Source organism: Callorhinus ursinus, unplaced genomic scaffold (assembly GCF_003265705.2).
Source record: "Callorhinus ursinus isolate GAN/ISIS: 27379988/994484 unplaced genomic scaffold, GSC_fseal_2.0 scaffold4, whole genome shotgun sequence".
In the NCBI taxonomy this organism is placed as follows: domain Eukaryota; kingdom Metazoa; phylum Chordata; class Mammalia; order Carnivora; family Otariidae; genus Callorhinus; species Callorhinus ursinus.
The window spans coordinates 121,473,586-121,613,688 of NW_027397066.1; the positions used below are offsets into that span (position 1 = coordinate 121,473,586).

Below are 140,103 nucleotides of genomic sequence, written 5' to 3' on the forward strand. Positions count from 1 at the left end.
CATTACTGAGACAAACTTCATTTTGTCATGATGCATTCATTATCCTTTTTATATATTGTTGGATTCAATTTAATAAAATTTTGTTTAGAATTCTTGCATTTAGGTTCAGGAGGGATATAGGTTTGTAATTTTCTTTTCTTGTAAGGTCTTTGGTTTTGGTGTCAGGATAAAACTGGCCTCCCTAGAATGAGCTGGAAAGTGTTCTCTCTCATTCAATTTCCTGGAAGAGTGTGTGTAGAAAGTATTACTCACCAGTGAGGCTTGGAGTTTTCTTTAGCAGGGGAGGCAGTTAAATACAAATTCAATTTCTTTATTAGTTATAGGGCTGTTTGGATTATCTATGCCTTTTTTAAAATCTGTGCCTTCTTAAATGAGCTTTGGTAGTTTGTATCTTTTAAGGAATTTGTCCACTCCTTGGACTTGTCAATTTATTGGTTTAAGTTTGCTCATAATATTCTCTTATTATCTTTTTAATATCTATAGAATCTGAAGTGATATTACTCTCATTCCTGATATTGGTAATTTGTGCCTTCTCTCTACCTGATGTGCCTTGATGTTCTTTTCTTCACATATCTTGTGCTTGGGATTTTTTTAGTTAGATCTGTGGGTTTATAGTTTTCAGTAAATTTGGAAAGTTTTCAGTCATTATTTCTTCAAATACTTTTTTTGCCCCTCCCTTTTCAGGAACTCTGATTATACCTCTATTAGGTCATTTGAAGTTGTCCCACAGGCACTGGTGCTGTTTATTTTCTTGTTATTCTTTGTTCTGTTTCACTTTAGATAGTTTCTACTGCTATATCTTCAAGTTCACTATTCTTTTCTTCTGTAATGTCCAGTTGGTAATTAATCCTGTTCAGTGCATTTTTCATTTCAGACATTGTAGTTTTCACCTCTAGAAGTTCAATTAAAAAAAAATCTTGTCTCTAGTCCAATTTTTAAACATATGGAATACAGTTAGAATAGCTATTTTAATGTGTTTGCTGATCTGAACATTTATGTCATTTCTGGATTGGTTTGAATTGGTTAACTTTTCTCCTCACTGTGAGTCATATTTTCCACTTCTTTGCTAGTCTGGTAATTTTTGGTTGAATGCCAGGCAATGTGAGTTTAACCTTGTTGGGTGCTGGATATTTTAAATTTTTCTATAGGTATAGTTGGTCTTTTTTCTGGCATGCAGTTACATTAGTTGGAGAGAGTTTGTTTTGCAGAAGAGAGGGTTTTGCTTTTAAGATTTACCAGGCATGTCCAGAGCAGTGGTCAGTCCAGGGATAATTATTCCTCACCTCTCAGGTGAGTCCCTTCTGGCCCATGAATTATGAAATTTTCCAGCCTGGCTGGTGGGAACTGGCACTTTCCCAGTCTCATGTGACCACCAGGCAATGTTGCCTCTAATCTTTTCAGGTGTTTTTTTTCCAGCCTTGGATGATTTCCTCATATGTATTCATGCAGGTTTCTGGAGTTTTCTTTCTGTAGTGTTCTCTCTTCTCTGGTTCTCTATGAACGCTAACCATCTTGATCTATCTGAATTCTCAAATTCCATCTCCTCAACTCAGAGTCTGTGGGGCTCCACATGGGTTTGCCCTTCCTGAACTGCAGCCCAGAATTTCTCTCAAATCAGTAAACTGCAGCAATTTCAGGGCCTACCTTTTTATTTCCTATGTCTTAAGGATCATCTCCAGTGTTTTGAAAATCATTGTTTCATATATCTTGTCTGTTGTTTGTTGTTGTTTCTAAAGGGAAGTTAAATTTGGTCCCTGTTTCTCCATTGTGGTTGAGAAGAGGAACCCAGTTTCATTGTGTTTTGCTATTTTGGAATAATGAAGCAAATATATATACTTCAATGAGGCATCCTGCTGTAACATTGTACCTTTATTTTTTTTTAAAGATTTATTTATTTATTTTAAAGGGAGAGTGTGTGAGTGGGGGAAGGGGCAGAGGGAGAGAACATCCAAGCAGACTCCTGCTGAGCATGGAGCCCAGTGAGGGTCTCCATCTCACATGCCATGAGATCAAGACCTGAGCTGAACCAAGAGTTGGGCACTCAACCGACTGAGCCACCCAGGTACTCCTAACACTGTACCTTTAAAACACAATGAAACTGGTATAGTATTACAGCAGGACTGCAAGATGCCTCACCAAAGTGTATATATTTGCTTTATTATTCCAACGTAGCTAAAGTGTACCTAAAATGGATATGTAAACCACCGCAGTTATGCTTTATTCACTTTTGTGAATGGATACTTAAGTATCCATCACATAGCACATAGTAACTGCTTAAAAAGCAGTTTTAAAATGAATCACAAGCAAAGTAAAATGCAAAAGATATTGGAGGGACATTATATTTGGCTGTTGCCTGACTTACTTCTGGATGCTTTCTCTGTGTATGCTTGATTTTTAGTCTTCTTTATATAACCAGGCTTTCTCCATGTATCAGGGACAACATTTCCAAGCAGCTACCTTTTCACATCTTTTCAGCTATGTGTCCCTAGAGATAAGATCCCCTTCTCCTCTAGTTCCAAAAGGAAAAATTCTAAGGAAGGACTCTAATCAGCCCAGACTGGATCATATGCCCACCCATGTGCCCAGGAAGAGCAGGTTACGGTGTTATTTTTTAACAAAGCATTTTTGTCCATTAAAATATATGTCATTTATAAAAGTCATGGAAATTTTAGACAGTGATAAAAGAATATAAGTGTTTTGCCATCCAAGAGAGCCAGTATTAACCTTTTGTGAATAATTTCTCTTAGAAAATGAGAGAGAGGGTCACAGGAATGGTATGCCATTTAGCGTGTTATTGTAGTTTCTATTCGTGAATGCTTAGTTTCATTCTTTCTGTGAAAGGTTAGATGGAATTGGAAACCAATTAGACCCTCTAATTTGCCTGTAAATGTGATAAGTCTATGTTTTAGTTAAGCATAGGAAATAAAAGCAAAATTCTACTTCTTTGCCTGTAATGAGAAATACTGCCCCTTTAAGAAACTCAGACACTATTTTGTTCCCATTGCCAGCCTTGACTCACCCATGTTAAGAAACACCTGTATACCTTCAGGGTAGTCTCTTTTGAACACTTGTATAAATTAAAATATGCCTTTAGGGTTCCAAAGCTCTGTGTCAAAAGTTACATTAAAGGGGAACATCTTAGCAAATCAGTTCTGGTAGTTCTCAAATGGCATAGGCCCTACAGTACAGATTTTTAAAACAAACTCCCTATTTCATTTGTATGAGCCATTCACCAAAGTTTATTGAATATGTACTTTGGGAATAACAGGATACATGCGACTTTGGAATCATAAAGGAAGTAGACACATGATTCCCATCCTTCAAAAGCCAACTACGCATCTAGTTGGGGAGGCAGGTAAAATGGATTTATCAGCTTTATCGTGAGTATACTCTTGGTGGCAGACGCCAGCATTTTAAAGCCACAAATCCCAGTTTGACAAACATTCAGTTCAACAGTCTTGTATTTTATTGCCCATCACCATGTCATTCCCTGCACCTGTCACTGAGGGTTAAAATGAGGCACAATGTCCCTCCCCATGGGGCTGCAGCGAGAGCATAAAGTGCCTTTTAGCAGATGAGTTGAAAATCTCCTCCAAATCCCTCTGAGTGGGGCTTTACAAAAATGTGTCCCCTTTTGACTGACCAATTAGAAAAAGGTGTCACTTGGGTTAGAAAAGGTGCCCTTTCTCTTATAGCCGCAGGCTGAGCAGAAGGGAGGCTGAAATTCAGATTCCATTTGCACCCCAGTGGCACCATCTACCTAAGGAACCTGCGGTTTATTCTCCTTCTTTGCCCCTTACCTTTTCTAATAATAAGCTGTCCTACTTCTTTGAGATGGTAGAAAAAGGATGCTCTTATAGATGTGAAACTCTGCTGCCTCAAGTTGTTGCTCTGACTTCTTATTCACCTCTTGGATTTCCTTCAGATTCCCCAGGCCTGCTGCTATGCTTAGTACTTCAGTAGATAGAGGTATCTCTGTTTTTTTCCCACATATTGTTAGATATGATGGCAGAAGATCTGAAGGGCTTGTCAGAAGAAGCCCTGGGCAGCTGGAGTAGTTTTTGCCAATACACGCATTTTAGTGCTATGACTTATGGGCAAAGACAAGAGGGTTAGAGTACCTTTGAGCAAATACACAATCCTCCAGTGACCCCTCTGGCAATACATCAGAGATTCTCCAGTATAGCTCCGGGCAACGAATTGAGGCCAGCCAGAATTGATGGGGGAGCCTCGGCTGTGCTCAGCTTTTAAAAATACCAGCGCATGACAACTGGCTTCCGCTAGAGTGCATTTGATGAGTCCAAACTGGGCCTGATTGACATTCAAGATAGACTGTCCTCAGGAGTGCTTTGGGGAGACCACGGTTGCTTGCGAAACTTTCTTTTTAGTCAGGGTTATCTCAAGGATATAACCAGAGTGTTCCCATAATCGACTCCAAATAAATGGAAGCTTAATGCTAAGAATCTTCAGCCTTTTTACAAACCTTGTTACAAAGTACCTGGGATTTTTGGGACTACGGATTTTACTAACGTCTGTATCTTGAAAAGAAATATTGTTTTGTAGTGTTATCATCCTTGGTTAAAAAATAATTGGATTTCTAGCCTTCCTTCAGGGCTGGTATCCAATGGCTATTTGGAAAGCACGAGATTTCCCCCTCTTCCTTCTGAACTTGTTTATTCAACCTTCACTAAATAAATAATAATCTCCCCAAGTGAGTAAGATAATTTCGGCTTCTAGGAAGAGAATTAGGTTGTTTGTTGTGGTGGTATTTGTAGCAGTGGGGAGATGGAGGTAACCAGAGATCTGTTGCTGGGTGGAGAATACACTCCAAGGAGTACTGTGCAGGGGTGAGAAACAGTGACTTAAATGTACCCATAGCAACACGGATGGACCCACATAATATTTCATGGAAAAAGTAAGAAGCAGAGGTATAGATAGCACAAAAACATTTACATAAATTTTAAAATATGTGTATATAAGACAATAATGCCATAATGTAAAAACACATACAAACAAAAAAGTGCAACACTACGAACACTAAAATGGATACGTATAAGGGCAGAAGAGGAAGGGAAGTGGGGCATGCAGATGAGAGAGCATAAATAGCATGAGTGGGACCTTGCATGGACTGGAGATTAGCTGGATCTTCCATTCCCAAGGGTCAACCCAAAATCCTAATGAGATTTCCCACTTTTCTTCTCTGGAGAGTTTCAGAGAATATACTGGGGTTCTGAGGATCTGTATTTAACAAGCTTTCTCATTAAGTCTTCTGATCAGAAAAGTCTGAGAAACATTTCTTCAGAGTCTGGAGCAATTACTGGAATACTTGAAAGGTGAAAATGCTGTGGGGGATGGGAGCCCAGAAAAAGTACGATCTGGTTGTTGCCCTCAATGAGCTAAGACCAACACACCCAGGAAAAAAAACAGAGAATGAGTAAGTGGAAAGAAGCTCATACTAACCGTAAGGGCAGTTGGGAGAAAGGAAGTAGATCCTGGTGTGCCCTAGAACATCTGGGGAAAGCCTCAGGCAGGGGCTGGGAGGTATCCTGTTCTTTAGAGGATGGATTGTATGAAGAGGTAGACGAGGGAAATGGTGGCACTCCAGGAGAGAGAATGTTGAGCCAAGTTTCTAAAGTGGAAACTGGCATGGTATGGGTGGTACGGACTGAGACATTCAATGTGAACGGGGCATTTGAGGATGACATGAGAAACGCAGTGGAACAGAAAGAAGGAGATTTGGAAGGATTCTGAAACCCAAGGGAGGTTTAGCCTGAGCTCAGATGAACCATACATAGAGGTCATAGAGAAGAAAGAAATTCAAGGAAGGGGTTTGAGGGAGCGTGGCCTGAGATAGGAAGAAAGCCTAAAGGAAGAGATTCCAAGAAGGCAGGTCAACTCATTGGAATAGCTGAAGTGTTAAGGAGGAGGAGGACTAAAAGGTCTCCCTCGGAGCCAAGAGTGTGAAGGTCACTGGGGAGCTTAATAAGAGCATTTGTGGTGAGCTGGAAAAGACAAGCCAGGGTGGAATGGATGGAGGTTAATGAGGTTTTGTGCTTGGCAGAAGTCTGGGGAAATCTTCCAGGGCAGAACCACCGTCCTCCATGGCACACTTTCTCTGAAGCATCGTTAGTTTCAAAGTTCACCCTCAAAAAAAAAAAAGTGAATTGAGGCAGAGTTTCAGGGACTGGGGCTGGAGAGAGGCTGGCCGGCACAGAGGGCACACGATGACGTCATCATGGCTGTGGGGATCCTGAGCCCAGTGGCCACCAAGGAGGTAGGAGGGGGAGGTGTGGGGCCACTAGGGAGGAAAATGTCTTCAATTTAGGCCCTGTGGCAGAGACTGCTAGCAATGCTGTTAAAATCCATCCCATCCTTTCTTCCTGGACACACAACTAAACTACGTCTCTGGGCATCTTTCATTGAGTTGTGGCTATGTGGCAAAGCTCTTGTCAATGTGAATGGGAGCCCCGTGGACAACTTTTGCCCCCTTTACTTAGGAGAAAACCCCTGGCCCAGGGCACCCAATTTAATGCCCTTCATACTGCCTGAAATGGCAATGACTAGATTGACTTTGGAAACCAGATGTTAAAGACGGACAGAGCCAGCATCAGCCTGGGCCTCTGAATAATTGGGTGGAACAAAGATGCCCACGAGCTCTAATGGTTCACCTTGAAATTGGAACGGAGAAGAGAAATAAGCTTCTTTGTTCTTTAAGACATGTTGTCGAATCTCTTGTTATAGCAGCCTAGCCTGTTCTCCTCATAGAAAATTGGTACCCAGAGTATGTGAGTGTTGTGCCACCAAAGACAAAAAAGCTAAAATTATGTCGCACTGGCTTCACAGGGACGTTGCAAGGGGTCAGAACATAGATATTGCAGTCTGGAAAGCTGGTGACCTCTTTCAAATCACGGCAAAACATTTAGTAGAATTTTACCAGCAGTAACTTGGAAGGCGGTGTGGCCCCTGAGCAAAATGCTCTAGGTGCAGGGGTGGTAAAGAGCCAGAAGAGGATTTCTATTGCCTGCTTCTCAGAGGTGGATTGACCCAATGAAGTTATTGAAGCTTAAGTTTCTGGATCCCTCATTGGCAGGTGCCCCTTGCAAGGACTTGGGAACAAGGTGTTCACAGAGGCAAATGTTTTTGTAAATGTTTCAAAATGAAGATATTTTATCCCTAATCAGACCATTCTCTCATTCTACGCTAACTTCCCCAATATCACATGTCCCCTGTGTTTAGGTGATAACGGAGTAGCTGCCTTTTAGGATCTGGTAAGGGGAAGTTGAGTTGACGGTACCTTCATTTTGCATGGAGTGAGACATATTTATACAGCTTGTAGTTACTTTCATGGATGGGCAGGTTATTACTGTCCATCCCAGTGTAAGAATGGCTTCCAGGAATTTTATTATTGTTTGGTGGGCCATTTCACTGAGAATCATGGGGGGAAGACTTGGCATTACTTTACGTATAAATTACTCTGAAGACACTCAGCATCCTTTGTATTAGATACTGGAGAAGAAACAATGTATGAAATGTGTAAAACCAGGAGCTGGTCTGTGAAAAATTCTTCCAATCATCAAACATATAAAGTTATAAATACAATATAGCTATGTTTGGCATGGAAAATTTAGTACACTTAAAATATGTGCATTATTCTGTATATATATTTTATGTAATTTAAAAGTTTAAATATTTTAAGCAGGAGATTTGATTCTGATCAATGCCTAGTCAAAACTGAAGTTCCCTTCTGTTAGGGATATGCTTACCAATATAATTTATACAACTTAAAATGTAACTTACAGTTTTTTTTTTCTTTTTCATTTGGGATCTAATATCTTGGCCATGAAAATACACTATTCAGATCATCTGCTGCAGAAATCATAATTGACTGGCAGTCCCAACTGCTGTTCCACTGGATCTACCACTGCATTCACCAGCCAATGAGTGAGCATGGCATGGGTACTCAGGGCTATAAGGCAGGCCCATTCTGGGAAAGCAGGACTCCTCCAGTGGGTTACCATGGCTCCCTATCAGCCTGGAAAAACCTTCAGTGGAAGTGTACTGCAGCCTGAGACTCCTTCCCTTCTCTTCTGTCCCTTCAACTACTTTCCTCTTCCCTCCTCTTCCCTCCCATTCCCTTTTCCCTTCCCCTCATCTCCTTCCTACCTTCTTCCTTCCATAGATGTCAGCCCTGCCGCATGGCCTGAAGCCTCTCCTTGCCTTCTCTTGCGCCCTCTCCCAACAAATCTTGTGTATATCTTAGTCTCATCTTAGCATCTGCTTCTCAGTGAACCTGAACTAGGGAAACTGATCATGAGAGTGTTCCAAACAGGCAGCGAGATGGAGATTTGGGACTGGTTTTACTTACTGCCCAGCAGGCAAAGAAGACATCATCCTGAATGATAGGTGGGGCATCCTGGCCCAAGGTGGCAGCTCAGTTGTTAAAGATTTTAGTGGTGATGACCCAAGAAAAGGTCCCAGGGGAGGGAAACAAGCTTGCAACAGTCCAGACAGGCATGGAATCCGATAGAACATAGCATACGACCTCTTCACAGTGAAAGAGGTGTGAGAGTGGCCCAAAGCCATGGGATCCACCAGTCTCTGCATAGCATCATCCAGAAGCAGGCAGCCTCATAGAATACGGGAATAATGTTGTAAAGGTACAACTTCAATGCCAGTTCTGAGGCAATACGCTGGAAGGATCAGGTACCATGCTCTAGGATATGGATGTACTTATATCAGACATATTTTCTGACTGAATGTTATATTGAGAACCCCCTCAAAAGTCATTTGTGTCCCACAGAGCAAAAGCAAGCAAGTTTACCTGAATTACACACAAATCTAATAAAGATGCACTGGACAGATGAGCAGACCAAGAAGGATATCCAGTTTTATTTTAAAGTAGAAAGATATCCAGTTTTATTTTAAAGTAGAAAGAGTACAGGGCACCTGGGTGGCTCAGTCGTTGAGCATCTGCCTTCAGCTCAGGTCATGGTCCCAGGGTCCTGGGATCGAGCCCCACATCAGGCTCCCTGCTCAGTGGGAGGCCTGCTTCTCCCTCTCCCGCTCCCCCTGCTTGTGTTCTCTCTTGCGCTGTCAAATAAATAAATAAAATCTTTTAAAAAAATAAAGTAAAAAGAGTAGTCATGGTTATTTAATTTTAAGTGAAAGAAGTTTGTCTTTCAGAGATCACAATGTAATGTGGTGCACTTCAAACAATGGAAATTTCACGGACAATATCAAATCAATTGCTGAATCTGACCTCTTTTTTTCCCTTTGGTACATGGAAATATGTCAAAATAAAAAACTCAATGCGACTTACTTATCCAGAGCAGTTTATCGAAAATTAATAAAAATAATGTGAAAATAGGCATACAGTGGAACTGCAAATTCAGTAAATTAACCAGACAGTAGATACTATTCTCTTCCTGTCCATGCTACACCAGATGTAACAAGTATTAATCAGATGGTAATTATTCTGTGACACAGGAAATCCCAAGAGCTATTTTTAAATTTTTTTTCCAACCAAAAATCATCTTTCCTCTTTCTGTTATTTTATTCAGCAAAGTGAAGCTCTGGATGGTTATAATCCACCAGTGAATAACAGCTGTGTTCAATCTTAGGCCAACACTCCTGTGTGACCGTGAAGACAAAGAAGTGCTAGCATGGCTTAAAACATTAATAAGTTTGCCCATGTGCTGTGTAAGGGTCACTCCTTCCAACTCATCTGAGTTTTGCCAAGTTATGTGTCTTTCCAGTTTGCCCATAGATGGACTGTTTTAAGTATGTAGACTGTTGTGCGCTGCATTGTGGGCCCCCAAAATTCACGTGTTGAAGGCCTAACCCCCTGTACCTCAGAATGGGACTGTATTTGGCGATTGGGCCCTTAAAGAGGTGATGAAGCTAAAATGAGGCTGTTAGGATGGGTTTTAATTTAACCTGCTGGTGTCCTCGCAAGAAGAGATTAGCACATAAAGAGAGAGAGGAGGATATACATAGGTAGGAGATCATGTAAGGACACAGAGAGAAGGCAGCTATCTGCAAGCCCAGGAGAGAGGCGTTAGAAGAAACCAACCTGCCAACACCTTGCTGTTGGACTCCAGGACGGTGGGAAAATGAATTTCTGTTGGTTAAGCTACCTGGTATTTTGTAATGGCAGCCCTAGCAAACTAACACATTGTCTAACTTGGATTTTTCTTTAAAGAAACTCACTGTAGGGGGCCTGGGTGGCTCAGTCGTTAAGCGTCTGCCTTCGGCTCAGGTCGTGATCCCAGGGTCCTGGGATCGAGCCCCGCATCGGGCTCCCTGCTCTGCCGGAAGCCTGCTTCTCCCTCTCCCTCTGCCTGCAGCTCCCCCTGCTTGTACTCTCTTTCTCTCTGTCAATAAATAAATAAAATCTTTAAAAAAAGAAAAAAGAAAGAAACTCACTGTATTCAGAGGGTCTGCCCTGTATAAGTCTGTTCAAGTCTTGCATTTTTTAAGGATAACGTGTTTTCAAAGCTTTGAAAGAGGAACCCAAATCCAAATCCATTTCCATTTCTGAAAAACCTTTATTCCAAAAATTGATATAGCAAGTTATGCCATTTTAATTGCAATTTGTACAGATGTTTGAAACATTAACGATGCCCACTCTGAACATATATTTTATCATCTTTAACTTTACATATTCAACAACAGAAGGGAAACAATTAAAATTACTAGAATGTGAACATGATAATGATGATTGATGAAATCAATAAAATTATTTTGATGTAAAGCAAATTGTAACAACAAAAAAAACCCGCTTTCAGGTCCTACCAAAAACCATAAGTCATTAAGAAAAATAGATCCATTTCAAACAGAAATAATGAATAGTTTCTTCAATTATTCAGTAGTGCTATTAATGGAGAGAGTGATGCATTCAAATAGATAAGAAAAATATAAATTCCTTGCTGATTTGACAAAATTTTTATATCATCCAAGACAATATAAATTCATAATGTTCTGCTAAACAAGTACACCAGTCTTCCATGACAAACTATTCATTGAGTATTGTCAGTTCAAAGACCATTTAAAATTAGTCCTACACTAGAAAACCTGAAATGCTCTGAAATCTTATAACCCATACATAAAAGAAACTGGATTGAGGTTTTTCCAAATTAGGCAACAAATCTAAAACTGTGAGACAGCATCGATAATGAAAAAAAAATCCACATAAATTTAGAAATTAAAAATAGATTACTAAATCATGATTCCCAAAAAATCACATTTTAAAAACATTGAGAAATTAGGGTGCCTGGGTGGTTCAGTTGGTTAAGCATCCGACTCTTGATTTCGGCTCAGGTCATGATCACAAGGTCGTAGATGGAGCCCCAAGTCCAGCTCTGTGCTGGGCATGGAGGCTGCTTGAGATTCTCCCTCTCCCTCTCCCCTTCTCCACCCCGCCATGCACAAGCCCTCTCGTTAAATAAAAAAATAAAAACAGTGACGAATGAAACCTGAACATACCAAGACTTGTGGAATGAGGTGTAAATGGCGCTTTGAGGGAGTGTTGTAGAAAATAATAGAGATTGAAAATTAATGTGTTAAATATCCAACTAGTAAGTTAGAAACAAAAGTATAATCCTGCAGGAAAGGAAGAATAAAGACAAGAGCAGAGCTTAGCAAATTAGGAAGCCAATTACAAAAGAGAAAAGCAATAAAACCAAAGTTGGTTCCTGAAAATACTTAACAAAAAGTCAATCTTTTTCTTGTAAGATGGATCAAGGAAGAGAGAGGGAGCACAAGTGATGAATCCTAGAATTGAAAGGGAAGGTGTAACCTTTATTGTATCCGTGGTTATAATATCGAGAGTACTATGGACAACCTTACATCAATATAAACTTGAAAATAAAGACAGGATGCACAAATTCTTAGAAAAATATATCCCAAAACTGACTCAAAAGAAATATCTCTCGGGACGCCTGGGTGGCTCAGTTGGTTAAGTGGCTGCCTTCGGCCCGGGTCATGATCCCAGGGTCCTGGGATCGAGTCCATATCAGGCTCCTTGCTCAGCAGGGAGCCTGCTTCTCCCTCTCTCTCCCTCTGCTTGTGCTCTCTCTGTCAAATACATAAAATCTTTAAAAAAAAAGAAATATCTATCTATTGTATATATGTAATAGGCAAATTTTACCAACTTTTATGAAATGAATAATTCCAGTCTCCTATAAACTTACACAAAAATGTAAAAAGAAGAAAAACGCAGGAATGCATTTTCTGAGGCATTTTAACTTTGATGCTAAAACGAGAAAAGAATGGTACGGAAAAGAAAATTTAGGCCAATCTGATTTAAGGACATAATGCAAAAATGTTAAATAAAATATAAGCAAATTGAATCTAGCATGTACAGAAAAACAAAATACACTGTAACTAAGTTGTGTTTATCCCAAGAATGTAAGAGTGGTTTAATATTAGAAAATCTATGTATGTCAGTTATCACACAAATATATTGAAGGAGAAAAATCATAGGATCATTGCAACAGATGTAGAATTAAAATCATATAAATGTATCAACCAGTTTTAATAAAAAAAACCCTATCAAATTAAAAAAATCCCTATCAAATTAGAAACAGAAGAGAATTTTCTCATCCTGATGAAGGATAACCACCAAACACTTTATATATAAACTATCTTTTTAGATGGGGAACATTGACAATATTCCCTTTCAAATCAGGAACAACGCCAAAAGGTCCGCTGCTATTGACCACTGTGTGAGATGCCCTACACCAGTGCAATAAGTCTAGGGAACTAGATAAGAGATACAAGGGATGGGCAGGAAGGGAGAAAAACAGCCATTTTCCACAGATGATATACATACATAAAAGACCTGAATGACACTATGCACAAGTTATTGCAATTTGTTAGGGTAGTTAGCCAAAAGATCAATACATAAAAATCAGTTGCTTTTATATGTTATCAGTCACAAAGAGCGAATAGACTCTAAAATTTTCATTTGCAATGGCAACAACAACAAAAAAGTACTGAGGAACAAATCTCACCAAAAAATGTGCAAGACCCTTATGGATAAACTATAAAATGCTGTTGAAAGACATTAAAGTACTGAATAAATAAAAAAGATCTTCTATTCACGAATGGGAACACTCGATAGTCTAAATATGTCAATAGTCCCCAAGCTGATACACAGTTTTAATGCCGCACAGTTAGAATCCCTACATTGCTTTTGGTGGAACTTGACGAAATGATTCTAAAATACATATGTGCTGGGAATCACCAGTAGTCCTGATGAAGAGAAATAAAGTGGGTGTACTTGCTCATCAGCTATTAAAATAATTTGAAACTCTAAGAATTAAGACAGTATTGTCTCGGTGCAAGAATAGACAAGTTGATGGGTGGAATTGGGTAGAGGGCTCACAAGGAAGAAGACTTATGTGTTGCATGACAGAGGCTGTGCTGCAGTTCTGTGGGGAAAAGATAAGACCCTCAATAAACATGTCAGCAGAACGGGTCATCTTCTACTGGATTTGTCTGCCAGGCCTGCCGTAACAAAATACCACAAACTAGGTGGCTTAAGCAACAGAGTTTTGTCTTCCTCACAGTTCTGGAAGTTTGCGATCAAAGTGTTGGCAGAGTGGGTTCCTGTTTTGTTTTGTTTTGTTTTTAAAGATTAATTTATTTATTTGAGAGAAAGAGAGAGCACAAGCCAGAGGGTGGGGGGGGGGGGGACAGAGGGAGAGGGAGAAGCAGACTGCCCGCTGAGCAAGGAGCCTGATGGGGGGCTTGATCCCAGGACCCCAGGATCATGACCTGAGCCGAAGGCAGATGCTTAACTGACTGAGCCATGCAGGCGCCCTTGCAGAGTGGGTTTCTGATAAGACCACTCTCCTTGGCTTGCAGATGGTGCCTTCTCCCTGGCTTCTCACATGGCCTTTCCTCTGTGTGTGCACGCTTTTCTACCTCCCTTCTTCTTCTTATAAGGACATTAATCCTAATGGATTAGGGCCCCACCTTATTACTTCATTTAAACTTAATTACCTCCTTCAAGGCTCCATCTCCAAATACAGTCACATTAGGGGGTTGGGCTTTAACATATGAATTTGAAGGGGACTGAAGTCAGGCCAGAACACTCACTATATACCATTATAAAAAAATTCTATTCCAGATTGATCAAGGTCTTAAATGCAAAGGCCCAAATTTTAAAACTTACTAAAAGTGAACATAAGACAGAGCAACAGTTTTCAGACATTGGACATCAAGAAGCTCAGGACAGCAATCCCTGAGATGATGGAACAAAATACTAGAAAGATTGCTTAAAGAGAGGAAAGACCACATAAAGAGAGGTCTAGAAATTTGCAGATGTTTCCCTTGAATCTTCAGAGGATTGTTGATTCACTCGTGCATGTGCTGAGAGCCAGGGAAAGAATCACCAAAAAGGAGCAGTTCGAATAAATCCCAGAGATCGCACAAGTGCAATGCAGCTAGAGTGGAAAAACCTCAGGCTACACAGAGCAACGGAGTACTCAGAAAGGTATTGCTTCAGGAATGGGGCCAAATTAGCCCTACCACTAAAGGTTGCTCTGGTCCCACCTAAATAAGCTTAAAAGCAAGCTTTGAAAAAACCAAACTGTTTCCAAGTAGCTTAACAGCATCCCAGAATAAAGTTCAAGAGTACTTAAAGGAATAAAGACATCCAGCATGCACAATATGAAATTCACAATGTCTGGCATCCAGTTGAAATTCCCAGGCATTCAAAGGAAAAAACAATATGTCAAAGAAGAAGGAAAATATGATCTATGATGAGGAGAAAAATCAATTAACAAAAACAGACCCAATGAAACGAATTATAGAATTAGTGGATAAGGACATTAAAATAGCTATCATAAATGTACTCCGTATGTTCCAGAAGGTAGAGGAAAACATGAGCCTGTTAAGAAGAAACATGAAAGAGACTTTTTAAAAAGACCAAATAAAACTACTAGAGATGAAAAATACAGTATCTGAGATGAAAAATACACTAGATGGGGTTAACAGAGTTGACAGTTTTAAGAAAAGACTGGTAAAGTTGAAGATATTTGAAGACATAGAATATAAACTATCCAAAATGAAACAAAGACAGAAAAGGAAGGAAAAAAAAAGACAAAAGGACAGACCATTATGGGTGTGTGACAATGTGTAATTGGAGTCCTTACAGGAGAGGAGAGGCGGAAAAGGGAACATAAAAAAGATGAAATAATGGCTGAAGTTGTACCAGATTTTATGAAATATATTGGAAATTTATTCCAAATTTAATTAAAACTACCAGCAATTCAAGACACTCACTAAATATCCATCAATGGATGAATGGGTAAAGAAAATAGACACACACACACACACACACACACACACACTAGAATATTATTCAGCCATAAAAAAGAAGGAAATCATGCCATTTGTGACAACATGGATGAACCTTAGGGGCATTATGCTAAGTGAAAAAGTCAGATAGAGAAATACAAACACTGTATGATCTCACTTAAATGTGAAATCTAAAAAACAAAACAAGCAAATAAAACCCAAGCTCATAGATACATAGAGCAGATTGGTGGTTGCCAGGGCTTGGCAGGGGGTGGGGGGGCACAAAAGGGGGTCAGGAGGTATAAACTTCCAGATACAAAATAATTAAGTCCTGGGGATGTAATAATCAGTATGGTGACTATAGCTAATAATATTGTACTGTGTATTTGAAAGTTGCTAAGAGAGTAAATCTTAAAAGTTCTCCTCACAAGAAAGAAAATTATAACTCTGTGTGGTGGTGGATGTCAATCAGACTTATTGTGTGATCATTTTGCAATATATATATGAATATTAAATCATTATGTTATATACCTGAAACTAATATAATGTCACATGTCAAGTATATCTCAATTTAAAAAAAAAGAAATTCAACAAAGTTTCCAAGGGATTCTTTCTTGAAAACTTTCCAGTCATTAGAAACTGCAAATACAGAGAACCTGATGTTTTATGTACTCACAATAAGACAGCAGCTTGTAGTTGAGAGCGAAAGAGAGAGAAGTATACAAAATATTGGAAGTGGCAGGTGTTTCCTACTTTCTCAGAACAGACTTAAGGTAACTTAATTCCAAATGACTGCTGTTCTTGACTTGGAACAACTCCCACAGTTCATCTTATCTATTTCCTCTGTTTATAAATGCAAGCACTGAGAACCACGAGGTTAGCCAAGTTAAATGACTTGTCCAAGGTGACATAAAATATTAGTTACAGATTTGTCACTAGCACGTAAGTTCCTTGATTCTTAATCTAGAGTGCTTTCCGGCACATCAGATGAAAGTTCCCTTGGGTTTTTTCTCACTAAATCCCTGTACCCTGGCAAACCATTCAATACTCCCAACAAACAAATTGTCTAATCAAAATATTTATTTCAGAGAATAGCCATGGAAATGTGACTGTGTTTAGGGGATGAAGAATAGTCTGGTTTAATGGGAATATGAGGTTTGTTTGAGGAGCAGTGAGAGAGAAGCACAATGCAATGGTTCTCAAAGCACAGTCTGGGGACCTGGGACACTTTGAAAGGGTCTGTGAGGTCAAAGCTGTTTCCCCATTCGTACTGAGATGTTATTTGCCTTTTCACTTTCCTAAGTATAGAGTGGAATTTTCCAGAGGCTACATGACCTGTGATATCACAACAGATCGACTGCAGAAGCAGAGAGAATGCAGCTGTCTTCTATTGAGACATTTGAGAGATTTACCAAAATGTGAAACAATGCCACTCTCTAATTTTTTTCTTTTAAAAAATAGTTATTTCTCATAAAATGTGGTATTTATGTTAACCTGTAATGAGCTTCTTATTGTCATTTAAAAAACATATAAATATTTTTAAAACTTCATCAGTCTTAATTTCTAATACAATAAATAGTGATAGATAGAGCCCATATAAACATGAAAGCTCTTCGGGGTCTTCAATAATTTTTAAGAATGAAAAGGAATCCTAAAACAAAAATGTTTGAGAATCACTGTTATGGAGGATTTCTGAAACTACGTTGAAGAATTTGTCTTTCACGCACATGTAGTGGCTTGTCACTGAGGAGTTTTGAGATGGAAGCATAAGATTAAGAGTCAGGCTTTGGGAAAGACTGAGCCTGACAACTGGTGGGGAGATAGCAAAGGGGGGATAAAGGTAAAACAATCAGAAGGCTATCCAAATGCAGCTGAGAAGCCGTGAGGTGGTAGAACTAGAAAGGAGAAGCAAGTTAAAAGATTCAGCAGTAGGGGGTGCCTGGGTGGCTCAGTTGGCTGTGTCTGACTCTTGGTTTTGGCTCAGGTCAGGGTATCAGGGTCGTGAGATCAAGCCCAGAGCAGGCACTGCAGTCCACACTCAGGGTAGTCTGCCTGAGATTCTCCCTTTGCCCCTCCCCTTCCCCAACTCCTCCCCCTGTTTGCTTTTGCGCCTGTGCATGTGCGCTCTCTCCCCCTCTGTCTCCCAAGTAAATAAATCTTTTTTTCTTTTTTTCTTTCTTTCTTTTTTTTTTTTTTAAGATTCAGCAGTAGAATTTGTGGGAGAGGCAAGGGAGGGAACTCAAAGGGCAGGGAAGAGGAAAATGACCAGTACGTTCCCCAGGTGACTAGAGAGTGGTCATAGGTACCATCAAACTGAAGTAAGTGAGGAAGAGGACTTTTTTTTTAAGGTGGTAAGACTTCATGCTCTCACATGCTAATCTTGAAGTAAAATTGCATAAGGCCACTGGAACTGTTAAGAAAAAAGTAATTTGAAACTTTCAAGAACAGTGTCAGAGGGTTATTGGGGACACCTGATTTTAGAAGGAAAGACCAAATGATGATGAAAAGGAGGCATCAAGTGTAGACTACTCGTATGAAATCATTGCTGGGACAAAAAGCACTTTATAGCGAAGTGGTTAGGGACGTGTGCTCTGGAGCCAGAATGCTTGGGTGTGAGTTCTGGCTCTCTCTCTTTCACATTGTGTAGTCTTAGGCAAATTACTTAACCTTAAATGGGGCTGACTATAGTATTTGCCACGAAAAGTTTCATGAGGATTAACGACAATGCCGCACATCAAGTTTTAACAGGGAGCCAGGTATATGGTTGGCACTCAATAAATATTATTGTTATTGTTACCCATCAAGTTACATTTCTGTCTATTATAAAATATACATGTAGTAACCCTGGGCCACTGAGAATTCAATTACTATTTATTACAGTCTACTCCCAAGTATGTATGCTAATGGTAACATAATATGAGTATACAAATTCATCACTAATAAATGTTTATTGAAAACACAATGCCTGCACATGTGCCAGGGATAAGGAGATGAATGAGTTATTATCCTATCCTTAAAGGCTGATTTTGGCAAACAAAATATAAAAAATTACACAGCAGTGCAGGTCAGCATGTGCCATGTTCTAAATATGTGATCCAGACTGAAGGGGTTTCTGCAGTCTGAATGTTAGGGGAATCACTGGGGACAGACAAGTAGGAATGGACAAATTCTCTGAGGGTGAAGGCATTCAGAGAAAGAACAGAAATCCCAGATAAACGCCCTGTTAGAGTCAAAAAGAGGAAAAGGAGTAGCTGGTGTCTAAAAAATGAGATTGGCCGGAGTGGGAAAAGAAGAATGAGTAGTAGTGTCGAAGACAGAAATCTAGCAACACCTGGACTGGGGCAGGTCAGGGTCAGAGTGTGGTGTGCCAGGAAACAATTTCCGCAAAAACAAAAGCAAAACACAAAAAGTTTATAGGCTTAGAAACCTTTCTGGAGGTGTTAAAATTTAAACTTGCAAGAGCAGTTTCTTCTGAAAAGTGGGACTTAATGGAGATTTTATTTTTGTATTTATTCTGCTGTATAATTGGAAAGTTTTCAATTCTTAAGATCATGAGTCTGTATCTCTTTTATAACTCAAAATATGCATAATTTTTAACAATCTGTGCCACGGTCACGATGTTGAACGATCTGTCCCTGAGGAATAGGGGAAAAAAGCAAATATCTCTCACTTGTCACTCTATAGATTTCTGCTTTAGAATTTCTAAGTGTGCATAAACTTTTTTTAATAATTTAAAGAATTTAAGACTTTCAAAATATTGTCACAAGGAGGAAAAACAAATATTTGGTGTTGTATTCTATGGTGTTCAAAGTTTAGTACTGAGCACGAGGAGACAAAGTCCCTGCCCTTGGAGAGTAAAGAGATAGGACATAAAGCAAAAGAATTTCTGAGTCCTAAGTCCCAACCTATGTTTTGGGGATAAAGAAGAGGCCAGTTTAGTGGGAATATGAGGTTTGGTTGAGGAGCAGTGAGATAGAAGGGCTTAGCAGTGGTGCTCAATGTGCGATGTGGGGCCCTGGGACCCTTTCAATAGCCATAGTCCTAGAAGCAGACGTTCTTCATGAAAAGTTAGTGTTGTACTGAGGTGCCCCTTCTGCTGTACGGCCAAGAACAGTCCCTTGGAGGATACTGCTTCATCGTAATGAATGATTGACAAGACCCTCCAAGTTATGAAAATTTAAGGCAGACAGGCAGTCCCTGCCTGTGAAAGTTTGTGTGTGAAATGCATGTGTTTTTGTTGTTTAGCACCATCTGTCTTTCCTTCTTACGTGCAACAGGGAGATCTCTTGTTGGGATGTGCTGCAGTGGTCCCATGGCAGGGAAAGATGCCATAGCAGACCGAACCGGGCTTCTTGGGGAAGACGTTTCCAGTGTGACAGGAGGCTGAGGCTGGGTTCCCCAGCCATGGCCCACCTGCAGCTCTGCTAAGGAAGCATTGGGGGAAATGGCGGAGCCGGTGAGCTGAGCTGTGATCTAACAGAGACTCGGCCTCAGAGCTCAGGCAGGGCCGCCGCAGGGTGATGGGAAGAAAAGAGCTGACTCAATAGGCATATCGTAGCAACCACGAGCAAGTTTCCTGACATCGAATGTGCAGGACTCACCTGTGACTTCATGTGGCAGAGACCCAAGCCCCGGCATGAGTAGACGGGGCACACTTCCCGGTTTTCTCCTTCCTGGCTTTTGGCAGCAGGACCCATCTCCTTTGAACTGAGTTAGTCTTTTGTGTTCCTGCCCAAGTAAGGTGGTGAAGGGAGGAAGGGAAACAAATGAACTTCCTGTCATGAAGGGCAGATGGGTGCTCCAGCAATAAATTGAATAAATAAAAGCAAGGCAGTTGTGTTTGAACTCCCAGCTAGTAAAAAGGATCATTACAGATACACTACTTGACATGGATTTCTGCAAAATGAGTCATTTCCCTCCTGGTCTTTCTTAAAAGTTCTTAAATGTATTCCCACAACACCTGCAGTTAAGCCCAATGTTTCTGGGAATAGAAGAAGTAAAGTATGCAGCCTACCTATGAGAACAATGGACCTACAGGGTAGTGGTGAGAGCTTTGAGAACAGGAAATCTGCATGTGCTAGTCTGGTTCTTTATGCCTCTTCTTACATACCAGCATGCTGTCGATCTGAAGCCACCTCACAGGATATTTGCAGAATCCGTTAGGATGACCGCTCCATGACACCAAGAGTTCTGTATTGCTCATTGACCTGCAAGAGGGCCTGGTAGATGTTCAGGAAATATTCACTGAACAAACATGAACGAGTAAGCTGATCCACATGAAAATATCCAAACACTACAACGTAGGGTTAAAGATTGACGAGGGTTAATTTTTGTCCGTTGAAACACTGCTAGGAAGGGAGATGTTTTCTGGGAGAGGATTGGAGAGAGGAAGGAACACATTAATACCAATACACAGGGGAGACAGCTTTTGTGATGGACAGGTTCAGCCTAGGTTCCTTTAAGCCAGATTGAGCCAAAGCACATTTGCTTACCGAACAGTGTCCCTACCTAGAGGAAACAGCTTCAGGGAAGGGGAAGTAAATCTTGATTTTTCTGGGCCTGATGCCAGATATTCTAGCACATTAAAGATGACAGACAAAGGGGACAACACCTTAAGACCCATTCCAAATTGTGTATTTCCCTCCCTCTGCGGGTTAGCCAGCATAGAGTCATGTGTGTCTGGGAAGTAATAGAGGATGTGGGGAAAGAAGTTTCTTTCTCTATAATTTGAGGAGCCACACTGTCAGGGAGGCTTGAGGTCTCGGGTTGATTGTGATGTCCAGACTCAGTGAGAAGAACTGAGAAGATGATAAGACATACCTTACCCAAGAATTCTTGTGACTGAGCATGTACTCATAATAGTTGATTTCCCCAAAGAGTAACCGAAAGGGTCAGGGTAGATTCTACTTCCCAGGAAAGAAGATTTTATCTTTGATGAATATTTGGTTACACTGTCAGAAAACTCCATTGCTGCAGTTTTTCTGCGACTTCATATAATATTTTTTTCCTTTATGCTAATTTCGAGAATGACCTAGTAAATCAGCTGTATCTTGCTGCTTTTGGTGTGGGAAGAGTTTTTGAAAGGTAGAATCTTGCAAAGGCACAGGATCTTTCTGGCCTGAAAAGTTTATACCTCATTCAGATCTGCAAAATTGGAAATGTCAAAGCATAGGAATTTGAGAGACTGGAAGAACAGGCTTCAGAAAACTTGAGTAGGGAAAACAAACACATTTAGGGTTTATGCAGGCCTGGATTCTCACTGCTGTGAAAGTAGGGGAAAACGTAGCAGGCAATAACATTTTATCATTTATACACATTTCCTTGTTAGGGAAAGGACCGTTTAAATGTGTGAAAGCAATTTTGCCGAAAGAAACTGGTAGTGAGATTGTTCTACACAATTAGCATTATTGACATTTAAAAAACCTATGTGGAATAAAGTCACGTAATTATAATATGTATTTGTCATACTTTTTAGTTTTGATTCAGGGTACTGCTCTATTTTTTTTTAAAGATTTTATTTATTTATTTGACAGAGAGAGAGAGAGAGACACAGTGAGAGAGGGAACACAAGCAGGGGGAGTGGGAGAGGAAGAAGGAGGCTTCCAGCTGAGCAGGGAACCCAATGCGGGGCTCAATCTCAGGACCCTGGGATCATGACCTGAGCCGAAGTCAGACGCTTAACCGACTGAGCCACTCAGGCGCCCAGTGTACTGCTCTATTAATAAATGTTTCACCATAAACAATATAATGATCACTTAGCAACAGACTGAAACAGAACCCACTCATTGAGTCTTCTACCTGAATTGAAATGAATACTTGGGAAATTAACTCATTTACAAATATGTCGCGAGCACCTATTATGTGGCAGATCCCATGCTAGGTGTTTTGAACACATTGCTTAATAACACCCAGGCACTTGCCCTCAGGCAGTTCATAATCTAGTGAGGAGATGCACACACAAAGATTATTCATGGGGCACCTGCGGTGGCTCAGTCGGTTAAGCAACTGACTCTTGATTTTGCTCAGGTCATGATCTCAGGGTAGTGGGATGGAACCCCCCATGGAGCTCCACGCTCAGCGTGAGTCTGCCTGGGATTCGCTCCTTCCTTCTCCCTCTGCCCCTCCTCCCATTCATCCATGCTCTCTCTCTCTCTTTGTCAAAATAAATAAATAAAATCTTAAAAAAAATTTAAAGATAATTTATAAAAATAGGTAACACAGAGCTCTTACCAAGTGCCAGCCAGCACTATACACAATTCTCACAATCTTAGGATCTAGGGCCTGTTAATCCGTTTTATAGATGAAGTGAAGACCATGAGTTTCTTGCCTAAATTCACAATACTTATCTGGCTCCAGAGCCCTGGACACATTCCTCTGCTTATATGTGGTATATACAATGATGACCATAGATGCTGTATTATAAACACACACAAGTAGGGCTTTTGACTGGGTTGGAGTTAACAATGAGGGAAATCTTCTCAGAGGAAGTCAGGCCAGAATTAAGCCCCCAAAATGAGGGTGTGTTCAGTGATGGTTGAGAGGAGGCAGGCTAGAACCAATCATGGAGAACCCTATGTACCTTTCCATGGAGCTTGGGCTCTTTCCTATATTCAGCACAATTCTTCTGAAAGGTTTTAAATGGGAGACCACATGGCCAGACTGACATTTTAGACAAATCTCTCTGATGGTTTTGTAGAGCAGTGGATTTCGAATGTTAGCATGTGCATCAGGGTCACCCTAAGGGCCTTTAAAACAGATTTCTGGGCCCCACTCCCTGAGTGTCTCACTCAGCAAGCTTGGTATGAGGTCTGAGGATTTGCACTCCTAGCGAGTTCCAGGGGATCTTCTGTGGCTGCAGGAACCACATTTTGAGAACCACTGTTGTGTAGGATGTTCCTGAAGGAGCCTAGGCTGGAGACTACTTAGGAGGCTATATCGCTAATTTAGGAAAGAGAAAAGGAACATCTAAAGTAAAATCTAGAACTAAAATATAAACTCTGTGAGAGCAGGGATTTTGTCTATTTTTTTTAATTTTATATTTCCAACACCTAGATTAGTGCCTAGCATGTGATAGTGCTCAATAAACACTCACTGAATAAACAAATGAGTAATAGACTCAGGAAATACTCAGGAGAGAAAATCAACACTACCTGATGATATGGGAGATGAGATAGAAAACACAAGACTGACATCCAGGTTTCTAGTTTGGATGCCTATGAGTGATGCCATTAACAATGGCAGATACTCCAGAGTAAAGGGCACATTTGGAGTGAGGATGATGATCAGTTTGAGATATGTTGCATGTAAAGGATGTATGAGATTTCCAGGAGAATATAAGCATTAGACAGTTGGATGTGAGAATCGGAAGATCAGAGAGAGCTCTGGGCCAGAGATACCAGTTTGGAAATCCTCTGGTAACTAGGTAGATAGTAGTCAGAGCTATGAGATTCCTGAATGAAATCGCTCAAGGGGAGTATATAGGGTCAGAAGAGCAATGAGCTAAAAATGAAACACCAAATTTTATGGGACAGGCAAACAAGGAGCACACGAAAGGAGGAAAAAGGAAATGGTCAGAGAGGTAGAAGAGAATGGGTGAGTTCAGTGCTTGGGGAGCCAAGGGGTTTTATTCACTTGTTTTGCTTTTTATTATATAAAATTGAGAACACAAGGAGTAGAAAGAATAGTATAATGATTTCCCATAGAGCCATCAACAATGGTCAACTCATGGCCAGTCTTATTTTACTTATTTTTTTTTCAATCTTATTTTACTTGTATTTCTACCCACTCCCTCCTGCCAACTAAATTGTATTATTTTTGAAACAAAATAGGTGTCATGTTGGTTCATTAGCAAATATTTCAGTAGATATCTCTAAAAGATAAGAGCTCTTTTGAAAAAATATCATAACAATATCATTACCTCAACAAAAAAGTTAACAATTCCATAATGTCATTAAATTTTTAGTTAACATCCAAATTTCCCCAACTGTCTCATAATTTGGGGGGTTTTACTTTTTTTTTTTTTTTTTTTGGTTGAAGCAGGAGCCAGGTAAGATCTGCACAATGCAATGAGCTAATATGTCTCTTAGATCTCTTTTAAATGACAGCCCCCCACCCCCGGCTTCTGTTTTTCTTGGCTAGTTATTAATTGAAGAAACTGGGTCCTGTAGAATTTCCCTCATTCTGGACTTTGCTGAACGTCTCCATTGTGTCATTTAATATATTCTTGTATCCACTATATTTCCTGTATATTGGTAGTTTAGATCTAGAGGCAAGGCTTGACCAATTTATGTTCCATTTTTTGGCAAGAATACCCTCACAGGAGGTATTGTGCACTTCTGGTTACCTTTCTTTTGGTGAGATAGCAGCCATTGATGATTATTATCTAGATCCTTTATTTGATTGGAAATTATAATATAGTAGTAGTATGATTCCATCATTCTTTTTCATGTATCCCTTTTTCATTTGTTAATGGGATTACTTTTATAAAGAGAAACTTTCCCATACCACCTACTGGTTACCTGGAGATATCGTCATATAAGAAAGGCAGAATAAATGCATCATTCTTTCTTTTTATTTACCGGGTTTCAATATAAGTTGGTTCCCTAGTATCTAATGTGATCAAATGAGGGATGTTTTCAAAGTATTTTCATAAAGTCATTCATTTAAATATTTTTGTGTATTTTAATCTATTGCAAGTATTTTATTGACGTACAAATTGTCCCATCTTTGGCTTACAGGAGCCTCTTTAAGTCCATTCTTGAGTTTTCTGAAATAAAGCCAGGAGCAATTGCTAGCTTCCTTGCTTTCTGCTATGACAAGATGATTCACACAGTTTAACTAATACATTTTTTACTCCAGATCTGGAATCACTTATTTCTCAAAAAACGTTCCAGTTTCTTTAATGGGACATCGTAATCAGAGACCACAATTTGGGAACCGAAGGTGCTCATTGCTATTACATTGGTAATTATTTCTAGGATTTTTTTCCTCAAATGAGCCAAGCAATATGTATTTTTAGACAAAATACCTCATAAGTTCATACTGATGTTCCCAGTTCAAAAATCAGATCAAAGCATTTGTAGTTAAGTCATTTGAATTTGCAGTGGCAGTATCGTAGCCAATGACGCTTACCCAAGGCGCGATTATTGCTAATTGAATTTGCATTTGTATTGCTTTTGCCTTATGCTGAACGTCTTAGTTTGCAACAATATTAAAATAATTATTTTTGTCACAATTTCAGAATTAAAATGCCCAATATTATCACTAACAATATGACTTATGAAAATAGTTTGATTTTTTTTTAGTTATTTTTGTCCTTAGAGTATATCCCACTAAGTATTTACAGGCAGATTACTGTATTTGTTGTCATTTGAAATATTTCCTCTCTTTATGCCACAGGCTTGATTCACAGTTAGGCTCATTTGTTTGTTTTGATTTTAGTTTTTTATTGTTTCTTTTTAAAAATTGTCTTTGCTTTATAGTTAGGCAAAACATTCCCATGGCTCCAAAGTCAAATCTAAAAAACATGGTATATTCAGTGAAATCTAGTTTCTATTCTCGTTTTCTCCAATTTATTCTCTCCCCTATATATAAATTTTTTTAAAGTTTTGGTTTATTCTTTCATTTTTGTTTTGTTATTAGCAAATATATATAGATATATATTCATATCCCTCCACTTTCTTAAAACAGATAACATATCTACATTGATGAAAACTATACATACTTTTCTCCACCTTACTTTGTTCACTTAACAATATATCCTGCAGATACATTCATGCAGCATATAGAAAACAATCTTCATTCCTTATTACAGTTCCAAAGTACTCCAGTATGTTAATTCAACTAGTTCTCTAGGAATGGATAGTAGCATCATGGCCAGCTTTCCCAAAATTAAAGCTTTTGAGAGTAAACAAATGATGAATAGTGTCTAGTGAATCTGAACCATCCAGCAGAAGACAGACAAACATCCATTGGATTTGGCAATATGAAGGTCAAGGAAATCTTAACCAGGGCTAGGTTGTATATACACAACTTTCCCAGCAGTATGCAGTGGCCCTAGCTTAGCCAGAATAGTTTGGATGCCCTAGTGCAAATCGAAATCAGGTTATAGCGGGTCCCAGGGTGAATGGGATCTAAGAAAACAGAGATGGCAGGAAGTATAAACCGCTCTCTCAGGAAGTGTGGACAAGAAGGGACACAGAATAGATAGAGAAATAAATAGAGAAATATTGGGGAACAAGAGGGGTTTTATTTTAGTGGCTCTTTTTTGTATGTTTATGAATGTTTGTATAGATGTGTTTCTAGAATGGAAGATATTAGAGCACATTTATTGTTTGGGGGAAGGGGCCATAAAGAGGAAAAGTTAACACAAGAGGGAAAAAAAGGAGTTGCTGGTGGAGAAATTCTGTAATTCTTTATTTTTGAAGAGAAGACTCAAGGTTGTTTAGAGCGTGGTTGGAAAATATAAGTGTGCGACAAGCAATATATATATCTGTATATCTCTATCCCCTACCTACCTACCTATCTATCTATCTATCTCTCTATCTATATACATATACCTAGCTCCTGAAATTTACAGGAACTCAAGTCACCATGAAAAGATAACTTTCCCTGTACTAATCTTTGTCCTCCTGAAACTTAGAGTAAAAGAGGTGTTTATCCTTACTACAGCATTCTCGCCTCTTTGGTCCATCGCCATCACTAACCCCTAGTCCAATCTACCATTTTCTCTTGTGACCACTGTAGAAGCCTCCTCCCTGGGCTACTTGATTTCACTTTGGAGTCTTCCGTTGTTCCCACTTTTCTACAGAGAAGCCAGGAAAATGTAACCCAAATCCTGTGTCTTCCCTGCTTAAAACTATTCAACGGCTATTTCCTGTCACGCTTCGAATAAAATTCAAAGCCTTTATGAGGGTCTCCAAATGACCTATAATTTCTTCAGCTTCCTTCTCGTTGTCCACATCTCAGCTCAAAGTTCTCCCCTCAGGTAGGCCCTCTCTGGCCACCCTATCTAAAGTAGAACGCTGGGACACCTGAGTGTCTCAGTCTGCCTTTGGCTCAGGTCATGATCCCAGGGTCCTGGGATCCAGCCCTGCATCGGGCTTCCTGCTCTGCTTCTCCCACTGCCTGCTGCTCCCCCAGCTTGTGCTCTCTCTCTCTGTCAAATAAATAAATAAAATCTTTAAAAAAAGAAAGTAGAACCCTGCCCACTCCCTGAAGCTACTGTCACACTAACCTGTTTTATGTCCTCAAAGCTTAGATGATCACATCTTAACTTACTTAGTCTTCCCCTGTTCGTCGTCTGTCTCCCCAATTAAAATATGTGCCAACCAAGAGTAAAAGCTACTGTTCTCCAGAGTAATCCTGGTGCCTAAAACTGTACTGCCACATAGTAGGCACTCAATAAACATTTCCTGACTGAATCAATATTGTTATTTGGCTTTTGCCAGGACCCTCTATAGTCATCATCCCATCTTTTACTTATTATTTTCTCTCCTTTGGTTTTGCACAAGGCATTTTAACTCAGCAGTTACAGCTTTGGAGGTCCATCAAACTGCAAACACTTTGAAATGGATAAAATTTGAGTTTGAACTCCTTAAAAACAAAATGCAAACTTTAGGGGACTTTATTTAGGCAGAGTGGAGTATTTCTGTGATAAAGGGGGAAGAAAAAAAAAAAACCCAACAACCAAAACCTGATCACTTTGTCTCAGGTGGAAAAGGGCAACACTGGCCTTCTTTTGAAGGATGAGCTAACTGGGTATATGCAGAGTAGAAGATACAGAGTGAAATAACCCTCTAGGAAACTAGAAGAAGAGCATTCTGTGAGGGAATGACCTTTTTGATCCACAGCTGTGCAAGTAAATTGCAGCCTGTGGGCTGTTCCACTCTGCTGATGCCTGAGACTTTCCAGTTTGGAGGTAAAATATTAGCAAGCCAATTTGGCCACAAGTCTATGGCTAAATGTTGCAATACACTTTATAATTAATAAAGATCATATTTTGAGTTCCATCTGTCTGACTTCTGGGTTTGGTTCTGGTTTGTCTCCATACTCAGGACAGGAAGCAAGTGTTATTTATTGTCCATCCTCCAAAAAATCCTGGACAGAGCTCAAACGTGGTTGGGTCAGTTGGATACCCGAGGCTTCTAGATTGATCACTACTGATCGGTGTTTTTATTTTCAAATAAGGATCATCATCTCAACTGCGGCATTTGGGTAACATTAGCTACAGTAAATCCTACAAGGCAAGATTTTTAAAAGAAAAATCTTTTAAACAACAACAAAAAAAACCCACCTTACTAGCTTCAATTATATAATGGACTTTAAAGGTGACAAAACAACACTAAAAATTTCTGTCCTAAAATGCAGTATCCAGAGAAATAAAAACTTAAAGGAAACTTTAATGTAAAATTTCAAAGGCTTCTTCCTGTCCATTTATCACAATAATAGAAAAAGAAAAATCTAAGATACATTTTACAACTCTAATTCACATGTGACTTTGTTTCTGGTGCTCATTTCTAAATAACCTAAATTCTATTTTAGAGGCAAGAGCCCTAGGGTAGGGTCATGTTCACAAGCCCTTGAGATTTTCTTCTCGTTTTTGGCTCAGCTCCTGAAATCATTCTTCTTATTGCCTCCTTCAAACCAAAGGGAAGGCATTCTTTGTCCCTATCAGTGTTGTGTTTTTAAGTGCCTGTTTGTGTTCAAAAGAAAAGCAGAGAAGACCTACCTGGGGAGTTTCTTCTTTAAGAGTGAAAAACTATTGATTCTTCCTCATAACCAGAAGGAGAAAATGTTCCCCTTTACCACTTTACTCTCTTCCCAGGAATACATTTTGGAAGAAGAAATTATTTTAAACGATTTTTTGATACTTCGGTGAAGTTATACCTTAGCTTAGAAAAGCTGCTCTGTCTTAGGCAGGGCCTGATCCCATACTTGCCTCAAATACAAACAGAGAGGCTGTTTCTGCATGTGTTTCTGCACAGCTTACCAGAACAGACTATTTTTTTACGCAAAACCTTTTCAAGTTCCTGAAGAGACATTTACAGTATTTTCATGACATCCCTGACTGACTACCAAAGAACAACTTGTACGTCCCCTGAGGAAATATCAAAACACAATGTAAGAGCATATGCCTATGGAATAAAGAGAGGGCGATTATTAATATACCAAGAACGTCAAAAGATTGCCTGCCTAAGTGTTCACAAGTCTTAGCCATTCTAGTCGGAAATAAATGACAAATATAATAAGGCAAAATAAAAAACTTTCTGGGACTCCTAGTCACCTATCCAGATTCAGTGGTGTGCTGATAAGTGTTTGACAACTGGCTTTTTTTTTTTTAAAGGCCTTAATTTGTGGTGTTTGCCAATTTTTGTGGTGTAAAGACTCCCACTGTGACCAATTTCAGGCTGTCGTGGTGTTTAACAACCAGCTTGTTAAAAAAAAACAAAAAACAAAAAACAAACCAACTGAAAATTTAACCATCGGCTCTCATAAGCCAGTACGAACCATGTGGAGCACATCATTGCATTCATCCTTCTCCGTCTTCATCAGTAGCAGAAATACCATCTGTCGTGGCAGTTTTCTAGGATTAAAAACAAAAAATGACATTTCCCAGCCATCTTTGCAAACAGAGGGGGCCGTATGACAAGATTTACTAATGAGAAGTAGGGCAGGGGCACCTGAGTGGCTCAGTCGTTAAACATCTGCCTTCGGCTCAGGTCATGATCCCTGCGTCCTGGGATCGAGCCCCGCATTGGGCTCCCTGCTCAGCGGGAAGCCTGCTTCTCCCTCTCCCACTACCCCTGCTTGTGTCCCCTCTCTCTGTGTCTCTCTGTCAAAATAAATAAATAAAATCTTAAAAAAAAAAAGAGAGAGAAGTAGGCAGGTGTCATAGTAGTGATGGCCTACCACAGATGGTGGTGGTAGCGTGTGTTCCTTAAAGGGGCTCCGGCCTCAGTTTACCCTTTTCTTTTTCCAGCCTGGAATGCAGATGTGATGACTAAAGCTGCAGCAACCATTTAATAATCAACAAGGGGGGCACCTGGGTGGCTCAATTGGTTAAGCGACTGCCTTCGGCTCAGGTCATGATCCTGGAGTCCGGGGATCGAGTCCCACATCGGGCTCCCTGCTCAGCAGGGAGTCTGCTTCTCCCTCTGACCCTCTCATGCTCTCTCTCAAATAAATAAATAAAATCTTTTAAAAAAAATAATCAACAACAAGGGAGAGGACAAGGAAATCACAGAGATCTCAGCCCAGACATCTTTGAGTTGCCTTCCCACCTCTGGAATTCCTATTTCTGATCTTCTTTTTGCAAGAGATAAAGTAAATTTTTTTATTGCTTAAGCGACTGACATTTAGCTTTCGTGTTAAAGGCAGCCAAATCTCGCCTTTGAACTTGGGCAAACTTGCCAGTGGATGCAGGCTTAGTGAAGAGAAATCGCTACCAGAAGCAAAACTATTTAAGATTTTTTTTTTTTGAAATCGGGTTGTCGTTAAAACTTAAAAGCTGACCAGTCCACTAAATATTTTGTCGGTACGAGTCCACCTAAAACACTTGACTACAGAGGCGGAAATTGTGCCCAGCGCGCAGGAGGCACTATGAACATTTAGTGAAAAGAAAACTGACTACCTTTATCGAACACATACAATATACCAGATACCATGCCCGTTGGAGGCATTACATGCTTTGTGACCTTAGACAAGGCGCTTCACATCATGGTGCTTCATTTTCTTCATCTGTAAAATGGAGATAACATGATACCTATACCATTGGGTTGTTCTGAAGGATAAAGGAGTTAATAACATGTATGTAAGGTGCTCGAAACAATGCCTGGAAAATTGGAAACACTAAATATGTATTAGCTATTACCGTTATCACTATGGTTCCCCACAAACCCTATTCAGTAGGCGCTGATACTACCAGCGGATGAGGTTAGTGGCGTCTATCTCATAGGGAGGCTCTCAGACTGTAAGATGATGCCTCTCAGGTGTTTACATTGTTCCAGGTACATGCCCAGTAAACTCTAGCTGTTATGAATTTGATATATAACAGCAGCGGAATGTGGCCCTTTTTGTGAGATTTGTGCCAAAATATTGTGTCAGTGAAGAGAAAAAAAACTAGCCGTTTGTGGGAGAAAAGGCTAGTCATTATTCATCCAATTCTATAATGTATTGTGGGAGCTCATGATATGTATGTAGTTAATGAGTCGAAGGATGAGTGTTATGTGACATGCGACACATAGCTACCAAGAGCATGGGGCACAGCGTGAGGAAGGGAGCAGAGAAGGCCTTGGGGATGAAGCTTTGGTATGGAGAAGAGATTACTCTGGATTAGGAGGCCCAAAATTGGACTTAATTCTACCATTTACTAGTTTCTTGACCTTGGGCAAATTACGGAACTTCGCTAGACTTCACTTCCTTCATTTGTTAAAATGAGGATTTTGAGATCGATAAACCCATCCATCCCAGCTTTAAGAAGTATTTTTGTTTGCTTGTTTGTTTAATGGCTAGGAGATGATGTTGGACCTTAAAGAACAGGTAGAATTTTGAAAACTGGAGATGCTGGGATCATATAGCAGTATGAACAAAAAAAAAACTGGAGGACTATCATTGCAAATTTGCCCGTGTTTGTGTGGGAGAGTGAAGGAGACCAGGCAGGAAAATGTGGGTCTGGGTCATACTTCAAGGGACCCTGGGTACCAGGCCTCAGAGTTAGAAGTCTATTGGGAGGCACTGCTGACCCACTGAACTTTTTGATCAGGGGAATGACATGGACAAACAACCCCTTGTGGGGGATTATTCAGCAATTAGAATGATACAAGGGTCACTTGAGGCATGGAGGAGAGTCTGAGGGCCACCGTAGAGGTCTAGGCACAAGATCCAAGTACCTGAGGGTACAGGGAAAGGAAGGACGTGAGATCATTTGGAGAAAGACGTGAACATCTTAGGGAAGGAATGAACCCATGGAAACTTCTCCCCATATGATTACCTGGCAAGGAGTAGATGTGACAAGTCAGCAGTTTAGTGTGGGGGCACAAACTTGGGTCTGAACATTTGTTAGAAACATCAGTTGGAACAATAGGTAGCAAACTCATAAAATTGGGGTCAGTCTTTGTTAATTATGGTCAAATTAATAGAGATCAGATAAGCAGAAAACGCTGACTCTGTATTGTATTTTAGGAGTTCAGTAGCATTAATATTCACTGGGAGGCTCTGGGGAATAACAGCATTGAAGTTCTGTGCGGCAGGCAAATGGAGGAAGAAATAGTCTTCCGGGGCCTGTGTCTAGATGCTGTACACACTGTCCTCCCTGACCCCTGCCTGGAAATGGGGTCCCAGAGAACAATTCTGCTAAGCAAAGATTATAGAACATCCCACAAACTTCAGAAACTGTGGGAATTCCTATAAAATTCTGTCACAATAATAATTACTGTAAAATGTTCACACAGAACTTGTAGCATACAGACTGTTAAGAAACTCTTAAGACGGCCACCTGGGTGGCTCAGTTAGTTAAGCGTCTGCCCTCAGCTCAGGTCATGATCCCGGAGTCCCAGGATTGAGCCCCACGTCAGGCTCACTGCTCAGTGGGGAGTCTGCTTCTTCTTCTGCCCCTCACTCCACTCATGCTCTCTCTCTCAATCTCTCTCTCTCAAATAAATAATAAATAAAATCTTTTTTTAAAAAAGATGTTTTTAAAAAAGAAACTCTTAGAAAAAGGGCTAACAACTTTTTTTGCAAATTCCTAGCATTTATAAACAGAAATTTTAAATTAGAAGTTTAAATACACTTAAATAAATAATAAATTAGAAATTCAGACTTGGGAGCGAAGGCAATCATGAGAAAGAACCCCTACCGCGAAGTATGCCCTACTTTAAGAAAAACGCCAACTGGAATTTTCACCACAGTTCAATTAGATATTTATTCTTTCAGCAAATATTTGGGTGTCTCCTGTGATAGGTCTGTGTAAACTTTGGGCATGCAGCGGGGAAACAACTAGACACAGTTCCCACCCTGATATTACTTAGAAGGCAGGTAGGGTCTTCCCATGGATATACAAAACAGCATGCCTAAACACATTCCTAATCACAAGCAGCCAAAAACTCTGCGGAGGAAAAGGTGTGATGAGAGAATAGAGGGATTTCAACATCAAAAATTCATAATTTGCACTTTTCCCCCAACTTTAGTTATCACTGAAACATTCCTGTTTAGTGTCTGGAATACTGCACCAGTGATCCTTGGTGGGCTCACTCCAGGGAAATTGATTCATTTAAATTCACTTAAGGAGCTGTTACACAAATCCTACATCATATTTATTTTTCTATTGAGTAGAACCATCTCTTAAAATAAATTCCTGGGTTCATATTTTGCATATTTAATATTTGCAGCCAATTTTAAGAGCTCGCCTTATTATAAATGATTAGTGGTTGTTTTTTTGTTTTTGTTTTTTAAACGAGGTAGCTCAATAGCATAATTAGTTTGCCTTCAGTTCCTTGGTACCTCCTTTTCTTTGAGGAGCTTGTCCATCTCCCCGCCTTAGCCACCCCCTTTCTCTGGTCACACTGCAGGATCCTGACATTTCCCCAAACTGCCCCAGCTCCATAATTTCAAGCATCCCATTCTCAGACTGTTCCCAGCATTTGGGAGTGGGTCCCAACTCGGCCAGTTCTTGGACTTCATGGGACCTTCAATCCATTGATCCTATCACCTTTCCTTTGTTCTCCACTCCTTCACGTCCTCACCTGCCTCCTTCCCACAGCCCGCCCGCCACAGTCACTCCGCTGCCCACACCCTGTGCTCCCTGACCCTCTTTCCCTCCATCACACCCACCTGCAAAACCCTAGCGCTGTCCCCTTAGGCTGACATGGCTGGAGAAAAATCCACAGCCCTGCTGACTGGTCTTGCTTTAAATTCATGACCACTAACCTCAAATGGGCACTTAATAGCACTGCCTGGCAATCCTACCACATTTGCCTCGTCCATTTGCTCTCAAACTCTCCTAGAAGATAACTCTTTCATATCTGCTTCTCTCTCTCCCAACCTCCATAGTCTCTCCCACCCTCACAGTTCTCAGGAAGTAAGGTCCATGGCTATTTCGCTAAGATAAGAGAAGTAGTAGAAGAGAATTTCCCTATCTTTCTGTCTCTGCAGCCACCGGCGCAGGTGCACCTGGACCCACACACTCTCTTTCCTCCTGTGCGTAGCTTCTCCCTGTGTCAGTGCACTGGCCTCCTGGCTCTCCGGCCAATGGGTTAAGTAGACTCAGGTTCAGGGGCTTTGTACTTGCTCTTCACTCTGCTTGGGAGTTTGGAGACCCTCCTCCTAGATCAGTGGCATGCCCCCTCTCTTCCTCCAAGACCTCTTATTCGGGAGCTTTACCCTACCCCTATAGAAACAGCAACCTCCCCCATTCCCAATCCCTTCTACTTTGCCTCTTCCATCCCATGTACCACCCACTAGCTAGCATATTTGTGTATTTATTCATTATTTGTCTTCTTTGATGAGAGCAGGGATTTTTATCTGTGTAGTTTGCCACTATATGCCCTGTAACTAGAACAGTGCTCCACTCATTCGTTCGTTCATTCATTCATTCATTCATTCATTCATTCAACAGGTGTTTAATAAGCTCCTACAGGGTGCTAGATACTACTCTAGGCTCTGGGAGAATAACAATGAACAGAACAGACTAAAAGTCCTGCTCTTTTGGCTAAGAAAGTAGTTAGGTAGTGATAGGGAAAGAGGGTTATAAAATACACGTGTTTGGGAGGGGTGGGTAGAATTTTAGATAGAGTGGCCAGGGTAGGCCTCATCGAGAGTGGAACACTTGGGTGAAGACCTGAGGGAGGGGACGGAGGGGAGGAGACAGCTAGTGTGGAGGCCCTGAGGTGGGACTGTGCCCAGGGGCTGACTTGAGGAAGTAGGCAAGGGAGAGAGTAGGAGACCAGGTGAGAATGGGAAAGGAAGAGTTGGGAGGGCAGATCAAGTAGGGTTTTGTACACATGGTGAGAACTCTTATTTTGAATGAAATGAGGAGCCAAGGGAAGATCTTTTCATACAATGATATTAATACAGAAGCCATATTCAAGCTTTGACAATTGTCCCAATAATGTCCTTTTAAAAAAGTATCCAAGTTTTTCTTACCATTTAAAGAAATAACTTGACAAAGACAGTAACTTTGCAATCAAATTGCAAAGCATGTATAGTATTCATAATTATCACTTGCGGCTACTAGGACTGCACTAGGAAAGGTCATGTGTAGGTTAAAATGTAATAATTTTATAATTTTTGTAACATAAAAAAATAAGTGTTATCATGTCATTTTATAACTTCCCCCACAATCCTGGATCCAATCAAGAATCACACACTGTGTTTAGTTGTCATGTCTTTTTTAAACAGCTTTATTGAAATAAAATTCACATACCATATAATTTACCCATTTAAAGTGTACGATTCAATGGCTTTTAGTATATCCACAGAGTTGTGTAACTACCATCACAGAATAATTTTAGAACTTTTTTATCCCCAAAAAGAAACTCTGTAACCTTTAGCTATCACTCCTCCCCAACTTCCCTACTCCCCCAAACACAGGCAACCACCATTCTACTTTCTGTCTCTATAGACAGGCCTCTTCTGGAAATTCATATAAATGGAAGCATCCAATACGTGGTCTCTGTGTCTGGCTTCATTCACGTAGCGTAATGTTTTCAAGGTTCATTCATGCAGCATGTGTCAGTATTTCATTCTTTTTAATGACTGAATAATGTTCCATTGTGTATACAGCACATGCTATTTATCAGGGAAGGGTTTTGAGCAGAGGAGTGACCTGATATGAGTGGCATTTCACAAGGCTCGCTCCAGCTGTTGTTCCAAGGAGCAGAGAATGATGAACTGTGTCAAATGATGCTTTTAGGGAAAATAAGATGAGACCCAAGATTCGACCAGTAAGTACTCAAATAGTTTAATGAAGAAATTAACTGAAATATTCCGATCTATAGTTTATAAATGGTATTTTATGTTTTATGGGATTTGTTGCAATTCCTTTGAATAATTAAACATGAAATGCAAAAATAAAGAAAGAAATAAGAATTTAAAATAGAATGTGGGCATGTAAAGGTCCATGAACAATTGGAGAGTACTATTAACTTACCTCGGTCTTTGATATTTTCTTTATATTGATGGTAATGATTCTTTGGGTTCATGAGAAATTTATTCCTCAGAGTAATTATTCCTCTCTAAACATAACTCAACATTATGGTAATTATCCAAGATTTCATGCCAGCTTCCAGAGAGCTAGCCAAGGGAAAAATTAATTCTTACAAAAAGATATGTTCAATGTCTATGCAGATTAGATGAGAGCCAGTTTGTTTTTATTTTAGGGGGTGGGTGTCATATAAAAGAGTAGAAATTGGATCAAAAATTGAGTTCCATTGTGGCATCTGTCACTATTTGGAACAACTAGGTTACCTACTCGAATCATTAGATATTGAACTGGCACAAAGCACATTTATTGATTCGGGGCTTGGTATAAGCACATGCAATAGTAAGTACCAGGCTATCCAATTCTGGGTACGTGCAACTTCTGGGGCTCGCAAAACATCGAAAAGTTAGTGAAGGGCAATGGAAACTAGACATGAAAAGGGGAGCCTCGAAAGATAATTGTCAAAAACGCACTCCACGTTTAACGATAGGGTTCGGAGCGAGCGGTAGACGGGTGATGAGCAGTTCAGAAAATAAATACTGAACACCGAACTTCATTTGAGGATAATGCACCAAGTCCGCTCCACCGGGACTAAAGGAAGCAGGAGGAGGAAAGTTGTTTTTTTTCTCCTCGGAATAAATGGGGCGTGGGGCCGCAGGCGGGGGGTGGGGGTGACTGGCCCCGCGGCCCCGCGCTCGCGCTAACCGGCCGGGAATTTGGAGAGGATCCCTGGTCGCGCGGCGGCGGCGGCGGCGGCGGCGGCGGCGGCGCGCGGGTGCGCGTGTGAGCTAGCGAGCGAGCGTGCGGGCGGGCGAGTGCGCCGGGTATTGGCAGCCGAAGAGTGGAGGCTGGGCGGCTCCGACTCCCTGACGCCAGCGCGACCAGATCAATCCAGGCTCCGGGAGCGAGCGAGCGAGCGAGCGAACGGGCGGGCGGGAGGAGGAAGGAGAGGCCGAGCGGCTCAGCCCGGGCCGAGGCGCGGGGAGGGACCCTGCGAGCGCAGCGCGGCGCAGCGCCCCGCCGGCGGGACCGGGGCCGCGGGACCCCGCTCGCCCGGCCACTCGTGCGCCCGCCCGGACGGGCGCGCCGCCAACCCGGTAAAACGAAACAGACCCGAACCCAACTTTCTCCTTTGCCGCGTCCCCGCCCTCCCTCGGCGCCCAGGGCTTTCCAGAGCCGCCGCCGCCTCTTGTGGGGCAAGCGCGGGCCCGCGGGGCTGCCGCGGTTGTGCGGGGCCGGTGACGCGGGCCGCGGCGAGGAGGGGGCTCTTCCCCGCGTGGGGCGGACTGGGGGACCCCCCCCATGATGGCGCCTCCCGGCCGCTCCGAGGAGCGAACCTGCCACCTCCTCCTGCTCTGAAGCCCAGCCGGCCGGGCAGGGCTCGGCCGGGGTTCCCCTCCCGTCTTTGTTGGGTCTGCGGTGGGGAAGCCGCGCTCCTCGGCCCCGAGCCTCGCCCCCGGCCCTGGCAGCGGCGGGACCTCCCCTCTCTCCCTCCCTCCCCCTCCGCCCGCTCCCCGTTTCTCTTTCCCTTTCCGCAGCCGGGCCGAGGCCGGTCCGCGCTGCCCGCGGGCCCATTGTGTCCCGCGCCGGCCCGGGCGACCCTTGCGGGAGTTGGAGGGCAGCGGCGGGCGCTGCCCTCTACGCGGTCGGCGCCTCGCGGAGCGGGTCTGGCACGAGGGAGACACGGGGTGCCCCGCGCCCCTCCGCATCCCAGACGGGGTCCTTTCTCTGCCCCAGCGAGCCTCTTGGGGGTCGAGGTCAAGGAAAGTTCGCACCGAAATTCCTTCTAATTTATTCAAAGCATTGGCGGCGGCGCGTAATTTTTTTTTTTTTTTCCTCTTCCGCCTACACCCCGTGCGTCTCCCAAGTGTCGTCTCATTCCTTTCCCTTTACCGGATTCGATTGCCTCACTGCATGTGTATTTGTGAGTTCGCTGTTGAACAACTGTTCATTTACTCCGCTCTCTGTCTTTGTTAGTGTTTCTCGGGGTGGTTGCCGTAGGAAGGTGGCGGGGGGAGTGGGTGTGAGAGAGATAGACGTGGGCTTGTTTTTCTAGTTGCTTAATATACATGTAGGCTTAAAGGGAGAACCTTTCCTTGATGTACTTTAGGAAGGGAGGAAGAACAAATGCCTGCCGGATCTTACAACTACAGTAGCTGCGGCTTTTGTTTATTTTGAGGCGCATACGATTTTTCAGTCTGCTGTGCAAGACAGTAAGACGCTTCCCTGCTGGAAATTGAGGCGCATCTCAGCACCATCTCCTTGAGAAAGCATCGCTTTCGTGAGTGCTGGGGTAGCTGGCCTTTTTCTTTGCCCTCCTGTTCTCTTCTTTCCGTTGTGTCTGAAGTTTCAGAGTGTGTGGAATGATATAGAAGTCGCATGATTTCAGTATGTCATCCTGTTGCTGAAACTCTTGGCACCTCAGTCACAGAATGCCTTCATTTCAGAACGTTTCTTGCTCTGATTGCCTGTGGTGGGTAACATGCCTACTTTCAGTAACAATGAGAAAACTGTTCTCTGCCCGTGTTGACTTTTCATCTTGTTTATAATTACCACTTTACGTTTTATGGGAGGTAGCTGAGCTGTATTGGAACCACTATTTCAAAACAAAACAAAACAAAGCAAAAAAACAAAAAAATCGAGGCAGGACCCAGGTTCAGGGCCCCAGCATTTTCATGTAGTAGAAATATTTTGCATTATTGTTATTCTGATGTAGGTGCCAGGCCTCAGTATGCTGAACTGATTAAGGTGTTTGTCCTCTGTCCCTCTCTCTTTCCCATTTGCAGTTATCTGATAGTTCTCTGCAGGTGGTATACATTTGTATGATGTTGCAATTCTTAGGAAACTGTAACCAGGGACGTGAGAGATGATTTTCTAGAGGTGGGTGATGCCAGAGCCTCTGGAGGATCCGGCAGGATCAGGTTTCTTCTGAGGATAGGGATTTGTCCTTGATTTAGTCTTGACCCCTCCAACCATAGGTAGGTAACCAAATACATTTTTCCTTTTTGTAGTATCCATTGGTTTTATACGCTTGAAGAGCTGATGACCTTTGCATTTTAGAGAAATGACCGTTTTTAGGCAATTAAAATGTTAACCTCTTACAGCTCTTGGAATTTAAGTCATTTTTTCCTACTAAGTTCATTAAGGCATTAAGTGAGTCCCATTTTCCCACATGCAATTTATTAAAAACTAAATTTCAGTTTGTGATTTTGATGTATAGTAATTCTGGTTTAAAGATAAAATTTAATGACTTGGTTAGATAGGAAAAAGAAGAAACTGGGGTGTAATTAGATGACTATATTTAAGCTGTAGTCACCTACATAATCAAGGCCAAGTTTTGTGTGTATAAAAGATCTCATTTGTGTAGTCTTACAAGGCTAATGGAGGCATCGTTGAGACTTTATAAATAATGTAAGTTGTGTATAATGTAGAGTCTCCAGAGACAGCAGAGAAAGCATCATTACCAGCCTTTTCAACCTGCTTCAGATCTTAAATTGATTTACAGCACTGAACTGGTGCAAAATGATACATCAGGATGACATGGGGTCAGCCTGTAAAAGTCTATGATGTCAGCCTATTAGTTCAGTCATCATAATTAAACCATATTACAGGGGCAGCTAAGCAGGAGTCTGGCGTTATACTTCAGATATGGGTGGTACATGGATTTTGTTTATAGTGGAAAGGCTGAGCTGCCCAGGAACGCTGGTGTTTCTGAAAGAGGGAAAGGCTCACAGAACTCTGAATTTCCGAAGAAGTTGAAGATAAACGAAAGGATGTTCAGTCTGCATTGTCTAAGTAGCTTTCCATTTGGTAGTGGAGAGACAGATGCACTGGGGGTTCTGATAAGGACCGTTGCAGCTCTTGATCCTGTATACTGAATCAGGCTTCATGTGAGCCTGAATTTAACGTGGCCTTAGGGACCTTCTTAGGGTCCACATACTTCTTATCTCTGATCCTTTCATTAGCACTGAGTTGCACTGTATTGATGGATCAGCTGGCATGTTATTTCTTTAACTAGTCACGGTTACCAGGTCTCCACTGAAAGCAAAGATACTTGAATGTATGAACAAGTCAGGAAAAGAAGACTCTTGTTTTTTGATGAAATTTCTGGCAATCTTTATTCAGTTTATGGGTCATCTGGGGAGGTGCTATCCAATAAGGTAGCTATAGCTACATATGGATATTTAAGTAAAATTGAAATTCATCTTCTCAGTAGCACTAGCCACATGTGGCTAGGGGCTACCATATTGGACAATGTATATTGAACATTTCCATTTTCATAGAAGGGTCTGCTGGACAGTGCTGCTCTAGGACCTTCTGCTTTTCCTTTCTACTCTTTCAGCTACTTCTCTGCTTACTACTTCTTATGAATTTGTGGGGTCAGGAAAAGTAAGGGATGTATCATTAATTTTTCCACCTATTAGTTGCTCTTGATAAAATAAAAAACAGTTTGGAAGTGATAATTGAAGTACTGGATAAAATGAGATTGATTTTTCTCTGGATCATATTTATCATAGACCCTAATTTGGTTTAGAATAGAGTTAATATTTTTCTGAGTTTTTACTGTATGCTTATTTTTAATACTCATACCTTATTGAAACCCCAAAACTTACCTAAGTACTGTTGTTATCACATTTTACAGGCAAAGAAACTTGAGTTCAGAGTGATTCAGTGTCTTGCCTCAGGCTACATAACTAGTGAGTGATTATGATTTATAATCTTAGCTGGGTTATGAACAGGCAGTCTGACTCTAGAGCCTCACTTTTAACTAACTATATATATATATTTTTTAAATTTATATTTATATGTATACTTTTTCTGTCTAGAATATTCAAATCATCATTGTTCTGCTGGGTTTTACTCTTCCAGTATGGACATGACTTGACTTTTATTTTTTAGGCTTTCAGACAGATTTTGCCCTCTGTTGTGTTTTTCCGGGCTGTCTTCTGGTGCTGTCTTCTTTTGAGTGCTTAAGAAGAAACATAATGTTTACATTATACATATTTAAGCAGAACATAATTGGAAGAAAAAATCTGACAAAAAAGTAAGGCATTTCAGTGCTGAATTATTTTCATCTCTGCTTTTCTGGATAATTCCTGCCACTTTCCCCTTGTGTTCTTCTTGTAGTATCACAAGCTGATGGTAGTGAAGAGAAAAGTTCTAGTAGTTCAGTTTATCTCATCAAAATTAGTTTTCTCTTAGCTGTTAGATCCTGTACTTTGAGATGAAAATAGTTCATGGCAAATCCTGGAATTTTTTTTTCCCACATTTAATGTCTACTTTTTTGTAGTCTTGCAGTTACTGCAGTTTTTCTTTGGTCAGGCTTGTTTAAGAATCTGATGAAACCATGGATCCAGTATCTGCTCATTCCCATCCTCCAATCCAAAGATCCTCCAATGCAAAAATGTTTACATGCCCTGGTGAGCTTGTATACACAAGTACCCAAATTGCATGATATTTCAGGTGAAGGACATCCATGGGACAGTCTTGCCAAGTGCATTCATAAACATTAAGATGTGTAATTTCCTTTGTAGAGAATAGAGATACTTAGTGTTAAAAGCTGCTTTGAAGATTTTCTAATCCCGTTGGTTCATATCAAGCTGAGCAATCTGAGGCCCAGAGAAAACAGCCGACTTGCCTGGAGTCACTCACCTAAGTGACTAGAAGAGGGAAAGTCAGAACCCAGACCACTCTTAGAGTTGTTGAGTTCTCATTTGTTTATCCTTTCCTTCTATGCTCACTGTGTTACTAAGGTTTTGCTCTGAGCATATCCAGTGTAATTTGGGGAGGGGAGAAAAGGATAATTTTTGGCCTGGCATCGACTTTTTTGTACCTAACATTGAGCCGAATAAGAAGTCTGACGATCTCAGATATTTTTTAGATTAAAATTGATTTTTTTCATTGTAGAGATGGAAAAGAAAAGCCCTATGTCTCATTTAATCAGTGGGACCTTGCTAGAAAATGGGAGATCTAAGATTGTATCAAGATCAAATTAAATCAGGCAGTTCTGCTCTACAAATTTTCTCTCTTGACTCTCAAAAGCAAATCACATTCTTAACCAAAAGCTAAAGTTAAGAGTATTTAAGGAAGGAACTAGCAGGTATTAGGGAGAGAATTGGAAAGGTCTAAGGAGAAGAAGGATAATTTACCTACAAGGAGGTAGAGGAATTTGATATTAAGTCATAAAATGAGGTTGATGAAGTATTCTCTGTAATGGTACTTCTATATGTGGTTTTACTGTTCTTTCTTTCTTTCTTTCTTTCTCCCCTCCTCCCTTTCTCTACCAGACTACCGGTTTATTATAAAGGATTCAGCTCGGGAACAGCAGAAGGAAGAAGGGTACAGGGGAGGGGAAGGTACAGAAGAAGGGGTGAGGAGCCTCCGTGTCCTCTCCAGGCTTGCCACTCTCCTAGCACTTTGATGTGTTCAACAACTTGGAAGCTCTGGTTTCATTTTTTGTACCAAGATTAGCAGGGGATGCTTTGATAACAAATAAGGGCATCATCTTTTTCCCCAAAACTGAAATCTCTTGGCTCTTGATATTCCTTTTCTGCTGTTACCTGGTAGTGCAGATAGTGGTGATCTGTCATCTGATTTGCAGCAAAAATACCTGAAGAATTTTTAACACTTACTCCAGAGTAACTTCCTTTAAAAAAAAATAAAAAACAAAGCTAAGTAGCATGAATGTAATTACTTAAAATCTAAATTAAAATCTTCATTTTGGCATGCGTTATTAAGATGGAGTCAGTTTTAGAGATGTACAAGTCCTATCAGGTAAAAAAGTAACATTTTACGGCTATTGCTGGCTGATTTGCAGAAACGAACAGCCTGTAGAACATTCATTTATATAAGAGGGGCTGTTTTCACACAGAAAAAGCCAAGACTTTCATAAATAGTTCAACTCCAGTGATCACATCAGAGTTTTAGAAGATACTGGGAACTGCAGTATTTGAGCAGTTTTACATCTTTATACTTTTTGTTATAAGCTCAAATCAGAACTCAAATCGAGACTCCCTCTTGAAAATAAAGCATCCAGCTTTTGAAGGTTTGAAGGAATCCTTACCTGGCCATTTCCCCCAAATCTCTGCTCAGTTCTAGTATTCAGATAAGCAGCCTTGTTCCCTTGTTAGGAACCCAGATCTATGGTGTGGTGGATTGGTTTCTTAACTATTTTTCTTGAGACAATAATCTTGAATTTAAAGAACACATACATACACAGCAGTTAGTTATGCATCTATATGCTGTTGAGCTCAGAATATAAATAAATATTCACTATGTCATATTTGCAAAGAGGAGGGTAGAAGGGTCTAGCTATTGATTCAAAAATATATTTATATACATAATTTTTAAATACTTTATTTGTAGTTTCTCCTTAATTTTAGGGTAGCCGTACAATAGATATTTTTTCCTATAATCTCAGGTAGTTAGGGTGTAGTTACTCAAACCATTCATTCATTTTCCTTTCCTTGTCTATCTTTTGTGGTTTCTTTGCGGTGTGCTTATGCAAAGTGGAAGTATTTCAGACCTTCAAGGTTTTTTTTTTCTTTCAGTTTCGAACACCACAAGAAAAATAAAGGGGAACTAATTATCTTTCAAGTATTATAATTAGGCATTAAATTAAGTCATTTAGTCAGCTAAATACATGATCTTTTGTTTGTTTAGATTGAAAGAAAACGTATCTTTTTAATGGAAGAGGGATATTACGTATACCATTAATTTGATAATTTTGATTCAGTATTATAGTGAGTATATGCTTCATTTATTCCCTTGAATATTCATTAGTTCTGAGTGGTCCAATAATTAGAAGACACACAAAAATGAAAAATTGTAACAACATTGCAAGAGTTGTTACAAGATCATATAAGAAGAAGTTAACGCATACAACTCACATGAGGACCACTGTGGTATGGAAGGACATGTGGATTTGCATAGGTAGAAGGGAGGAACATTCTAGGTATGAAAGACCAGGGAGGTTAGGCATGTGTTGAGGATCTCTACAGTAGCATTGTCCCAACAGAACTTTCTGAAGTGATGGAGATGTTTGCTATCTACACTGTCCAATATAATAGCCGTTAGCTCTAGTGGCACTTAAAATGTGGCCAGTGCAACTGAAGGGAGTTAATTTTTTAACTTTAATCACGTTATGTTTAAACATAACTGTGTTTATCCTGTGACAGTTATATTGGACAGCACAGATCTAGAGGCTAGTGAGCAGCCCTACCTCACCACAGTGGGTATTCCCAGTGGGGCTTAGTATGGTAAGGGGGGAGACACGTTCAGAAGGCTTAAGTTGGGGTGAGAATTTGAGTACCTTACAGTGCCAGAATAAGGAAGCATTGGGAAGTCGCTGAAGGTGAACATGCAGTGTGGATTGGAGAAGATAGGGCTGGATGCCAGGAGATTAATAAGAAAGCTATTTGAGTTATCTATGTGATAGAGATGGGTTTTGTGAGCAAAAAAATGGTTGGTGGTTATTTGGCTATAGAGTAACAGGAGAGAGGTGTCAGAGTATTGTTTCTAACCTGAGTGGCTGGAAAATTCATGAAGTCTTTTCTTAAGAATAGGGAAGGACTGGTTGTGGAAGGAATAAAGATTGAATTAACATGTTGAATTAAGGTGGAGTCTCTAAGTAGAAGTATCCTACGGGCAAGTTGGAGATACATAACCAAAGAGTAGGGAAGGGCTCAGAGCTTCACGAAAGATTATCAGGAGTCCTGTCCTGGAAATGAAGGATGACCTTCCAAGAGTGGATAGGTATTCTGAGAGGACCATGGAAAGGAAAAAGCTGGTGGGTCGAGTCTTCCACTGAAATTCACAATTGGGAATTAGTAGAAGGAAGAGGTATATTTAAAGTGGATGGAAGAAGAAATTGGAAGAAAGATGCAGGGTCAAAAGAGCAGTGAAACCAGAAGCCTGGGGAAGAGAGATTCCAGAAGTAGGTTGAGTGGGAAAATGTTGTATGGTTCATGTTGAAGGAGGAAAGGTCAGGGTAATCAAGTGAATGCAGGTGTGAAGAGACACAGAGCATATTAAGAAATGAGAAGTAGGGGCGCCTGGGTGGCTCAGTCGTTAAGCGTCTGCCTTTGGCTCAGGTCATGATCCCAGGATCCTGGGATCGAGTCCCACATCGGGCTCCCTGCTCTGAGGGAAGCTTGCTTCTCCCTCTCCCACTCCCCCTGCTTGTGGTCCCTCTCTCGCTGTGTCTGTCTCTGTCAAATAAAGAAATAAAATCTTTTTTAAAAAAAAATGAGAAGTAGATTCTCAGATGCCCTCAAGTGACTTATATTTCAAAATAGATGCGATCTCTTTGATTCCGAAGGTTGAAGGAAAGAAGTTAATGGACAGAGAGCAATTAAAGATGATGGAATGAGTGATCTAGGGCGCAGGTGACATATTAACCATGGTAAGGCGGGAGAGTTGTTCTAGAGAGAAGCAGGATGGGGTTCAAGTTAGAAGAAAGGAGATGGCGGAGCTTCTGCCAGCTTGCGCTGACTTTCCCAGTGGTGTGGGAGACGAGTCCCTTATTGGGATGGTGAGGTGGGCGACTCGGCAAATGGTATTGGAAGTTTAAGAATAATGAAGAAGTTTTGAAAGAACCATTGCGGGTAGTGTGCCAGGGAGTCTATGGAGAATTCAGAGCCTAAACAGCAAGGGCAAAGCCTGGTGGGAAGTTTGATGTGGCTGTGGATTAGGTAAATGTTACTTTCTGGAATAACTGGATGGCTTGATAGTAAGATTGGAGAGAAAAGCTGGTAAAGATGATTCTGGCCTACCATAGCAAATCAGTTAAGAGACGAGGCTCTAGAGTCAGATTGCCTGGGTTGAAGTCTAAGCCCCACCACTTACTTGCTTTTTATGACTTTGGGGGAGCTACCATTCACTTTGGTACCTCGCTTTTCCTTGTCTGAAAAATAGAGATAATAGTATCAGCCTCAGGATTGATAATATACTTTCATATTTCATCTAATTAAGATGCTGCTAATTATTTCATTGTACTATTTCATGTGCTACTCGAGCTAAAAAAAAAAAAAAAACCCGTCAATTAGATATGACTTACCATTGATTGTAAAGTTCCTGGTTTCAGAGGTGTTAAAATGGGGGAGAGGGGAGGTGCATTTTATGTTCAGTATAGGATTTGGCATAGTAAACATTCAGAAAACATTAGCTGTTTGTAAAAATCAATGTGATTTTAGAGTCTAGAATGTTAATGAGATCAGTATTGAATCCAATCTAGATAAGGGGTCACAGGTTATAAGGAGTCTAATGGACTTAAATGAATTGAGAAGAGTTAAGCAATGGGAATCCTGGTAATGAAATTGTGAAATACCAAGTTTGGGAATTTGTAGATGGACGTTTCCCTGACAATTGCAGATAAAGGTTTTTGAGAAAAATAGAGTAATTGAACTAAGAGAAGAATGTCCTTTAATGATTTAAAGAAGTTACTTAAATTGCCCAGAGCTTTTAAAGATAAGTATTCAAATTTATCTGTGGCTTTTTTTTATAGTATTCATTAGTGTTACTTTTTTTTTTTTTTCCAGTGGAGTAATACACACTCAGTGTAGAAAGATTCTGGCATGGATTCTTGTCATAGTGTCGGAAGGAAAGGGGGTGATTGATATGTGCCATTTCAACAAAAGACAGGAGGGGGTAATTAATAGCCAGCTATGGAGCCCTTTTAAAGGTGGAAGGCAGAAACCATAAGGGAAAATTTTATAGATTTTACAGCATTTATGTGGCCAAATACACACTTAAAAATAACTAAACATGGACTTACAAATAACCTTTTAGATAAGATATTTGCAGCAAGTTACTTACTGTTCTGTGGAAGAAACTTCTAAAATCAATAGGAAAACAGCACTCCTAAAAAACAAGATTGGTAAAGGACGTGAACAATTAAAAAATACATGAAATGCTAGCTACTAATAAAAAATGTTCTCCTGTGTCCTGGCCAGATTCCTCACTGGAATAGGGATGATGCCTTTTACTTTATTGTGTTACTCTTTATGTACCAGGAAGTATTGGTCTGGGAAAACTGTTTTTTTTTTTCATTGAAGCCAGAATTTCCCAGCTGCCTAAGCAAAGCTGGAGTTACTGGGAGGTACATGATATATATAAGCCAGGGTTATAAAAGACAAGCTTTTTCCATCTTATTTCCTTGATCATACCCTGCTCCTCTCCATGACATGATTTTGGGGTCAGAGTTTTGGAAGAATGTGAGGTGTTCCCAGCCCATTAGGGGGTATCAGTTATATGCAGTTTCTCAATCAACTGACGTGATTGATGAACCTGAGAGACACCCGTGCTTCACAGAGTATAATGAAATGGGCCGCTTTCTCTCCTACCTGAGTTGCAGCATTAGATTCTATTTATAGTGGCATTTTCTTATAGGAGACCCGGTGGTGGTCTTGGAATATGGCTTTGATTGTTGAAATTGATTAGTTTATAAGCTATCAAAGTGAGAAAAGTCCTCTCGTGTAGAAGTTCTTAATTTTAAAAGTTAGGCATCAGCATTTAATTTCCCAGATTTTCTCTTAAGGATAACAGCGATCATGGATGTAAAAAAAGGCTTTTCATATGCTATCTGTAAGGGAAACATCTGCTGCATGTGGGTGAGGTCCATACCTGACTGAAGCACACTCAGTCTTACCTCAGCATTAAGGGAGTTCTTACTGAGCTGCTAGACAGAGTAGAATTATTTGGCAGTATTTTCTGCCTCACCATGTCCTCTTTCTTTTAGATTTTTTTTTAAAGTAATCTCTACACCCAGTCTGGGTCTTGAACTCACAATCCCGAGATCAAGAGTCGCATGCTCTACCAACTGAACCGGCCAGGCGCCCCTTAGATGATCTGTGAATATTTCAAAGCTGGGGGGGGGGGAGACTTTTAAATCTCACTTACACACTTACCACTCAGGCCAGTATCCATCCCCTCCTTTTTCTGGGTGACTGTGAGTAGGAACCCTGAACTGATATGCCTTGGTCAGTCTCAGACTCTTTAAAAGCTGAGCAGGACAGGGAGGGTGACCGCCTGGAAAATGGGTCTTAATTTTATCAGAGACTGTAGCTTTTCATGAAAGGGAGTAATAATGGCAGAGCATGTTGTGCTAGCATCTAGACCCGACTGGAACACCCAGGATGGCAGATCGTGTATGGCTGGCCATCTCATCTGGTGCAGCTTCCTGTTGTGCTTTTTGCCCGTTGCTGGCTTTGCAGTCTGGCATGATTAATAACAGCCTCTTTATTTTCCTTGTGTTCATGTTTGTGTGCTCAGGATTTCTATTTAGTTTGTTCAAGCTCGAGGGAATGTTTGATTGGTTTTAAATGTTTTCCTGTTAACTGTGAACAAAATTAACTTGATTAACATTCAAATGATTGGCACACAAACTGTATTTATAGCATTTATTTGCATTTAAACACTGAAGAGTTTTGTCAGATTGTGTAGGCCAAGATGTGGATTTGTATTTTGGGAAGGGCTCTTTTAAGAAGGTGCAGCCTCACTGTGGAGTTCTGCCTTTTGTTAAGCCCATAAAATCAATTCAGCAAGTAACTTGTGCACTCCCGCTGTGTGTCTGCTATATTTGTGGGAGGGATAGAGAAATGTATACTCAGTTTCTGCCTCCAAGAAGCAATCCTATCAGTAAGAGGAGACTACAATAAGAAAAGTTAAATAACAAACCATCATTACTGTTACATATTCTTACTTTGAAGGTATTTCTCTTATAATTGGGAATAGCCTTTAAAATCAAGGGATTGAGAAAGAAAGCTGATGCCATTGGTGGAGCTCTTGCTTCCTGTCCTTCAGCAGTTTTTGAGTGTGTCTGTACTTCCTAAGGTATGTTTTATACAGTTGATAAGGTGGGAATCAGTGGTCATAAATGTTAGACGGGCACTAAAAATCTTGTAACTTTGACGAACAGTACAAACCAGCTTGTCTAGTCTAGCCTTTGTTTTAATAGCCTTTGTTATGGTTTTCTTATTACCCCTTTCGACTGAGTTACTTGGGGGTAACGGGCAGTGTCTTTATGATCACAGGATTGTTCTCCCTTGGTCTGCCCATCAACATCCCTTGAACAATCACTGCAGAAATCCATGGACCTGCCGCTAGGGGATTCTACTCAAGGGTTATGGTGGGGAGCTTTTATAAAATTATTACGGGCAATTTTAATGTCTACCAGCATTAAGAACTTTTGGCTTGACACACAGTAGGTACCTGATGAGTGAATTTTTTCATTTTAAGTTCGTTGTGGGTATGAACTATGTCTTTTATACCCAGTAGCACTTGGCCCTGTATAATACCAGTTGTAGATGTTCAAGCCATACCAGTTAATTCTGATGATTGACTGTTTTGTTCCTGCCCTTTTTTTTTTTTTAAGATTTATTATATTAGCGCGAGCTCACAAGTGGGGGCAGGGGCAAAGGGAGAGAGAGGATCTCAAGCAGACTCCCTGCTGAGCGCAGGCCTGACCCATGGCTGGATCCCAGGACCCTGAGATCATAACCAGAGCTGAAATCAAGAGGCGGACACTCCACCAACTGAGCCACCCAGGCTCCCCTGTCCCTGCTTTTTTTTGTTTGAGGAGAAAAAGAGAGGAAGAAAGGATGTGTATGTTTGACCTCTTACTCTTGTCCCATCTTGAAGAGGTCAGCAATTCCTTGTGTCCTAGTGTCTAGAAGTGGAGCTAAATAGAGGTGTTGAGGCCTGAGGCACTTCGATTACAAGGAGAAAAGGAGAGGAAAAGTGTAGAAGAATAGAGCAGTGGTTCATCTGCCAGTGTCTGGAGAAAGTTTGGGTTGTCACCGATCAGGGAGGCAGGGCAGGAGTGATTCTACCAGCATCCAGTCAGTAGAGGGCGGGGATGCTGATTGACATCCCATAATGCTAAGATTGAGAAACCCTGCCACAGAGCATGAAGAGGGGGGAAGAAGGGGGTTAGGAAGCAGATAAGAGTTGAAGCGGTAGTGCCCCCAGCTGATGTTGCTGCCATACCAGTACACGGTTCACTTTATCTTCCCCTCTGCTGCTCATGCCCTCACCCACATCTTCCAGAGTTCAGAGTACTCGTTTTTGCCATTATGTATAGATAGCATTGTGACTGTCAGCTGTGTGTTAGCCATTAAAATGAATATTTTAATATTTTACCTATAAATTTCCTCCATCTCTACATTTGCCTGAGTGGAAAAGTATTACCTTCATAAAACTACCGGCTTATTTTTTTTAAGCCAGTAGTTTTGTTTGTTTTCAGTGAAGAACCCTAAGAATAATCAGTGGGAATGTAAAGAAAATGCATTTCATAAAAGGAGTTTAATTTTAATGTTCCACAGACATATAAGAAAAGAATATTAAGATTTGGAAAAATATATGGTCTGTTGGTGTGAAGCCATGGTGCAATTTCCTTACGTCTTACTGAGTTGTAGCTTATGACTTTTTATCCTTATTTTGGGATCTTTAGATTAAAATGAACTTAATTTTGTCATTGCTGCCCTGATAATAAAACTCTTGGTTTTTCCCAGGTTCTAGGAAAGTGGGAAGTTATCAAGAAGGAAAGAACAATGAAAATAAAAATAAGCTGGGAAGGGAAGGATTGGAGGGATTAAAATAAAAGTATAAGCAAATCCCTGCTTACCAGTCCTTCTGCTTTATGCATGAGACACAGGAGGAGGTTATTTAGGAGGAGCAAGGTGGTAGACTGGTTGCCTTGGCAAGCTCCTTAACCTTTCTGTACCTCTGTTTCATCATCTCTAAAATAGTCCTTTTAGATTCTTGTAAGGATTATGAGAGGCAGTAGGTATAAAGTATCAGAACAGTGCTTGGTGCTTCATTATGAGTGGTGGTGGTGGTGATAGGAGGATGATTTTTTATTTATTCTTTTGGAATATTTGAGCTGTGTTGAAAACTGATGGAGACAGTTTTCATGGATGCACTCATATGATGTCATCCATCGAACCCCATGCATGGCAACTCCCTCCTTTTGAAGTTGGTAGTGATGGTGATGAGTTTGTTGAGTCTTCAGATTGATGTGTTTCAGATGTTCTATTAAGGCTGTTTCTTGCCTGTAGTCAGAATTTCAAGAGGAGGAGAGATTTGTATGACAAAATAGGTTTGCTTTTGTGAGTTTTTATAATAAAACCATTCTAGTTAACTGGCTGCATCATCCACTTAGAGATTTTCCACAGTGGTATTTGAATCTTGAACAGGCATTTCTTTAGAATTTGCTGTGTTCTCAGGGTATATAATATTAATGTAAACAATGTAAGTATATAATATTAGTGTAAACAAACTGTGATAAGGAATTAAAATCTTTCTTTGATAAAGTATAATACATTCCAAAAACAGTGGTTAATTTTTTTTAATTCACTGTGGTATAATTGACGTACAATATTATCTTAGCTTCGGGTGTACAACATAGTAATTCTACAATATTATTGACTGTATCTGTCATGCTGTGTATTACATCCTCATGATGTATTTGTTTTATAAGTGGAAGTTTGTATTTCTTAATGCCTTTCACCTATTTTGCCCCTTTCACCCAACCTTCCTCCCTTTTGGCAACTACCAGTCTATTCTCTGTGTCTGTGAGTCTGGGTTTTGTTTTGTTTGTTTTGTTTTTTAGATTCTGTACAGAAGTGACATCTTGCAGTATTTGTCTTTCTCCATCTGGCTTATTTCACTTGGGATAATACCCTGAAAGTCTGTCTATGTTGTCATAAATGGCAAGATTTCATTCTTTTCTTATGGCTGAGTAGTATTTCTGTGTGTGTGTGTGTGTGTGTGTGTGTGTGTGTGTGTACCACATCTTTATCCATTCATCCATAGTTGGACACGGGTTGCTTCCATATCTTGGCTATTGTAAATAATGCTGCAGTATACATAGGGGTACATATATCTTTTTGAATTAGTGTTTTCATTTTCTTCAGGTAGATACTCAGAATTGCTGGATCATATGGTATTTTTATTTTTAATTTTTTGAGGAAACTCCATACTCTTTTCCATAGTGCCTGCACCAATTTACATTCCCACCAACAGTGCACAAGGGTTCCTTTTTCTCCATATTCTCACCAGTACTTGTTTCTTGCCTTTTTTACCTTTTTTTTTTTTTTTTTTTGGATAAAAGCCATTCTAACTGGTGTCAGGTGATATCTCATTGTGGTTTGATTTGCATTTCCCTGAAGCTTAGTGATGTTGAGCATCCTTTCATGTGCCCGTTGGCCATCTGTATGTCTTCTTTGGAAAAATGTCTACAGTGGCTAATTTTTATTAAGGCTGCTTTGGATTATCCATTTTATTGTTCCTACTGATGTGACTGCCTAACAATCAGTTGAACTCAATCTGTATTTTTATTGCATGGTAGGAAACAGAGCCCAAGATGGCATGCGAGATGTAGTCGTGGCAAAGAAAACAGCATAGATTGTTGGCCATTTGCCCTGTATGTATGTTCCTCCTTAGATAAACGTTGTGTGGCTCTTATTACAGTCATCATATAAGATGGTTCTCCCATCTCTCACTGACATACCTCCTAACTCTAAGCTTGGTGGTGATGGGAACTGTACCATACTCATTTTTCTTTCTACTGCACTTTTATGTTGGTGGTAAGCACTTAAAGAGTTTGTTCAATTAAGTAGTGAATTAGTGAAGACTAAAGTTGTCTTAATAGTTGAATGTCTAAAGGAGGAGAATTTGGGTTCCAAAGCCTTCTGAGAGCTTCGCTAGGTGTTTCCATTCTGACTGGTAAGTCAGTCACTGTGGAAAAGTTCATGGAGGACCGGACTGAACACGTGACTGAGGCAGAGAAAGTCTGGACTTATGGTACAGCTCTCATCTAATTCCGTTGGTTATGCTTGTTTATAACCAAAGCATTTTTCCTCTAACCCAGTGGGAGATGTTGCATTTGCTTCTTTTAGCTCTTAGCTGGAGGGAGCTGGTCCTGTTCTGGAAGAGGGCTGCTACTGTTTTGTTCAGTTTTTTCTCCGAGGTGGCCAAACGAACCTTTGTTAAGTCCAGTCTAATTTTTGGCAGATCGAAAACAGGCTGTCATTGATTGTCATGTGGAGGAGAGTGAAATCTGGCTAATGTCAATGTTTGTTTTAGTGATTGTGTAAACTTTGATTTTTAGAAACTATTTCGTTCTTCCAAGTAACAGATTTATATGCTGGAAAAGTGAAGGACCAAATAGCTTTTGAAGATTTTTGAGTAATACAAAACTTTTTTGGGGTAAGAAATTCATGCATTGAAAAGTTTGAAGGATATTTGAATTGTTAATGGGAAGGGGACTAAGGGGCTAGAATGGGAAGAAAAGTTATTTTTTGTTATAATACGCATTTTGTAAAATTGAATTTTTTGATCATGTGGCTGAATTGCCTAATAAAGAAGTGCATTTCCACCCACCTATTCACCCAGAATTAAGTCATATATTCCAACTCTGTATACAGGAATAGATTTCTCTTAAAAATCCCACTGCAGTGATATTTCCACTCTGTGCAGAAACACTGTCAATTATTTTTTCTTTATAAAAAGATCAATCTTGCCACCTCTTGGTCATAATACTGTCTTACAGAGTGATGTAGAATAAATGTACCCTCTTCAGTTATTTATTTTTATTGGGTTTTAAAATTGAAAAAGTAATTGGTTGTAAGTGAAAATGTTCTGCACTCCCCTCCTCCAGCTCACTCCTAGAGGGAATCACTTATTTGGTTTTGTGCATTTCCTTCCAGGCCCTTAAAAATGTACCTATGTTATACCTGTACAGGTTCTGTTTCTCTTTGTGTTTTTGAAATGGACCCATACTGTATATATTGGTCTGCAACTTCTTTCTAACTGAACAGTTACAGTATGGTTTTCTTTCCCTGTTTGGTTTTTTTTTTTTTCTTTTAACAGTTACATCATTGTCGGATGTACCGTAATTGATTTCATCATTCCATTATTGTTAGACATCTGGGTTATTTAGAACATGAATATGCTTGTGTATGTTCATCTGAGGATGTTGCTTCCCTTGCAGCTGTCTTAAGGTGTGGCCGTTCTCTCTCATAACCCGCGGACCATGGTGCCTGGAAGCGGGGGCCCCGTTCGTTGCCACCTCCACACCATTCTTCTGTCCTCCATAGAAACACCCAGCTTTGAATATCATGTCAGATTTCACCTCTCACTTTCCTTCCTTGTTAGTGCTTTACTGCCCCGGTCCCCATCACTCACCCTCATCCCTGCAAGATTTTAGCTTCCAGTCGTTACTCCCTCCCTCCTGCTCCTGTGATAATTCTTGGACTCCTTCTCCAGTGACCTTTGACCCCACCTCAGAGACTCCGCCTCATAGTTCCATAATATGGGATTTTGCATGTCTACAAATTAAACCAATTTCTCCAGCTTTGGGGTTAATTATTTTCTTTATTTACTTCAGCAATAAAGTGTTACTTGTTCACGGCCGTCCCTTCAGAATATATCCAGGATCTGACTGTTGGGCCACACTGATCCAAACCTTTGACCCTCTCCAACCACAACAATTGCCGTAGCTTCCTAATTGGTCTCCGTTGCTCTTGCTGCCACTACCACAACCAGCCGTCACCACTCCTACTGCTTCCGACTTCTGTTCTTTCAGGGGGCCAACCCGTGGTCATCCTGTCAAGCTCCGCTCACATCTCCCCCGTGGTCCCCAGCTCGGTTCAGAATGCAGGCTGGGAAGTTCGTGGGTCGGCTCCCCGTGGGTCTACCCCCGTTACCTGGCCCACCTCCACCCTTCCGCCTGCCCCTTGCCTCGTTCCCCCTGCAGCAGTGCGCTGCCCCCCTTGTCCACGTGGCGCAGCCCGTCACCTTTCTAGGCTTTTGTTCAAATAGCACCCTCCTCGTGAGGCCTTCCCTGACCACTGGAATGTAGGTCTCGTGAAGGCACAGACTTTTAAAATTCTGCTTTTGGTCTCTTTTGTTCAGTGCCGTGTCCCCAGTGCTCCTCCCTCCTTCCCGCACCCGCCGTCTTTCCTTATGTCTTATAAAGTTAGAACTTCATGGAACAGACAAAACTAGGAGAGAAACTTCGTGTTTTTTGTATGTACAAAGTATTCAAATTTAGTTCCTTGTTTGTGAAGCTGTTGTGTTAATAAAATATATTACATTTTTTGGCAAATCAGTTTTGCATGTTCATATTTGAGCCTTGTAACAACCCAGCAGGATAGGTGATGGAATCAAAATTTTGCGGAAAAGTACACTGAAGCTCAGAGCAGTGTCTTGCTCAGAGCGGTGTTCGGTGTTTTGCTCAGAGGGCAGCTTCTAAAGTGGAAGCTACCATTTCAGCCTACCTCTCTTTTCACTCCAAGTGAAGGGCTCTTGTTTTCTCATTTAGAAACATCTTACAGTGACAGAAAAATTGGAGGGGTTTTATTTAAAAGTGTGGGACATGTGCCCTGATTTCTTATTTTGGACTGAGTCTGCCTTTTGTTTCTATTTTGAAAGTACATAGAATAAATAGTTAACTTTAAAATTCCTGACAATGACAGATCAACAAGTTTTATTTCTCTCACCTGTGGAGGAAGTGGCCTCCACCCAGTTTTACTGAATTAGGAGGGAAGTGATTTTTTCAAGTGATAAAAAGAAATAAAATTCCATGCTCTTCCCAGAGGAGGAGTTCAACAATTGGGAGAATGGCGTGAGACCATATGTTGGTTTGTAAAAGGATATAACTTGTAAAGATGTTTCCTTTGATGCCTGTGATGAATATGGATGTGTTTCCCTTCTAGAGGGTCCTGATTAAATTATTCACTTGAGAGCTGAGCAGAAGGATCTAAATTTAGGGAGAGGGTTCAGGCTGTCCTGCCTTGTGTATGTCAGCTCACCCCTACAGATGTGTGTTTATTGTCATAAACAGCACCTGTGAGATCAGTGGGGAAGGAGAAATATGTTCCAAAAAATGAAATACAGCAGGATTTTTTTTTTTTTAAATAGGGCAGTTTTTTTCCTCTCTAGCCTAGTCCATTTTCATCTTTGAATTTGGCGTTTGGATTGCTTTTTTTTTAAACCTGATTAATGGACTCTAGCACCTGTTCTGTGTAGTTATCTGTTTAAAATGTAGATCTACCACTTATTAGAATATGGTCTTGAGAAAGTTACTTGACCTCTGATTCTCAGGTTTATTAGTAAAATTGAGGTAATATATAGCTTGAAGGATTGCTGTAGAAATGAGTAAGATAATGTTGGTAAAAACAACCAGTATAATACTTCCATAAGGTAATAATGCAATTAGAATAATTTTGTTCATTTGTTAGTGATGAATCATTCATAACTGACCACTTGTGGGAATTTACCACATTTAGCATTCTTTGCAATCTATGAAATTGCTATTCTACATTTACAGTGACTCAAAGACAGTATTTTTCTTTTTTCCAAGAGACAACTATGGTAGAGTTTTTCTTCTTGTACTCAACAAAATTAAAGTTTCAAATGCCTCTGGTCTTCAATCTCCTGTGTTTGAGGATTGAGCCCTTGAAGGCCAAATGACTGTCCAGTCTTTGAGTTGAGGTGAATGCAGATGAAATTTATCAGGGTGAGGTAATTAGGACCTGGATATCTTGAAAGGCTACCATGAACTGAAGAATAGTCTTCTGTTACAAGCATGAATTTGAGAACAGGGATTCAGTGGGATTAAAGAAGTGGCGAGGAGATGTACAAATAAGCCAGATTTGTTTGTTAGTTGGGGACAGTAAGAAAACTTCTAAGTGCCTTCAGTCTACTTAACAAGTAATCATCTAATGAAACAAAACACAGCCGACACTTGCTTTCCTCTGTGGAGTCTCTCTGACTAGGGAAAATCGACCAGTTGTCCCATAAGCAGCCTAGGTTTGTCAGGATGGAAGGACTTGAGAATGCAGAACAGAACCAGAGAGCATTCTCGTCTTCAAGAATTTTCTAACACAGTGGAAGATGTATTGAACAGTGTACTTGGCACACCTAAGTATGTAAACTAGAGCCCTGTCCTCTTTAGAGTCTCAAGTAATTGTGACATCCATAAATTCCTTGCTTCATTTTCATCAAAGGGATGCTGCTTTTGAAATTATCTGGCCGAAATCACAGCTTGCAGTGAACTTACAAGTGGGAAGTGGGAAGCTGCTATTCAAAGTCTATGTGTTGCTACTCCTTTCCTTTTTGATTCCAAAGTTTCCCACTCGGTTAACACTGTTGAGAGACCTCACGGCAGTTCTTGCTGGTCACGTCACACCTGCGAGACCGGGAAGCTGGCTGTTAGCGCACGTGTTTTTAAGGTGGTAGTACCTGCGTAATTGCATTACTGCTAAAAATAGGCTTTCAAGAGCTTATCCTCCCCCCCATCTTCACTCCTCCCCCCTTACCCCAGATCTGGAAAATTAATCTCTGAAAAAATGGCAAACTATTCTGTGTCATTTAATTACACGTTTAGAAAGTTGGGAAATGTTTAGAAGTAACAACAACAAGGCTTAATAACAAGAGACTGAGTAACGTGAAATTTGACTTCTGGGTGTTTGTAATGCTGGGACTTTGCTGCTGCTTTGATCTAAGACCAGCAGATTTCTTCTGAGATCTCCGGTGGATCTTCATAACACTTTCTTGTGTAGGAATTTGTTTAAATACACTTGTGTTTTCTGAGGACTCAGTTGAAGTAGAGTTTCTTTTAGCTGAACTTCCCAGCAGCGAAGTAGGTGGTTTAAAAAGTGCTTTCAAATCTGTAGAAGCTGGAGAAAGATTTTATTCATCCTCATTTTCTTGTTCTAGGATTTCCACCCCCCCGCCTTGTTTTGGTTAGTGGTGAGTTTTATTTAGCTACATTTGACCTGTTTGAAATTGAAAGTCGAGGGCTAACTGCTATTTTAAAACAGGAAAAAAATGCAGAGGCACTTCACCTGTTTTCTCCTACAATTCAAGTATCTCAAAATGAAGTTAGTTCCTAATTGGAGTAACTGGGGAAATGAAACATTTGAGCAGATTATTTGTTGAAACCAAATCATAGAGCATTATAAGTGTGAGGTATTTGTCTTGAGACCAAGATAGCTAGAGAAACCCTCTCTCTGTTCTGATATTCATTGTAATGGCATTATACTTGCATAGCAAATTTAAACTTTTTTTTCCTGTCTGCTTTAAGAGTGGATAAAGATGTATCGCTTTCCTTGAGGAACTATATGATAGTCTTTCATGCTTTTGTTAGGAACTGTTTAGAGTTGATACAGCTTATGGCTGTATTTTACTTGTTTCAGAGTACTGTCTCTGTCTGTGTTCGTTACTGTTTTTCACAGGTACTGTTCCTAGGATTGCTTTTCCACCCGGAGATGTGAGTGTTATGTGCTGCTTCTGCTTCAGCGTTTCTAAGCCACCGTGTGGGATTGTCTGCTGTTCCCCTTTTAAGTACTAAGTAATTTAGTTTTATCAAAAGTTTAGAAGATCCCTGTTCTTCAGGACTTGACTCCATAGCCTAATTTTACTTGGGTCTAGTGAATATGGTTATGATCTCCCCCCACCCCCTTCTGCCATTTTGTGAATTCTCCATCTTACTCTTAACCAGCAAAGCTCATTGTAATTCTTGGCTTAATGATGGATTGCTCTTTATGTTTTATAATATTTACTGGCATTGAATCTCTGGAATATTTTTCTTTGCAGCCTTCATCTTTTTAAGCATTTTTAACCCTAATCGGTAGTGTCTACTCTTCTGTGATTCTATGGTTTCTGTGAGTGTCAGGAATTTTTAGTTTATCTTTGTTTTATTCTTCTTGAGAATCATCTGTTTTGGCAGTTCTGCCTTTGGTAAAAAGTATGCAGTTGACTTGGGTACCCAGATAAAGTCAAGTAGGCTAAAAAAAAAAAAAAATGGAGTAATGAAAAGTTACATTACAGATCCACTGGCATGTTCACTTTTTGGCCCTTTTTGATGTTTTGACTTAGCCAGGCATCTCAGAGGAGGCAAGAGTTCTTATCAGACCCTGAATCCTGTTGAAAATTGGATGTTAGGATAGATGACATACCTTTCCATAGTACTAATATTGCCACCAGTTGCTTTATACAACACATCTCTGTGGTATTTTATATCTCCATGGTGTATGTTGGTATATGTTGAAACATTTTAGATATAAAAACTATTGCACTACAAAAATCCTATAGTTGGCTTATGATTTCTCTGTAGCCCCAGTGTAGCTCCTCTTTGGCACCTCAAGTCTTACTTTTCCTGCTTATTCACAAGATCATCTGTTTAAGAAGAAAGCTAGTGTAGTGGTATAAGTCAGGAAATGTGCACAGTTTATTTTGTTACTTGGAAATACTTGTTTCCTAAAAAATGGTTCAAACATTTTTATAGGAAGATTAATTTTTGCAAAGTTGTCTTTTTTCCTTAAATAACTTATCCAACTGTTAAACAGTTCCAAAGTGAAGTTAATCAATACCCTGTGCATTTAGTTCCTTGATTCTTTTGATCTCTGTGCCATGCTGTTTTACCATTAGAGTTAAGACAGAGTAATGAACCAAAGAACAAGAAGTGAAAAAAAAGTGAGTTGCTTGCTTCATTGACAATAGACCATTTATCTTCTGTCCGTTATTTTTTTAAGGTACTAGGAGTCTTTGATTTTTTTTTTCCCCACTTTTTGGAGCCTATATTTTATATTTATTTTATTGAATAATTTAATTATTCCCTCAATATTTAATGGAGTCATTTATTTTGTCTACTTCATTGAATTCCATGCCAGTGCAAGAATTATAAACCAACTGGTCTGAAGCTACAGAGGGCATTTAATTTGGTTCTGATCTGTCTCCTCTCTCCCTCATCAGTTTACAGTGGCACTTGGTTTGTACCACTTGGCAGTTACCCTCTCTCTGCCCTTTTTTTTTTTAAGATTTTATTTATTTGTTTGAGAGAGAGAATGAGAGAGAGCATGAGAGGGGGGAGGGTCAGAAGGAGAAGCAGACTCCCTGCTGAGCAGGGAGCCTGATGCGGGACTCGATTCTGGGACTCCAGGATCATGACCTGAGCCAAAGGCAGTCGCTTAACCAACTGAGCCACCCAGGCGCCCTCTCTGCCCTTTTTTAAAATGTATTTTCAGATACAAATTAGAATAATTCTTTTAAAACTCTCTGTGGGAATCCGGGGTCTAAAAGGTATTGAACACCAGATAGTGTATTTTGTTTTTATTCACACAGTTGGATAATTACATGTTTCTTTACTTGATGAGGCCAGGATGAAGAAAATGTCCATTGTTGTGCAATTGGCTAATTAGGTTTCCTTTAAATATAAAGCAAGTTACACAGCAGTTAAAGGTATTTTAAAATTTTTTGCTTTTTTCCTTTTAACATTAAGGAATAGCACATAGGTTGCAAAATTAAATAGCCTAGTCAAACGGAGTATTATAAGAGTATTTTTCTCGCTTGGCCTCTAGCAATGCTAATAGAAATCCTTCCCATAGGGAAGACTGTATACGGAAAAGTTCCGAATTTAGAACCCTGCTTTAGACTGTACTTTTATTACTTCTAAAATCAGATCATGCTGTAAGTCTTTAGACTTTAGAAGTAGAGGTTGTATGTAGCCTGACTTCATGAAATTGATTTTGTAATTTGCAAATATTTGCATATGGAGGCTTTTTTAAAATTCAGAAGTTAAAGTTTTTCATTAAGTATTTGAAAAGTTTAGAAAAGTAGGAGAGAGAGAGATATTACTAACCTTCCAAACCCAGCCACTGTTAATATTTTGGTATATTTACGTAGTTGTTCATGCTGTATATACCATTTTATGTTGTGCTTAAGGTTTTTTCCAAGTTATTACATAGCTTTTATGAACATAATTTTTTAAGGGCAGCATAATATTCTGTTGAGTGGATTGTACTGTATCTTACCTGTTTTCCAGTTATTGGATCTTACTCTTTTTCCCCTAAAATAGATAACGCTTTGATGAAAATCTTTGTGCAGAAACATTTTACCTTTCTAGTTCAGAATCTTTCCTTAGAGTAAGTTTCTAAAAGTGAAGTTGCTGGAACAAAAGATAGTATTTTTAAGGCTTCTGGGGGGTTCTTTACTAGATGAATGCTGCGTGTGTGTGTGTGTGTGTGTCAGTGTGAAATGTTTGTATTTGGAGAAGAGGGAAGGAAATCTCTGTTTGCTGACTCATGTTTTTATTTTGCACTTTAAACTGATAAGGCCACTTAGCTTTTGACATAAACTAAAGCAGGAAGTACAAAAAGGGGCAGAAAAAAAATGAGTTGTCTTGCCAAGGCCATAGTATCATGGACTCATTTGAGTTCCTGATGGGGAGGTAGGTGTCTTGTTTGACTTGTATATAAAAAAAAATGCCTAACTCAAATAGGCAGAAATTAGTCATCGGCCTACATTTTGTTTCATCTACGCACATTTATACGTAAAGTTTTGTGATCTAGCCACTAATTTTTGTGAGTGGCATCAGGACATGCATCCCCCAGCTGACTCCTACAGTGTTTAGAGTTTTTTGTTCTCTTTTGGGAGAAGGCTTCCTGTACTGAGGCTAACACATTAACTGTCTTTCTGAATCATAGAGCTAATCGCAGCAGGGCTCTGATGTAAAACCTTCCACTCGTCTGCAGGGTAAGATGCGTCACCGGCCCTCATAGTCTTGCCCCTGTCCTACTTAGCAGCCTTGTGTCATCACCAGCCACCTTGAACCCCAGCATTTCTGTCTTGTGTCTGTGAGAACTAGCAATTGAAACAAGTGGTTAAAAAATTGAGGCTCTAGAGCCAGACAAGATGGGTTCCAACCCTGATTCTGGCATTCAGCTGTGTGTGTAAACTTTGGACAGGTGATTGAACCTTTCCATATTTCACTTTCCTTACCTGTAGAATGGGGGAAATGATAGTGTGTACTCTGAGAGTTTGTTGCAAAGCTTAAACTAGTTGGGAGATAGAAGGTGCTTGGAACAGTGTCTATCATGTAGTAATATTTCAGAATGTTAGCTCTGTTTCATAAAATTCTACTTATCCTGTAAGACCTGTCTGATATTACCTTTTTGGGAAAACTTCCTGAAATCCGTGGAATTCATTGTTCTCTCTTTCTCTTTTATATATTATTGTTTATAATTGCTTTAGAGCTTTTATCATACAGTGTTATAGTTAGTTCATGGGAGATGGGCAAATGCATAGTACATGGGCCTCCCCTTCTATTCCTGTGCTCATGGTCGACCTTGGTACAGTCACACATTCCTTCTGGAGGAGGCCCTAACACTTGGCCTGACCTTCTCAGCCCCATCCTTTAGCGTTAGCATGCAGGGACACCGACTTGCCCCGGTGAGAGTGAGTTGTTTACCCCCTGGCTCTCCCCTTAGCTTGTGAGCCCCTTCAGGAGATAGACATTTTTGCCCTTGCCCCCTGTGTATAGCACAGTGCCAAGCACTCAGCAGGCACTCAGTACAGCTTTGTTGAATGAATGTCAGTTTGAATAGTAAAAACGAGGCTCTGAAATGGTGGTTCTTAATCTCATCCCCTACCCCCCCCAGTATACTTGCCTTGTACAACTAACCCATCACTGACAGAGTTTGAAATACCCCCAGATGATTTTGATAGAAACTCACTCCCTTCTCTTTGAAAATCATTGGCTAAAATATAAAAAAAGCAGTTATTGGAGTAGAAGAAAAGGCCATATAGAATAAGAAGAAATGTATTCCCTTTGTCATTTGTTACCAGAGGACTAGAGAGAAGTCGTCCTTGTTCTTTTGCAAAGCTAACCTAAAAGTAAATGATTACTTCAGTAGGCACACTCTGACCAAGGGTGACTTTTGATAGTGGCACAGCTTTGTTTTCTCTTTCTTTTCCTGTTAGATGAAAATAATGCCAACTTCAAAAGGACTGGTAAATTTGGGTAAAACTTTAAGAAAGGAAACAACGGACTCCTTACAGCCCATTGAATGATACGTATATTTAGTAATATTAATTCATATTTTATTGAATAAAGTTGAAGTTCCACACTTGGCCTTCTGATTTCTTCAGGGAGCTAAATTATTCATTAAACATTTATTGAGGATCTGCTGTGTGCCAGGTACAGTGCTGGGCTCTAAAGACAGGAAGAGTAGTAAGATGGAATTCCTCAATCAGTTTCCTGTAGTGGGGAACACAGACATGCGAACTACCACGGAGTCGCTGCAGAGATGCAGTTTGCTGTGACAGCTATTAGTAGTCCTTACCTTTTTAACTTCTGAGGATCACTGATGATTTTCCCCTTTTATTCCTGTTGTTGGTAATTTGTGCCTTCTCCTATACTGACCAGTTTTGCTAGAAGTTTAGCTAATTCTTTTAGTGTTTTCAGAGAAGCAGCTTTGATTTTGTAGGTTTTCTCTGTTATGCTTGCCCCACCCCTACCCCTCACCCCCACCCCCACTGCCCCAGTTTCTGCTCTCATTTCTTTCTCCTTTCTTTGGGTTTAATTTACTGTTTTTTGTTTTGTTTTGTTTTTTTGTGGTAGATACAGAGAACATTAGTTTTCATCTCTTTTTTTCTTTTCTAATATATGCATTTAAGACTATAGCTTTCCCGCTAAGCGTGGCTTGAGCCACATCCTGCAAGTTTTGATGTGTCATATTTTTATAATCATTAAGTTAAAAGTTTTTTAATTTTCACTGTAGTTTCTTCTTTGACCCATGAGTTAAGTGCAATTATTTTCAAGACCAGTATGTATGGTTTTGATATGTATAGAGATTTGCTTTATGGATCTTTATATGGTCAATTTGGGTAAGTATTCTATGTCTACTTGAAAGTATTATGTATTCTATAGTCATTGGGTGCAGTGATCTATGTACATGAATTGGATCAAGTTTTTTAAATATGTTGTTAATCTTCTGTATCTATTGATTCTTGTTGACTTGTTTTATCAGTTACTATTTTAATCTCCCACTAAGATTGTGGGTTTGTCTGTCATTTTACTTGTCATTTTCTGCTTTATATATTTTGACACTGTTGCAATGTGAAGATTTGGGATTATGCTATATCCATGGTGGATCAACTCTTAACATTATGAAATGTCCCTTTTTTAATCTCTGGTGAAGCTTCTTATTTTGAAGTCTGTTTTGTTTGATTATTAGATAGCTATGGCAGCTTTTTTGGTTAGAGTATGCATAGTATATCTTTTTCCATCCTTTTTCTTTCAGCTTTTCTCTGTCATTTGTATGTAATGTGTGTCTCTTGTAAGTACAGTACAGTTAAGTGGTGCTCCCCATCCATCCCTACCGATCTTTTACTTGCATATTTAGTATGTTTATATTTAAATAATTAATGATTCTTTTGGGATTAGATCTAAATCTTATTGTTTTCTATTTGTCCCATCTATTTGCTCTTTTTTTCTCTCTCCTTACATTCTTTGGATTAATCATATTTTAAAAAATAATTCCATATTTTTTAACTTCTCTAGTACCTTTTTATTATTTTTTTAAAAGATTTATTTATTTTAGAGAGAATTAGTGTACATATGCACGTGGTGGGGAGGGACAGAGAGAGAAGAAGAGGGAGGGGAGCAGACCACCCCCACTGAGTGCAGAGCCTGAGGCAGGGCTCCATCTCACTACCCTGAGACCACGACCTGAGCCAAAATTAAGAGTCAGACTCTTAACCAAGTGAGACACCCAGGTGCCCCTCTTTCAGTAGGTTTTTATTATGACAAAACTTTATCAATAATAATTCAATGCTTTATCACAGCCTGGGTAATACAGAGACCTTAGAACACTAATTTCATTTGCCCCTTTCTGCTTTTTTTTTTGTCATGCATTTTAATTCTGTTTTTTAAATAACCACAAGAGATTCCTATAATTGTTTTGTAAAGTCAGTATCATTTAGACTCACCTTTATTTACCTTTCTGGAGCTCCTCATTCTTTCCTGCCATTCCTTGCTTCTTTCTGGGATCTTTTTCCTTCTGCCTCACAGATTCCTACTGGAAGTCAGTTCTCTCAGATTTCATATGTTGGAAAACACATTTATTTTACAATCACTTTTGCATGATTTTTCCACTAAGTATAGAATTCTGAATTGCCAGTTATTTGTTTACATTTGGCACACTAAGGATGGTCTTATTTCCATTGTTTCTGCTGGAATGTCAGCTATCAGCCGTATTGTACTTATTTGAGAGTAATGTGTCTTTCTAAAGACTTTTGTCATAGGTTTTCAGCAATTTTTGTGTGAGAGGACACATCAAACCTTGTGGATTTCTTTGTATTTATCCTTCTTGGGATTTGTAGAGCTTCATGGATCTGTATCTAGTTGTTTGTTGTCAGTTTTGGAAAATCCTTGGCTAGTATCTACAAATATTGCCTCTGCAACAGTTTTTTCTCCTCGTTTCCCATTACCTTGATCCAGTCTAGTATTAAGATGATTAAAAAAAAAAAAGATTTCAGGCTGTGTTTCAGTATAAAAACTGGTCCATTTCATTTTTGCCCTTACACTAGAGCATACCCCTTCTCGGTTTCAACTGAGAGCCTCCTTCTCCACAGGCCCTCCACTACAGTTTGCTTGTTTGATCTCCTCCACCCTATGAGGCCACTGAAGTCTCTGCTTGCTTCTTGAGCCTCCTGCAGCTTGGCTGCCAGTCTCCTTGCTACTTACAGCACAGGCATTGGGAAGTGCCTTGAGAAGAAGAGCAGGAAAGAATGTTCAGCTCACTTCATTGCTTTTCTGTTCTCAGCATCTTGGCCTCTCTAGTCCTGAGGACCTTGGTTGCTCTTTGATATCTTTAAAATTAAAGTGGGGCTTTTTTGTTTGTTTATATTTTATTAGCTTTTATAGTGATTTTTGGGAAGAGGTTGATGTGATACATGTTCTACTGCATCTTAGCTGGAGTTTGTGCAGTTATCCTCTTGAAGGTCTCTCATCTTCTCTGTTTTTGTCTGGTGAGGAGTAACTGGAAGGTTTAAATGAGACAACTGGATGAAAGAATTTGGTACATATGTGTTCATGTCCTTCATTCCTTTCATATCAATAAAAACAAATAAAATTCATACCTTACCTGCCCTGTATCCCATAGGCACTGGCTTGTTTACTGAATAAATACCCTAAAATGTTGTAATGTTTACACAGTAGATGCATAACTACTTTTTCTTTTATTGTAAGAGATACTTGAGCAAACCAAAAACAGGTATTAAGACTACTCTTTTTTTTCCCTGTTGCTTTCAGTTTTTGTTGATTGAGGTATGTTTTGAAATACATTTTTAGAGCCTATAAATGAATCTAAGAATGAAACGTTACAGTATCTGTTGAGAATTTGGACTTATGTGCACTGAGGTTTCTACTGCTTCTATCTCAGAACAAGTAACATACTGCTTTTTAAAGTCTGTCTCAGTTTGTTCTTCTGTGAAAGGGGGTGATTGTATTACCTCATGGAAAAGACTAAGTAAACTAAATACTGAGTGTTAGCTTGGGCTGCCACAGTAAAATACCTCAGACTGGGTGGCTTAAACAACAGAAATTGATTCTCACAGTTCTGGAGGCTGTAAGTCCAAGATCAGGGTTCCCACCAGTTTGGTTGCTGGTGAGGGCTCCGTCCCAGGCTCGCTTGTAGGCTGCCTTCTCTCTGTGTCCTCACCTAGCCCTTCCGCAGTATGTGTGCATGGTGGGGGGGCCCTTCCTCTTACAGCACCGCTGATCTTACCAGATTATGGCCCCCCTCTCATAACCTCATCTCCAAATACAGTCACATGGGGGGTTACGGCTTCAACATGAATTTTAGGGGGAGTCATAATTCAGTCCATAGAATATCATCATACAGAAAATTACTTAAAATAGTACCTGGCGCATTGCAGTTGTTTAATGAATGGTAGTTTTGTGGTAGCAATTATTTTAAACTTTTTTTTTCCTTTTTTCTTTTCTAGGTGCTGACTTTGGATTACTTTTAAAACACTAGGAATGGTAATTTCTCCTTTTCGGGACCTCAAAACCAAGAAGCTAAAGAGAATTCTATGTAAATAAAGTGAAATCTCTTCTGTTGTCCTTTTGCGTTTGGAGACTTCTTTATTTCATCACACACAAGGAGTCTGTAACTAGTGCAGTCATTATGAATGTGACAAGTTTATTTTCCTTCACAAGTCCAGCTGTGAAGAGACTCCTTGGGTGGAAACAGGGTGATGAAGAAGAAAAATGGGCAGAGAAAGCTGTTGATGCTTTGGTGAAAAAACTGAAGAAAAAGAAAGGTGCCATGGAGGAACTGGAAAAGGCCTTGAGCTGCCCGGGGCAGCCAAGTAACTGTGTCACCATTCCCCGCTCTCTGGATGGCAGGCTGCAAGTTTCCCACCGGAAGGGACTGCCTCATGTCATTTACTGCCGTGTGTGGCGCTGGCCTGATCTTCAGAGCCACCATGAACTAAAACCACTGGAATGCTGTGAGTTTCCTTTTGGTTCCAAACAGAAGGAGGTGTGCATCAATCCCTACCACTATAAGCGTGTAGAAAGCCCTGGTAAGTGAGCCTTTTTTTTTTTTTAATGTTCCGTTAGCCAGCGTATAGTACATCATTAGTTTTTGATGTAGTGTTCCATGATTCATTAGTTGTGTATAACACCCAGTGCTCATCATCACAGGTGCCCTCCTTAATACCTTTTACCCTGTTACCCCATCCCCCCACCCCCTCCCTTCTGTAACCCTCAGTTTGGTCCCCGGAGTCCAGAGTCTCTCATGGTTTGTCTCCCTCTCTGATTTCTTCCCATTTGTTTTCCCTCCCTTCCCCTGTGGTCCTCCACACTATTCTTTGTGTTCTCCTTATGAGTGAGTCCTTTTATATTGATGTGCTTAGCAGATTTGTGTTGTTTAAAATACGAAAATCATCCCTTTCCGTATTTTTAGTTGTGATTTTAAGTATTAGGGGAAAATATGTCAGTCTTTGAAGGTTTTCCACATTCTAACAACTTAGTCTTTTCTAGTTAATTTTATTTCTTAGGAGCAGGGCAAAATTGTCATAGCAACAACTAACACCTCTAACTGTAAATAAATAAATAGTTTTCTTTCTAAATTTATTTTTTATGTTTCTCATTGGTTCCATGCATTTCTCTTAAACTTAGCTGTGATTTTATTACAAGAGAAGAAAATTCAGAAAGGAAAGAAACATGGGGTTACCATCTACATGCTTGAGGGAAATAAATCTTTAGTGCAATTGCCAATGACTTGTACCACTTCATTTTTAAGGGGAGCATCTTTTATCACCTCTGGTGGAATTTTGCTCCCTGTGGAGGGTATGAAGGAATTATGTTCTGCTATGGAATCATTAGATACTATTACCTTATAGGATATTCGGAGTTTTTACATGTATGACCTTTTTTGGGGGGCGGGGTTGTAGTAAAGGATATACATTAAAATTTGTATGGTTCTGCCCTCACATGAGAATCCACATTCTAGACCGTTACATCAATTGGAAAGTAATTAGGCAATCTTAAGCACTTAAATATCTCATTGTCAGATTGGAACCCATTTTGTTGATGGATTAGTTATTAATAGCTTGTGGTTACCAGGAGTTCCCAAATGAGGCTGCGCATTAGAATCACATGGCTCCCCTCCCAGAAATGCTGATTCTAGCTCAGCCTGATAGTCTGTGTTTTTAACAAATACTTCAGATGGTGTCGAATAGCTGTTGAACTGGTGTTAGGAACTACTGTGCTAGATCATGTACTAATGTGGTTCTCAAATAGAAGGCTTTCTGTTTTTATTTTTTTTATGGATTATTTAAGACCTACAAAAAGTTTAAGGACCAGGGAATAATGTAATAAACATCTTTGTATACACTCAATTTAAGACATAAAAGATTACAAATAAAACTGAAACTCTAGTTTATGCCTCTCTGGTCCTGTTTTTTCCCTTCAGTAACTATTCTGAATTTTTTGGTTAGAATTTGATGTCATTCCCATGCGTGTGTTTATACTGTTATTATGTATGTATACATACATACTTGCTTGTGTGACTTTATGACAATATGTAATATTAGATGTTTAGAAGTATTATGATACTGGAAGATCCTTCTACAACTTGTTATATTCATTCAACATTATGTTTTTGTGATTTTTGTATTACATTCTGTAAGATTACCTTGTCAAATTCTGTGAAAAATCCTCTGGAAATTTTTTTTGGAATTTCATTGGTTTCTTCTGGGAAGGATTGACTTAGTTTTTTTCTAAATTTATTTAGGTGTTTTTCTTTAAGTTTCCTCCATAAAGTTCTTTAATGTCTAGATAACTGGTTGGTTTTTATTGAAAAAGTTATATTTTGTTAGAGTTGATCTTGGCTAGGATGGCACTTGCTTTTTTTTCCAACAACTTTGCTGAATTCTCTTTATTCTAATAGAGACATTTTTTTTCTGCCTGTTATATGTGCTGTGATGCAAATTAAAAAGCAAAAACTCAGGGGCGCCTGGGTGGCTCAGTTAGTCGTTAAGCGTCTGCCTTCTGCTCAGGTCATGGTCCCAGGGTCCTGGGATCGAGCCCCGCATCGGGCTCCCTGCTCTGTGGGAAGCCTGCTTCTCTCTCTCCCACTCCCCCTGCTTGTGTTCCCTCTCTCGCTGTGTCTCTCTCTGTCAAATAAGTAAATAAAATCTTTAAAAAAAAAAAAAAGCAAAACCTCATTGCAGAGATACATGGTCTTTTAGCCAGAAGTTGAGTTGGAGTTAAGAGTTTGGGAGAAGAAAAAAGTAGTGTGTAAGTAATAGGTACAAACAAGATTATTTAGATGTGTGATTTATCACCATAGTAATTTTAAGAGATACACAGGAAAGATTCTAATCCTACTTCATGTGATGAAACTGAGGTCCCTCTAAATTAAGTGACCTGTATGTCAGACAACTTAAGATTCACTGTATTTCCTCCCTCCACCCTCCTGCCATTTCCATCCTTGGAATACTGCATCCTGTGCCTCCTGACCCACCACCCTTTCAGGCCAATATCTGCACAATAGAGAGAGTTCTTTTAAGATGCATGTTATGATCATGTTATCTTCCTGCTTCCCATTGCACGTACACAGAGCTCTGCACATTCTGGTCCTGCCTACCCTTCCAGCTTCTTTTCCCACTTTTCCATGTTTTGTGTGTTTGAGTCGTAAGGGAACGCTCAGTGTTCTTCTCCTCCATCTGTAACTCATTTCTCCTCCCTCTTTGCCTAGCTTACTCTTATTTATCCTTCAGCTCTAAGCTTGGTGGAGGTTAGCTTTGCTGAGGAGCCTCCCTTGATACTTCCTTTCCCACCCCCCAGGTAGGCTAGTCTCTGTTTCCCATAGCAATCTGAATTTCTTCATAATGTTCTTCACATTTACAATTACCTTTCTGTTAGTCTTCCTTGCAAGATAGTAAAAGCTCCTTGAGGGCAGGGACCATATATATTATTAGTGTTTTTACTTTAGCAACTAGCACAGTTTGATCAATTTTTGCTGTTAAATGAAAATACTGCTTTTAATTTCTCTGGTCATTTGTCCATTTTTTTGGAGGTGAGTTTTCAGCTTGCTTGTACCCTTTGAACATCATCTTCCCTTGTTCATTTGTTGCTGACAATGAAATAACACCTAACATTACTACTAACATCTCTGACACACGATGGAAAGTTTTTTTTTTTTTAAGTTAAAAGTTAATACTGAGATGATTTTGTTACTCTGAATAACTTATATGTAAAAGGTTTGTTGGGGGGGTGGAAAACCAGCTAAAATAAGACATTTGAGACTCCACAAATGTCATTTCATCCCCCCCCCACGTAGCCAAGAATTTTGTGAGACAAACATAGAACAGTTTTAGAAAACTTTGAGGCCAAGATCTGTTGAATTTGAACATATCTGGATTTTACTTATATTTTTCATATCTTAAAGTGGCTGATGTGGGAATAAGAACAAATGGACTTTCTCCAGAGACCACTATGAAGCAGCCACTACACTTTTTGGGGCAAAGCCCCACCAGAAGTATAAGGGAGCCTAAGCCCCTTACTCTCCCAGAGTTCAGTAGGCATTTTGGAGCACACCTGGTTATCGTTTCTGTGAAGTAGGGAAAAAGGGGTCTGGAATTCTAAGCTGCAGATACACAGCTCAATACTGAATTACTTTGAACTATGTAACTACTTACCTCAGATGAATTATTTCAAAGAGCAATTTAGCAGTTTAAGCATAAGATAGTTAGGTTTCCCAAACTTGGTGTTTTCTGCAGAGATCCCTGTTAAGACCTCTAGAGAAAAGTTTTACAAAAACTGGGTGTCTCTAGGTTTAGAGTAGTGGTTTTCAAAGTGTGTGCTCCCCAGACCAGTAGCATCGGCATCACCTGGGATCTTTTGAGAAATGCAAAATTTTAGACCCTTCCACAGACCTATTGAACTGAACTCTGGGGATGAAGCCAGCAATCAGTGTTTTGCCGAGCTCTTTGGATAATTCTGACGGAGGCTACAGTTTGAGAACCACTGATTTAAGGTATCCAGGCAAGTCATCAAGTCCAGTTGACTAGATGAAGTTGTCTCTTATTGAAAAGAGATGCTAATGGTTTGTCTTTGAAGTCACTCATCATTTTGGACTTTGCATGTTTTGTTACAGATATAAAATTGACCTCTTCCCAGAATTTTCCTTCTCTCTGATATTCATTAAGATCAGCACTCTGATAAAATATCATAAGGTATCTTTAAGGTGATGGAGGAGTCAGGGAGAGAGGAATGCTTTGTGATTTGGCCCAATGCAGGTTTTATAATTGTTCTTTTGGCTGTCTGATACTGTTTGTTTGACCAAAAATACTTTTATGGGTTTAAGGAATAGTGGTTTTTCTATAACCTATGTCATTTATTTTGTTATAAATAAAAGGGTCTAAAAATTGTAGTGGGGGGAGGGGACCAGAAGTTACAGAAGCACTTTGCAGCAACTTGTATTCATCACAGTTAACAATGGTAAAGGGGTGAAAGGGGGGACAGCCTTCCTTTTGGTGAAAGTTATTACCTTGGCCATTACTGAAAAATATATCTTTGGGAAAGTAAAAAATGTTCAGGATTTCTTTTTCTGCAAATGTGTGGATAGTGACAGGAAGGAAAGTTCTTGCAGCTTCTGACTGTGACCCTGTTGATGATGTAACAGGTGACTGTTTACTTGGACTTTTAGTAGCCTTTAGAATCAAGGCTGCTTATTAGTGGTTGGGTTAAATATAGGTTTTCTTTTTCTTTACCAAAGTAAATGCTGACAGTGGTAAAGTCAGTCCTCTAACTGTGGTGTTAAGAAGACCATTCAGTGGCTAGCTGTTGATACTAACATGCCTTTGTGGAGACTTCCTGTCATTTGGTCTTTTTTTTTTTTTTTTATATTTTTCACATGGCTCTTGAAACCTATCTTCTGTACTTTAAATTTAATCAACTTGAAAGGCCACATTAAACCTGACCTCGAAATTCTGAGATTTCAATTTTAATCTTTAAAGTAACACCCTGGAGTTAGCTTCCGGTGCGTTTATTTTCAGCATAATGGCTCCCAGCTGTTAAAATTAAAATACACCTAAAATCTTCTTCACCTGTTGGCTGAATGAGAGTTTCGACTCTTTGCCTCAATCACCGTGTAATTCGTGGCTTGGAAAATGTTACCTTAGAAAGTCTTAAAATTCTAGAAATGGAGAGCGAATTTAGTGCTCACAAGGAGCTGAGTAGGGGATGGACCAGAGGGAAGTGGGTGTCACTATAAAAGGGCAGAAACATGAGGGATCCTTGGGTTGATGGAAATTTTCTGCGTATTGACTGTATCAATGTTGATACTCTGTGATGTTGTCCTATAGTTCTGCAGGATGTTACCATTGGAGGAAACTAGGTAAAGGGTTGAGAGGATTTCTCTGTATTTTTTCTAACAGCTGCATGTGAATGCATCTACAATTACCTTAATTTAAAAAATAGTGATCTGTGCAAAAGTCCCTAGTTCAGCTCATGACTCAGTCACGCTAGTGGTTTTCCTCAGGAAAACCATTGTGCCTCAGTAAATGCATTAGGTGCACTATGTGCACTTGTTATTTTCCAAACACATTACTAAAAAAACATACTAAGGGATTGAGATTTAATAAAATTAACATTTTAACCAAAATGAAAGGTTTTTTTAAAATGTTTCTTCATATTGGGAATGTGTTTTCACTTGAGCCAATGGTGACAAAAACTTATATCCAAGTAAAGTTGTTGTTGTTGTTTTAGGCTTGTGTTAGTATATTCATTTGGAGGATGGGAGTGGAGGAGAGGTATTGACTTTTCCTTCAAGTTTATCTGAATGGTGATTCATAGGAGTCTGATAACTGAAGTTGTAAACCAGATATCAGGATATAATCATTTTAAGTGTTCTCAAGATTTGGGATTAATTAGCCAACAGTATTAACTATAAAAATTAAAGCACTATGACTTGTGTATTAGGGTTCGCCAGAGAAGCAGAACCAATCAGATATAGATATAAGAAGACATTTATTACAGGAATTGACTAACAGAAATACAGAGGCCAGAAAGTCCCATGATCTGCTGTCTAAAAGCTGGAGAACCAGCAAGCTGGTGGTCTGAGTCCCAGTCCTAGTCCAAAAGGCCTGAGAACTGGGAGCACTGATCTCTGAGGGCAGATGGGTTTCCCAGCTCAAGCTTAAAAAAAAAAAAAAAGCACATTTGCCCCTCCCCAGCCTCTTTGTTGTTCAGGCACTGAACAGATTGGATGATGCCCACCTTGCATTAGTGAGAGCAATCATCTTTACTCTGTCTGCTGATTGAAATGCTAATCTCCTCTGGGGACACCCTCACAGACACAGCCAGAAAAAAATGTTTTACCAGCTCTCTGGGCATCCTGTAGCTCAGGCAAGTTGACACATAAAATTAACGGTCACACCTTATAATTATCTACATCTAAATTTCTCCTCATTTAAACATTTATGGTGCATATACAAATCCTCAGGAACTGTGTCTGCCCAAGAAAGGCTGGTATATGGTTATAGCACAGGTTGCGAAATCGAATAATAGACTTCTGGACAAGGGATGCAGCTAACTCTTAAAAGCCTGAGAGTGGCAACAGAAAAGCTCACCCAACTCTAACACATCTGGACATTGTGTTCCAGTCTATGTGGTTGGTGCAGATATGTATGTATATTTCATTGTACACAGGGTTTAAATCCATTTATAAGGAGACATACGGAAAGTAGAAAGTATTCCGAATTAAGTAGACCAGGGAAAACAAATTAAAATGGAAGGTCAAGACTAAGAAGAAAATCAGCACATAATGCATTCCATAAGAGTTACTATGATAGATACACAGCTATATTTAGTTACTATATGTTCCTGTCATAGTCTGGGTGGTTCTCTAATTCTTCCAGTGTGGGAGAGAGATGTGTACAATATTTAGATGAAGGAAGAATGCTTTGAAAGCTGTAAGAGGTACATTTCAAAGCATTTGTACCTGTGAAGGGTGGGTGGTGGGGAGGGACCTTGAGGCCCTTTGCAGAGGTTGACTGCAGTTGGGATACCCTGGGGCACGAATGTCCCTGCCTTTGTAGTTGCTCTTCCAGAGTCTGCTCAGGGCTCCATTCTGTTTGATCACTAATCCTCCTCTGTAAAAGCTCAGCACACAGCCAAGTGGACATGGAGTTTAGATGGTGAATTTTTCTCTAAGCTATTATCATTGGCCTTTGGCTTGTGTTTGATAATTTCATCATTGCCATCTACCATATTACTGGAAACAGATGAAGTAATATAATTTTGAGTAGGATTTTATACCCAGATCTTCTAGCAGATTCCATATTCTTAAAGGCAAACTGTGAAGTCTATTCTGATTTTTTTTTTTTCCTGAGCAACTGTTTTCAGTGCATTATTTGGGGCATTGGTTTTGTGCTATTTATTAATTGATGAACATATGAAAAGTTATAACAGTTACTATATGTTACTTTTACAAAAGTTGTAAAAGTGCATAAATTAAGGCAGATATCTGGACAGTTATGTGATTTGTTTCTGGATGGGATTTTTCTGTTGGTAGATACACTCCAACTTGAAATATTAAGAATATACAGCTTATACAAAGTATCGTTCTCATCATTTTGCTTTCCTGACCATTGTCTTCCATTTCATTCTTTTTCTACCTCTGCAACATTAGGTGTGCCAAGAGAAGGTATTTTCAGATCTTTCTGATTCATTCCAAATTTGACACTCTTCCCTCCACCACTGCTAGTTTATTAGGGCCAAATGAACACTCGCCAGCTAGCAGTTGTTAAAAACAAAACACAAACAATGATGGCTAATGAAGAAAAACGGTTTCAAAAACCATAAGAAAGTTCATCATAATGAATGAAAGAAGTAGTGTATATAAGGATTGCAACTGTGTAAAAATAATAAAAGGAAAAACTTGGCTTCCAAGACAAGCTTTGGGTGAAATAATGTGACTTGTGAGTTGTGCTTTTTAACTTATTGTCCCCACATGTGGAGCATCCTCAAACTGTGATTTTTTTTTTTTTTTTTTTTTTGGTAGGTTTGGGAATGTTTTATGTGGTTGGGATAGGGGAGTGACCGGTGATTTGCCCCATACTGGAGTGCCCTGTGCTCTTAATGGTTACTTACAGAAGGGAAGGTTGCCTTATATAATGCTCTTAGGCCGAGTATCTCAGTGTTAACTTCTAGCCTCCTAGGTACTAGGTATCAAAGGCTCAAAGAAGACTGGAGATTTCGTTCCCCAAAATGTATATCTCATTCCTTTGTCTTTTTCTACTTCAAAATGCAAATGTTCTGAAAAGTTCCACATCATGTGTAATAATCTTAAATTAGCCAAATGATCAGACCACTGTCCTGATGGTTGGAAAAATATTTCTTTGGGGAAGAGATAGGGAAGGAAAGAGAGGATGTTCATTTTAAAGGGCAGAGCTGGGATACTTTGGGAAGCCATAGGGTGCCACGAGCACAATGTTAAAAATCTTAGAGGGCCTGAAGAATTGAAAGCTAAAAAAAAAAAAAAAAAGAAAGAAAAACCAATTTTGTTAATTTGGCAGCTTGGCTGGGGATTAGTGTCATTTTTAGATATTGGTGTTAGGACCCCTTTGAAAGCTGCAGACTTCTGTTTCCCCCCTGAGTTTAGTCTGGTCTGGGCTTCCACTGTGTCAACAGCGATTCTTCCCCATGTGTGGGAGGTGGGCAGATAAACACTTAACTTGCCGCTAACCCTTTCCACTTTCCTCATTATCAGTGCTCTCATACTCTCTTATGGGTCTGCTCTTCATAAATCTGCTCTGAGTGACGTGGGTTATATAACTGGAAGTAACTGTAACTTCCCTGAAAAAAGATATAGAGTCTAGAAACATGGGTCATGTTTAAATAAAAAGATTTAGGGCAACCAAGGACTGTTGGCAGATTTTCCTCCCGTTCTTTGTATCATCAGCTTCATGCTCTGGAATCTCAGCAGACCTTACAATGGAAGATCAGGTTCACATTCTACATCACTACCTCGGTTCTAACACCGCTTCCCAGGATACGCCACCGCTCAGTGTCCTTGGTTCTTAACCCCTTCGCACAAAGGAGGCAATTCTTATCCAAGTAGTCGTCTGACTTCTAGAGTCACACATCACCTTCCTCCGACCACCTGCCTGCTTGCCTGTCTGGGATCTTCAGTCACAGTAAGGCGAAAGGAGAGCCTATGATTTCTATAAGTGGTCTTGAGGCAGCTTTTTGTAAAGTAAACATAAACATATGTAAGACAGCAGAGTGGAAGTCTTGGATGTTTTTTCCTTCATGTTTCCCTATTATCATTTCCCTTACAGTTATGTCTAGCTAGCTCTTTAGGAGATTTAGCAGTATTTTTTCTGTGACAGTATCTTTCCTTAAGTGTCGAAAAAGTTTAGTGTGTGGTGGTGTGCCAGACAGATATTTAAGTATGATGGTTAAGGTAGGAAATAGTTTGGGGTACATGCTTTTGAAACAATATAACCTACAGCTTTTAAATAGGAAAAGGAAGTGCTCATTTTAAAATGAGCTGTGTAGACAAAAGAAAATTGATAGGAGCATGTCACAAGGACGCGAGTCAGCCTGAAGAGGGCTGCCTGTGGCTTAATCAGAGACAATTTGATCAACAAAATAATTATGGACAGAAAATAATTATAAACCCTTTAGGGATAATAACAGGAATCCTGATGATAAATAAATGGAGGGAAAGGGGGAGGGGCTCTTATTCACGATAGAATGCCAGTTGCTGACTGGTAAATATGGAGTGGAGTTCTTTAGGATATTCAGGACAAATGAGACAATTTAAAGCAGATAGCTTTTATCTCTTGGGTTGTAAGGTTAAAATACGGTTAGGAGGCGTCTCGGATCCAAAAACCTGGACTAAAATTTGGGCCAGTTACTTGTCCTCTTAATTTGTGTTTGCTAACCTGTGAGATAGGGTCTGATTATATCTACTTTCCAGGGTTGTGGCAAGGATTGAATTAAGTAATGCATGTGAAAAGGCTCTATATGCATTCTTGAAACACAACATGGCTGAAATAAGGAACTTAACTTCTGTGTATATCTGCAGACTAAAAATGAAATTCATACTGTAAGTAAAGTTTGACTAAACAAATTTTTGGAAAACTAATGATAATAGTTACAATAATAATAATAATAGTAACAGTGAAAATTAGAATAGTTACTTTTTATGCTTGCTATGTGCCAGGCACTGTGCTTGTCACATCCCTTGTATTCTCATTTAATACCACAACTGTAAGGGGCAGAGGTACCAGCAGAGCCACGGAGATGCACTTTAAGTCGTCACACAACTTAAAACAGGCCAGCCGGGATTCAGATTGAAGTCTAACTCCAAAATCCATGCTGCTAATCACCACACTGTACTGCTTGCCAAAAGAAGTCGCTTTCCCCACCACTTTAACCAGTTTTCTCTCTTTAATGAAGGAGAAGAGCATCTACGGTTTTTAGTAGCAGAGCATGGGATCTGAACTGTATACCAGCTGCCTGAAGTCAGGGTCCATCCATCACAGTCAAGTGAGTCCACCCCTGTGCTTCAGGTGTTCATGGAGGCTTTACTTGTGTTTATTTCCCATTGGTCAGTAAGCTTCATCATTAAATAACAAGTATCTGTTACATGGAATATGTTTAACAGAATCAAATTTGAACTCAGAATGAGAACTAATTACATTCAGCGGCAATTACAAATTAAGCCACAGGGCCTGGTGCAACCCCTGGGGATGGTCATTTACATATAAGTAGTGTCTAGGGCCGGCCGGCCACTGCCTGCGCAATGGTAACTGCCCCTCACGAAGGGCCTCCATGGCCCCGGAGCCTGCCTGGGCAACACGGGAAGACACCACGGCTCGGTGGTTATGAGCCGAGATTCTGGAGCCAGATGCCTTGGCTTGAATCCTGTCTCCCCTGGTTACTGGTTGTGCTCTTAAAGGCAAGTTCGTCTGCATACCTCAGTGTCCATTTTTATAAAGTGGAGGTAATGACAGCACCTCGGTCAGAGTCATGACAACGGAAGGAGGTTTGTACAGCACTTGTCATATAGAAGCACTGTATAAACGTTAAATGAAAATCTGAGAGAAGTACTATTACTCCCATTTTACTTGTAAGGAAGTACGGTCCTAATAATCGGCTAGTAAAGAATTGAGCAGGAATTCCAATTTCGGAAGCCAGAAACTAAAACCGGCCTCTAATTGTTGTTCTACTTCATCCACACCTTATGAAGGATTTTTTTCCTCCTGGTATTTTTAGCTTACACTCTGAAGTTCGTCTTCCTCTAACAAACTCCGAAGCTCTAATAACATAGCACCTTCCTTCTGTGGTAGTTAAGTAAATAAACCCTCCACAGAAGAAAGGAACCTGGGCTCAGAGTAAGGAGAGAGGAGTCAGGGAGGGAGGCAGCGTTTGAGAGCCCACCCTGTGCCGCAGCACTGGGGCTTCACAGAGCTGTTGGGGGGCTTGTGTCGTTATCCCTACGGAAACGTGGGAGAACTTACCCTGCCCGATCCAGACAGCTGGCACTTGTGGCGGTCTTGATCCAAAGCCTGCGCATGATACCATGCCACCTGGCCAAAAATGTGGACACTTGATAAATTTTCTGGTCAGCGGTCAGCTTCGTGTAAGGCCCTGCTGGTGTTTTCTATATCATTCTCATTTTAATCGGTGTACCTGTGAATCGGAACTGGTACTGTATAAAGTTTTAGGGGTAAGAGGAATGATGTGAGAAATTTGAAGTTCCAGGTTTCACAGCTGCCTAGAGACATAGGGTGAGAAAGCTAGTCCTGCATTGCCAGTGCCTACAGTCACCCCTCATCGTTCTGCACCCCGACTCCCGGGCAGTCTGACTTAACGAATCTGGGATGAGGTGCAAGAATCTGCCTTTTTAAACAAGTATCTTGCTAATCCAGTTGCAGGTAGTCTGAGGATTTCAAGAAAGATCAGTCTATATTAATCAGCTCATAATAAACAGTCCAGGAATAGTAATATAATTCACAAACATACACTAATTGAAAAAAATAGTAAGAATCTATTATATGCTGTGCACTAAATTATACAGAAGGAAAAAAAAGCTCAGATCTACCCTCTAGGGGCTTAGGGTCTGGGTGAGGTAAAGTCAAATTAGCAATTAAATGTTACAGATGCTGTGATGGAGGTCTCTTTAGGCAACAGTGGGGCACAAAGAAAAGAGGAATTCATTTTTACTGGGGGTGAGTAGAAAAACCAAGAAAGGCACCATAAAGGAGATGACATTTAGAACTGAGACTTGGAAATAGGGTCAAAAGTACAGAAGTATGAAACTAGCAGATGGAAACTGCAGGAAGCCCGGGATGGCTGGGCGGAGAGAGGGTAGGAGGACACATCCCCCCAAGGATAGGTTGGAACTGGAATCTGGCCTGGGTCGTGGAGTCACAGAATTATGTACCGTGGGTGCATACGTTCACAGATAAGATGTCTTTCACGGAAATCAGCTGTAGTATACAAAAAGGGCCCCTGGCCTGGAATTATCTAGGAAGTTGAGTTCTCAAAGTTGAATTAGATGTGGCTACTTTTAAGTAAATTTAATGTTTGTTTGTTTTTTTCTTTTTAAGCTTGAAGATACTGTTATTGAATACAACTCATTTCTCTACTTATATTCAAACTGTGTTCACATATTTGTTTTTTCTTAATGTATTTGTACTGAAGAGTAATTGATGTATTCCTAGAAAATAGATACTGTGAAGTTACTCCCTTTAGGCGAAACTATCTTAACCTTTAAAAAGATGTTCTCCCAAAAAACTAAACAGAGGACCGGAAAAAGGATTTTAACAATGACTTCCAGAATCTCCTTCCAGTATTACAGGATTGAGCGGTGCAGTGTGGTGGTGATGAGCAGGCCTTGATTGAAAGCCTGGCCTTCAGCACAGCATCTGTAGTGACCTTGGATGTCTTACTGACCTGGGCCAAGCCCGCTTCCTCGTCCATTGTGAAGGTTCAGTGATCTGCTAGGAACTCCGTGTAGGCAGGGACATGGCTGTCCCGTTGACTTCTGCATCGGTCGTGCCATGTACCACCCGTAGTCGGTACTTGATGGGCGTGTGTGTAGTGCTCAGTGAACATTAATATTATTTCACACCCTCCTTATTATTGCCTCACGACCACTAAGCAAACAGAGAAAATGCCAGCACTCAGGGATTAGGGGCTATATGTTTTATTAAAATTTAACCTTGATTAAAGGTTCTAAGAATCTTGTCTTCAGTGTGAAGTTTCCCTGACACATCCTGAGGTGAGGAACTTCATTTCATAAATGCATATACTGTGAACTTTTAAATGGTCTTCTTCTCTCTACCACTCTCTCTTCGAAATGTTCCTGTTGAGAAGGTCACTGAGCACACACTGTATCTGGGGACATCTGTCTAGTGCAGATATTGTACCGGGCACAGCTGCTCTGGCAGCATCGCCGTCCCTTGTTTTCACGGGGAACGGCCGCCACTGGCCTCGCCCTCGAGCCATTCTTCGATTAGCCCTGGGCCACCTTCCTGCTTTTTAGGTGACCTCCCGAGGTGTCCTGAGACCCAACTGAGATGGGGTCTGGTGCTGAATTTTATACATGGGAAGCCCCAAATAGACATAGAGCAGCACTGTCATCAGTCAGAAGACTTGAGGAATTTAGGGCAAGAAGGTCCTTTCGAATTCAAGTCCCTTGTTTTTTTGAGTGAGGAAATTGAGACTCTGAAAAGTTAAGTGATTTGCTCAGAGTCAGAAAAGTAGTTATTATCCTAGCCAGGGCTGAACTCAGATGTCCTGACTGTTACCTAAATGCCTTTTCCAAGTCTTTAGAACTCAAAAGCATTTTTGTACCACTGGGTAGCATCTAGCTTGTTAGCCATCATGCGAATGTGGGCAAATGTAGGCAAGGGCCTGGCCACTTTGTTATCAAAACTCTCATGCATGTTTTTAAAAAAAAAAAAAAAAAAAAAACTAGTGTTCACCAGCATCTGGTGGGTCACAATTTAGGTAGGGATTTGTCAGCCTTAGTGTCATTACTAGGCTACCACTGACTTGGTGATAGAATTTCAAACAGGACTTCAAAATCTTGAAAAAGCTCACAAACCTAGAGGGTGTGCATGAATGCTTTCCAGAGCCCGGCTCCTCTTTCCAATTTTAGCTATTTCTTTTTCATGCCTTTTCCTTGTGCCTTGGCAACGCAGAAAAGCAGAGTCCAGTAGCAGAATCACAAATGTCTCCTGAAACTCACTTCCTGAAACTTTCTTAGTTTGGTTTCCCTGTTGACTGAGAAAGGGATTTTATTTTATTTTTTTTTTTAACTAAAATAGACATCTAAAAACTTTGAAAAGCAGAGGTCCATCTCTGGGAAAAGGCAGCAATCTGACTTTTCTCCCCCCTTGCTTAGTCAGGAAGAGAAGGGAAGAGAGCGTCCTCGTCTTAAAGACATACAGCAATTAGAGATTTTCAGGTGGGTGGAAGGAGGCATTGTGAAACTGCCTAGGAGTCCTCCCCCACCCCCACCTCCCAGATACGCCGGAAGAGGTGGTGTGAAGCCAGTCAGGGTTCTTACCAGGCTTAGGACTCTTAGAATACAGGAATGACACAACACAGTCTGATTTTTAAATGATTGAAATCAAAAAGAAATTTGTGTGTATAAAGAAAGGTGTTTTACCCATTGGGTTTCTCTTTCCAAAGAAATTCTTGCAATTCAAATTAACCAGGAACAGCCCTGGAAAGAGAAGCCACAAATTTGAGTCATTGTTTGAAATTGCCAAGTAGGAGTAACCTTTTCGGGGCACCAAAGAAAACTTTGGTTCCCCAGAAGAGTCCGTGCTTCCGTATCTGTTTTCCATAAAATAGAAATCGCCTGAAACATGGAAAGAAATATTAAAAGGAAGACATTTCTCATTCTCTCTGCCTTCCTATTCCTGACCTGAGTCAGGCCCAGAGTTTGCAAATCCTGTTTCTTTCAGCTAGTTCATCCACCTCTCGCCTAGGAAATAAGAATTGGACATAGAAGGTGCATTTAAACATGGAAAATTCATCTGGATGTTTATTTTTTCCTTTTCCCCCAGTAGAAAACTGCTCTCTTAATCTTCCCTTACCTGAAATATTACTGAGTGAAGGGAACAAGGGGGGTGGGGGGTGAAGGGGAAGAGATGTCTGGGAGGGAGCGGCAGCATTGTCCTCTAGGGCCCACCCAGGCCAGAGGGGCTGGGCCTGTCCTCTCAAAGAAGCTTGTGCACGTAGATGCAGCCCTGCCTCACGAGTCACCGTGTGTCTCTTGCACGCTAACACTTCTCTTTGGGGCTGGCAGCTGTTCCAGATCCCAGACCCAGATCTTTCCTCTCCTGAATTTAAATAGTTACTGTTTATAGTCTGGATGCCCATATAATTTGTTGTCCACACTGGGACACTTCTGAGAGTGACATGGGTCACCTATTAATAATTCCACTGGACGGCACATACAAATTGGGACTGTCCCAGGCAAACCAGAACATACAGACATCCTACTTCTAAGTCTTCAAACTACACAAATCGAATTTGGTCATCATATATTCTGTATCATCAGGGAGTTAGAAGTATCTCGTAACTGAACTTGTTAAATTGGACTAGAGTTTTTTCCTTTAAACTGTCTGACCATAACTTTCTTTTGTCCAGAAACACTTCTGAAATTTGTTCTACTTATCCATCCCTTAAACTGTATAGGACGTAATTTAACATGCTTGGAGACTTAGAGTCGCTGCAGCAGGAGAATGTCATGGTTGAGAGTGCTCCATGCCTTCCTAATTCTTGACACTTCTTGTGTGACCTTAGGGAAGTTACCCTGTAAGCACTCTTCTTTCCAAAGTGATACAACATGGTTAGCCTGGGTCCGGCTTAGAGCAAATATCTGTGGTGACAGTGGTATGTTAATGTAAATTTTGTGGAATATGGTGATCACCTAAAATGGATTTGATGAGTCTCCTTCTACATAAATGCTCTTAGTTCTAGAGTCTGTTCTGTATATTATTTGTCTCCCTCTGGCTGTTACTGGTCATTGTTGGCTATAGTTTTCTAAGAAATTAATAACTTGTTAAGAATTGTGACACCGAGTCAATAGGAAACCCATACATTCGGACTCTAGGGTACTGCCACCCACTTCCGCACAGTGTGCCATTCCGGGTACTCAGAGCCTGCGTCTCCTTGGAGTATCAGTTTTACTTGATTGTAAGTTACTTAAAACATCACCTTTGTGTTTGGTAAGTAGTAAGGAGTAAAGCATAAAATGTGTATGAATTTGGTAAAGAAAAATTTCACAATTCCAGTGGAGCTGCTGAGATCCCAGATGAGTTCACTTTCTGTCACTGAAAAATGTTGAAAAACACTGCAAAAATGTCTCAGAAAGATTCTGAGGGTAATGTGAGAAGCTCTAAAACACTGGTGGCAGCTATTTGTTAGAGGGTTAAATGGAACTTCAGATAAATTTGACAGAGAAGTCTTTTTTTTTTTTTTAGAAAAGTCCTCTTTCAAGTGGAGGGGCACCTGGGGTGGCTGTCAGTTAAGCATCCAACTCTTGATCTCACCTCAGGTCCTGATCTCAGGGTTATGAGTTCAAGGCCTGTGTTGGGCTCCACGCCCAGTGTGGAGCCTGCTTGGGGGGGGGGGGAAGAGTGCATAGGATATCCATTTACTTTTTACCTGGCAGTTCTGCTTATTAACTTTTAACAGCCCATACAAGACACTGCATGTCTTAAGTGTTATCACTGCTTTAACATGGAGCTTCCTTGCAGCTCTTTACTTTTGATATCTTCAGCTGGTTTTCACTGTAAGAGCTGGTGTGTCTGATAACCAACTGGAATTCCTTTCCTGGATGGGGATTGTGCATTAGGGGCTACACATCATATAGTGCCAGAAGTAGAGATATAGGATAAAGTTGTTTTAGTTGGGTATTAATATACTATTGAAGAGCTCAGAGTAACGGTTCCAAAACTTTGACGATGGGATTAGAAAAGGGAATTGATAATAAAACATTTTAGCCATGTTTAAAAATTGATAGAAGACAGTTTAAATTGCCTCTTCACATTTACTTTTTGAACAGTTTTATTAAGGAATAACTGATATAGACTAAACTGTACATGTTTAAACTGTACAATGTGATTAGTTTTGACATATTCCTGTGAAAGTATCACCATAGTAAAGACAAGGAACATACATACACATCACCTCCAAAATTTACTCGTGCACCTTAGCAATCTCTCCCTCCGGCCCTTACTATCATCCCCAGGTAACTACTGCTCTGCATTTTGTCACCATACATTGGTTTACATATTCTAGATTTTATATGCATGGAATTACACAGTATACACTCTCTTTCTTTCTTAAAGATTTTATTTATTTGAGAGAGAGCAAGAGTGAGCATGAGCAGGGGGAAGGACAGAGGGAGAGGGAGAAGCAGGGTCCCCACCGAGCAGGGAGCCCCAGGAGGGCTCGATCCCAGGACCCTCAGATCATGACTTGAGCTGAAGGCAGACGCTTAACCCACTGAGCCACCCAGGCGCCCCTACACTCTTTTTCTGTCTGCCTCCTCTCCACAAATTTTGAGTCATCTGAGTTGTTGTATGAATCAGTATTTCATACCTCTTTATTGCTGAGTAGTAATCTATTAACATACCATAATTTATTCATTTGCTTGTCAGTAGACATTTGTTTCCAGTTTTTGGCTATCACAGAGAAAACACACACATCTGTATGGATATGTTTTCATTTTGCATGGGTAAAAACCTAGAAGGAGAATGGCTGGGACATATGGTAGATATGTTTAATTTTGTAAGAAACTGCCAAAATGTTATCCAAAATGATTGTACCACTTTACATTACAACCAGCAATATATGAGAATCCCTATTGCCAACACTTGGTATGGTCGATTCTAATAATTAAAAAAAATTATTGTGGTAAAATATATATACCATAGTACTTATTACTTGTACATTCGTAAATGTACAATTCCATAGCATTAAATAAATTCAGTGTTGTATAACTATTATCACTATCCATACCCAAAATTTTCTCATCATCCCAACAAAAATTCTGTACTCATTAAGCAATAACTACTTTTTTCTTCTTTTTTCCAGCCCCTGGTAACTAATCTCTGTTCTACTTTCTATATCTTATGAATTTGCCTATTCTAAGTCCTTCATATAAATAGGATCAAAGTCTTTGTCCATTTGTGTCTGACCTATTTCACTAAGCACAGTGATTTTAAGGTCCATCTTCTTTGGTGTAGCATCTGTTCACATCTTTTGCCTAATTTTTAATTGGTTTGAGTTTTGAGGTTCTTTATGCATGATACAATCTTTATCATCTAGGTGATTTGCAAGCATTTTCTTTGAGTGTATGGCTTGAATGTGTCAGTGTAAGACACACTTCAAAATGAATATCCTCAAACAAGCATTTGGGAGAAAAATCAGAAATTTAGAAACTAAGTACAGAAATGGACAAAAATTGGAAGAAAATTAATGAGAGTGATAGAACTCAAAATAAATTTTAAGACAAAACTTCATAAAGAAATTACAGTGTGCCAATGGGAGAATAGATTATTAAAACGTAAGAAGATTCACTGAAGAAGGCAGGAAAACGACTAACGAATGGGTGACTTGGAAAGTGAGAAAGCAGTTGGAATGGACAACAAAGAAGATCTAACGGATGTATAATTGGAGCTCCTAAAGTCCTAGAGACTGGAACAGAAGTTAGAGAAAACCTAAATCTGCATATTGAAAGGACCCACCAACTACTTGGAAAAATTCATCTAGAATGATGAACTTTAAGACAAACCTTAGTAAAACTATATTAGACTTTCAAGACAAAAGTCCTCAGGGCCTGCAGGCAAGAAGAGTATGTCATAGCTTGTAAAGGCAAGAACGTGCTGAAATCAGACTTCTCAAAAGCATCGTACAGAAACTGGCAGCAGTGAAAAAGCATTTCAGGAAGCTTAAGGAAATCAAAGGCAAGGCAAGCTCTCTTTCAGTATCATGAGTACAGAAAGTTTTAAATGTGTAAGCATGAATACCGTTACACTGAGCTCTTCCTGAGAAATCTGATGAGGTAACTTTATTCAACTAAGAGATGACTGGAAAATTTGGTGATGAAGTTGTAGAGATAAGGCAAAAATAAGAATGGTTATATGGGTAGAAAAGTAATATGTAAACCCTAGATGTTCTGACAAAGTAGAAAGAGTGCAAATTTAAAAATGGAATAGAAGAACAGAAAAAGAGGAAAGCAGAATAAGATTATTGGTTGTATAGATAATAGATGAGAGTCAGAAGGTACCGTTTAAAACTTAGCAACTGGAAAATACACAAGTAAGTAAGGAACAAAGAAAGATTGGAGACACTAAAAGTACAAATACAAAAATAATCATGCAGCAGAAATGTAAAGCTATCTTCAGAACTCCTGTTAAAAATATAGAAGAGGAAGAATCACATCACATAGAGAAATATGGTAAATATGTGACAATTACTATACAATAACATGACAGGAGTTTAGACCAAGCACGTCGTCATTCATATCAATAAATTAAATGTGCTTAACTCAACAATTAAATTTTCAAGTTCATAAAGCAAAACTCTGTGCTGTATTCAAGAGATCCATCCCTTCAAAAGATAAAAAGAAAAGTGACTAAAAAGGTTTAAAAAAAGGAATTAGCAAAGTTATATCTGGCAAATAGAAACAAGAAGTAAGGGCTGTGAGTCTGATTGATACCAGACAAAATAGAATTCAGACCAAAAAGTACAGACACAAAGGACACTTCATAATGAACATATAGGTACCAAATATCACAGCAACCGCCTGTATAAAGTAGAAACTATAGGACATGGCAGCAAAAACAAATAACAGCGCGCCTGGGTGGCTCAGTCGGTTAAGCGCCTGCCTTCTGCTCAGGTCATGACGTCAGGGTCCTGGATCAAGCACTGCAGTGGGCTCCTGCTTGCACCAAGTCTGCTTCTCTCTCTGCCCCTCCCCTTGCTCATGCTTCTCTCACTTTCAAATAAATAAAATCTTAAAAACAAAGCACACTAATAATAGGAACTTTAACATACCAGTCTAAATATGGTCATGTGGAAAAAACATAAGTAATGATATCAAAAGAGTTTTGCAGATTAAGTCCACAGGCCAAATCCCTTCTGTTACCTGTCCTATAAGTGAAGTTTCCTAACTCAGCCACATCCAATTTTTTACATGTTATTTATGCCTTTCTTGCTACAACAGAGGAGTTGAAAAGTTGTGACAGGGGCCATATAGCCCACAAAACCTAAAACATTTACTCTTTGATCTTTTGCAGAAAAAGGTTGCTGACCCCTGATACAGGAGACCTAAGCAACATTATTAATAAGGTAGCTCTTACAGATACCTATTAACACTGCACATTGATAATAGAAAACATACCTTCTTTTCAGTGTACAAGCAACACTCAAAAATTTATTTTGTTGTAAGTTGCAAAGAAAATAGCAAGTTCCATAAATTAGGAATAGTGCAATCAGCATTCTTATCCACAATACCATAAACCTAGAAGTTTAAATCAAATAAGCTCTTACACCTGGGGATTTAAAAGCTATTCTATTAAATGACCCATAGGTGAATGGGCAAATATAAACAAAAATTACATGATGTTTGGAAAATAATCACAAAAACACATATCAGAATCAATGGGATACACTTAAACCAGTGATCAGAGGAAAATTCATAGCCTTCAACACCTTTATCAGTGAAAATGAAAGAATAAAAATAGATTACCTTTAAACTTCCAGTCAAAAAAGCTCTAGGAAAAGAACAAAGTAAGTCAAAGAAAGTATGAGGGAAGAGAGAATAAAGATGAAAGCAAAAATAAGAGAATTTAAAAAAGGTCAAATCAACAAATCCTCATTTCAAAAAAAAAGACCAGGTGGGGAGAAAGCACAAACATTAAAAAAAAAAGATTTAAGAGGGAAACAGTTATTGATAGAGGATATAAAACTTCATTGTAAGATTACTTTGCATACCTTTATGCAAGTAAATTTGAAAACCTAGATAGAATGGATAATTTTCCAGGAAAAGTATAATTAACCAGAATTAGCCTCAGTAATCATAGAAAGTTTAAATTTATTTTTGTGGAATGAATACAGAAAGTTATTAAGGAGCTACTCCACAAGAAAGCACCAAGCCCAGATAATTTAACAGGGAATGTCTACCTAACATTTAGAGACTAGTTAGCAACATAAACTTTCTGAGTACAGAAATATTTATGAAGCAAGTACAACATTGATATCAAAACCTGATAACGATCACACACACACGCACACACACAAACTTGGATCAGTAACACATATGAATATTGGGCTAAAATTCCTAAATATCAGTTATTAGACTCTAATATCCCACATTAAGAAAATAATATATCATGACCCAAGCAGGTTTTATGCCGGGAATGCAAGAATAATTAATCATATTAATTAGGTCTAAGAAGAAAAATCATAATAACTATCTTCAGAAATGCTAAAAAATTCTCTGACAAAAATTTAATACCTGGGGGCAGCTGGGTGGCTCAGTCAGTTAAGCGTTTGTCTCTTGGTTTCGGCTCAGGTCATGATCTCAGGGTCATGAGATCAAGCCTTTAGTCAGGCTCCCCACTCAGTGGAGAGTCTGCTAGAGATTCTCTCCCTCCCTCTCCCTCTGCCCTCCCCCCAATCATAGGCATGCTCTCCCTCAAAATAAATAAATCTTTAAAAAAAAATTAACACCTGTTCCTAATAACAGCACTGAACTATGGGAATGGATGGATACTTTCTTAACATAATATATATACCAGAGTTCTAAAATCAACATCTTAAGGGGAAATACTAGAGGCATTCCCACCCAGGTCAAGAATCAAGGAAGTTCACTGGCTCCAGTACCTTTTAACGTTATATTGGCACTATTAGCCAATGCAACTAGGCAAGAGAAAACAATTGGAAAGGAAAGAAGGAAAACTCTATTTGTCAGTGACATGATCATTTACCTGGAGAATTCTGTAAGGAATCAATGATAAAACTAAGACAACAAAAGAATTCAGCCAGGAAGCAGTATATAAAAGCAAGGAAATATCAATAACCTTCATATGTAAAAATAATTACCAGTTAGAAGATATAATGGAAGAGAAAACTCCATTTAAAGTAGCAACAGAAAAGATAAAATGAGAGTAAATGTAATAAGAAATGTATAAAACCTAATGCGGTGTTCTAGATTGACTTGTTCATCCCCCCCCAATTTATATGTCAAAGCCCTAATCAAAAGTCCCTCAGAATATGACTGTATTTGGAAATAGGGCCTTTAAAAAGTTAAAGTGATCTCTACATCTGAAGCTAATGATGTAATATATGTTGGCTAATTGAATTTAAATTAAAAAAAAAAGTTGAGGCTATTGGGGTGGGTACTAATCCAGTTTGTCCTTGTAAGTGGAGATTAGGGCACACACAGAAACACCCGGGAAATAAGCAACGTGAGGACACACAGGAAGAAAATAGCCATCTGCAAGCCAAGAAGAGAGGTCGCAGGAGAAACCATCCTGCCACTGCCAACACCTTGAGCTCAGACTTCCAGCCACCAGAACGTTGAGTAAATAAATGTCTGTTTTGTAAGCCACCCAGTCTGTGGTATTTTGTTATGGCAGCCCTAGCAGATGAACATGGAGAGGAACTATGGAATGTTCCTAAAAGGTGCAAACGTAGACTTGAAGAAACCGTCCTAGGTTTTGAATGGGACATCTGAACATCAAGATATTCCTACCAATAAGTTAATTTATAAATATATTGTGACCCCAGTACAAGCACCAAAATTTCTTTTTTTCTGGAGGTAGACAAGGTGATAGCTAAAGTTGATATGGAGGAGTAAGCATGCAAGCAGACCATTGAAAGAGAACTGTGAGGGGGGACTAGCCATATAAGCTATTAAAACATATTAATAAAACCTCTATAATTAACACAGTGGTGGTGGGGCACCGACTAGAATAGAATGGAATGGAATGTCTAAAGATAGACCCTAACATATATGGGAACCTTACGAAAAAGGTGGTATATCCAGTCACTGAGGAAAAGATGGGTTTTTTAATAAATGGTGTTGGGGCAACTGGCCAACCATTTGGGAAAAGATAAAATTAGATCTGTTCCTCATAGTATAAATAAAACTGAGCTACAGATGGATCAGAGATCTAAGTAAAATAGAAAACTTTATATGCACTGGAAGAATGCATGCGTGAATTCCTCCTCACAGTCTGGGTGTAGGAGAAGCCTTTCTGTGACTCAAGACCCATATGCAATAAAGGAAAATATTGATAAATTTGATTACCAAAAAAAAATAAGCTTTTTCAAATAAGTAAAGCCAAAGACAAATGACAGATTGTGATAAAATATTTGTAACATATAAAATAGCACAGGCTAAGATGTCTAATATGTATTTATTTATATTTTTTAATGAAAAATGAAAAGACCAAAAAATGGGCAAAAGGCACAGGCAGACCATTTGCAAGACCGTATATTAAAATACCCCCTGAAATACATGAAAAGATGATCGACTTTCACCATAAGAGAAATACAAATTAAAATTGCACCAAAATACCATTTCTCACCCATCACATTGTCCAAAAAATCAAAATCTTGGGGCACCTGAGTGGCTCAGTCGGTTAAGCGTCCAACTCTTGGTTTCGGATCAGGTCAGGATCTGAGGGCCATTGGGTAAAGGCCCACTTTGGACTCTGCACTCAGCATGAGTCTGCTGGAGAGTCTCTCTCTCTGCCCCTGCCCACCACTCTCTGTCTAAAATAAATAAAATCTTTAAAGAAAAAGAAAAAAATTCCTTAAAAAAAAAATCTTGACAAGATGGTCTGTCCTAGGGGCTGTGGGGGAAAAGTCACTATCATACATGGCCGGTAGCAATGCGAAATGGCACAACCCCTGTGAAGGGATACTTGACGATAACAAAGCTGTATCTTCATTTTCATCCACTATGGCCACTTCTAGGGATTTACCCAGAAGGTACTCCTTTAACAATACGGCAGTATATGTGTGCATACGGTTGTTCGTTACAGTGTTACATGTAGTGGTAAAATATTGTAAACTGCCCAGATATGGGAGATTGGTTGAAGAAACTATGGTGCTGTATTACCTGCAAAAACAAATGAGGAAGATCTCTCTAAATTAGTAAGTTAATTGTAGGATATAGGTGAATAAAGCAAAGTGCAAAACAATATATAGAGTAGGCTGTTTTCCTGTTTAGTAGTAAAGACAAAAGAAAGCACATATTTATCAGCTTAACTTTTTCAAGAAGAAATACAGGAAGGATAAACCAGGGGATAAAAATAAATTGATTGTCCTTTAAGGAGGTTAGATGGGGGACTGAGTAAACAAATCGTAATACACACATAATAAGATGCCACACACAACATTGGATGGCTCCTACAGACATAGTGTTGAACCAAAGAACCCAGACACAAGAGTCTATATTATTCCATTTATATGAACACTTGTGCATTTTACTATAGGTCTGTGATACCTCAATACATTTTTTTTAAGTTTATTAAAAGATATTTGTACCGAGGCACCAGGCTGGCTCAGCCTGTAGAGCGTGGGACTCTTGATCTCAGGGACATGAGTTCAAGCCCCACGTTGGACGTGGAGCCCGCTTAAAAAAAATAATAAAGATACTTGTACCTATGTCGGCAGTGGCAAAATTGATCTTATCTTATTAATCAGAGGTGAGGAAAAAGTTATTTTTCTCCTCAAGTTTATCTGTAGGGTGGTGCTTTGCTGTAGTTGATGGCTCATTCCCAGGTCATCTGCAAAAGCTGATGATGTCATCTGCGCTGTGGACTAAGGAGGGCACTGCGCCCCGGAGCCAGACCACCGCAGCACACAACAGAGTTGCTGCAGGAACACACATGCCAAACACGAACTCGAGGTGTACATTGCCTCCTGCTGCCACTGTCATCTGTGAGCAATGAGAAGAAGCAAATTCCCAGTTCTCAAATTATAGGCAATAGGAGTCGCTGAAACAGGGGCTCCAGTAAGGGGAGAGAGAGAGAGAGAGAGAGAGAGAGAGAGAGTGTGTGTGTGTGTGTGTGTTGGGGAGGTGTCCTTTGAAGGGTCAAGATGGCGGATGGACTCCAGGTGTTGTCTGGTGCTGCATTTTGGGGGCAGGGTTTAGAGGCCGGTATTTACCCCCTTTTAGAGGCCCTAATCAGAATTGAGACTATCGCTAGATGACCATGAAAGGCAAGCTGGAAAGTAGTGACTCCAGCTGCAGCAGCTCAAAGAAGAAGAATGTTTTTAATTGCATGGGTAATTCAAAGGTATTGTGCTATTTCAGAGCCTTTGTTTATTTTGGAATATAGATTTATTGACATTGGGGAGCCTTTATGACAATTAGGAATTTTTTCTTCATCAAAATAGTTTATATTTCAGGTGACTATTGAAAGGTAGAAGGAGGAATTAAGCTTTTGATGACTTAATTTGGGTAGATTCCATCACTGTGCAGTAAAGGAAATACATAGTATTATACTAAAAAGATTTGTTTTTTAAAGGATCAGTTAGTGGGGAATTTATTTCTACAGATCAGCAATTTAAGATATAGCTTGTGAGACCGTTTAAGACCTTGAAGAACCTATTTTTACTTAAAAGAAAAACAATCTTCAGCTCATGAGTAAGTGATAATCTAAGTGATCAGGGCACATTTTCCTGCAGAAATGGTGTAAGTTACAGATAGATTCCCAGGAAAGCCCTCAAAAATCTACTTAATCCCTAATGCCACTAAATATTGTTTCTTCGGGAGAATATATTCTGAGTTCCAGCTCCCAACAACAGTAGCAGATTTTAAATCTCCTCCCCTCTCCTCCATGCAGATTTCCAAATGGATGGTTTTTCTAGCCAAGGCCATGAGAGTAGTAGGGGTTCGGAGGGCCTTTGTTCCTGGGGAGGAACTATCTGGAGACTGTGGTGGGAAGTTGAGGATCTAACCCAGTTAGGGCTTGTTACCCAGGCCTTCACTTCGATTAGCATCTTATTTATAGTGGCTTTGCCTCTAGAGGTTTCTGGAGGTTGCAGACCCTGCTAATTATTAACTCCGTAGGTTCCTAACATACAGAGCTTTTAGGAATGGCTTGAGCTGTTTTCTTTCCTTCTCTAATGGTGTGTATGTTTTTGGCCTTTATACCTTGAGTATCCAATTAGCAAAATGTGGATTGTATAACCTGTTTTTTCCTTTGCCTGTCAGGCAGTGCTGAGGATTACTGAGAAGTGGGTTATATGCATTAATATCCTCAGGGAAAAGGTTTTTTGTGAAGTGTGACTGCTTGGACACAACATAAAGTCTGTCCCACAAAACATCATATTTTATCTAATTAACTACCTTCATTGGCATTTGGATTTTATGCTGCTCACTGTATTTATCCTCTCAATCTTATTTACTGTGCCTCCTTTTGTTTTAAAGTGAGTTAATATGTCAGTTTAAAACATTTGTGGTGAATAATCCATACCATTCAGTAAGTATTAATTCTTTCAACGTAATATCAACCAGAGCTGTGAGCTTGGAACCGTCGGTGGTATATGTTCTTAATTGTACTTCAGTTTTTAGTGAATGAAAACATTAAGAATGGGGCAACCTTAACATTTTTGTTTGTGTGTGTTTTGTTAATCACCATACATTACATCATCACTTTTTGTATATGTGCTGCCGAAGCGAGCACCATCATCAGTTTTTGATGTAGTGTTCCATGATTCATTGTTTGCGGATAACACCCAGTGCTCCATGCAGTACGTGCCCTCTTTAATACCATCACCAGGCTAACCAACCTTAACATTTTTAACATAGAAGGTGTTTTGCAGACTTTCCCTGGGCAGTTTGTGCTGTAGGTCTCGAGCCCAAGTCACAGCCGTTCTAAAGAGACCATCTGTTACCACATTGATTCCTGAGTGAAAGGTGCTTTGCGCTTGAATGACGCTTTTGAGTTGGCAGCAGGGCAGGGTTCATTGTGACGTTATTACAGATTTTCATCATTTCCATGTTTATCTCTCACTTTTCTTTCCCTTTTTCCAGTTCTTCCTCCAGTGCTGGTTCCAAGACACAGCGAATATAATCCTCAGCACAGCCTGTTAGCTCAGTTCCGTAACTTAGGACAAAATGAGCCTCACATGCCCCTCAACGCCACTTTCCCGGATTCTTTCCAGCAACCCAACAGCCATCCGTTCCCTCACTCCCCCAGTAGCAGCTACCCCAACTCTCCTGGAAGCAGCAGTGGTACCTACCCGCACTCTCCCACCAGCTCAGACCCAGGAAGCCCTTTCCAGATGCCAGGTGGGTTGGAACGTTCCACATCATTCGGGTCAGGTAGACAGTGCTGCTGCAAGGGTTGGGGGGGAGCCGGGTACACCAGCACACAGAGTGCTCTTCAGCTCTGTTACACGGCGCTCTGCTCTCAGATGCAGGATGCCGCTGTGGTCAAGCAAGCAAATGTCCTGTTTTATCTGTCAGGCACAGAAGCTTGAATAAGTTTTATTTTTGATTTTGAAACAGCTGCATCCTTCTAGGAGTGGCATAATTGTTACAGTCTTTGCTCTTGATAAAAGAGAGAAAGAGAAAAATAATGTGTTGCACACATTGCTGTACGTGGGGGAAAAAAAAACCCTGTTTTAAGTGCAACCTCAGAAAAGATATTTCCTGAGGGATCACACCCCCCTACTTAATTAAATTCACTTAAGTGGTGATGTAATCCCAAGAAATATATACTTTAGCAACAAAGGAAATGCAGCAGAAGTATTGGAGACCATCTGCTTGTTTAACTTAGCAAAGACAAAGACAATTATCCTCCTTTTTTAGATTTAACTGATAGTGTAATGTTTATCAAAATAAATGATTAATTAGGACATATTTTTCAAATTATAGGTTAGTAAGCAAAGCATCTCACAAAAAATGATTAGTGCCAAATTTCTTGCCAGTAGACTTCAAGAAAGATGCTCTACACAAAGATGTACTTAACATTGATTAATACTTCAAGAAGGGAAAAATGGGTGGACAGTCCTGTTTATTAGGCCATTTGAAATGTTTTTAAGTAAATGTGAATTTGACAACAGTGCTGGTAGGTCCTCAAAAATTGAAAAGTGGTCCACACTTGATACTGCTTTTATTTCCATATTTGTGACTTCTTTTGGTTTTGAGCCTTTTATCTTGCATTGTTTTGTTTCTCAATCCAAAACTGTTTAGGATGAGGCAGGGCAGCAGGGATATAGATGAGTTTAAAAGTCAAACTAAGTATCATCTGGTGATCTCCTATTCACCCGACTCTCTCCCAGACCCGTTGGGTTTGATGAACAGGTAAGTGGTAAAGAGATAGTTTCAGAAGCTTTTGAGTAGTGGCAAAGCCAGGGTGAGGCCAAGAGTGAAAAACTCAAAAGATTATTGCTTGAGTTTACACATTGTCCCCAGCTCTGAGGGATTAAGGCCACAGGCCACGTAAAGGAAACGTGGAAAAGAGAAAGCGGCCAGGGGTGGGAGGAGGCACTTGTGGGAATAGCAGAGTATTACCCATCGCTATCTGGTGGTCTCTCCCAGTGGTGCGGATGCCATCGGTTGCTGATGAAATTTTCACCAGCTCATTTGCAGAAATTTATTGGATTTGGTCTCAGAGGCTTGATGCTCGTTGTCTTCATTCCTGGCTGGAAGTAAAGCAGAGTCAGTGTTACAGCTGCAGGGGAAGAAGCTGAATTAAAAGAAGACAGAGAAAGGGTGACAGAGGCATCCAGATAAGGTCCCCATAGTCCTGTCTTTGTGCTGTGAGTCCTTGCTTGCTGTCAGCTGGACAGTGGGAGTTCCTGGGTTGTGAGTCAGCTGGAGACTCGGTCTTGGAAATCTCTGAAAAGCTGTTAAAGGAGCAGCAGCATTGGCCATTTGTATTCCGCAGTTGCCCTGAGTGATCTCGGCTACTCCTCTGGGTTGTTCATGGTTCCCTAAGGTAAAGCTTTGTTCCCTGCCCTGTCAGGTGTGCTAGATGGGCTCCCAATAGCCAGTGAGGGACTTGCTTTTTGATCACAAAGGACTATTTGTGGGCAACCCATTACCCCTTATTTTATTTAAGAAAAACACAAGACCCATATTAGTGTTCTTTGTTTCAAAAGTCATGCTCTTGGCCTCTTATTGCCAGCTGGCTCTGAGCTTTCTAGAAGAACATACGTAAATTCTGAAATAGAAAATAGCTGTGATAAACTGATTATTACTCTGCTACGAGGGGTTTTAAAACTAGTGATTATTAAAGTAGGTAGGGAGAAGGTAGTCCTAACAGAGTGCTTGAAGTCAGGAAAAATTAACAGTCGAAGTCAGCAAATTGGCTATAATGAAAGTCAGTTGGTAAATTCCTAAGAGCCTATGAGTTTAATGGAAGAGACCCTGAAGCTCTTTTTCTTAAGAAATCTTATGTAGCTTTTCCATCCACCAGTGAAACTGAAATGCAGAGGTCCTCTCAAAGTGGTTTGTATGGAAGTGTGTTTAAATGCTCTTCTGATTATTCTAAGAGAGCACGAGCCCAGTTAGGCAGACTGCTCCTGGAACTGGCAGAGAGCGCTTTTCCTCCCACTGGACTTTGACTACAGTTGTACCAGATCATGAGGTGTTAGGCACTTGCAGAAAGTGTACATCCAGTTCAGTGTCTGTAGCAGCCATTTTCTGATGGGGGAGTTGAAATGGGCAATTCAGTCTCAGTTTCACACAATATATGTTTTAAGCGTGTGTGTTTATTTAAGGAGAAAGAAATCATTTTCTTTAAACTTTGTAGCTGATACACCCCCGCCTGCTTACCTGCCTCCCGAAGACCCCATGACCCAGGATGGCTCTCAGCCAATGGACACAAATATGATGGCACCCTCCCTGCCCTCAGAAATCAACAGAGGAGGTAAAATGCATTGCTGTGTATTCCCTTTTTAGTGTCTAAAGTTTATCTGTCCAAATGTTACTTTCTCTCACAAATGTTTATTAGTCTGTAAAAAGATAGCTGTTGGTGAAAGAGCTCAGTAAGAGAAGCTAGGTAGAATTTTTTGGATTACAAATAAATCTTTCCTATGAAGAACACACTGACTTAACTAATGAAGGCCTAAGTATGATTGTGCAGTCTTCTGTTGAGAGCACAATACTTGATAATTTTGAATTGGTGATAAAAGAATATTTTTAAGTGAAGGACAGAGGGGTAGTAGTAAGAAACAGTGAGCCTAACATTACTAAAGTGGAGTTGTCTTGGTCATTTCCAAAATTAGAAGTTCATAGAACAAGGCTTTCCAAAGGTTCTTTTGTTGATATTTATCAATATCATTATTTTCCAGCCCTCATCCATATACAGCTGCAGCTGGAACAAACTAATATAACATTTGTTTCTTTCTTGCTGTATTTATTTGTTTCTAACCTTATTACAAAAGGGGCGGAGGCACATGTTTTTCCTCTTCTCACCTGGAAGCGCATAAGCAGCATCTCTAAGCAGGATGGAGCATTTCTTTCCCTTTCTGGTAGAGAGTGGGTGTGTTTCCAGCCCTGTCATACCACCATACCGCCGGCAGTGACTGAGGGGAAAACGCCATCGTTCTGCACTGGCAAGTGGTGTGGGCCCAGCCGAGCAGAGAACTCGGGTCAGTGAGTGTTGGGATGAGTCCCTGAGTACCCTAGGAGGTCATGACCACGTTGTTGAAGAAAAGTCCCAAACAACCTCTTGTGGAAGAAGGTGCTGCCCTGGTGCCCCGTGGCATGGACCATTTCTCAATATGTATGCATTTTACGCAAACTGAAGTTACAGTGCAATCTCATTACTAGGTGTATGTCTCATTTTGTTCTTAACTACTTTTTTATTAAAATGGGAGGTACCTCAGACTTTATCAGAGTTGCTTACCTTTTTTTAAGTTCTTAAAACCTGATGGTAAACTTAACCTTTCTTAGATGTGCAGTGTAATAAATTGGAATGTACGACTTAATCTGTAAAATATTTTTACATCTGTCTTATTGGCTCTGTATCTTATGGTTCCTCATAATCTCTCGAACAACCTCCCAAACATAATTATCAACCAAAAAATAAAAATGCTGGCTGAGGGGAAAAAAACCGTCCTGTCTCCCCCATCTTTGGAGTTTGTACTTCGGGAACAGGTCAGCAGGAGAGGACCAGCACAGCACCACTGCCCAGTGAGGAGCGTGTGCACCCTGTGGCGATCGTGGGTAAACCTAAAATGTCTGCTGTCAGGAAATAGGCCTTTAAGTTGCTATAAAATTTTTCCTTTAAATAGCTTTTTGAAATTTCCCCATTAGAATAAGTTTACAGTTAATATCTTCATGAGGAAGGAATGTTGGCCTTTCTGTTACTGGTTTACCTTTGGTGGTTTCCCTAAAGCCGGAGTCAGCACACTACAGCCCGCAGACCAATTCAGCCCGCTGCCTGTTTTTGTAAATAAATTTTTACGGGAGCACGGCTACGTCCATTACGTATGATCTGGCAGCTTTAGCACTGCTAGGGCACAGCTGAATAGTTGCAGTAGAGACCAGATGGCCCACAAAATCTTTCTGGTCTTTTACAGGAAAAAATGTGTCATCCTCCGACCTAAATGAATAGTATCTTGAACAATCCCAATAGCTTATAAAAGCCTTCTGTAATGATGTTGCAGCCTTCTTTTAAGATCTAGCACTAGGTAAATCACTAAAATTTTGTGCTTTGAAATACAGCAAGCTGACCTGGGATCGTTGCTCAGCAGAGAAGATAGCGTACGCCTGTATTGGGCTCACCTGCTTAAGTGTATAGAGTGGCTAACGTTTGCGTGGATTTTTTTTTAATGATCGTTTTCTTTGTTTTCTTTACCAAATGCTAAAATTAAGTGCATTGGGATATCCGTGGAGGTTGATGTTAAGAACACAGAAGTACTTCTTCCTAAGCAGTTACAGCTTATGCTTCTAATGCGGATATTCTTTCTCTTTTTACGACTGTACGCTCAGGACCTCGTAAACCTCAGATCATTACGTATTGGCATACTGGGCATACGTGGTTTGTATTCCTGGAATCTCTAAAGCAGTGGTATAAGAGGTTTTACTACAGAAGGAACTTATCTTTAGAACCTTTTAGTTGCAAATGTTTAGAAGCATGTTCTGTTTGGAGATTTGTTAGTCTTAAGAGATTTGACTTAACAAGCTGCATCCTGTCAGTAAAGTTGGGTAATTTCCATTGTTGGCCCATTCTGGGAATGGAGAGACAAAACACACCTGCTCTGCATGACTTAAAGCAAATATAAGGAAGTTAGCATGAAATCTGGATGAGCGAGATATGATTCATTCTGTAAAAATGGCCAGCTGGCAAGATTTCTTCCTGCGTTTGAGGACTGGAGCCGAGCTGTGGCTGTGATCGTTATTGGCAGCTGAATGTGAAGTAAGGGAACTGCTTATCAATCATTAGAAACTGATTTTCATTGCTTTGAAAAAAGCCTAGGCCTGTGAAGGCTTTGTTGAAAGTCGCCCTTTTTCTGCCAGCACCTTTGGCACATTTCCTGTCCTCTATTGTGCTCTTCCCATTGGTTTTTCACTTGCTACTTGTATTTCTTTAGATGGGGAGCCAGCGTCTGTGGTGGGGGTGACTTTCATTCTGGCATATGACAGAGCGGGTAGCATATTGTGAGTGTTCAGCAAATGCTCTTGGTATGCTTGCTTAGCTGGCGTTTTGGTGATCTGATAGTAATTGGAGAAAATTATTTTCCAATTAAAGGGGAATGTCACACTTAGTAAGGAGGACCTATTTTGGATGTCATAGAGAAACCATATATGTTATAATGGCCCTTGCTTTTCCATATCTTCATTCCATGATCCTGAGCCAATTTTACAACACAGTTTCAGCTTTTGAGAGCCCGAGGCACTAACCGAGGTTGACTATAAGCTTTTCTTTCTTACAGATGTTCAGGCGGTTGCTTATGAGGAACCAAAACACTGGTGCTCTATTGTCTACTATGAGCTCAATAATCGTGTGGGTGAAGCGTTCCACGCCTCCTCCACAAGTGTGTTGGTGGATGGTTTCACCGATCCTTCCAACAATAAGAACCGTTTCTGCCTTGGGCTGCTCTCCAATGTTAACCGGAATTCCACTATTGAAAACACCAGGCGGCACATTGGAAAAGGTGAGTTTGCACTTGAACCTCTTTCAAATGTTTGTCTCTTGTGTCCCTTTTCCCCTAGAACCGACTTAGTCGTTCCTAGAGCAGACTCATATAGCAAACATCAGGTAGGAAACACTGGCTCTGGTTGGTAAATATTCTTTCAGTTTCTATTAGCAGGACGTTGCTCACTTTCCAATCAGCAGTTTTCATGGTCTGCCGCCTCATCGGAGTTGGTATTAATTAGCTGAAATAGTGATCTGGGGAGCACTGCTCTAGCTTACGTTTGGCTGCAGGATAAAAAGCAGCTGTTCGAAAGTGACTTACAACCTAAAACTAAATGCAAGTTAAAACAAGTAAACCTAATGTGTTTCAAATAAGTACCATAACTCACGGGGGAAAAGAAAGAAAGAACCAATCCAGAATAACTTACGAATATAGTGTTCGGCTATGAATCTCCAGGCCGTGCCAGGTAGGGTGGAGCGCTTGCAAACAAATCCTGAACCCTTTTTAGTAGACTTGATTATCTGGTAGCAGTATGAATAAAATAGTTAGGGATCTTTGAGATAGAAGATGAAGCAAATGACTGAGTGTGTGGATGTTGCTGAGAGCCTGGCTGTTCACTGTGGAATAAGAAACACAGGTGTGGAGGAGGGCAAAAGATAAACCCTGTGGAGATATCAGGGTGAAATGATTTAATAATATGTGTACGTATGTGTGTATGCCTGTTGGTGTTCTCGTGGCTGCGTGCGTGTGCGTGCGTGTGTGTACGTGTGCTCAAACATGCATATAGTTTGTGATCTGTCAGCTGAAAGGGCCAACAAGCAAAGACACCCAGGAGCAGTAAGCACATCTGGTGCTCGGCCCATCATCTCTAACACCATTTCCCACTGAGAGAGGATCCAGGGCTTCTCGGGGAAAGGGCTGACTACAGGTAGACAATGATGAGCCTGGAACATTTTGTTACACCAGACAGTGAAGAAACGCTTATGAAAATGATGGGGGCATGTCACAGGAGCCAACTTGGAGGGGCTTCCCTGGGCCAATTCTGGGATGGTTTGAGCACCAAGGTAATTAAGTACAGCTGTGGATTTTAAGCCACTGAAAAACAACTGTAATTTTGTAAGTCCATGCCAATAATAAATGGATAAAGGAATGAATGAGGAAGGCTGGTTGGGAAATGTAGAGTGAGTGCTAGAGTTGGAAAGTCATCATTTTGCAGCCATCAGTCGGGAATCCTCGGTGGATGCTAAACAGAGGATTTTTTTGCAAGAATCAGGATATTTGCATGGTCTTGCAGTGTCTCCTCACAGACTGCCTCTTAGTTACAAGGGAGAATAAAAATCAGTAATCATACAGTGGAGACATTGGACAGCTTCTTGACTGGGAGATCAGAATTATCACCACCAGTGAGAGACAGATGGATGTCATATACCACCGGATGTGATGCCTTGAGAAGGAAGTAACATCATCTATGCAGACTTCCAGTTGAGAATGCCAGTCTGAATCTCATCAGTGGGGAAACTTCAGACAAACTCAAAATTCTATTAAAAAGGGTGAGGAGGAACTGTATTCTTCCAAAATATCAACGTCAGAAGACAAAGGTCTACAAATGTTCCACATTAAAAGAGATTAAAGAGCTATGACAGCTGTGTAATAAGCTGACCCACTGACCCACATTACAATAAGCTGTGTAATGATCTGTTCCAGAAAGGGGAAAAAATACCACAGAGGACCTTACTGGGGTCAGCAGGTAGAGCTAGAACATGAGTGATAGATTAGATAAAACTATTATATCAATGTTACATGCAATGACATTGCTAACTGTACTGTGGCTATATAAGAGAATATCCCTAGTCTTAGGAAATGCACACACATATCTGTATATACACATTATGTATATATGTAAAGATATCTCCATCTAAAACAAATCCTTTTTCAGAATATATATAGATATATGCATATACATGTATATATGTGTGGATGTGTATATATGAATGTATAGGAGGGTGTGTATAAAAGCATAGAGGGGAAGGAGGTGCAAATGATCAAACATGGAATAAATTGTCACAATAGATGAATCAGGATAGTGGTTATATGAGTGTTCTTTGTTCTGTTTTTCCTGGCTGTTCTATTTCTATAAGTTTGAAATTATTTCAGTAGTAAACATTTTTTAAAAATGACCTATAAAATCTAGAATAGTGGACCAGATTAAGTGGTTATTTAGTAAATGCTTAAAAGGCATTTGAGATACAACACTTGATCCTTAAAAAAAAAAAAAAAAGCCTAAAACAGGAATTAATAGATAGTTCCTTTATATGATTAAGGGAGAAAAAATAAACCCTAACCTCCACATTTTGATGATGAAATGCTAGAACCTAGGTTCGTAACAGAGAGATCTATGATCTGTAAACCCTGTAAATTGTACATGAACACAATTTTGCATACATTTGGGATGGAGGGATATATTTTTCCTTAAGTTCTAAAGTTGACCATTACCCCAAAGTACTAAAAAGCCATTGCACTCTGGAACATTTCTATTAAAAATTAGGAAGAGGGGCGCGTGGGTGGCTCAGTTGGTTAAACATCTGACTCTTGATCTCAACTCAGGTCTTGATCTCAGGGTGAGTTCAAGCCCCACATTGGGCTCCATGCCAAGTGTGGAGACTACTTTAAAAAAACAAAAAATAGGAAGAAAATAAGGATTCTGGGAATGTGGTTATTTAAAATTGTTCCAGATGCCTTGACTAATGTATTTAAATGTAGAGTTATCGATAATGGAAATAAGCCAAAATTATCAATATTGCAAATGATGTGATTAACTAATTGATAATATTCTTGGGATAGATTCTCGGAGTGAAATTAGTAGGTCTAAAGCTCTTGATATACTATGCCAAATTACTTTCCAGAAAGCTTGTATTACTTTCCACTTGCCCCATAAGTCTGTGTATGAATGCCTTTCCTCCTTCACCCATGTTAGTATTACTGACATAAGTAATACTGACCTGGTAATATTTATGGTCCTTGTGTTTATTCAGAAGTTATGGTTGTTTATCTAGAAACTTCCAAAGAATTTATTTTTAGAAATTATATGCCAGTTTTCTTTAAGCTGGCAATAACCAGTTAGAAAATATGGTGGAGGGGGAAATCACATTTCCAATAGCAACAGAAAATGTAATTTTTTGGAAATAATCTGAATCAGCAATACATGAGAATTATGTAAAGAAAACCAAATTTTAGAGAAAGAAAATTTAGGTATATAAATAAACAGTGTTCCTTAAAGAGAAAGCTTAATATCGTAAGAATATTTTAAGGATGTCTATTCTTCCTAATTTCAGTTTATGGTTTAAAACAATCCATGCCAGAATCACAATGTGTTATTTTTTTGAAAGTGGGAAAATGTGTTCTGTTATTACCTGGCAGGATAAACAAGTGAAAATAGCTAAAATTTTTAATGGAAGAATAAAGAAAAAATTCTTGATGTTAGGTTAAATATTATGAAACTACAATTAAATCAGGTTTAGACAAAATGGTAGAAGAAATTAAACTCAGACTATATTGTATTTCAAAATTAATGTATGTTAAGTGAAGCATAACAAATCCATAGTCTTCTAGTGGTCCTGCAGTAACAAAGTTAGCTTTTAGGTGAGGCTATAGGGAGAAACCCTGACCTCACTTCATGTATGCAAATAGATTAATGAATTGAGTTTTGTTGTTTTTTTTTTTAATGGTAAGCTATTAAGCTAGAAGAAAATACATTTGATCAAAGAGGTAGAAATTTTCTAAGCATAAAAAGCGATAGAAAAGATCACAAGAGATTTGACTCAAAGCTTTCAAACTTCTGTAGATTAAAAAAAATACAAAGGACTAATGGGGAAGCAAATAGGAAATAAATTATTTATAGCTTACACATAGCTCATAAAAAAACAATAAAAATACTAGAACCCCAGTGGGATAAATAGGTAAGAAATATGAACAAGTAAGTTCATAAGAGAAACACAGATGGCTAATAAACATATGAGAGCATATCCAGTCTCCCATGCAAATTAAAACAATATTGTTTTTTAGCTGTAATTTATTTTAATTTATTTGTTTTTGTCTTAAACTTAGTCCTGGCACAGGCAAAACGAGAAAGGCACTCATACACTGCTGGTAGGGTGTAAGTTGATACAAGCATTCTGGAAAGTTGTTTGGCAAAGTGAATCAAGAGCCTTCAATCCAGTGATTTAACTTCCAGGAACCTCTCCCAAGGATGTTATCAAAAATAATCCAGAGACATTTATCCTGGCATTGTTATAACAGAAAATTAGTATCAACGCTATGGTCCAGTATTGGGAGAATTGCTAAAGTAAATTGTTGTATCCATATAATCATGTAGATACTTTAAATGTTTGCAGAGAAAGGTTAGTAATACTCAAAACCTGTAATCCAGTGTGTCCAACTATTAACAGTTCTTGCCTCTGTGTCACTAAACAAGTGATATTTTCTGCTTCTTTATATTTTGTTTTACTTTTTAAATGTTCAAAATGAAAATTCCTCGTTTTTATAATCAGGAAAAAAGTCAACACACACACTCTCTCTCTCTCTCTCTCTCTCTCTGTCTCTTAAATTGTTTTCTCTACATCAGGCAGGAAGGTGGGCTTCTGCTCCAGCAGCTATTTAATTGTTACAGAAGTCTTAGCCATTGTGTGTTCATGTAAACACAACACATAATTTTTTGGATTGGATTGGAGACAATAGTTTTAGCATTGGCTGAGGCATATGCCAGAGTTACCTGCACAGTAGATTGTTTAAAGCCACATGGGATGTGATTCTGTTCGCTGCATGGACTATAATAATCTCCCTTAATGGTGTAGGGCTTTGTCAGAAAGCCCCCCTCCCCTCACTTTCCTTTTTTTAAAGGCTGGGTAGGATCAATTTCCTACACTCCTGGCACTCTAAGATGTCACAGGAAGAAGTTTGGAGCAGATGGTAGTTTGGGGAGATCAGATTGCACACAGTATGAATTATTTTTATAATTATTTTCCCCTGGACCTTACGTCTTACAGCTCCCAGCACTACTTCCTCCGCCTCTGGTTTTCTAAGTCTTTTACTTGTCTTGACCCTCCTTTCTTTGTTATTTCCTAGAAACATCTTGGACATCCGTGTTAACAAAAGAACATTGTATGACCTAAGAGGGTTAACTAAGATTTTATCAGTTGTGCAAGATTTGGAGAGTATCTATCTAGTTAGCCAGAGTTTAAATCCATGCAAATTCGTATCTTGAAGATACACAGATGCTTTTTGGCTGAGAAAAATGACAATGAAGACATTGCATGCGTTGTCTTCCTACAGGAGTGCATCTTTACTATGTTGGAGGGGAAGTGTATGCCGAATGTCTCAGCGACAGCAGCATCTTTGTGCAAAGTCGGAACTGCAACTACCATCATGGATTTCACCCCACTACTGTTTGCAAGATCCCTAGTGGGTGTAGTTTGAAAATTTTTAATAACCAAGAATTCGCTCAATTATTGGCACAGTCTGTGAACCATGGCTTCGAGACAGTCTATGAGCTCACTAAAATGTGCACTATCCGCATGAGCTTTGTAAAGGTAAGTGAGCCCCGATTGGACACACTTGCTGCACTTCCCCTCAGTGTACAAATCTGTGTCTTCTTGACATGGATCCATAGAAGCCAGCTTATTACTGAGGCATTTTGGAACTTTAGTAAGGATGTCAGTTATTACAAGGATATAATTAGAATTATAGGAGTGTTTGTATTAAATGTCAACGGTGTAGGAGGCTTGAATAACTTTTTCCTATTTGAATAAGCACTGTTTTAACTATTGTAGAACCATAAGAAAATATTTTGTTATATATTTAACATGTATAATTTAAATGCATCATTTTCTTAAGAGATCAATTCAGTCAACACACCCCCCCTTCCTTTTCGTTCTGTGTTTTTTAGTACCTTTATGATGGTAACATTTGTTGATTTTGTTTCAGCAAATAAACAAGTGACCTTTTTGTAAATAAAAATTCATCACACTGGGGTTTATTTTTGATTGGTCAGGTTTTTTTTAATGTCTTCAGTAAACATCATTTTCTTATAATTCAAAAATTAATAAGACCCTTGCCCACAGATTAGTAGATGCCTTACTTCTAAGATTATTGTTAGGGTTGAGGATGGAGAAGGTTAAAGATATTACTCACAATAATCTCTTTTCTGCCTTCTCTTCTGCCTCTGAGAAATAAAAAATTTTAAGATGTCATTGAAATGTAAAAAAAGTAAATATCTGATTAGATTTCAAGAGTTGTAACTTATGTTGTAACTTATGCTGGTGACTGACTTGTCTCTGAATTCTCAAAGATAAATTTTCATCCTCTGTTACCTCGAGAAACAACTAATTATATATTTGGGTGAGGCAATCACCTTTTATGTCCTCTCTTCAGAAGCTCACCTAACTTGTTGTCAAACCTGTTTTGTAATGTGTGTGTTACAGAGGGTAATTTTGGAACCTTCCTTTGTTAATCATCCTTTAGATCAAAGATACCTTTCCCTGAGTATCATTTTTTTCTTACTTCTTTGAATCATATTAGCAGATTTTGACTGTGTTCTCTTAATGTTTTCTCAAAACATTATTCAACAGTTGTGTGTAGCTGGTCTGGTCCCTTTTTAGTCTTAAAGGTTTTTTTTTACCCTTTAAAGAGGTTGACCAATACTCTATATACCTGTGAGACTACAGAGATCTTACTCATCCACAACTGACAGTCATTGTTTAATTTTTGACTTTGCCTTTTGGCTAAAATGAATTTTAAAATGAGGACAGTAACTTGCCAACAATGCTTTTTGTTTGTTGTTTTACTGGTATGGAGGAAAGAATACCTGTTAAGAGTCAGGAGACCCAGGTTCTAGTTTTAGCTGCCATTTTAACTGTGCGATTAAGGCACAGGGATCCTTTACTGATCCTCACGATCATCATGTTTAAAATGGGTGGATGGAGTTGGGAACTGTGGTAGTCTACTATTATTGAAGGACCACTGAAGAAGAATTTATGACTCTACTGCTCCAACCTGGCTTTCTCCTCAAGCTCATTTCATATTGATTACCCAATTTTAATGGTTTTACTTTTATACATTTTTAATTATTTACCTTTACACACATAAAAACAAACTTTACACTAATAAAAAGTGTTTGTGATATAAGGACATGCATTAAAAATGTATTAGATTTCATTCATTCAGCAAATATTTTTAGCACTATTCCAGAGAATTAATGCAAAGATTGAAAAAGCACCTAATGTCTCTAGGTTCACAATGCTAATGGCCTAGTATATATTTAATCATAAAATAATGTGATATATACTGGAATGGGGGGTAATATAAGATATAATGAACATATCTGGGAAGCTGGATTTGGAGTTAAGGGTCAACAAATTTTGTTTTAAAACTCCTGCCAACATGATAAAGGGCAGCTGCTTATCATACATTTGCAACAACAACAAAAAAAATTGCATAGTGTTTGTACAGTATTGTTCTTTTTTATCATAAGGATTGCATACCTTGCCCTTGTCACACTTAGCATCTTAGAGAAATGATATAGAACATTTTACTCATATTAATAGCCTATCTTGTGCTATTTTGAAGACGATCATTTTGGACTTTAAAGCACACATTTTATAAATTATTTGCACAGTAAACTCCCCATATATCCGAAAAATCCAAGTCAGTTTAGCTGAACAAGTATCTCTAGGGCTTCTGCTTTGTGCCAATCACTGTGCTAGATGTTTGAGACCAAAGATAAATAAGATCTGGTCCCTGCCTTCAAAGAACTTACTATCAAATGGAGGAAACATGCACACAAACCTTCAAGTTAGCAGTGTACTGATAGATGTAGAAATGCATGGATGTATATACATAGGCAGTTCATGTATCACGACTTTTAGCCGAAAGTTCTGATATATATATGTATTTCTTTGAAATTCCTGGAGTAGGTAGGTGTCAGAGATAAATAGTACCCAACCTTCTCTGACATCCCTCGTGAAACAAGGGTTTATCAGAGCTTATATTCCGTTGCCCACCACACCAGTGAGTTTTTTTGATCTTTGCAATTGCAAGATTGTCTTTCTCTTTTGCAGCTTTGGTGTCCCAGTTCAGTAATACTGAAGATGTCTGGCAAGCTACCTTCTTGTACAAATGTATAGTGAAATCTATTGATTCAAAGCAATGATTAGGTGTCAGTAATAGCTTTTTGGATATGTATGTGCTTCTGCCAGTTTGCTTCTAGATTGAAAGATCAAGAGCTCTTGTGTTGATAGGAGGACCATCGGTGACTGAGTGGGGGAGAAGCAGAATGTCAGTTTGTCTAACATAACTTTTTCCTTGTTTTCTTGGTGATAAAATGAGAATTTAATATCTGTTACAATCCTATCAGTAACATAGTGGGAAATGAAAATGAAAGTTAAAAAGTGCCTTCGTTAAAACAGCCTTATAATGTATTTGAAACTTCATTCCCCAAGACCAGTACTTCTTAACCTGGAATGTATAGAGGGACTTCAGGGACCCTTGAACACACCCATCCCCTGAAATTGCCTGCCAAATTGTGTATGTGTTTGTGTGCACAAGCATCTGTCTTATGGAAAGCATCCATGTCTTTAATCAGCATGTCTGGTTATGAGAACTCTTACTTAAAGTTTAACCACGGAGTTAAGCAAGTTAAATGACCTCCAATGTGTCTTCTAGGGTTGGGGAGCAGAATACCACCGCCAGGATGTTACTAGCACCCCCTGCTGGATTGAGATCCACCTGCATGGCCCGCTCCAGTGGCTGGATAAAGTTCTTACTCAGATGGGTTCACCTCACAATCCTATTTCATCTGTGTCTTAAATGGCCTCAGGCTTCTGCCTCTTGAAAACTATTGAGCCTTGCATGTACTTGAAGGATGGATGAGTCAGACACAATCGAGAACTGACAAAGGAGCCTTGATAATACTTGACCTCTGTGACCAACTGTTGGATTCAGAAATAAAAAAAACCTTGGTAACATACTGTCGATATCAAGAACCTGTTTAGTTTACATTGTAACATTCTATGGTAAAATCAACTAAAATGCATACGTTTAGCAGGACTTCGTGTATAGTTAAAGGAGAGATGGCCAAGCCAGGGACAAATTATCTATTGGAGAAATGATCCTAAGAGATTCTTTTGTGTTTGGCACTTTAAGGTCATCGTTTGGCAAAAGTTTAGCATTAATAGTCTCTCTGAAGTGTGTTTTTATCAGGTTTAGAACCCATGTTGAGTCTTCTTTTCATGGGATCTCATAATATTTTAAAACTATTTGTTTAGTAACGATTTTTGTTTTTTAAGTAAAGTTTAATCTTGATGATATACATAGTAATCTTTCTAAAATTGTATGCTGACCATACTGCTGTCAGAATAATGTTAGGCATATGCTCTTTGCTAAATATATATGTACAGAATATTTGGAAGTTAAGAATTGATTAGACTAGTGGATTTAGGAGCATTTGAGGGGGGTGGGGGAGAGGGAAATGACAACTGCAAATGTAGAATATACTGTAAAGAGTCAGTTTGTTGCTTTCAAGAAACAAACTGATGTCTGAATTTTGCTGTGTTTCCATTTTTTAGAGATTTTATCGTACTTCTTTTTTTTTTTCGTGTCTTCTATCCCTTCCTCTCCAAAAGCAGTTATGCAGCTGGTTAATTCATGTAACTGTGAGGGCAAATGAGTAATTCCTGCTACTCTGAAATCGACTGCCTGTATGTTTCAATACCAATTGTATGGAGTGCTTGAATGTAACTAAGCAGTTTTTATGGAGTTTACAGAAATAGGCTTTAATTTTCAAGTGAATTGTTTGCCAAACCTAGTAACTGTTAAATATTTGGAGGATTTAAAGAACATCCCTGTTTAAATCCATTTCAAACTTTTTAAATTTTTTTGTACTATGTTTGGTTTTATTTCTCTTCTGCTAATCTTTTATATTCACTTAACGCTCTCGTACATTGAGTACTTTTATTCCGAAACTAGTGGGTTTTCTCTACTGGAAATTTTAAATAAACCTGTCATTATTGCTTACTTTGATTAAAACTTTGTTGTTTCCTTCCTGAATTCACACACTAGATTTTAGGAATAATAGGATTTGCTCTCTTTTGAGAGATTTTTCTCAAATATTCCTTGCCAAACGTTAACAAACTAAATTACTAACACAGAGACAGAGAAACTGAATCGTGAAGAGAGCAGAGTCCCTTTAATCGGAAAAGGACATGTGGAACTTCGGAAATTAAGAAAAAACTAGCAAAATTTGGAATTTTAGACCTAAATATATAAACTTATGTGAGGAATTGCAGCACAAGCAATTATTGATGGACAGCCAACCAAAGTTCCAATATCTAAACCTCACACAAGAAAGCAAGTATAATATTGGGAAAGAATGAGAACTAAAACCCCCACAAGACGGGGCTCACCTGCCCATCTGCTTACCGCGGGAATGACGGGAATGCCACAGCCGCTCTCCCATCCCCCACCCTCGCCCCAGAAGTCTTCCCTGGAAGGACACAGGCTGGAGGAGACTTAGAGTCTTCCCTGGCCAAAATGATGCCACCCCTTCTCCTTTGTATTTTTATTTTATTTTTAAAGATTGTATTTATTTATTTGACAGCAAGAGAGGGAACACAAGCAGGGGAAGTGGGAGAGGGAGAAGCAAGCTCCCCACTGAGCAGGGAGCCCAACACGGGGATTGATTCCAGGACCCTGGGATCATGACCTGAGCCAAAAGCAGACGCTTAACTGACTGAGCCATCCAGGTGCCCCTCTCCTGTGTATTTTTATACATCTTTCCCACAGTTGTTTACCAGCCCTATTGATTCCCCAAACGATGACCACGCAGAAATTTCTACTGCATCCTGCTGTCTCCAGAAACATCGTGGTGCAAGTGGAGAAAGCCTTGGAGAGAATACTGGTATTATAACACACGCTTATGCAGGTCTACTGGGTCACTTAACGTTCATGAACCTCTGTTTCCTTACCTGTAAAAAGGAGATAATGTTTCCTTATCACAAAGTCAAGGTGAAGCTCTCTTAGAAGAAAAAAGTGTGAAAATACCTTGGAAACATAGTTGCCATGCAAGTACAGGCATCACTCTCCTTTTAGTTTGCAGACATAAAAATTTACTATAAAATAAGGCAGAATGAAAAGCACAGGAGCACAAAGGAAGGAAGATATAGTTCAGACTTGGGTGAGTAGAGATCAATAGAGGTTTACGGAAGAAGTATTTAAGGTTGAGCTTTGAAGGATGCAAAACATTTTGATCATTGGAGAAGCCTCTGGGCAAGAGAACAGTCTAAGTAGAAGTATGTGTGACAGATACCTGTTGCTTGGGACACCCCAGCATCTGCCCACCAGTTTCTAAAGACATGCCTCCAACCCACAGTGTTTCTGTGGGATTTATCGTACAGTCCCTCTGGCCACTGTTCGATGGTCTAGGTAGGGACCTCTTCTCTTTGGGACTTCTGGGACTGGAAGTAAGGAAGGGTTATCCTGTGCCTGGCTGAAGCTACGTAAACCTTGGGATTGGCCCTCTATAGGCTGGAGATGAGAAGGTAAGGGCATCCAGGTTGTGGGGTGTAGGACTTAACAACTGCTCCCACATTCCTGCTCTTGGTTTTCCTGGGACACCAGAATCTTTATGGATAATCCCTCTTTTGCTTCATGTAGTTTGAGTTTTTGTCAGCCTGCAAGTGTGTGTGGTTTATGCGATACAGTATGAACATACTTTTGTAAAGATAGATCATTTCTGGGGCACCTGGGTGGCTCAGTCGTTTTAAGCGCCTGCCTTCGGCTCAGGTCATGATCCCAGCGTCCTGGGATCCAGTCCCACATTGGGCTCCTTGCTCAGTGGGGAGCCTGCTTCTCCCTCTGTCTGCCCCTCCCACTGCTTGTGCTCGCTCGCTCTCTATCTAGTGCTGTCTCTCTCTCTCTCAAATCTTTTTTTAAAAAAAGGATCATTTCTGTAGATAATTTTCTTTTAGCCAAAACAATACTTGTTCACGAAAGATTTTAAAAGTCTAAGAGAAACAAGAAACCAAGTCACCTGTACTAACCGTTGGTAATTAAATTAGTTTGTCCTTGAACCAGGTGGTTATGATAAGCTGGCACAGAGATCCTCAGCACGCTATAGGAAATTCAGGTCTAAAGGTTAGTCCCATTAGTACAGAGATGGTGATCGGCCCCCTTTGTTGAGCCGTTACTGGCACCAACCCTGTGCCGACCATTGTGCTGGGTGATAAAAGTGAATAAATCCTCAGCCCCGCCTAAGCAGCCTGCACTCTAAAGAGAAAGGGAAGCGAGCAAACAGACAATAACACTGTGCTATGTCAGCAAAGGACACAGAAGGGAACATAAACAGGACCAGAAGAGTCAGGGAAGACTTCTCAGAGGGGATGGTTGCCAAATGCCTTGCGAATATTGTACCAGATTTAGATCTCCTAACTCTGAGGTTTCACCCAACACAGAAGATGAGCTGCTGGCCTTGATGTTTATTGATTTCTTTGTTACAAATACATTTCTTATTTTTCTGGGAGAATTGGGATTGTAGGCAGTTTACTGAAAACAGCCTTTTTTTTTATTGAGTCTGTTGACTTTGTAATTTTATAATTTTTATAATTCTTAAGTGGTTTTTAAGGCAGTGGTCCCCAAGGATGGTGGTGTAGGGAATTGTCAGGCCTGCAGTTTCCAAGCACTGGAACTGAAAACCTCTTCACAGCAGATCTGGAAGCTCAATGCTAGCAACTGAAAAGCCATCATACATTCTTGTCGAGATGCAATATGCTATTTAAAAGGCAGGGTCCTATTATATTTAAAAGCTCGGAAATGACTTCCTTAAGGAAGAATTTGTGAAAAGCTGATAATTTGTAAATCCCCCCCTCCACCTTGATCTGAAAAACAAGTAAATCAAAGTAACATAGCCTTCTTTGTCCCTAAACACAGAGTAAGTTTGAAAAAGTTTAAAAAGGGGGGGGGCACCTGGGTGGCTCTTTCGATGAGGCATCTGACTCTTGATCTCAACTCCGGTCATGATCTCAGGGTCCTGAGATGGAGCCCCAAAACAGAGGCAGGCTCTGCTCAGTGGGGAGTCTGCTGGAGATTCTTCCTCTCCCTCTGCCCCTCCCCCACCCACTCTCTCTCTCTTAGGAAAAAAAAAAGAAAAAATTGAAATTGAGCTGCTGCTCTTCTTTAGGACTAGATGCCTTGTGAAAACACGAGAGAAATTTTTCTTTCTTCCCTTGGTCTTGCGTCAGATGGAAACTAAAGAATAGATTCACCTCTACCATATTTCCATCCCGTGGATTTACAGTTAACGTCGCCGATGCCATAGTTAGAGTCTGGGCACATGAGTTATTATAGACTTATTTTTTAATGCTGACTCCGTCACTTTCCAGCTGTGTCATCTCAGGCAGGTGAATTAAGGTACGAGCTTCAGTCTCATTATCCGTGAATGGGAAAAGAACAGGCCCATAGGTTGTGTGATAGGTGTGATGTACACTAAATACTTGGCACAGAGCCAGGCACACAGTAAGCACTTAATAGTGGCTTGGGTGCAGTGGTGATGATGACCTGGAGGGCTTCATAAATACAGGCCTAATGAACTCTTGAGTATTCTCACTATCTTTCGGATATGGTAGATGATTTGAAACCCAGCAATAATTTTTTAAATCCCCACAACAATAGTAAGCATTAGAGTAGAAGGGGGAAAAAAAAAAAAAAGCAATGCCCAGTATATATAGCACAGCTGATGTTAATAAAACATAAATCTTGTCCATTTTCCCCCACGGCTTCCAACAAGAATCCCACCTATGGATTCTTGACTGAGGAATCTTGATGTGACAATATTGCCAGTTTTTTTCTATTTACTAAATAACTGTGTTTTCAGAGTACTTATAAATATTGATTTACATTCCTCCCAGCGCCACCCCTAATTTATAGACTAGCTGCACGTTAGGCCACCTCTTACCCTGTGTTTGCCAATATTAAAATAATTTCTTTATTACCAGTTCCATCCTGGTGGTTTCTATCTCGAATGTTCGCCAAACCTGATCACAGAACCGTAACTCCCCCCAACACACACACTAACCAACCTAGAGTGTCACTCACCCCAAAGGATTCAAGCTACTCTTCAGTTCTTACCCAGAGTCTGCTCCGTCCGTTGAAAGGCGACCCCACTGGAAATTCACATCCAGTGGATGCCTTTCCCACAACCTTAGCCATTCTTTTTCTGTGTGGTTCCAACATTCCAAATTCTTGTTTATCCCTTTTAGGCAAGGACTTATTTTGGTAGTGTAATTCTGTCTCCTCTGGTCAGGACGTGGAAGGCTCCTATTCTACTTCTGGAAGTGCATGATTCCTAACTGGGTGAACTGGCAGCCACTCTGCCCTGGGTGTCTGCCTAAATACACAGCAGATTCTACCAGTTACCAGTCATCATATATTCATAACTCACTGGCATCTAGTAAAATCCATTAACTCATGTCCCTACCAATTTTCCTACTCTACCCCCTCACTTGCCTAAATGTATTTAGAAATTGGAATTCGCATAGGGCCTTTTGAGAGGAAGGAGACAAGATAAACCAATTTAACCTTTATAGGATATGTAATGCTACTTAAGCATAAGGCATTAACTGTAACACCACTAAGAAATGGCTCTAAAGCTAATCCCCTGTGACAGTAAAACGCTTTAAAATTTGAATCACTGAGACGCCAATCCCAATAGGTTGTGACACTGATCTACCCTTAAAATGGGTGGATGGTTCCTATATATATTCCAGGCTGGAGCTTCTGTCTTCCGGGAGACTGGGAGCTAGAGGAAGTAAGGGAGAGAGAAAGGGTCTGATCAGAGACCTGCATCCAAACCCTGGCCCCGATGACCTCCTGTGATCTCTGTGAAGTTCTCCAATTGTTTGGGCCCGGATTTCTCTCTGTAAAATGGGAGGCATACCTATCAGGAACATTGTGAATAAGAGGGACGATGATATAAAGTCGGCTTGTCCTACTGTTACCTGAGTTTGTGCCCAGGAAACAAGAGATGTCATTGTTATGTTTGGTTAGGCTGCCAGGGTGATTTATTTTTTAACCTATATATGTCTATTCGAAAGTTCACTGTAACTGCCTTCAAATTCAAAAACATTAAAGTAGTATGGTATGGGGCCACCTGGGTGGCTCAGTTGGTTCAGCGTCTGCCTTCAGCTCAGGTCATGATCTCAGGGTCGTAAGATCGAGACCCACATCAGGTTCCCTGTGCGGTCAGTGGGGATTCTGCTTCTCTCTCTCTCTCTCTCAATTTCTCCAAAATAAATAAATAAATCTTTAAAAAAATTAAATAAAGTTGTATGGTATGAAAGTTATATCTTAATAAAGCTGTGAAAAAGAGATTTTTTTTTTAACTTAGAAAATAGAATCTATCAAATTCCCTTAGAAAATATAAAAGTGATTTTTCAGCTGAAAAATCTCAGTGCCTGTTCTGTAGGGGACGAATAAAGATTGATTAATAGACTTCATCTATAGTTTTTCATGAGAACACAAGCCCCAGTTCTCCCTTATGTAGACTGCCCTTGATCCAAACATTGATTACTACTTTTGCATCACAAGATTGTTAGGATAATCATACTCTGTGCTTTGGGAAATAATTTGAAATTCATGAAGAAGTACATCTTCATGCTTTGATAAATGAGTATAATTAGTTCCAAAATTTTTGTTCATAAGCCAAAACTGGTGTCATTAATCATTAAATATTCCCATTAAAATTAATGTAAAAACTTCGGTATTTCTCTTAATGGAATAATTAATAGAGCAGAGGCCTCATTTAATGGTATTGGAGGGCCCCAAGGCTCTGTCCTGGCTGTCCTCCTCTCCTTCATACACCCACTCTCTCAAGGTGACCTCCTCTACTCTCCAGTCCCATGGCTTGGGTTGCCTTCTATATACCATTGACTCACAGACGTATCTCCAGCCAGGGCATCCCCTAGGAATTCAGACATCTAACTGTCTGCTTGACATCTCCACGTGGTGTCCTCTCAAATTTAACATGGCTAAAACTGAACTCACGGTCCCATGCCACTCCCCCACATGCTCTTCCCCTTCTTGGCAAAGACCACCATCATTCATCCAGTTGCTAAAACCAAAAATCTTTTCTCATCCCAATCCATTCCATCAGTAGATCCCTTACCTCTACCCTCAAAGCATATCTTTATCCATTTCTTTCCACCTCTGCTCCTTCCATCCTAGCCCAAGGCACCATCATCTCTTGCCTGGACTACAACCATCACTTTCTGGCTGGTCTCCCTATCACCAGTCTTGCTCTTGCTACAGTTGATTCTCCACAGGGCATCCAGGGAAATCCTTTAAAAATGCAAATCATTTTATGTTACTTCCTAGCATAAAACCTTTCATTAAGTTCCCATAGGTGCTTAGAATCAAATCCAAACTCCTTCCTATGTCTCATAAGGCCATGCCTCGGTGGTTCTCATTGCTAGGGAGAGATTGGAGTTTGGTGGGAGCATTGGAATTGTCATAGTATTTGAGAGGGGGTGCCGCACCTGGCATTTAGTGGGCAGGGTGAAGAATGCTAGATGTCCTACAGTTGCAGGATGGGCCTTCATTCTACCTGTCAATCATTATCTGAGGCTGGATCTGGACTCGATACTATATATTAAATGCAAAGCAGAAAAGGATGTGCTGTGTTTTGTTCCAAGTTTTCTCTGGAACTGTTGCCCATTTCAGAAAATCACCTCACTGTTGAGGAAGCCCCTGGCTGTGTTTAATTCACTATTGCAACATCCTTTCACATGCACATTGGTTCTGCCTAACTAGGCCGTTAGGTGCTTACGTATGTCTTCTAACAGAGTTGTGCCTAAGCATTTACATGTTGAAATACAAAGTACTTTATTATAAATTGCTTTTTTAAAAATTACTCTTTTAAGAAGAAGTAATGGCTGATTGATGATACCAGTTTGGGCTTATGAGCAAATATTTTGGGCTAGTTATATTCATCCATTGAGAGATGAGATGAGGGAACTACTATATGAAGCATAAATTATTTCCCAATGCATAGACTATGGTTGTCATAACAATCGTCTAACAAAATAAACAATAATCAACACGGGCCTCGTAGGACATGTCTTACTCTTCTCATGGGAAAAAATGCAGATGAGGTCCATCAATTTATTGGCCACCTACAAAGTAGGGGCAGGATTTATGGTTTAATACCATTCTTACATTTCCTAGGGGAATTAGATAGCTTTTGTCTTCTTAATATGTTGTTAACTTTTAAAACAGTGAAGGTGAAATTAACATATATAGGAATTTTATCTTCAGCAGTAGCAGGAGCACTACAATTCTTTTTAAAGAGGCAGTGGGTCTCAGGTTTGAGATTCAGTGTCCTGTGTCCTGTGTGCTCTGGTTCTGAAGTACCTTTCCCACCTGGCTTCATCCCACCCCAATCCAAATTCTCAAACATACCAGGTTCATTCCCACCTGAACACCTCTGCACCAGCCACCCCCTTCCTCCAATGCTCTTTTCCTTGCTGTTTGCACGATGACTCCTCCTGGAGTATTACTTCCTTCGGTCCTTGCTGACCTCTCTGGCCGTGGTAGTCCCAATGCACTCTCCATCACATCACCAGTGGTCACCACCTGCTCAGGGATCCTCTCTGTCTGATACAGCAGAACACAGAACATCGCCTGGGAATATGGTAGGGGCCCAGTAAATGTTTGTGGAATCAAAGAATGAATAACATGAGGCAAGGTAAAGCATCTTGGTGGTAGCACACAACTAGCATTCAGTTTTATAACATATAAAACTGTAAATGCTTGGATTATGAAATAAAATGTTAAGACATTTGAAACAATATGGTGCCATCAATGGCACCCATGCTCACCATTTCAGAGACTACAAATTAGAGCTAACTGAATGTACATTCACGAATGATTTGCAGGCTCTTTTTTCCAATTAAGTATGGTATTTCTTAGTTAAAATATATTTGTGGTCACATATGCCAGGTATAAAAGCTCATATAAATGATTTCTTGTTCAAACTGGGGTGAAAAACAAAATCATAATGGATGAATATGAGGTCAAATGTCTCCCAGCAAACCGTGATTACCAATTAAGCAAAGAAATATTTATCAAAAACTGGCATATAAGCATAGGGCTTAGGCAAATAAAACTTTTCTCAAGAGAGCATACAAAGAGAGATGTGTGTAAAGAGTGTTAACTAACCTGCCTTCAGGCTCCCCCATCTTCAATCCATCCTCTACGCGCTCTTTCTAAAATACCAGTGTTATCACTCTACTCCGAAGAAAATCCTTCAGTTGGTCCTTATCACCATATATGACATGTAAAATAATGAGGTCAATGAAGTGCCACCCTCTTGCAGAGCATAGTCTGGCTGCTTCTGCCTCTTAGTGTGTCCCCATATAGGCCCTAAGCTCCAGTCACTCTGGAAAACTTGTTCTCCTCATCCTTGACGACCACTTGCTTTTACGCAGCGTCTAATTTTTCTGCTGCCCAGAAAATTCCAACTCATTATCAAGAAGTATTTGGGGCTGGGGTCGGTTAAGCGTCTGCCTTCGGCTCGGGTCATGATCTCAGGGTCCTGGGATCAAGCCTCATGTCCGGCTCCCAGCTCAGGGGGAGTCAACTTCTCCCTCACTTCCCCGGCTTGTGCTGTCTGTTGCTATCTCTGTCTCTCCCTCTCTCAAATAAAAAAATAAAATCTTAAAAAAAAAATGTAGTAGTAGTAGTATTTGGGACCTCCTGCAGCTGTCTCAGGCAGTGTTGCCCCCTCCATTATGGTATTATAACACTCTCGACATACTCCCACCATAAGTGACGAATGCTCCTACTGTAATTTTCTCCTCATAGTCCTCCACTCGACTAGCTGCTGTTTCAATGCAGGACTGTATCTCGTTTATCTTCTTAGGCGCTGGAGTGTTACCTGAGGTTCAGAATACAATAGGCACTCAGTAAATGCTTGTCTGAATGAAAAAATGAATTTACTAAAGGTTTATGATCTTTTGCTGGAGTAAACTGACATCCCAGAAACTGCTATTCTAAATATGATTTTTGTCTTTTCACCCTTGAACACGATTTGCTTTTTCCACAGGGAAGTCTCACCCTGGGTCTGAATGTGAGATCTGAGCTTCATTTCCTTGGGATTCTCATGTTCTACTTCTTCAGAATAGTGTTCAGTAAAAACACAGGAGATGCGTGAAGGCAGGTGAGTATTTGCGAAGGCTTAATTCAACAAGCTTTCATCAAGGGCATTTGTGACCGGAAGGTTATACTGGGGGGTTCCAAGAGTGGAGGATGTGGCCCAGCCTGGTGCACAACTGAGCTGAGGCGGCCCAGCAGTCACAGAAGGAGAGACCTCGAAGAACCAGGGAGAGCGGGTAGGCCACAAACCCTCAGATACCCACGCGCGGGATAAGAGGAGGAGGGTTGTGGGGGGGGGTGCGATGAGCCCCTGAAACTGCAGTTAAAATGTTTTGTGCACGTATTGAGGTGTATTTTCCCCGCAGATGGATGGGCCCATAGCTTCCATTAAATTCTCAAAACCATCTGTGGCCAATAAAAGGTTAAGATCTCACCCAATATCGACTTCCCTCCCTCGATGAAGAAAGCTTCGTCCTGGGTGGTTGGGGGACTTGCCCACGGCCGCGCGGCCCCTCAGCGTCCTAGCTCTGTCTGGAAGCCGGTCTCCAGGGATCTTTCCACTGCTTGCCCATGTTGCCTTCCCATCAGAGAAGCCTGATGCTTCCGGCAGTTTTCTTAGAAAGGCTTCTTAAACTGATTAACTATAATATCAAGGGTACCACTTTAAAACTGGGGCTAAGGCATCTGCTTACTGCACTTGATCTCTGTTTTACACCGGATTATGTAACCGCACTACGACTGAGTGCTGTTTGGTACTTTCATTTATCCCCCCCACACACACACACACACACTTGGGAGATACTTCTGAATTACGTTTAAATTTGTACCGCAGGTCAGAATGCAAATTCTGTAATAAAATTACTGAGCTGTGTTGCAGCTCTTAAAATTGCAGTTTCATAGGCTCTTAGTTTCTGAAATTGTGATGACTTGCTTTATTTATACATGGGCCAAGTTATTTAACTTTTTAAAAAAGGACTATGCATTTTGTTCCTTCCTTTTCTCTGTAGGTAGTGACAGTTACAAGTTCCCTTGAAAATTCTTGTCCCAAGTCCATTTTTATGCATTTAGAGAGAAGCCTCACAGCCCTTCGGTTTGGAATGGTAAAACTGAGGTTCTTTTTTGCTCATGGAACGCGCCTCTCTTAACGAATTACAGCCTTGAGGCAGTGGCCGTGGAGAGTGGCAAGAACGGTCTAGCACGGGGCAGCCATGTTCGAAGCTTTGCCGTAACACCGAAGAACAACAGGAGGTTCTTCCCGGGTTGCACAACTGCCTGTGGGGATTCGACTTGCTGCTCGGAACTACCGCTGAAAAAGTTTCCCTCCGGAGGTGCTCTCATGGGGGAAGAGAGGGAGAAAAACGCTCCCAACCCCGACCGCAGAACAGCTCAATGAGGTATGTCGCCATCATGAGCCGGTCAGCTGCGGGGCGAGGGCTCCGTGTGTGCGGACCTGTCTTCCCTCTCTCAGAACTCCTAGAAAAGACTAGGTGGTATGGAGGAAGAAAGGCCAGAAGGGAGAGCAGAGGAACATTCTGTGAATGTGGAGAAGCCAAGCATTAGAATTATGTGCACAGCAGGGACAACTGCATGCACACTGCAGATGCAGAGCAGAACCAAGGGGTGGCCGGGAAGAGGCCTGAGAGCGCGGGGCCCGGGGCCAAGTGTCACAGGGCAGCAGAGAAAGAGGAGTTCAGAGCGGACAGCACGAAGAGAAGACTGATAGGAGAAGCCAGCGCTCCGTGGTCTGCCCTCTGCCTGCGCCCGTGCCGCCCACATCTCTCCTCCTGCCCACCCTGCTCCTGCACCTGCAGAGATAATGGGGTGCCCCCACTTGCCGCCCCGCTCCCCTCCAAGCCCGTCTTGGAGGCTTTTCTCCTCCACCTTCTAATCATTCATTCATGTATGCAAGCATTTATTCAGCAAATGTTTATTGAGAGTGGCTTCTGGGAAGAGTCAAGATTTCATCTAGCCTTGGAGCACAGCTGCCAGGAAATTGCGATGAGGAAGTCAGACCTGGCACCGTTCCAACAAAAGCCTTACTCACCTGCAGCATGTGGTGACCCTCTAGGAGGACTGGGGTCACTGGCAAAGCAGTCTCCTCTCTCCAGGTTCCTTCCCGTGGTGGCCAAGTGGCCGTTTGATCAGAGCTGACTGTGCATGTGAGTGGCCAAAAGGCAGATGGCCTGGGAAGCCGGGCAGTTGGAGAAATGCCCTGTGATCTTGACCAGGGGTCAGATGTTATGTTACTACCACGTGATACTTGACTTGTCCTCTAGCATTCTTCCGCAACCCCCAGGCCAGCTGTGTGCCCGATGCTGAATGTTGACCCCCAAACACCAATCTCGGGGGTGGGGGGGGCTTCACTGGGGACGGAGACAGAAGATGGGATTGGATGGTAATGCTGGATTTCCACTGTAAATATGGTGATTCCTACAGTGTTCTCGAACTTTCATCTTCTACTTCTCTCACACAGCCTTTTGTTTTGTTTGAGATTTTTGTTTACAAACACTGTTGTTTACATTTTTCATTCAGGTGACATGCCTGTGATTCATTAACGAACAGTACAGAGGGACTTACCCTTGCAAAGCTACAGGGTCAGACTCTGCTCTCCCCTTTCTTAATTTTGCTGCCCTTAGGCCATCATTGTCATCCGTGACTGTTTTTCTTTTGCTTGCCATCTCTGCAGCTCTAAATAATAAGCTTCTACTTCCATTTCTTGATTTATCGACTCTAGACCTCGTTTATTGATCCCCCGGGACAGACGATTTCGCTAGACTCTATGGCTCCCACATCCCCTTCCTGCCTCCGCCCAGGATAGCAGTTTCATGATTCTTGTTTCCTTCACTTTGCCCTCAGCTTCTCCTCCCAGCTTTGTAACCTGAACCTCTATTTTCACAAAGTCAGGGTTGATGGGATTTACACCATGTTCCTTAAACAGAGTCAAGTCTCCTGAGATTTGCCCCCAGGTTGATTCTAATTGTTCCAAGCCAATAAACAGCATTTACATTATCATAACTATGTAAATAATATCCAGCTAGAGCCAAGCGGCTCTATGGTTCTAATATCTCAACAACACCATCCCTCAGAGGGAAATGTTTCTGGAGGGAACTTCAAATGGGTTCTCCTTTTGTGTGTTCTACTGTGTAATCAAAATAACATTTGAGTGCAGTTTGCTTTTTATTTGAACTATAACTTTCTTTTTTTTTTAAGATTTTATTTATTTGAGACAGACAGAGAGAGTGCACACAAGCGGGGGTGGGGAGTGGGGGGAGGGACAGAGGGAGCCGGAGAAGCAGACTCCCCGCCGAGTGGGGACCCTGACACGGGGCTCGATCCCAGGACGCTGAGATCATGACCTGAGCCAAAGGGTGATGCTTAACCGACTGAGCCACCCAGGTGCCCCAGGACCATAACTTTCTAATGATGGGATCTTTTTGTTTTTCTTAGAGTTACTGATTTTTTCTTTTCTTTTCTTTTCTTTGACTTGCATGTCATGAGGTTTTTGATATTGTGACGTGGCTAGGCTAGAGTCCTGTTATTCAAACTCCAATCTAGGTGTTGCCGTGAAGGGATTTTGAAGATACAATTAAAGCCCCCAATCAGTTGATTCTAAGTAAGGGAGATTAAAGTGGTGGGCTGAAGTTTCCCTCAGAAAAAAAGAAGAAATTCCTCCCAGCTTTCAGCCTGTATCCATGGTTTCAACCTGCAGTCATCTTCCTTTCCTGATAACCTGGCCTATAGATTTCAGACTTGTAGAGCCATCCCCCACAATCGGGCGAGCCAATCCCTTATAACAAATCTCTCTCTCTATCTACCTCTCATCTCTCTATCCCTACATCTAATCTATTATCTATCAATCCTCTATTGTCTCTAACTAGTTCTTTTCTCCTTGAACACTTCTGGTCCTTTGTCACATCTTCAAGTTTTACCAAAGTCTTCATCCTATTATTTAGTCTACCAAATGCCCCCCCTTTTTTCTGGGGCCCTCCCTCCTGGAACTGTCTCCGTGGCCCTCCGTCTATGTAAGTCAGCCCAGGCGCGGATGACCACTTTCTCAGGACTTACCTTCACTGCTGTCCCAGGTTGAATTTACGGTTCCTGGATTCTGTATCATCCTCTTTGTTGGCTTTCTTCCTCATTTTGTTGGAGTTCAGCTAAAAGTTATTTCCTTAAAAAAAAATAAAATAAATAAAGGCCAACGTTGAGAAAATGTCTTACATTTCACTCTCCCCCCAGTGGATAGTTTGTGTTAAAGAATTGCAAGTTGAAGGGTGCCTGGGTGGCTCAGTTGGTTAAGCAACTGCCTCCGGCTCAGGTCATGATCCTGGAGTCCCAGGATCGAGCCCCACATCGGGCTCCCTGCTCAGCGGGGAGTCTACTTCTCCCTCTGACCCTCCCCCCTCTCGTGTTCTCTCTCTCATTCTCTCTCTCTCAAATAAATAAATAAAATCTTAAAAAAAAAAAGAATTGCAAGTTGAAAATATTTCCCCCAAAGAACTTTGAAGGCACTGTTAGAGTTTTTCCTTGCTATCTAGGATTGTTGGTGAGAAACTGATGCCAGACTGCTTATCAATCTTTTTTAGAGGATCTCTTTTTCCACTGAAAGCTTGTGGAATTCTCTTCATTCTTCGTCATGGTGAAAGTCACAATGATAGTTCTAGCTGTTATTAAAATTATTTCATCAGTTTTGCTAGGGACAGCCTAATCCCTAGAATCTGTGAGCATGTTACCTTGCATGGCAAAAGGAACATTGTAGATGTGAGTTGAAGATCTTCAGATGGAGAGATTAGCCAGATGGGTCCAATGAAATCACAAATGTTCTTGTAAGGGAAGGAGGGAAGCTGGAGAGTCAGAATCAAAGAAGGAGCTGGGACTGGGAAGCAGAAGTGAGAGAGAGGGGTCAGATGGAAGACACCATGCTGCTGGCTTTCAAAGCAAAGGAAGGAGCCACAAGTTAGGGAATGCAGACAGCCTCTAGAAGCTGAAAAATCCAAGGAAACCGATCCTCCTCTAGAACCTCCAGAAGGAACCTGCCCACCCCTTGAGTGTAGCCCAAGAAGATCCATTTTAAACTTCTGACTTCCAGACCTATAAGGTAATAAATTTGTGTTGTTTTAAGCCACTGAGTTTGTGGCAATTTGTTATAGCAATAATATGAAACCAATACAGATTTCTGAGAGATTTATTCATCTTTGTCATCCAGCCCTTCAATTGAATGCTTTATTTCAGATATCGTATTTCATTTCCAAGACCTATTATTCCTTGATTGTTTCTCTTCTATAGGATCCAATTCTTACTTTGTGGACATGTATCTTCTTTCGGATAGAGTATCTCAAAGTGAATCTCAAAGTGAATATCTTTTATTTTCAAAATTTCTTTTTTTCCAAAAATTTTTGAAATATCTTCTAATTTTTTTTTCTTTATCTGCTACAGATTTTTCTGGGTTTTTATTATTGTTGTTGATGTTTAATCTTGGACTTTCTACATCACGGTGCTTGCTTTTCTCAAATGTTTGTTGAACTGCTATTCTCCATTCATCCTAAAGAAATAGGCAATCAAAAGGCTGATTAGAAGCCTAACACCCTCTGAGTGTCAGCAAGGGGCTTGTTGACCAGGAGGGGTCCCTTCATAACCATTATGTTAGGGGCATCCTAAATGCCAAAATGAGTAGAGTTTTATTCTGGAGTCCAGGACCCACGGTGGCTACCCAGTTCTTCCCAGAGAGTTTGCTGTTTAGTGCCAGATGCTGTGCTAGATGCTTGGCATATAATAGCAAAAATAGATGTGTTTCCTGTCCTCACAGAATTAACAGTCTTGTGATCATACAAGAAAATGTAAAATTATGACCAGGGTTAGTGCTCTGAATGATTGGGACATTAGTCTATGAGAGTGCATGGGAGCTTGCTGACCAAGTCTGAGGGATAGGCGAAGGTTTCTGTAAGGAACTGACTTAGGAGTAGCTTAACTTTCAATACATGCCAGTGTATATTTTATAAACATGGATGTATAATATTATTGCATATATGGATTTCCTAAAACACACACCACGTGAGAAATGGTCAGAGTAGGAGTGAAAATTGTTCAGCCTAAGTGTCGGGAGACCTGGGAGTCCCGGAGTCTTTGAGTTTCAGCTTTGCCAATGGATGGCTCTCTGGCCTTAGACAATTCGACTTGACTTCCCCGGGGCAAGAGTCCTTTTATCTGTAAGATGAAGGGATTGGATGAAATGATCTGTTGGGTCATCTTCTGATCTAAACGTCTCTCAAGATATGTACATTTCATTAAGAGTTTTGTCTCCCTTAAGTGTCTTGACTTAAGAAATAATTCTGCTCAGGTCAGGTACATATACTTTGCAATTCTAAGGATCATTTGTTCAAGAAATATCTTTTGAGTGCATATTATCTAATTGCATGAGCATGTAGAGAGAAACAAGGGAACGACTAAGCACATGTGAGTAAGATGAGCCATTTTAAGTGAAAGTAGAAATATATCTCTATGTCGGCAAATACGTATTTTCTTTCTCAAAGACGTGTTGACTGAACAGGGTTTCAATCAACAATTATTTTTTGAGCATTAATTATTCCTTTGGGACTTTTGCTGCTGACTTCACTTTAAATTGTAAAAGTTTCTAAACTATTAACATACAATAGTGTTGACTGCTCTTGAAGGACTGTTCATGAAACTAGATTGAAGCTTGTGTCTATGTGCATGTGTGCATGTGTATGGAGTTTATTTATTGGCAACAAAAGCCCTCCTTGGCAGCAACACAAGATCTATTTTCTAAGTCCATAAAAACATCCTTAGAAATGGACTGAGTGATTTGGCAAATTGAAAGAGAATACTTCTACGTGATCAATAAGCCAAAATAGATTTTAGAATTAAGCTAGTTCTGTTTCTTAAAGTGTGTGATCTTTAATCCTCTATTTGTTTGTGCTTATTGTTATACCTGATCAGAAATGTTTATGGTTTAGAAACAATGATATCCCTAAGTGAATCAACTGCCCATATATTTTTTTAAATAAAGATACACACTTCCATCTTTGAAATTAATTTCAAAGTATGCCTGATTGTGTCCCTACTTCTAATTCCTACTTTGGAGTAAACCCTCTATCCTTCAGGAGCTTAGAGTTGGTGACCCACCGGGTCCTCAAATTTAAGAGAGTTTATTTCACCAGAGGAGCCGTCCCTCTACTCACAGTCAGTGTGAGAACTCAGGTGCAGTGTACTCGCACTGTACCTTGCAGTGCGTACTCGCAGAAGTACCTTGCTGTACTATGACTTTTATAGGTGTTGCTGAGGCAGTGAGAAAGGAGGAGACATGATGACAAGGGCAGGGGAGAGCCCTCACTCAAGTCCTTGCAAAAGACTATGGCTTTCACCAACTCATCCTTTCCTTCCTGAAAACAGTGGTTCCGCCAAGTCAATCCCTTTTGATCTCCAAGGGCCTTTGAAATAGGAACATAATTACACATAAGGTTTTGGGTGGCACATGGAAATACTTAGGGAGCATCATCTTTGGAAAAGATGGTGATTTCTCTACAGATTTCAATTCAAAAGCCAAATTCCTTTCCTGGAAGATGGTTTGCATTTTTCCCATTTTCTCCCTTGAACTTTGAGTTTCTGTTGCTAACCACCATCAGTCGTCCGTCCAGAGTGTGCAAGAGATGACAACCAATGCACAAATAAATATACGTGAATTGCTAACAGGTGTCTCTAGACATTATAGTCACTTTTCGGGATTCATCTAAGAGCTAGGTCATAGGCAAATATGTTAGAGACACACATAACCTTGATCAGCTGTGGCTCTATCTAAATAGTCAAAATGCAGCTGTGGAGGGATTAGGAAAAGCTGACCAAATCCTTCCTTAAAATAATGGCATTAAAATGCAACCCAGAAGAGATAAAACGAATGGAGACATTTATGTATTTCCTGAACCTACAAAGTCTGTGCCAATAGTTCAGACCTGCATTTTAGTATTATACTTACATATTCACAAATATGGAATTTTTAGCCATTTAGAAATAATACTGTAGACAAATACTGGCATGGCAAGAAGTTTGTGGTAGACTGTTAATTTAAACATCAGGTTTCAAAAGTGTGTACAGAATGGTCTTCTTGTAGTATATAAATGTGTATATTTATAATAAGAAGAGGGCTGAATTGATACCTAGATATTGTTAACAGTGACAACCCCCAAATGGTGGGATCATGGGTGTTTTACTCTTTTTGCTGATCTGTGTTTTCCAACTTTTCTTCCATAAGATCACATTGCTTTTCTAATAAGAAAAAAAATTGTCATTTAAACATACTGTATAACAAAAAGTGTTAAGATCATTTGACAGCAACTGAGCCACTGATAACCTGCAGTGATCGCATAAAACAGGTGAAAAACAAACAAATGGCAATATAAATGATTCCTTTCATTCTGACACCAATTCCAACGTGTGGGTTTTTTCCCTACCACCAAGCAATTCTCCAACACTGCTGGGTGTTCTACAATTCAATTCAATTCAATTCAATTCAATTCTGACACTATCTACAAGAGATCACCTCAGATCCCATGGGGTCAGGGTTCAGTCCTATGACATCTCTCACCCCCCACCACACACACACGCTTCAGATGCCAAATGCCAAGTCCAGGTTGTCATCTGTGCTTCTGACCCACCAGCTATAGATCAGAGGTTCCCACGACCCCTCCTTGGGCTTGGGTAATTTGCTAGAGCAGCTCCCAGCACTCAGAGAACCATTTTACTTACTAGATCACTGGTTTATTACAAAAGGATATAACTTAGGACCAGACGGAAAGCTGCAGAGGGCAAAGTGTGGGGGAAAGGGCAGAACTTTCAAGCTCTGTGGACCAGCCTTTCTCCCAGCACCTGCACATGTTCTGCAATAGAGAAACTCCAAATCCCATCTTTTTGGGGGTTTTATGGAGGTTTCATTATATAGACATGATTGATTTAGATCATAGGCTACTGGCAATTGATTCAACAACCTCCAGCTCCTCTCGCATCTCCAAGGTCGGTGGGATGGAACAGGTATTTTCAACCCTCTTAGCAACTGATCGATTCCCCTGGCAGCCAGCTCCCAGCCTTATGTACTTTCCATAAGCCACCTCGTTAACATAAACTCAGGTGAGGTTGAAAAGGGTTTGTTAAGCATATCAACACACTTGCATTGCTCTCATCACTTAGGAAATTCCAAGGGTTTAGGGAGCTCTGTGCCAGAAATGGGGATGAAGACCACATGTGTATTTCTTATTATAAATCCCAATCTCACAATTCTGTAGGGCTGGCCTTTCGCAAAGTGTGCTTCCCAGACCACAGGTCCCACAAAATGCTATGTGAAAAATAAAAAAGAAAGGAGGTCCATACCTGATACTTGGAATGTTTTGTTTCAACCTCACAGATGATGGTAAATGGAATCCTACTTCACTTTGATTTCATTTGGCTCTAAAAAGTGTTTTTCTAGTTTGGGAAAAGCATTTGGATTGCTTTCTTTTATTTTATTTTTGGAGAATATGACATATAAGGATGTCCCATACTGTCTTGGATTTCCCCAATGAATGAAAAAAAAATCAAGTGTTAAAATCAAACTTGTTGATTAAAAGATTTACCCCACAGTTTGGTCTTCTTAAGAAGTCCTGATAGTGACAATACTTAAAATGAGAAAATTTACACTCTGGCCTGATAACCTGAGGCTATTAAAAAATAGAATATATCATTGAAATGTGCCACTTGAAAACACTACTTACTTATTTAAAAAAATTGCCATTATCCGTGTCATGAGGAAATGCTTCTATCTCATCCCCGATTTCAAAAGCTTGTCTAAACACTTTCACCTTGATAAACAGTTTACTTCTGTGTGGAAAAGAAGGCTTGTACTGACTGACAGTTTCTTCACAAAGCAGGCTTCAAAGGTAAACACTCAGTGACCACAGTTTGAACACATTAACCATGTTCACCAACTATGTCCTGAGATGAAGCAATAGGTAAAGGGACAATTTCTCCAACGGGCAAACACTTCCTTGTTGAAAACATGGCTGATACCGTGGGTGTCTTTCCAGCCTGCCTCATGGCTTACAAAATAATTGCCAATTACGTGAGATATCTCCTCTAGCACGAGGGCGGAGCGCTAAACTCACCGGTGAGTCCTTGAGCACCTCCCTTCTCTATATTTCTGCATATTTCTGCCAAGTGTTGATTGATACTCTGCACATCTGTGATTCTTGCCAAATGTCTGCTAGTGGGCACTCATGATAAACATTGCCCTTCTGTGCTATATGCCATGAATATTACATGATGTACAATGGCACTCTTCGATTACGAAATTCCCAGTACTAATTTAAGTTTCTTCCCGGGCATGGTAATTATCATTAGCCTTACAGCTGGATTTATAAACCTTTTAGCAACAGGGTGACTTCCTTATTTGTTGTTGTTGGTGGTGGTGGTTTTGGTTTTCGGTTTACAATTTCGAATAATGTTTCTTTAGGTTGGGTCTCTTCACCTTTAAATGACAAAATTTATCAATTTCATATTAGAAAGCATTATTTTATGCTTGTTCAGGAAAAACTCAATTGGTTTATCAGAAAGGTCACTGTACTTTGAAAGCAATGCAAAAGCTTCTGTGGCTTCTTGCCATTCCTTAACAAAGTTTTGTAACAGACAATGCAATAGAAACTAGAGGCAAATTGATTGCTGGTCTGATAAAATCCAATTTTCACATATTCATCAAGATTCCCTTGTTCTAGCACACATGGTTTCATGTTCGATATCTGCATTGGACTCTTGTTCACCGTTTACAGGGCTCTGTTATGTTGACGTTATCATTGCAACACAACTCTTAACACTTAACTACCTGTGAATACTTGATTTATTTCTGTGAATTGGCCATCATAACATGCAATAAAACACGTAAAACTAACAGATGTAAATAGCACTTCAATGTATAAAATGCAATAGTCAAGGCAAAGGGCACCATGAACGGAATAGTAGCTGGGATGAACAACTTTTAGGAACATAATGATTTTTAAGTATGCAACTAGATTTCCAGAGAATATAATAAATTAATCTTAACTTTCAAATTTACAAAATGAACATGAAATTGTTTCCTTGCTCTTTCCTTCTTATAGGTAGTGGGGGGAACACCAATGACCCATGGTTTGCCTGTGAGCAGCACTTCTCTGTGGGGTATGTTTTGGGGTGTTGGAATGGCTACCTGGCAAAATAGCTCATCATCCAACTAGCCTGACATCCAAAATCCCCAAGTCATTTGTTATTCCTCCTACAACTTCAAGATAGATCGAAGGATTTTTTTTTTAAGATTTTATTTACTAATTTTTGAGAGAGAGAGCAGGAGCTGAGGAGGGGACAGAGAAAGAAGCAGACTCTGCACTGAGCAGGGAGCCCAACACAGGACTCGATCCCAGGACCCTGGGATCACAACCTGAGCCAAAGGCAGATGCTTAACCGACTGAGCCACCCAGGCACCCAGATCAAGTGATTTTTATTAAATATCATGAAGCCCATAGCATGAAGATAAGCTATAGACATGGACTATATATATAAAACAGACAGTCTTTACCTTCCAGGTCTTATGATTCAGATCTTAAATAAATAAGCACAAATAAATTGCAAGCTACCAACTGTGGTAAGTGCTGAAGGAAAAAAAAAGATGAGAGAGAATAAGAAAGTGGTGGGTGGGGATGGAAAGGTCCAATTTAAACTGATGGGTCAAAGGCAAGTTCTATGTGAGTTATTTCCTTTGAGATCCTCAAAGACGAATAACCCATGGGAACTTAGGGCATGTTCTTTTTTCTTTTTCTTTCTTTTTTTTAAAGATTTTATTTATTTATTTGGCAGAGAGATACAGAGAGAGAACAAGTAGGCAGAGAGGCAGGCAGAGGGAGAGGGAGAAGCAGGCTCCCCGCCAAGCAGGGAGCCCGATGCGGGGCTCGATCCCAGGACCCTGGGATTATGACCTGAGCTGAAGGCAGCTGCTTAACCGACTGAGCCACCCAGGCGCCCCCATGTTCTTTTTTCTAATAATATTTGTGTAATGTAGAAGTAACTAAAAACAGCGCTTGTTCCTTTGTTCTATTACTATTATTATTAGTGTTTATGTTATGGACGCTGTTCTAGACTCTGGAGGTATACTTGTGAATGAGACAGACAAGAGTTCTGTTCTCATGCAGCTTCTGTTCAGTGTTGAGATGCTTCTCAGAATATGAAAAAAAATATGACTAAACTCTGGAGTAAGCCATTAAAAAAGCTTATGAGGTATCATTTCATCAATAAGACAAATTCACCATGGGGATAAAGAAAAGTACTCTTGCCCAACAACACTCCACTGTCATCTGACCGAATGTTTAGATATATGTAAAAAGAAAAAAAAGTATATAACATTCAAAACTGGTGATCAGCAACATAGGAGATAAAACCCTAAAATGGAGCTGGTATATCAGGTATTATAGATCAATGATGCTAACTACTAAAATCATCTTACTCCTCTTCTGATTGAAATTTGGCCTCAAATGGAAATTGGCCTGTAGAGAGAATTATTCAGAAGTACACGTTATATTTTTATAACCAATCAATAAATTGGCGTTCTGTCACACACTTCAGTGTCCATGAGTGTGCTTAAAATGAGTCTTTACCTGAGAGATCATAAATCAAGTGTGAGTCTGCCAGGCTGAAGTCTGGTCCTGGATAGAGAAGAGCAGTCAACCACGGGTGGCACACCCTGGTAGTCATGTCGGGTTGACCAGCAGGCTTTCCCCATGAGACTCCTGGCTTAGGGTAACTTCTCTTTCCAATCAGCAATTTGCATTAATCAATAATCAGGAGATATTTGGGAGGCACTCCATCAATTATCCCTAGGGAGGAAATAATGATTTAAAAATGTGAGGTAAGAAATGGTTATTTCAAGGCTCAGAAGAAACCATTTTCAAAACATTGGCTGATACTCCAAAGAACTGTCAGAATAGACAAAAAATGTTGGAGAAATTGAACCTGCAACTTTTGATCCTTTCCTTTTATAAGTATAGTTGCTTTCACTATCAGTAGGAAGACGGGCTAACACAGCCAATGGAGTTCTTTTAATTAAGTAAATAGACATTTTTATTTGTTCTACAAGCTGAAATAATGTATGAGATTAAAAAAAAAGCATTCGGCAGTTCGGTCTCGTCTCCCTTTTTTCTGAAATTGAAAAGAAACAAAATAAGCACATTTGGATTTGGTGTAAAAGGGACTAAGGATATTTATCATAGACAGTTTAATATTAGTCTTCTGAGACCAAAGCTACTCTTTCCAAGTTCAGCAGAAATACACAAACAATTTGATAAATATTGAATTATGCTTCAAAGCAATTCTCATACTTTAATATAATCTGTTTTTTAAAAATGTATTTCCTTCTACTTTGAAATAAAAGTCCATCACCAAATACAATTTAAAAAATACATTGAATTGCTTTTCATCTCAGCTTAGGGAAGAGCCCTTGCTTGCTTTTATAGCATCACCTTTAGCAATTTTTCTCCTGAATGAGAGGAAAGGAAGCTTGAATGTTTCCAGAGAAATGTAAAAACCAGGCTGCCTGTAAAGTGATATGGTCATGTCAGATACATTGCACGTACTACTGTCAAGTTAAGACAATGTATTTAAAGACATTTAAAATTAAATTATGACAACTATTTTGGAAAATTGATTTTTCATTTTATGGACTTTTGTGTAAACTGGAGAATATTTAAACATTTGAAAACATTGATCCAGTTTTTCTACACCTTGCACATTAGGATCACCTGGTTGGGAGAGGGGTAGAGGGTGGGGAGGGTTGATTGTAAAAATACCGATGCCCGGTTCCCACCCCTGAGATTCTGGCTCCCCAGTTGATTATAATCTGTCATCAAAGTTAAGAACCACTGCCCTAAGGTAATAATTGTAGTAATGTAACCATTTGAACAGAAGTCCAAAATGCATTTAGGTTTAGGTTAGGTTGCCAGATAAAATAGAGGATGCTTAGTTAAGTTTGAATTTCAGATAAATAACAAAAACATTTTTAGTATTTGGAATATTGCATTAGATGCTGTATTTTTATTTGCTAAATCTGGTATCCCTACGTTTTCTTTGCTTAAAACCTCTTTGGAACAAAGCTGTTTATCTACTATTGGAGTTATTTAGAAAAGACTTCTCTGGGTCTGATGACAGCAACGACAAAACTGGGTAAATGCGTTAGATGTTCTCCTGTTCTGGGGTCCTAAATCAGCTCATCTCCTCTCTATACTTTCAGAGTGTTCCTTCTGTTGTGTCCTGCTTCTAATGATACCAGTTCTTTTTGGGTTCCCCAGACCCAATCCCAACATGGGTTGGGGGGAACCCCACACAAAACACTCACTTCTGACACTGTCTACCTGGAGACAGCATCAGATCCCACAGGTTAAGGGTTTAGTTCTACAGGACTGTGTCCCACGTATGCCCCACGCATGCCAGTGGCAAGAAAGTCCCAGGCTGGTAACGTGCTTGTGACCCACTGGCTCCAGATTGGAGGTTTGGAGGTTTTGGCGACCTCCTCCTTAGGTCCTTTTAGTTTGCTAGAATGGCTCACAGAACTCAGGGAAACACTTAGTTTACCAGTGTATTAAAAGATACAATAAAGAATATAAATCAGCAGCCAGATGAGGAGATGCGTAGAGCAGAGTATATGAGGAAGGGGCACGGAGCTTCCATGCCTTCTCTTAACTCCCTCATTCCTCTCCCCAGACGCAAGCCCCTCCAGCTCCTAAAGGTAACCATAATAGTGACTTTTAAAATAATCACTTTTCTATTTTTTCCCGTAGTTTCCCCACCCAAGTATGTATCCATAAACATTATAATTTGCTTATTTTTGAACTTTAAACAGAATCATGTAGCATAAAGATTTTATATCTAGATTCTTTCCCTGAGTATTTGGTTGTTGTGACTCATTAGTGTTCACCCATGTAGCAGATTATTTATTTGAAAGTATCACAATTTATTCATTCTACTGTTAATGGACATTTGTTTCTTTCTATTTTAGGGCATAATGCTTCTGTGAACATTCTGGGTTTTTTTAAGATTTATTTATTCATTTGAGAGAGAGAGAGAGAGAGAGATATCACAAGCGGGAGGGGCAGAACGAGAGGGAGAGAGAATCTCAAGCAGACTCCATGCAGAGCACGGAGCCGATGCAGGGCTCAATCCCATGAGCCTGACATCACGACCTGAGCCAAAACCAAGAGTTGGACACTTAACCGACTGCGCCACCCAGGTGCCCCTGAACATTCTTATACGTTCCTCCAGGGACATGACTGCAAACATTTCTTTGTGGTATACACCTGTGAGTGGTATTACTGCATCATAAGACTTGCATGTGTACAATTTCATTTTGAAATAATTTTAAACTGTTAGAAAAGTTCTAAAAATGGGGCCCCTCCTGGCTGGATGTGGAGTCTGCTTAAGATTCTCTCTCCCTCTCCCTCTGCCCCTCCCTACCCTCAAAAAAAAAAAAAAGAAAGATTGTAAAAATGGTACAGAGAGTTCCCATATACCATTCACTAAGATTTCCCTAATTATAACATTTTACATAATCATAGTACTGTTATCAAAACCAGGAAATTAATATTTATATAATACTATACACTAACCACACACCTTATTTGAATTTTGCCAATTTTCTTCCTTTCAATACTTTTGTATCCTTACATTTTAGATGTGCCCCTTGTAAAAAGCATATGCTTTGATTTTTTAAAATCCAGTCTCAGAATCTGTCTTTTAACTTGAGTATTTAATCCATTTACATTAAATATAATTCCTAATAGATAAGGGGCTTATCTGTGTAAGTCATTATAAACTACCATTTTATTTTGTGCTTTGCGTTTATTTCTTCTGTTTCCTTTTCACTACATTTGGGTCTTCTTTTGAGTTGATTCGGTCATTTTTATCATTTTGGTTTCCCCCATTCCTTTTACATAGAAATTACAATACAAATATTTAACTTACTGAAACCTAAAGTTAATCAATATATTTATCTACAAGGACCTACAACACTTTTAAGTCCATTTACTTCTTGTGCCCAAATAACATTTCATTATTTTAATAGATTTTAAGTCTAAGTTGTTTTTCATTCCACTAAACCTATCATTTTTGTTTGAAACATGCAATACTTGTTCACATTTACTCATACCATTTGGTCCTTCCTCTGCCCTTTATTTCCTTTTGCCTATTAGGCTCTTCCTTTCAAATCACTTCCCTTCAGTCCGGATTATATCTTTTGCAATTTCTTTTTTGGGATTTTGGAGTGGTTGTAAACTCTCTCCATTTTTTGTTTAAAAATGTTTACTTGATGTAGGATTTTAGATTAGTGATTTTCTTTCAACAATTAAAGATATTTCACTATCTATGGGCTTTCATCATTTGCTGTCAATCTAACCGAAGATTTTTTAATATAATGTCTTTTTTTTTTCCTTCTGGCTTTTTAAAAAATCTTAAGTTTTTGTTTTCTGCAGTGACACTATGTTTCCAGGTGGAGATTTATTTTGAGTGTTTTGGGTATACTTCTGGAAAATTCTCAGCCATTATCTATGCCACATCTCTTTTTCTTTCTTTAATTGGAACTGTTATTAGATGTGTGGTAGACTTTATTACTCTAAGCTCCATGTTACATAAACTCTTGTTCATACTTAACACCCCTTTGTATCTCTGCATTCAGAATAATTTCTTCTTACCTGTCTTCAAATGCACTAATTCTTTTTTCAACTACTTCTTAATAGAAATTCTGTTAAATCTCCAGTTGAGTGTTTTAATTATTTTTTATTTCTACAAGTTCTGTTTAGTTCTCTTGCAAATGTGCTAGCTTCTATTTTATAGTTTTCTATTCTCTGAAGATGTTTTAAACTTGTTTTTTATTTTTAAAAACATAGTAAGCATAGTAATTGTATTATCTGTCCCTGAAAAATTCAAATAGCTAAATTCAACATATGTTTTTTGTTTCTGCAGTTTGTTGTTTCTGTTGGGTTTTGTTCTTGGTGATTTCCTTGTAGCACTCTGTTACTTTTGACTGTGAACTGCTTTTTGTTTTCCCTTGGAAAATTATTTTTAAGAATTCCTACAGGCTGAAAGTGAAGATATTTTTGTCTCTGCCTGGTACATAAGAACACTACCAGTTCAGAAAAAGCTTAAATTCATGCCTTAAGGGTTTTGGAACCACTTTGGTGATGTAACTATGGTATGCAAGCTCCTGAAGCATTCATCTGGTTAAAACTTCTCAGGGATGGTTTTCATTTCCCATCCCTGCTCTGCTTAGAGCTAAGAAAACCTTCCTTGCAGAAGTGGGGTAGGTTAACTTTTGGCTCATTCTTAGACTGAGGGAATATCCCTTGAGTATCTTGGCTTTATTCAGGGAGGGTTTCCTTTTAGATCTTCACCATAGGTAAACACTGGGCTTTGATTTCCATTGTCCACACTCTGCAGGCCACTAAAGTGAAAATTTGCCTAGTTTAGCAAAGGCTCTTAGGGCAAAGCAACTGAAGTGCTCTGCTAACATCTCTGAGGGTCCTCCTCTATTTAGATTTTGGCCTGGAAATTCCTTACTGTCTCAGCAGATCTGTGTTGCTTTTATGAACTGGTTTTTTGTGTATTCATTTTTTAAGTTGTTCTTCCCTCCAGGTGTGAGGGTTGGCCTGAATAATGTAGCCTGCCCTATGATTGGAAAGGTAGGTCTTATTTTATAATTTTAAAAACTATATTCAACCTGTATTTCTATCCCCTTCCTCATTTTAATGTACTAGTGTGTGTGTGTGTGTGTGTGTGTGTGTGTGTGTGTGTGTGTGTGTGTTTTAATTAGAAATTTCCAGGGCATTTCTGTAGTACTTTTCCTCCAATGACACAAATCTTGGTCCACTTATACCTCTTAATAGTTTTTATTTCACGGTTCTTTAATTTCTGTTTTTACTTTTATTTGCTTTCTTATGATTTTTTTAAAAAAAATTCTAGCTAAAAAAAGTTCTAACTTATTGAGTTAAATACTTCATTTACTTTTTTTTTATGGCTTAAAATAGGAGGTTTATTCTCTCATAGTTCTGGAAACAAGGAATCCAAAATCAAGGTGATGGTCAAGCTGTACTCCCTCTGAGGTCTCAGGGAGAATCTTTCCTTGTCTGAATACCTCATTTACCTTTAAGCTTTCTTTTTTAAGTAATGAAAATATTTAAATAATAAATGTGTTTCTGACTTCAACTTTGGATACATCCATTAGTTCTGTTATTTCACATGTGCCTTTTCTTAAGGGTTGTAGTTTTGATTTCCCTTTTACCCTAAGACTTATTTGGAATCATTTCCCTCCTCCGTTTTCAAACGATTCCCTTTCCCCCCTCTTGTTTTTTGTTTATTATGGATTTTTATTGTATTTTATTATTTTTAGAGAGTGTAGCCTGTTTAGTTTTAGATTTTAAAAAAATTACTGAGTTTTTGTGGCCTAATATTTATCAATTTTAACATATATTTTACAGGCACTTGTCAAAAAAAGAATCATATGTAGGGTCTAACATTCAAGATATTCATAAACATAGATATTAATCTTTACCATTGTAGTAATATGAGGGATTTTTTTCCCCTAGTTGGTTTGTCAGGCCGTGAATTCAAATGACATAGGGACGAAATAAGCAGCTTTCTTAGGGGTTACATGTTTAAGCCTATTTTCTTTTAAATTTGAAGACATTTCCCTTTACATTTCTTTAGAATGCTTAATATTTTCACTAACTAATGATACTTTAAAGAGTAAAGCACATGGTTAGTGTCTGTAAAAAGATTATTTTCTCTCCCTCTCAAATTTTTACTTCCTGTACCACTTTCAACACTGAATACATCAACTCCATGGTCTTTCTGTGCTTTGTCTCTCCAGTAAGCAACATCATGACTGCGTTTCTTCTTTATGCTTTGGACTGTCACTGTGTCAATTTTTTCCTAATTAACCGCATATGCAGAAAAAAATGAGCAAAAATATAATCTGTAAATAGTATTTTGACTTTAGAAAGTCTCTTTTTACTTTTTTAAAAATCAGTATATTAATGATTTATTATTTTTTTTTGTAAAATGGCTCCTCATAGAAATTTTGAAAACAGCACCTGCAATATAAAGAAGCAGAAAAGAAAGGTGCATATAATCCCATCACTCCAAGGCAACCACTGTTAACTGGTCTTGCTTGTTTCCTTCTATTTTTTCCAGAACTACTTTTACATAATTGAGATCAATGTTGTATTCTGAATTTTCCACTATGATATATATTTTCCATTATTAAAAACTATCCATCAGACTTGTTTAAATGTCCTGATAACATTTCATTATTTACTTAATGTTCCTTTAATGTTATAATTTTTAAAATCTCTATATTAATAATGTTTCGATGGATTTCTTTTCTTCTTCTGTTTTTCTTAAGCGATACAGGTGGACTTGGATCTTTCCAGCTGCATCGGAAGCACCTGAAGGGCCCTATGCCCAGAGTTTCTGATTCATTCTGGGATGGGGCCAAAGAATTTGCATTTATAACAACTTCAGGTGATGCAGATTGTCCAGGGATAACATTTTGGGTCACTGGAATAGCTGTAATGAACAGAATGCATACAGATTAGTTTCAATACATTTCTGAAAAACAATGCTTCTTCCTTCCACAGTAAGTTCTATCTTTGATATTGCAGGGGGAAAAATAATAATACTTATCTTGGTTAGAAAAAGAAATAGTAATGTCTATTAAAAGGTTCTCTAAAATCCTTACTCACTGGCTTTTGCTACCACATTTGCACTTACTGTGGAATCTTACTTATTCATTTGACCCTGGAGCTACATCACTATACAGCTGGTCTCTTTTTTTCTTTCTTTCTTTCTTCCTTCTTCTTCTTCTTCTTCTTCTTCTTCTTCTTCTTCTTCTTCTTCT

General features: G+C 39.8%; 1 protein-coding gene, 1 long non-coding RNA gene and 1 pseudogene across 7 annotated transcripts in view; 2 read left to right on the plus strand and 1 right to left on the minus strand.

The window, feature by feature from the left end:
- The first annotated feature begins 25,397 nt into the window (after positions 1–25,397).
- LOC112826275 (U4 spliceosomal RNA) lies at positions 25,398–25,550 on the plus strand (annotated as a pseudogene).
- An 11,734-nt stretch (positions 25,551–37,284) lies between these two features.
- SMAD1 (SMAD family member 1) lies at positions 37,285–111,035 on the plus strand. 6 transcript variants are annotated; one of them, XM_025874259.2, is made up of 7 exons: positions 37,286–37,599; positions 67,298–67,879; positions 94,909–95,166; positions 97,637–97,753; positions 100,767–100,988; positions 106,299–106,555; positions 109,686–111,035. In XM_025874259.2, exons 2-7 carry the CDS (start codon positions 67,480–67,482, stop codon positions 109,827–109,829), a joined length of 1,398 nt encoding a protein of 465 aa, XP_025730044.1. In that variant the 5' UTR covers positions 37,286–37,599; positions 67,298–67,479; the 3' UTR covers positions 109,830–111,035. The 6 variants fall into 6 exon arrangements, with proteins under 6 accessions (XP_073748416.1, XP_025730044.1, XP_073748413.1 ...); XM_073892312.1 differs by lacking the exon at positions 37,286–37,599 and adding an exon at positions 38,047–38,426; XM_073892311.1 differs by lacking the exon at positions 37,286–37,599 and adding an exon at positions 38,476–38,783.
- Positions 111,036–124,974: 13,939 nt separating this feature from the next.
- The window catches only part of LOC112826106 (uncharacterized), a 30,974-nt gene continuing 15,845 nt past the window's right edge, over positions 124,975–140,103 (minus strand). Inside the window, exons 2-3 of the long non-coding RNA XR_003208848.2 lie at positions 132,821–133,039; positions 124,975–125,703 (exon numbers count right to left, since the gene is read on the minus strand). This is a non-coding gene — a long non-coding RNA (uncharacterized lncRNA). The remainder of the gene's footprint in view (positions 125,704–132,820; positions 133,040–140,103) is intronic.

Coding starts and splice junctions, on each gene's coding strand:
- SMAD1 (XM_025874259.2), top strand. CDS start 67,480: ATGAATGTGACAAGTTTATTTTCCTTCACAAGTCCAGCTGTGAAGAGA. Junction 97,754..100,766: donor CTCAGAAATCAACAGAGGAG/GTAAAATGCATT, acceptor TCTTTCTTACAG/ATGTTCAGGCGGTTGCTTAT. Junction 100,989..106,298: donor CAGGCGGCACATTGGAAAAG/GTGAGTTTGCAC, acceptor GTCTTCCTACAG/GAGTGCATCTTTACTATGTT.